The following is a 144,179-nucleotide window of genomic DNA, read 5'->3' as shown; positions in this document are numbered from 1 at the left end:
TTCACCCACACATGGTAATTAAATAAATTAAAAAATTATTTAATTAGAATAATTTAGAGAAAGGGATTAAATAATTAAACTAATTATTTAATGATGAAAGAAGAATTAGCTTAGAATAAAGGGATTAAATAATTAAGTGAATTATTTAATTGAAGAGGAATGGTTAGGATTAGTCGATTACAATCAAGATTAATTGATTAGAAAGAAATAATGATGAATATTAATTAAATAATGAAAATCATTTAATTAATGGTTTAGAAGAAAAATAATTAAATGATTAAGAATTATTTAATTATAAGAAATTAGAAGAAGAATATTAGTACTAATTAAATAATTAAAATTATTTAATCAGTTTAGATGAAAGGTTAGTGCAAAGTGTTGTTGAAGACTTAAGACAATTTTCAATGTCTACAGTTGCCTTGAAGGTTGATATGTATACGAGTTTAGGCCCTATCTCAATTTACCTAATCAAAACAATGGAATTTGATTAGAATAATAATGGATGATAATGATTGAGAGGAAACGATGAATGTGCATGTAACATGTGTCCCTCTGAAGAACTAAAAATACCTAATTGGATGAATGAGTTATCTAATTGTATGAATGAGTCAACCAATTGCATGAAAGAGTGAACTAATTTGATTGATGAGTTGAATAAGAGTGAACTAATTTGATTCATGAGTAGACTAAGAGTGAACTAATGTAAATAGAGGTGTATTGGGAATTATTAATAAAATTACAATTCATGTGAGTGGTTATAAGAATAGAGAATAAATAAAATACTAATTTTATTTGTTTTAAGAACTAAAGATAGAAAAAATAATTACATAAACTATTTAAATTTAATTAAATGTAAATGAAATATTAGCTAATTAAATAATATATATAACTATAGTGGACTAGAATAATAAATGAATTAATTAATTAATTAATTCAAAGATTATTTAATTAATGTCCATGGGAAGAGTAAATGGAGAAATTAATTTAATAATTAAATTTTTTAATTAATGTAGATGAAAAAGGATAAATCAATAAATTATATTAATTAAATAACTTAGGAATTATTCAATTAGCTGATTAGGTGTTAGTTGATCAGGTGATTTCGTATGTGTACTAGTTGATAGAATGATTAAATGAGTTAGACGAAACTAGAATCCAAGTGGTGATTGTATGAATTAGGTGATATGATGAAATGATGTGAGTGGTTAAGTGAAAGCATCATTTTTTGGTGTCTATAGTCCATGCTAGGCCACACTTACAAATGACATTTCAAGCACAACTATAATAAGGCACCATCATTTCAGCACCCTTGTTTTGTTTCTTTCTTAATAAAAAATGAGGCACCATCATTGTCATCATGTAGATCACAAATAAGAACTAAATCATGACTTGTTAATAATTATAATTAAAAAAAAATAGTTATATATTATACAAGTCAAACCGCATAACCATCAAAATAAGAACCTTAAAGGTTAATAATTAATTTAATATCCATGATATATCTATAGATAGTGTGACTAGGGTGACCAAAGTGTTCAGGGTTACATATGAATCTATAATCATCATTTCAAGCAGGAAAAGTTTTAGTTAAATGAATACTTCAAAGAGGAATATATTAAGATGATTGACCAATGCAAAGATAATAAAACAATTAAGAAGGTGCAAGAGGAAGAATAGCAACCATAAATCCTAAGATTATATGCATGGAACACCAATAGATTATCTTTAGACGACATAAAAGATTTGCATTTTTTTATAGATATTTTTAATATATTCCTTGCAAAAGAAACTTGTCAATACAAAGTTAGGGAGTCCTGAAAATAACTTAATTATATTAGCAACCAATTTTGAAGTCTAAAGATAATGATTATATGACAATTTTATGAAAGCGATTAATTATATATGTCAATGCTAAGAGAAAGCATCCTTGATCCACATAAATGTTAATAAATAATTTTATATGGTGATAAATAAATAAATGTCAAAATAAGCTTTACATTAGGGCTTGTTATTTTTCTCTTCTTCATCCTTCAATAACATAAAATGTCAAACGTATATCCCAGATATTTGTTTGTGTTTGCAACAAAGGAGATCTCCAAAAGCTTACATTTGGGAAAGTAATTTTAGTTGAAGATTTGAATACCAAAGTAAGCAATTTGTAAAAAAAAAAATTAAATTGTGGGTCTATTTTCCTTGTGGATGGATAAACTTGGCATTCAATGTATCAAAGGAAAGTGTTACTCAAGGATTTCATGTAATACTTGAGACATCACTGTGAAGAAAAAACATTTATTGTCATTATGCATTTACTTCAACCTTTTCATCTATCATGGTACTTCACATCTCACAAGAAGAGAAGATGCATGTCAAATCAAATAAGAATCCAATGAGTTGGCAATTTGGTAGCATAAGAGAGAATTTTTAGTTAAAATGAATATAAATAATAGAGTCAAACTCCTAAAATCCCCTCAATTTCTAAAATTGTCAATTAATGGAATGGTTAAATAAGACATAACTGAAAAAAAATCAACAACATATAAAAAGCCTACATCCAAACAACATAAAAAGAACAGAAGAAGAATCATACAAATTTCATGGCCTAGATCTTTGTTAATAAGATAGAAAAAAAAATTCTAAACATAACTTCATTGAAAGCGAGTTATCTTCTAGTTACAAGGAGAAGATACCATTAATGTCTTGTAATGAATGGCATGGCGGGAAATGCATAGAAGCTCAAAAGAAATTGTCAAGAGCAATTTTGAAAGTGAAAAAGCATCAAATGAATGAATAACAAAAAAATATTTCTTAGGAAGATGGGAGAATTTCTCAAAAAATGTGGGCGCTAACTAAAAAAAAAGTAAAATCATTTTAAAATGAAGTAGTTACACGTGTGGGGTTCATCTTGTAGTGTGATGGTTAATCGTGGCATTGTTGTTGTCGCCACCAAGAATCAAACCCCCGTTGGGCTATTTTGTGCCCTCACTAATCCATTGTGCTCATAAGTTTGAACCTTGGTGCTGATGATGTTGGTGTTTGTGTCAAGTTACTTAGTGCTCCAAATTGTGCTCTAGACCCTCGTAACTTTTTGCCTTCTCTACCCATGTTCGGATAGTGTGCTTGCATGTCTAGACAATTCATGTTGATGCTATGTGTTCATACTAGGGATGAGATCCCTTGTTTGTGGCCACACCTTGTGTTGAGCATTGAATTTAAATCGATGGAATCTCGCGGTTTCATTCAAGCTACAGAAGTTTTCTAAAAAAAAAATGAAATCAAGCATGCCATTAAGAATTTCGATAGAACCCTTGGCATTTCCATTGACATCAGAATCCTAAAAACTTATCGCTCAAACCAAGGCCATCGGATATACATACTAATCCTTCACCAAAACACCCAATCTGATCGAAATGACTCTATCGAAGAAGCCTACCATTATCCTACCAATAAAGTGACTTATCAAACAAATCCTGGCCACGATGGACTTCCAAAAGGATTCACCGAAAACATTAGTTCCATCAACATAAAGTACATCGAGGAAATTAGGAGTGGTCCCTCCGATGAAATAAAGAGCTTCGATGAAACTATAGTATCGATGAGATATGTGAACAGCTCACCGAGGGAAGAAGTTTGGCCAAAAGAATAAAATCGAAGGAACCTAGAGATAACTTATCAACAAAGCTATTTTGAGGAAAAGGAGCGTATCGAAGAGGCACAAAGGATGTTGAGCAAAGATATCTTTCTCATCGAAGAATAAAATATCGATGAAACATGAGAAATTTCCATTCATGACTTGTTATCGGCCGAACATAAAGGGTTGAAGAAGACTATTTTTCTTATACCGAAAGAGGAAATTTCATCGACGCTAGTATAAAAGCCGAATAATGAAGAACTATTTCGATGGAATTCTAACATCGATAAAACAACGGAGGGAATTAGTGATAAAAGCATTTTCATAGAAAAGGAATATTTTGATGGATTGATAAAACATTATACCGACATAAACACTTATAGCGAGGCTTCAATGAAATAAAGATATTGATGAGACCAAGAGAAGTGTCGGCGATAATGTCAAATTCACCGAAATAAACTGATATCAATGGAATATGGTGTTTCGGGGAGCCATAAGATAAAGCCATTGAGACATATGATTTCATCGAAGTACAACACATGTGTAAGGTTGGATAAGTGTCGGTAAAAAATTCAAAGCACTGCTAGACAAATGATTACCCATTGCCGCGAAGATCAAAACAAATCTCAGTAAAGTCACATCACCATAAATTTAAACGAATATCTGTGTGACTGTTGCTTAACTGGTAAATTCACCATAAATTCTCAATGAATTGATGAAGTAGGAGATGTTGTTGACAGTGCCTAAGAGAATTCACAAATAGCGATTTAGAGCTAGACAATTCAAAATTGGATTCGCAAGAAGAGCCCTTGGAATTCAAGTAATTTTTGCTCCCTTAAAAACTTATGATTAAAATGAAGCCGTCATCTTCGAAGACCAGTAAAGTTAGGAAAGCGAAAGAAACCCTATTTGTAGATGATAAACTTAAGAGACAAAAGAAGGAAGGAGAATTGGCTCCATTAGAGCAATGGCAAAAGGAATTTGCACAGATTAAGGAGAAAGTCGTGGGTAGATTTAACCAGGATGAGGATATAGCCCCACATGTCAACCAAGCAGTATGTGATCTCTTTTCATTGGAGACAGATATGAAAAGAAAAGGTGTGGTCGTTAGATGTTATAAGAGTGATAGTTATATTAATCATCTCGGCATGCTTAATCTCTTTATCTTTCACTTTGTTAAGCAATTGTAATTAGGTTATTAATGATGAAGGGACATGACTTCTCATAGAATAGGTGTTTCTCATTTATTTATATGAGCATATTTTTTATAAAATGAAGAGATGATTAGAATACTATATATCGGACAAATACTATAGCCTCTGGCATACTATTGTACCATTTTGGAAGCTTTAATAGAATCAATCATTTTTCTCTGCATGTGTGTTGTGGATTATCTCATTTTCTGTAGGCAGTTGTTTGTGATATTATCTAAAGGAGATAAGGTTATTCGTATTCTTACACTGAAGTTTATGTTTCTCTGTTATGAACTTGGATTAAAAAGATTTACTTGTGGATTGTAATTGTTCCTTGTAGTTCTTCCTTGAATGGTCCCTTAAGGTTAGGGTTAAATTCATTCAAGTAGTTTATGATATAAACATTTAACAGATCTCATAAGAAATAGTAACTGACAGATTTACTAAAGAGGGTAGGTTTAAAAACCGTCTCACAAATCATACATTAAGTCCTAGGGAAATATAAGACTTTGTAGCCCAAATAATAGGAAAGACACTGGTCATTCACAAATCACAACCTTTGCCATATTAATTACCTTTACATTAAAGCAATAGGACTAGTTGAGTAGGACACATAGAACCAATTAGCAATAGTATACATACTTATAAATTTCAAGTACAAAGATTGAATAGTTTTCACAACAATAATCTTGAACTCATCTAAAAGCCACCTATCCTAGGAACCTATGCCATTATGAGGTAGGGAAGAATTTAGATCAAGATACTCAATCTGCTATAAAAAGCATTAATCATTGAAAGCCACTAGTGAATAGGTATACCCGCCTAGGTCTTGCAGAATCTAAAGTGAGGGAGTTAGTAACCAAATAGGTTCACTCTATAAGTTGGCCAAGTCAAATTGTAGGGTTTGATCATAGGAGTTGGAATTTCCTTAGAACCTATCCAATCTGTTGATTTGAGATCCAACAGATTGGCGACTCTGCTGGGGACAATATTCATTTAAAGAAAAAAGAGACTCTGATGTGAGAAAGAACTCATATAAAAGAAACAAATTTCCTCTCTAGATAGAGGTGGTGACTCTGAAATAAAGAGAAGAAGTTTTATGTATGGGAGGAGGTCAATAACACAAGGCCATCCAATAGTACAATTAAACTTTGATCAGAAAATAAACAAGAAAAAAAAAAAGAACCAACAAACAATCCAATGGAACGCATGAATGATTTCATGAATGAGAGGTATAACTAGTACTACTCTAAAAATAGCTCACAGTCAGCTTGGAATAAACAAAACCATACAATTCCTTCATGCCCAAGAAATGAGGACTTGGCAGCTATAGATAAAGCACAAAAAGGAAAATTCCCTCCTGGTTTTGAAAATCATCGCCCAAATTCGAGAGCAAATACATCAAGTTCCTCAGGTTCAAGTAGGATGGATGCATCAAACTATTTTGCAGATTTGATGAAACAAATGTTAGATGTGGCGACCAAAATGAAAGATACTGGAAGAACAAGGGAGTGTGTGGAATTATGTGCTAGGTTGGGTATCAATGTCAATGAAAATGATATTAATCATGACCTAAATAATTATAAAGAAAGATATGAACATGCAACCCGAGGATCACACAAGGGAAGAAATCATAAAGATGAAACCAATGTAAAGAACAATACGTATAAGATAATTGGAAACCCCTTATACGATCATGGGAATAGTAACTATGCATACACCCATGTACCTCCTGAATATCAATACAATCATTATAACAACTTTGCATATCAAACTCAATTCCAACCCCGAAACCAATTTCCCCATTATAATAGCATGAGTTAGAACCATGGGAATTTCTTCTAGGGAGGATATGGATTGATGAATATAGAGCGTATTAGACAATTTGAATTTTCAGGAATGATGGTGTATCCTCATCCCATCCCAAATGAAATCAGAACTACAGTACCAAAATTCGCTAGAAATAATGCTATCACAGGAGAAGCACATTGCAAGACTTTCGATATAGTCATGAAAGATTTCTGCCTCCCATATGAAGATGTTAAAATGAAGTTATTCATGTAGTCTTTAACAGAGGATGCATGAGATTGGTTCAGAACATTACCTGATGATTCAATAAGTAGCCTTGCAAAGTTTAAGAGACTTTTTCTCGAACAATATGGAGATCAAAATAGCCTTGAGTTTGCACTACATGAAATCATAAGTATCAAGAAAGAACCTAATGAGACAGTAGTCGATTTTAATAAAAGATTTAACAGAGTTATAAACAAAATTCCTAATAGGATAAAACCAGTCCCAGAAGTAAGCATCTTGTACTACATAAATGCCTTTGACAGCAAAACAAATTATGAACTCAGAACAAAAAACCCTACAACTCTTCAAGGAGTTATGAAAGCTGCCATAACTATAGAAAACAATAGAAAAGCTTCTAGGAGAATTGGGAAGAGAGAGGATACTAGGTTGTCCAACCCAAAAGCTCCCAAACATACTAAACATCAAGATAAATTGGACAAGGTACTAAATGTTATAAAAGATTTATCTGTGAAGGTAAATAAAATAGAAAAACAACAGTTCTTCCGTCATGATAGAGCCAGACTACATGATATGCCTTACAACACTATCTGGAAGGATGGGAAACTAGTGGAGAAGAGTCAAAAGGATAATATGCAAACACCAGATCCTCTGAAAAGAACTATTAATCAAGTATCAGATGATAACCTGCGGTGCTTTTCATGTGACATGCCGCATTCTCCTTACCAATGTATAGTGGCAAAGAAGCTGCAAGAAGAAGAAGAAGAAGAATGTGAAGGGTATATAGATGACCATGCCATAAATTTCCTCATTCGAAGAATACAACTCATCTGAGGAAGAGGGGGATGGTGATGTAAGTTCCAGACGGATCAATCATCAATGTTGTATGCAGCAAATATTCTCATATGAGGAAGAAGAAATCAAACTCAGGATCCCCACCGAAGAAGAAAGGGAGAGAATCATGGTGGCTACAGTGGAACAAGCCAAAAGAACCTATGCTCTCAGAAACAAAACCATAAACCCCGAACAAGGAAAGCCCTTCGGAATGTTCATGAAAGAAGACAATAAAATATCTAAACCAATAAATAGAATGAGTAATATTGTCACAACCCTACTTTATCACTTTTGGATTTAAATCACAATTTTATTTTATCTTTGGATAAGCTATTTAAATGATTGAGTAAATGTTATAAAAAGAATGAAAAATAATAACACACACACACACATGGAAAATATACATTATTTTTATTTATTTAATTTCCACATCCAATTATGGCACATGTTGTAGGAAGAATAAGAAGCTTCTAGAGAATTCTCCACCACCTTGCATGTAACTCCTCCACTAAGTCTAATCAATTTGCATGAAGTCCAAAATTGGGAAAGAATCTCCTTTTTAATTAAATTTTCTAGATAGTGGAATGGAGGGACTTTTCTTATAAAATTATATGCAAGTTTCAAAGAGGGGAGTTGATTATGTTTTGAAGGAAATTTTCCAAGTTTTAGAAATAGATCTTTTTGGTAGTCTCATTTTCGTTGCAAGAATTTTAAGTTGTTGTTTAGGATTTCTTTCAAGTTGCAAGGAAGGATCATAAGGGTAGCTAGTGGATTCAACATCAAGCTTGATAAACCAAGTTCTCTCCTCGTTGTTTATCTTTACATTTACTTATGAGGAATTTTTATTATCAATAGTTATAGATCTTCCTTTATATAAAGAAACTCTTTTATTTGATTTTAAATCTTTTATTGAGGATAAATAGTAATGATGATGCTTTCATATAGTGCATGTAAAATATAGTTATTTAAATTATTTTATTTCCCTCAAGAAAATATGCACATGATCTTGCTTTTGTTTTTCTTCTAAAAATTTTAGCAAAAGAAAATCATATTCCTTTATTTGTTTAAAATCTCTTTTTCTGAAATCAAAATTCTTCCTGTGTGATTTGAATCTTTATTCCTCCCTCTGATTCTTTTCTCTGGTTCTTCAAATGGAAATCTGAATCTCATTCTTTAATCCCTCTGTGATTATCTTTAAAATCTCTCTGTGATTATCTTTAAAATCTCTCTGTGATTATCTTTAAAATCTTGTTGTGCTTATCTTTAAAAATTCTCTGTGATTATTTTTAAAATCTCTCTGTGATTATTTTAATCTCTCTGTGAATATTAATTAAAATAAAATCTCTCCATGAAATGAGTTGAATAAATACTCTATGAAATGAGTTGAATAAAATCTCTCTGTGAATATTGGTTGAAACTCTGTGAATATCAGTTGAATAAAATCCTCCTGTGAATACTGGAAACGAATTCTGGAAATAAACAATTCCCCTGTGAAATCTGGAACAAACCTCATGCCTGTGAATGCTGGAATAAGCTCTCTCTCTCTCTCTCTGTAAATGTCAACCTCCTGTTTAGTGTAGAATCAATCTAAAACAATTGTTTGGTCATCTATTTTATCCATGTTCTTGTTTTCACAAATAAATTATCTTTTGTTTTTATATATCATTAAGTAATTGGGAATATGAAACCATATATATATATATATATATATATATATATATATATATATATATATATATATATATATATATATATATATATATATATATATATATATATATAGCATCAGGGGCGGCGGTTATTGTAACCGCCGGAGGGGACAGTGGTACCCCCCACTACCCCTCCTGTCACTATCACGGCAGTGGCCGCAGGGGAGTGGAGGGGCCCACGGTGTCCCCTCAACCCTGCGGGACTGCACATGCAAGACCGCAGGGGTGATGGGACCCCGTGGTCCCCACCCCCCCCCCTATGGATTATTAAACATTAACCATTCGCCATGTTTTTTTTTGTCCTAATATTATTTAGTTTTTTTTTTATAAAAGTATAAAATACAATTTAGAAATAAATGTATAAATTGCAAATTTGAAATCGTTAATTTTCTTTTCCTTAGTATAAACTTTAAGTTATTAAATTAACCTAGAAAATTAATAAATATTGGGGATTATTGAGGAATGAATTCACGATTAACTTATCTATAATAAATACTTGTAAATTATATTATATCAAATGTTATAATTAGAATCATTCGATCTATTAAGATCCATTGGGCACTTAGTTGGCATTAAGCAAATAATTCACATTAATATGATTCGAATCAAATGCCTAAATTTAATCGCTATTTTTGGATTGTTTAATCATGCATGCAAATTACTTATAGATTAATTACATTTATTGACGTTTCATGCAAGTTGCACTATTCTTATAACATGCAAATTACTTATAGATTAATTACATTTATTGACGTTTCATGCAAGTTGCACTATTCTTATAACATGCAAAATTCTTATAGATTAATTACATTTATTGGCGTTTCCATCTCCATGCAAGTTTCACGTTTAAATATTATTATGCAAGTTCCTGATCGTTATTATTATGCAAGGTTATATTTCAAGTTTTGAATAATAAATAATGTTAGTTATGGTTTTATTCCATGTAATTCATCAAGTAGTTATTTCAAGTAATTGAGCTTTGCAATGTCTAAATTCATAATTATTTTTCAAGCATGATGTTTATCATAAGTTAGAAAATTAAATAAAGGAAGATGGAAACCAAAACCTAGTAGTGTCTGGTATATACAATGCCTCTGGGTCACGCTTACGGGTAATGCCATCGTATTGAACTACTGCACTTAACGCCTAATAAAGCTACATCAACGACGTCTGTGGCATCGTCCCTATAAATCGTCGGGGGGTAATAAGAGACACTTGGAAGTTAAAATCCAAGGGGCGGGTAATCCCCCTTGGATTGATAATTTAATAAGATAATTCTAAAGAAATCTTTCATCCGCTGAGTTAAACTATAGTAAACCCCTATAGGGATGATGAGTGAAATGCTTTTGTAAAATTCATTTAATCTCGAAGGATTGTTGGTGATTGACAATTTGGTCAAGGGTGACGCTCATGATAAGAATTAGGATCTAGTTGTTTTAGGCCACAAGCAATAGGCCATCTTGAGTCTTTTCTTAAGTGCTACCATCGTGGGTAGCAACCGCAAAGAAACTGTCCAGGACATTGACCCTAGAAAGGGTTGCGTACCCACTAATCAGTTTACATCAAACTATAGAATAGAAAATAGAACTACATACTTTACGCCTTGATCCCGTGCCGAAGCGGGTATGAAGGCAGTCTTGGGATGGAGTTGTCTCTCATACTCAGGTGATCGTGGGTGGGGTCTAGGCTTGGTAAAAGAAAGAATGAGTAAGAATCCTATTTTGAAAGATAAGATAATTAAATTGGAAAAAGTAATTCAATGCATACTCGGAAGGAATCCCGTATGGATTCGCTTGACTTCCCGAGGCTTTCAGCCAAATTCCGAGGTGGAATTCAAGCTTGTATTATGTTATTTAATTACTCCTAAGGACGGCAACCTCGGTGCACTTCTATTAGAAGAGTGTAGTACTTAGTGAGTGGCTCAAGACTCGAATGGTCCCGATGAGTCTAAGTCTCTGGCCAGATAACCTCCTATCCCAATTGGATAGATGCCTACCTCGTATGGGTAGATGCCTATCCCATATTGGATGGATGAAATCTTATGTCCCGTATGGACCGATGCCTACCCCATATGGGTAGATGCCTATCCCGTATTGGATAGATGAAATCTTATCTCCCGTATGGACCGATGCCTAACCCGTATGGTTAGATGCTCATCCCGGATGGATGAATGCCTAATCCAAATGGATGGATGCCCAGAGTATGCAATTGAATCAAACACAATGATTAAATTAAACAAAAAAAAAGAATGGTCAATTTTGTTGGGTCAATAATGGTGGGTTATTACATGTGGTATCAGAGCAAAGGTTCAACTATAGGCCTTGTGCTCACTTCAATTTACACAACTAAGGGAATGTTTTGCAATGATAGAAATTAAATTTTAAAAATCTTAAATCAAGAACTTACTAAGCGTTTGTTGAGGGCAAGGGTACAATTTTCTGAGTTTGAACAAGGGTAGACCTCTATGTGGCACCCCTAGGATTATATGATATAATTATTGGAATGAGTTGGTTAACGGACCATCAAGCTAATTTATATTGCTATAAAAAGGTTGTGGAATGTTTGGATGATGGAGGAAAAAGGGTCAAAATCCAAGGAAAGTTTAATCCCATTAATATAGAAACCATATCAGCGATGCAATTAAAGAAGGAAAGAAGAAGAGGAGGCCTAATCTATATGGTTGAAATTGATGAAGGAAAAGAGGAAAATACACCAACCTTTGAAAATACCCCTTTCTTAAAAGAATTCAAGGATGTTTTTCCAAAAGAATTACCCGGCTTACCCCCTAAGAGGAAGTTTGATTTTTCTGTCGAAGTGCCACCAGGAGCGGAACCAGTATCAAGGGCACCTTACCGAATGAACACAACTAAATTGCAAGAGCTCAAAATGCAATTAGAGGAACTCTTAGCTAAAGGATTAATAAGGCCAAGTGTATCACCATGGGGAGCACTAGTTTTGTTTGTTAAGAAGAAGGATGGAACCTTAAGGCTATGCATCGACTATAGGATGTTGAACAAAGTCACCATAAAGAATAGGTATCCCTTACCTCGCATAGAGGATCTTTTTGACCAAATGAAAGGAGCAGCAATTTTCTCAAAGATAGACCTTCGGCCAGGGTACCATCAACTCAGAATTAAGGAGGAAGACATTCCGAAAACAACTTTCAGGACTAGATATGGGCATTATGAATTCACAGTAGTTCCTTTTGGTATAACCAACGCCCCAGCTGCATTTATGAACCTAATGAATAGTGTACTCCATGACTACTTGGATAAAATTGTTTTTGTATTTCTGGATGACATATTGATTTACTCTAGGAATGAGGAGGAACATTTAGTGCACCTACAAATTGTTTTGCAAAGGTTGAGAGAACATAAGTTATATGGGAAATTGTCAAAATGTGCCTTCTTCGAGGAAAAGATTCACTACCTTGGGCATATAATATCAAAGGAAGGAATAGCAGTTGATCTAGATAAAATAAAGGCAATAGTAGAATGGCCGATCCCTAAAAACATTTCAGAGGTAAGAAGCTTTATGGGGCTAGCAGGTTACTATAGGAGGTTTGTGGAAGGATTCTCTAAGATAGCAAACCCCATCACCTCATTACAAAGGAAGGGTAAAAGGTTTGTGTGGACAAAACAAAGTGATAAGGCATTCCAAATTTTGGAAGGGAAACTAACTTTAGCACCCATTCTAAAAGTACCAGATCCGAATGGACACTTCACAGTCGTAACTGATGCTTCTATTGAAGGTTTAGGTGGAGTACTTGTCCATGATGAAGGGGTAGTAACTTACGAATCTAGAAAGCTAAAGACTCATGAAGTAAATTATGCACCCCACAACTTAGAGTTGGCAGCAATTGTGCATGCCCTACAGAAATGGAGACACTTATTACTAGGGAAGCCCTTTGAGTTAAAGTCAGATAACCAAGGACTAAAGTACATCTTTACCCAACCCCACTTAAATGCCAGACAAAGAAGGTGGTTAGAGTTTCTAAGTGAATATGATTTTGAAATTGAATGTATTAAGGGGAAGGAAAATAGGGTGGCAGATGCTTTGAGTAGAAGGAGACACTTGATGACTATAGCAACATTCAAAACTTCTTTCAAACAGCAAGTGATGGATGAGCAAGATCACAACCCATGGTATGAGCAAGTCAAATTGACATTAGAACACGATCCAACCGATCCTAAGATTTGAGGGTATACATTAGACAAAGATGGGTTGCTCAGATACAATAATAGAATCTATATTCCTAATTCAGGAGACTTAAGGGAAGTAGTCTTGTCAGAGGCTCACAATGCCCCTTATTCAGGGCACCCAGGAGTTAACAAACTTTATGCAGATCTAAAGAAGTTATACTTTTGGCAAGGGATGAAGAATGACATTGTCAAGTATGTGGCTAAATGTTTGGAGTGTCAAAGAGTAAAGGCTGAACATAGACATCCAGCTGGATTGTTACAGTTACACGATGTACCTCAACACAAGTGGCAAGTTATTAGCATGGATTTTGTGCAAGGGTTGCCCATGTCACCTTTTAGGCATGATACAATAATGGTGGTAATTGACAAACTCACTAAGGTGGCACACTTTATACCAAGGAACCTAACGGATGATGCACCTACCTTGGCTAGGCGCTTTGTTAAGGAAATATTTAGGTTGCATGGAATACCAGAGAAAATCATATCAGATAGAGATGCTAGATTCACTTCAAGGTTTTTGGACAACTCTTCAAGTAGCTCTGGAAACTTGACTAAATTTTAGCACTGCATACCACCCTGAAACCGATGGTCAGACAGAAAGAACAAATCAGATTATGGAAGACCTACTTCGCATGTATTGCATGGACCAACAGAAGAAATGGGAAGAGTACCTGCCTCTGGTAGAGTTTGCTTACAATAATACATATCAAACATCTTTGGGAATGGCACCTTTCGAAGCTTTGTAAGTCGAACACCTTTGAGTTGGGATAGTCTTGAAGATAGAGTAATTGTTGGACCAGATATGTTGAAAGAGATGGAGATGAAAACTAAGGAAATTAGGCAAAGATTGAAGGAAGCCTCAGATAGGCAGAAAAGTTATGCAGACAAAAACAGGACACCAAGGGAGTTTGAGGTGGGAGAGAAAGTCTTCCTAAGGGTTAGGCCACACAAGAGTTCCATAAGGTTTGGGAAAAAGACTAAGCTTTCACCTCGTTATGTTGGACCCTTTGAAATATTGGGAAGGATTAGTCCAATTGCATATCGGTTGGCCTTACCTCCCCAGTTGAGCCGAATCCATGATGTCTTCCATGTATCTCTTCTTAAAAAGTATGTACCTGATGAGAAACACATTTTGAATTGGGATGCCTTACAGGTCCACGAAATGGGAGGATTAATGATAGAGTCATTCAAAATCTTGGAGAGGCGCCAGTGCCAGTTGCGCAACAGAGAGGTTGATCAGTGCAAAGTACAATGGAACCAGTATGATGAAAGGAATGCCACATGGGAGGATACTAAGGATGTGCAGCAGTTGTTTCCTTTTTTTGTTTTAATCATGAACTATAGACTCTTTTGGATGCATTCAATAAGTGCATCGGGACAATGCACAAATTAAGGGGGGGAGGATGTCACAACCCTCCTTTATCACTTTTGGATTTAAATCACAATTTTATTTTATCTTTGGATAAGCTATTTAAATGATTGAGTAAATGTTATAAAAAGAATGAAAAATAATAACACACACACACACACACATGGAAAATATACATTATTTTTATTTATTTAATTTCTACATCCAATTATGGAACATGTTGTAGGAAGAATAAGAAGCTTCTAGAGGATTCTCCACCACCTTGCATTTAACTCCTCCACTAAGTCTAATCAATTTGCATGAAGTCCAAAATTGGGAAAGAATCTCCTTTTTAATTAAATTTTCTAGATAGTGGAATGGAGGGAATTTTCTTATAAAATTATATGCAAGTTTCAAAGAGGGGAGTTGATTATGTTTTGAAGGAAATTTTCCGAGTTTTAGAAATAGATCTTTTTGGTAGTCTCATTTTCGTTGCAAGAATTTTAAGTTGTTGTTTAGGATTTCTCTAAAGTTGCAAGGATCATAAGGGTAGCTAGTTGATTCAACATCAAGCTCGATAAACGAGGTTCTCTCCTCGTTGTTTATCTTTACATTTACTTATGAGGAATTTTTATTATCAATAGTTATAGATCTTCCTTTATATAAAGAAACTCTTTTATTTGATTTTAAATCTTTTATTGAGGATAAATAGTAATGATGATGCTTTCATATAGTGCATGTAAAATATAGTTATTTAAATTATTTTATTTCCCTCAAGAAAATATGCACATGATCTTGCTTTTGTTTTTCTTCTAAAAATTTTAGCAAAAGAAAATCATATCCCTTTATTTGTTTAAAATCTCTTTTTTCTGAAATCAAAATTCTTTCTGTGTGATTTGAATCTTTATTCCTCCCTCTGATTCTTTTCTCTAGTTCTTCAAATGGAAATATGAATCTCATTCTTTAATCCCTCTGTGATTATCTTTAAAATCTCTCTGTGATTATCTTTAAAATCTTGTTGTGATTATCTTTAAAAATTCTCTGTGATTATTTCTAAAATCTCTCTGTGATTATTTTAATCTCTCTGTGAATATTAATTAAAATAAAATCTCTCTGTGAAATGAGTTGAATAAATACTCTATGAAATGAGTTGAATAAAATCTCTCTATGAATATTGGTTGAAACTCTGTGAATATCAGTTGAATAAAATCCTCCTGTGAATACTGGAAACGAATTCTGGAAATAAACAATTCCCCTGTGAAATCTGGAACAAACCTCATGCCTGTGAATGCTGGAATAAGCTCTCTCTCTCTCTCTCTCTCTCTCTCTCTCTCTCTCTCTCTCTCTCTCTCTCTCTCTCTCTCTCTGTGTAAATGTCAACCTCCTGTTTAGTGTAGAATCAATCTAAAACAATTGTTTGGTCATCTATTTTATCCATGTTCTTGTTTTCACAAATAAATTCTCTTTTGTTTTTATATATCATTAAGTAATTGGGAATATGAAACCATATATATATATATATATATATATATATATATATATATATATATATATATATATAGTTTATATTAAAATGTATTAATGTTGCATTATAATTATATTAAGTTTATTTCAAATGTTAAAATATATTAATGTTGCATTATAAATATATTAAATTTATTTCAAGTTAAAATATTTTAATGTTGCAAGTAATTCACAGACTTCGAAAATTATTTGAATGATGCACGGAGGCATCAAGGGCGGCGGTTATTGTAACCGCCGGAGGGGACAGTGGTACCCCCACTACCCCTGTGGTCACTGTCACAGCAGTGGCCGTAGGGGAGTGGAGGGGCTCATGGTGTCCCCTCAACCCTGCGGAACTGCGCATGCAGGACCGCAGGGGTGATGGGACCCCGTGGTCCTCACCCCCCCCTTTGGATTATTAAACATTAACCATTCGCCATGTTTTTTTTTGTCGTTATATTATTTAGTTTTTACTTTATAAAAGTATAAAATACAATTTAGAAATAAATGTATAAATTGCAAATTTGAAATCGTTAATTTTCTTTTCCTTAGTATAAACTTTAAGTTATTAAATTAACCTAGAAAATTAATAAATATTGGGGATTATTGGGGAATGAATTCACGATTAGCTTATCTATAATAAATACTTGTAAATTATATTATATCAAATGTTATAATTAGAATCATTCGATCTATTAAGATCCATTGGGCACTTAGTTGGCATTAAGCAAATAAATCACATTAATATGATTCGAATCAAATGCCTAAATTTAATCGCTATTTTTGGATTATTTAATCATGCATGCAAATTACTTATAGATTAATTACATTTATTGATGTTTCATGCAAGTTGCACTATTCTTATAACATGCAAATTACTTATAGATTAATTACATTTATTGACGTTTCATGCAAGTTGCACTATTCTTATAACATGCAAATTTCTTATAGATTAATTACATTTATTGGCGTTTCCATCTCCATGCAAGTTTCACGTTTAAATATTATTATGCAAGTTCCTGATCGTTATTATTATGCAAGGTTATATTTCAAGTTTTGAATAATAAATAATGTTAGTTATGGTTTTATTCCATGTAATTCATCAAGTAGTTATTTCAAGTAATTGAGCTTTGCAATGTCTAAATTCATAATTATTTTTCAAGCATGATGTTTATCATAACTTAGAAAATTAAATAAAGGAAGATGGAAACCAAAACCTAGTAGCGTTCGGTATATACAGTGCCTCTGGGTCACGCTTACGGGTAATGCCATCATGTTGAACTACTGCACTTAACGCCTAATAAAGCTACATCAACGACGTCTGTGGCATCGTCCCTATATATCGTCAAGGGGTAATAAGGGACACTTGGAAGTTAAAATCCAAGGGGTGGGTAATCCCCCTTGGATCGATAATTTAATAAGATAATTCTAAAGCGATCTTTCATCCGCTGAGTTAAACTATAGTAAACCCCTATAGGGATGATGAGTGAAATGCTTTTGTAAAATTCATTTAATCTCGAAGAATTGTTGGTGATTGACAATTTGGTCAAGGGTGACGCTCATGATAAGAATTAGGATCTAGTTGTTTTAGGCCACAAGCAATAGGCCATCTTGAGTCTTTGCTTAAGCGCTACCATCGTGGGTAACAACCGCAGAGAAACTATCTAGGACATTGACCCTAGAAAGGGTTGCATACCCACTAATCAGTTTACATCAAACCATAGAATAGAAAATAGAACTACATACTTTACGCCTTGATCCCGTGCCGAAGCAGGTATGTAGGCAGTCTTGGGACGGAGTTGTCTCTCATACTCAAGCGTTCGTGGGTGGGGTCTAGGCTTGGTAAAAGAGAGAATGAGTAAGAATCCTATTTTGAAAGATAAGATAATCAAATTGGAAAAAGTAATTCAATGCATACTCGGAAGGAATCCCGTATGGATTCACTTGACTTCCCGAGGCTTTAAGCCAAATTCTGAGGTGGAATTCAAGCTTGTATTATGTTATTTAATTACTCCTAAGGACGGTGACCTCGGTGCACTTCTGTTAGAAGAGTGTAGTACTTAGTGAGTGGCTCAAGACCCGAATGGTTCCGATGAGTCTCTCTGGCCAGAGCACCTCCTATCCTAATTGGATAGATGCCTACCCCATATGGGTAGATGCCTATCCCGTATTAGATAGATGAAATCTTATGTTCCGTATGGACCGATGCCTACCCCGTATGGGTAGATGCCTATCCCGTATTGGATAGATGAAATCTTATGTCCCGTATGGACCGATGCCTAACCCATATGGTTAGATGCTCATCTCGGATGGATGAATGCCTAATCCAAATGGATGGATGCCCAGAGTATGCAATTGAATCAAACACAATGATTAAATTAAACAAAAAAAAAAAAGAATGGTCAATTTTTTGGGGTCAATAATGGTGGGTTATTACAAATATCCAAGATAAGGACCCAGGCAAAACCAAAGAGAAAGAGGTTCAGATAACAAAACTGCAAAAGGGAGAGAAGGAGAATATGACAGCTACTTCCCCAATACCCATTGCCACATCGTTTGACATTGCCAATGCTTTGGCACAAATGAAGGCCTATGTGCCATTACTTGAGATAATGAAGTTCCCAGAATACAGAGAGAAGACTCTAAGGAGGATCACAAATGTCTCGGGAGATAAAGTGAAAGAACACAAGCAGGGTGATCAGGACAATAGTGGTGAACATGATCCAACTCCAACCATATATTTGGGGTCAACAATAACAAAAATCCTTCCCAAGTAGATCTCTTTTACCTGACTCTAATGATCAATAATAAGATGATTAAAAATTGCATGATTGATTCAGGACCAGCAATAAATGTTATGCCTGTGGGAGTTATGAAAGAGCTTGGAATGGAGATGGATACAACATTCAGCAAGTGTTACGCTATGGATAATAGATCTGTTCCAGTGGTGGGTGTTATGAAAGATGTAGAGTTCAAGCTAGCAGCATGCCTCTAAGCATCCTACAAGACAGGCATCACGGTGGTGGATGTCCCTCCAAATTATGGAATGTTATTATCTAGACAGTGGTCTAACTTGATAGGGGGACATGTCCAATTGGATTTGCCATATGCAACCATACCAGTGAATGGACATGAAGTGAGAATTGAAAGAGAGCCTTGTTCCTCATATATCATTGAGGATGTGGAAACGCCTGAGCCAATATGTTTCATTCAGTTAGACATGGATAATTTTAAAGTACAATTGACAAAGCCAAAGACTGAGGATTTGTCTCCAATTGAGTCTTGCATCAAAGAAACAAATGATCAAGTGTGGCCATGTACTTTGATGGCTCGTGCAATAAGGAAGGAAGTGGGGCTGGAATTCTATTCATTTCACCAAGTGGAGAAACATTTAAGTACTCTTTCAAGTTAATATTTGAATGTACCAACAATGTTGTTGAGTATGAGGCTCTAATCACAGGACTCAACCTAGCAGTTAAGCATGGGATTAAAATCCTTAGTGTATTTGGGGACTCAAAACTAATAGTGTCCGAAATTAAGGAAAAATATGCCTCTAAACATATCAGATTGAAGCAATATAGGAATGCAGTGTGGGACACTATCGAATTGTTTGATGCTTTTCAAATAAAATGGGTTGATAGGTCAAAAAACATAATGGCTGACTTTTTGGCAAATATTGCACTAAAGGAAAATGATGTAACATTGAATGGGATATCGGAAGTGGAGATAAAAGTCAGACCTTCTATTCCTGATAACCAATACAACTGGCAAATTTTTCAGGATGATGTTGACTTGCTAAAGTTCTTGCAGTGTGTGGATCATTATCAGGCACAGGCTATTAACTTTAATGACTTTGTGGAAGAAACTGATGGGAAAGAAACCTTGTTTGGACAGGAAATCATACAGCTAAAATCAAACAAAATACCAAGAGGTTTGGTTGCATTAGAAAGAACTTTCAATGCACAGGACGTAATAGAAACTAAAGTGACTGCAACTAGAGAAAGTGGTGTCGAACAAGTTAACTTGGAAAACAAGGAGTCACCAAGGCAAGTGTTTGTTGGAGAGAAATTAACCCCTAAAATCAAGCAACAACTGATAATAATGCTCAAAAAGTATAGGCACATTTTTGCATGGTCATATGATGACCTCAAAGCCTATAGAGAAGATCTTTTTCAGCATGAAATACCCCTTAAACTTAATGCCAAGCCATTTAGACAAAAACAGAGACCTATAAATCCAACCTTGCTACCTAAGATGAAAGAAGAAATAATAAAAATGAAAGATGCAAGGATAATCAAATCCTGTAGGTATTCCACTTGGGTTTCAAACCTAGTGCCTGTCAGAAAAAAGAATGGAGATATAAGACTTTATGTAGACTTCAGGAACTTGAACATATCATCTTTGAAAGATAACTACCCATTACCAAATATGGATATCATGTTGCAAAAGGTAACTGGATGTGAACTATTATCTATGATGGATGGATTCTCAGGTTACAACCAAGTAAAAGTCAGGGAGGCTGAGCAATACAAGACAACCTTTACAACACCATGGGGTCCATATGTGTATGCAAGGATGCCATTTGGCCTAACTAATGTTGGAGCAACTTTCCAAAGAGTAATGGATGTAGCATTTGCAGAGCTAATAGATGTGATAATGGTGGTATATCAGGATGATCTAACTGCTTATTCAAAAAGGGCTGAAGACCACTGCAATCACCTTGAAAAGATATTCAAAAGGGCTTTAGAATATGGGATCTCTCTTAATCTAAAGAAATGTCATTTTGGAGTTGAGGAAGGAAAGCTCTTAGGACACATAGTATCCAAGGAGGGAGTAAAAATTGATCTTGAAAGAGTGGCTGCAATCAATGAAGTCCCCATTCCAAAAACCATTAAAGTCATTCAGTCATTCCTGGGACAAATCAACTTTGTTAGGAGTTTCGTCCTAAACTTTGCAGACATTGTAAAGCCTATAGTATAGATGCTGAAGAAGGGAGCCAAAATAGATTGGGATGCAGAAGCATTGGATTCCTTTGTAGTAATCAAAAGGGCAATATCTGAGGCACCAGTACTAATATCACTAGATTTTAGCAAACCATTTTTTATCTTCTCTTTTGCCTCTTGTCACACGGTAGTAGTAGTATTACTGCAGAAGAACCAAAATGGTTGTGAGCAACCCATTGCGTACTTTAGCAAATCGTTGAGCCCATCTGAAATCAAATATGATATAAATGAGAAGCAAGCCTATGCTCTGATAAAAGCGGTAAAACATTTCAGACCATACCTGGTAGGGGCAGAGATCAGAGCTTATGTTCCTAATGCAGCACTGAAAGATATTTTTCAGACAAATAGAAGTAACAGGGAAAAGGTGCAAATGGATCAATCAAATCCAGGAGTTTAACATTGAGCTCAATATTTCACAAATCATTAAGGGTCAAGGATTAGCTAAACTCATGGCAAGGGCATATTCTGAAGGATTCCAAGTAAATAAAGTGGGGCTTGAGGAAGCCAACTTCAGTATTGAGCACACAGTATGGTACACAGATGTTGTGTATTATCTTAAACATATGAAGTGTCTAGACAATATGATTGATAATCAAAAGAGGACCTTGAAGTTGAAACCATTAAAGTATGTGATCATTAATGGTGACTTGTATTGGAAAAACAGAGATGGAATATTACTACTGTGTTTAGATGAATGCCAGGCTATCAAAATCTTGCAAGAAATGCATGGTGGAGTGTGTGGTGGTCATTTTTCTGCCAGGACTACAACTCACAAGATATTAAGGGCAGGGTATTATTGGTCACATGTGTTTAATGATTCCTATCAGTATGTTAGAAAGTGTGAAGCATGCCAAAAATTCTCAGGAAAAATGAAATACCAAGGAGCGCTCCCATTAACACCAATACAAGTTGAGGAACCATTTCAACAATGGGGATTGGATTTCATAGGGGAAATATGTGATAAATCTAGTGGAGGACACAGATAGATCTTGGTAGCCATTGACTATCTAACTAAATGGGTGGAAGAAATCCCTACCAAACAGGCTACTAGTAAAGTGGTGATCAAATTCTTGATGGAAAATATCATTGTCAGATTTGGTGTCCCTGCAAGAATCATCATAGACAATGGTATGTGTTTTAGATCTGAAGAATTCAACACCTTTTGTGGAGAATATGGCATCAAGATATCTCAATCATCTCCCTATCATCCCCAAGGTAATGGACAGGCTGAATCTAGTAATAAAAATATTCTCAAGATCATTAAGAGGGTGTTAGGACAAAATAAGAAAGCATGGGATTCTAAATTGAATCTGGCAATCTGGGCAGATAGGATAACAGTGAAGAAGTCTACAGGAAGATCTCCATTTGAGTTAGTTTATGGCAAGAAAGTTAGACTTCCTCTAGATAACCTCTTGCCTGTTCACAAATTCATAGTACAGGAAGAGATTGATATCATTGATCCTATGCAAGAAAGGCTTGTGCAATTAATAGAGTTGGATGAAATCAGGACAGAGGCCCAAAAATAAAAGGTTAAATTACATAATCAAATGAAGAGATTGTATGACAAGAGAACAACAAATAGAAAATTTGAGATAGGTGATTGGGTTTTTATGTGGGATGCAAGAAATCAGGAGAAAGGCAAGCATGGGAAGTTTGAGGCTCTCTGGCTAGGACCATATATAATCCTGGAGAAGGCAGGAGAAGACTCATATTTCATACAAAGTGCAACAGGAGAGAGTCAAGATTTGCCGGTACATGGACAATTCCTAAAGAAAATTTTCTATTGAGACAATATAATTCCATGTACAGTAGAGTAGGATTACTTTCTCACTGTGTATACCACGAACTCCCATTAGTATGTTCCTATTAACCAAAGATCCTAGATTCTTGAAGGCATCCATAGTATACCTCCATCCCCAGTCAGAGCCACTGTTGAGCATTGGATTTAAATCAATGGAATCTGGCGGTTTCATTGAAGCTACAAAAGTTTTCTATAAAAAAAAATGAAATCAAGCACGCCCTTAAGAATTTCGATAGAACCTTTGGCATTTCCATCGACATCAAAATCCTAAAAAATTATCGCTCAAACAAAGGCCATCGGATATACATACTAATCCTTCACTGAAACACCCAATATGACCGAAATGACTCTATCGAAGAAGCCTACCATTATCCTATCGATAAAATGACTTATCGAACAAATCTTGGCCACGATGGACTTCCAAACGATTCACCAAAAACATTAGTTCCATTGACATAAAGTACATCGAGGAAATCAGGAGTGGTCCCTCCGATGAAATAAAGAGCTTCGATGAAACTATAGTATCGATGAGATATGTGAACAGCTCGTCGAGGGAAGAAGTTTGGCCGAAAGAATAAAATCGAAGGAACCCAAAGATATCTTATCGACAAAGCTATTTCGAGGAAAAGGAGCATATCGAAGAGGCACAAAGGATGTTGACCGAAGATAGCTTTCTCATCGAAGGATAAAAGATCGATGAAACATGAGAAATTTCCATTGATGACTTGTTATCGGTCGAACATAAAGGGTCGACGAAGAATATTTATCTTTTACCGAAAGAGGAAATTTCATCGACGCTAGTACAAAGGCCGGATAATGAAGAATTGTTTCGATGGAATTCTAACATCGATTTAACGACGGAGGGACTTAGCGATAAAAGCATTTTCATCGAAAAGGAAGATTTCGATGAATTGATAAAACATTATACTGACATAAACACTTATAGCAAGGCTTCGATGAAATAAAGATATTGATGAGACCAAGAGAAGTGTCCACGATAATGTCAATTTCACCGAAATAAAGAATGATATCGATGGAATATAGTGTTTTGGGGAGACATAAGATAAAGCCATCGAGACATATGATTTCATCGAAGTACAACACAGGTGTAAGGTTGGATAAGTGTCGGTAAAAAATTCAAAGCACTGCTAGACAAATGATTACCCGTTGTCGTGAAGATCAAAACAAATCTCAGTAAAGTCACATCACCGTAAATTCAAACGAATATCTGTGTGACCGTTGCTTAACTGGAATTATTAACTAGTAAATTCACCATAAATGCTCAATGAATTGATGACGTAGGAGACGTTGTTGACAATTCCTAAGAGAATTCACACAAAGTGATTCAAAGCCAGACAATTCAAAATTGGATTCGCAAGAAGAGCCCTTGGAATTCAAGTAAGTTTTGCTCCCTTAAAAACCTGTAATTAAAATGAAGTCATCATCTTCGAAGGCCAATAAAGTTAGGAAAGCGAAAGAAACCCTATCTGTAGATGATAAACCTAAGAGACAAAAGAAGGAAGGAGAACTGGCTCCATTAGAGTAATGGCAAAAGGAATTTGCACAGATTAAGGAGAAAGTCATGGGTAGATTTAGCCAGGATGATAATATAGCCCCACATGTCAACCAGATAGTGTTTGATCTCTTTTCATTGGAGACAGATATGAAAAGAAAAGGTGTGGCCGTTAGATGCTATAAGAGTGACAGTTATATTAATCATCTTGGCATGTTTAATCTCTTTATCTTTCACTTTGTTAAGCAATTGTAATCAGGTTTGTAATGATGAAGGGACATGACTTCTCATAGAATAGGTGTTGCTCGTTTATTTATATGAGCATGTTTTGTAAAATGAAGAGATGATTAGAATACCAGATGTCGGACAAATACTATAGCCTCTGGCATACTATTGTACCATTTTGGAAGCTTTAATAGAATCAATCATTTTTCTCTGCATATGTGTTGTGGATTATCTCGTTTTCTATAGGCAGTTGTTTGTGATATTATCTAAAGGAGATAAGGTTATTCGTATTCTTACAGTGAAATTTATGTTTCTATGTTATGAACTTGGATTAAAAAGATCTACTCGTGGATTGTAATTGTTCCTTGTAGTTCTTCCTTGAATGGTCCCTTAAGGTTAGGGTTAAATTCATTCAGGCAGTTTATGATATAAACATTTAACATATCTCATAAGAAACAGTAACTGACAGATTTACCAAAGGGAGTAGGTTTAAAAACTGTCTCACAAATCATACATTAAGTCCTAGGGAAATATAAGACTTTGTAGCCCAAATAACAGGAAAGACACTGGTCATTCACAAATCACAACCTTTACCATATTAATTACCTTTACATTAAAGCAATAGGACTAGTTGAGTAGGACACATAAAACCAATTAGCAATAGTATACATACTTATAAATTTCAAGTACAAAGATCGAATAGCTTTCACAACAATAATCTTGAACTCATCTAAAAGCCACCTATCCTAGGAACCTATGTCATTCTGAGGTAGGGAAGAATTTAGATCAAGATACTCAATCTGCTATAAAAAGCATTAGTCATCGAAAGCCACTAGTGAATAGGTATACCCACCTAGGTCTTGCAAAGCCTAAAGTGAGGGAGTTAGTAACCAAATAGGTTCACTCTATAAGTTGGCCAAGTCAAATTGGAAGGTTTGATCATAGGAGTTGGCATTTCCTTAGAGCCTATCCAATCTGTTGATTTGAGATCCAACACCTTGAGTACACCAAATAAAAAATCCATCTTCACCTAAAAAAGAAAAACTAGTTACACTTACAACACACTCAATTAATTGAGATAAAATAATATGATAGCATATGTTCATGAACTTAATGGAAATAAAATAAAAAAAATTATTATAACATGGTTTTCTCTACAAAGGGAACAAGGGAAATAAAGGCATGTATGAAGTCTTGCTAATGGGAAGGCATCTTGTCCCAATGACATGATAGTTAAAATGATCAAGAGGGAAGGTTCAACTTTCATCCTTTTTTACCGATAAGTACAATGAAGTGTGTTGTGGGTTCCCTCCTAACAACAAGTAAATGCAGTCTAACCAAAGGTGGTGTATTGAAAGATAGTGTCAAAACTAACAAAAGAATTATGGCTAGTAGACTCTTTGAACATAAATTTGGAATAATTCCAAAGATGAATTGAAGCAAATTGGCTGAAAAAGGTGTAGTGATTTTTCTCCTATAGTGTTTCAGCCAATACATTTGATTAGCTTGGTTACTTGAATCTGTTCACAATCAAGCATGAGGAAAGGATAATTATACAAATCATTCTTTTGTATAATTTTTTAAACATTTTGATACAATCCCATGAATATATCTTTGGGAAATAATGAAGAAATTAGAAGTTCAAGGGGAATGGAGTCGTGCAACCTTGGGTCTATATGAAAAGGTTATCAAAATTGATAATACCATTAAAATGATGAAAATAAATGTAGTGAAGTCAATCGATAGTAATTTTAGTGTAAAACATGGACATCGCCTCTCAACCATATTGATTGGATAATTTATAGATGAATTATAAAGAACAATGAGTAAGGATATGCATAATGGATATGTTTTTTATTACTAATTTATATGCAAATGATGTATTTATTAAAAAGAGTACACAACAAAATATTTCTTCCTTAACCAAATCATGTAGCTACAATCGAATGAAAATCAATATAAAAAGAACAATTGTAATGATAATAAACAATTGATATAAAAAAATTATTGTACAATAAAATACAACGAGAGGTGTGATGCTCTTCATGGTATAATAAACAAGCATAGACAAATTAAGTTGGGAACCTAGAAATTTAGTTCCTTTTCAAAACATAAGTACAAATAATAGTTATATGTGACTATTTTATTTAGGGTTTAGGCCTTTGAACATTTTTGAGATTACAAAATATGAGTAAAATATCATTAGGAGAGATTATATGTTTGTAATAACATTTAAATGAAAATATAGGACATGAATACAACCAGATTACCAGACCAACCAAAGCTTGCACCTCAAAAAAGAGTTGGTATCAAAATAAGATAGACTAGATTAATAATTGTGAAAACAAAGAGATTGATTCAGATGAAGAACCATCATTTGTTAAAGACTTGATATAAAGAAAAGTAATATATAGGCTTTGATAGCAACCTTTTCAAAAAATGAGAACCTACATATTCAAGATTAGCCCAATTATCCCATTCAATCAACAAAATTAATATCAATACAAAAATGGCAATGTTATCATTCAATTTGAACTAATTTCTCATTATCTCACAACTAGAGGTTGAGATGAAAAGCGTGATTTTACAATATCCCAAGTATGAGAAACTACAATAGAAAATCTCATTAAAGCAGGAAGACTAAATAACGTACAAAATTTATTAAGCTTGTGATATAAACAAGTGATTTATTTAAACATGAAATAATTGGCACTAATAATATTCGTAAGAAAGTATGTGGCAACATAGAAGCAACCAGAAACTGAATTACAAAACACTTGTTAATATTTTTTTCACATTGTTTTCTATTTTTAACATCGTGTAGGTGGATGTGATGTAAGTTAAATATTTCATTTCAATTACATTTGATGTTTCTGAAAATAATAGATTAAACTTCTTGTAGCCACCTATAGTTTGTATCTAAATTACTATCCTTCTTAAAAAGAATACTGCATTACCATATTCCTACGGATTTCATTAATCGTTTACTTCATTGTGCCTATGTTTTCTTCCATTGTGGTATCCTTTGCACAATAACCTGCCCAAAAAAAAAATTATTAGTTAAAACATATTAATTTATGTAACAAACAAAATTGTAATAGATACTATAGGGCAGCAAGTTGGTGTTTCTTATATTGTAGTTTTATTTGGGAAATTACAACATTATTATATGCAAACATCTATTTTGGAGATTTATATCCACGTAATTTTGTAAGTAAATTATCAAGGCACATAATATATTCTTCCTTTTTTCAATTTGCAAAACAAATAACCAAGTACCTCCATATTCATTGACTAAGTAATTTTCCCTTTGTTCTCTCTATGTTTTGAAAGGTACTACCAACTATGCATAAAAATCTACTAATTGTTGTAATAATGAAAATTATATAGCCAACATCTTCCTTATTGTATTATTGTCATCATTATAGCATCTATTTACCTAGCATTTTTAGGACCACGATACACCAATTTTGCGCCTTTCCAATGTTCACATCACTAGGAACCTTGGTGGACCTTACAATGACCATTGGATCCTTCCCAAAAATATGGACCTCGTGGCACTAAATGCCACTTATGGTGATTATACCACAACTAGTAGGATGGCCATGGAAAAGGAGGCATGGCTAACTTATTAAATTTTGAGCCCAATTTTTACCTACAACCTCTAAACCTAAACCTAAATGTGCTTTTCCCCATCACTTGCCCTATAATATATCATATGATAGTCCAATATTTCCCCCTTTTCACTCACAATTCATATTGAGTAAGCATACTTCCTATTTTTCTCTTTTATAACCTTTCAAGCAAGTTGCAAGTGTCTACTTAGGAGCAGACGTTGACGACTAGCATTTTGCAAATTTATAGCTGTGGAGCCCTATCTAGCCTCCCATTGATGACATCCTGTAGCTTTCTTTTTCCTCCAACATCCTAAGCCTTGACCTACGTTATCTACTATCATCCTAAGCCCTAGAAAGCCCTCTTTCAAAATCTTAAAACACTTAAACCTAACCCGCATCATCTCTTCTCCCTCCTAGACTCTTGTGATCATCCCTTTATTTTCCATAACCCTACCCATTCATCACTCATACACACCACATTCTCCTAGTTTAGGGCCACTAGGGTTTATGTATTGTTTCATAGACTTTACACACATCACTCATCACAACCACTAGGTCTAAACACACACATTGTCTATTCCCAAATTGTGCTTATTGTGGATTTTCGAGTTCAAATTGCCCATGAGGGGACTAACTAGAGCAAACCCCCAAATAGTATCAACCCATTTTTTGCCCCATAGCTTAGATCTTGCAATTCTCTACATTTTGGTAATTTTTTGCATGTGGCAACCAAAAAAAGGTGTAACAAACAAAGAAGAGTCAATAGTGAAATTTTGGGAGCATTTTGAGTAGAGGATGATCATGCCTCCCACAATTAATTCTTGAATCGATTGCACCCTTTCCATAGAAGACCTCATAGAGCCTCCAAATTTTTTATTTAGTTTATTGCAAACATCCACAACCTTTTTTCCATTTTTAGATATCCATTTTATCAAATGTGAGCTCTTTGTTTTCAATCGCTTCTCTCAAATTCCTAGCTTTCCTTATTTATTTATGTCTTCCAATCCCAATGCAATACATGATTAGGATAAATCAAGATAAGCTTATATTATTGAGAATCTAGTAATCTATGTTTGATTTATCCTTAGTTAAATACACAAGAAACCAACCAAATCCATATCCTTTTCTTTTCTTTCACCTAAACGCCCTATCAATTGTTCTTATCAATTTATTTATTTATGTGATAATTATGACTATGGATTCATATTAATCATTTTAGAGACAGAAATTGATTTTCAAGATGCATTAAGTTTGTATTGACTACTACTTCATGCCCCTTATCCGAATCCATAACTCATTTTTTACTTACATTTGGTGAACCTTGGACATATCTTACACACAAAAAAAATTTGTATTGTGTATGTTTTAGATTAGTATGTAGCCTATTTCTTTTTACAACTTCATCCTTTTTTGCTTGGTGTTATTCTTTTCCATTTTCCTTTATAGCTTCAACCTCTAGGTTTTATCCTTTTTATTTTTATCTTTTCCATATTCTTGTTGTGCTTGTCAACTTTACCACCGATTCTTGTCTTTGTTAACTACCTCTAATAGTCAATTCCCTTTAGGTTCCTATCCCCTACCATACATTTCCTAGATTTGATTAGCAACTTCCTTAGCCTCGAATCCTATACACCTTTAAATCCTTCATTTCAACCCTTTTCCACCTTTAGTCTACTTTTGTAATCCTTGTCTTTCTCTTAATTACCCTTTCTTCAATCCTTGGTCCATGTCAACACCATCCTATTGTGTGACTATCCCACCATCCTATTGTCCATTGTCACCGCCTCATCCTTTCCTTATCTATAATTTCTTGGTCTTGCCAAACCCCATCTATTACATCATTTCTGACAAATGCAACAAAAGTTGGGCATTCTCCCTACTATAACATATGAGGTAACAAGTAATCATCTACAGAACTTTTTGAAATGGTTCTCTCGCATGTTGTGCCTGTGTTCGCCTTTGTCAAGCCCTCTCTTTTTGGTTCGCTTGTTTTGCCTAGTGTTGTTGCACAAGTGGACTCTTCTACGGGGGTTCTGCACTATCCAACAAAGATTGTCCCTGATATTCTTGTGTCTCCCGTACCCTGCTCTTTTGATGGTGTGTGTGCCCCTTCTCTTGTGCATGTAGATGTTGGTGTTGTTGGTGCGCCTTCTCGTGCGAGGCCTCCCTCTCGAACCTACCCCCCTCCTAAGCCTTTCCTACTACTAGCAAGAAAGTCTTTGCTCATGTTGCCAGATCTACTATTGTTCTTCCTCCCAAGGGGAAACCTTGTCCTCTTCCTTGTGCCAAGACCTCCCCTATTGTGGTTTGTGACCAAGATGTGGTACAAAATGTTAGATTCTACCAATGTTATGATTTGGTGTGCAGATTTGCAGGGTTTTGGCCTTCCCTCCTAAATCTGCATTGTTGGGTGAGTGATTCTTGGAAGCCTTTAGTTGCTAGTATCATTGAGCTTTACCCGTGTGCCAAAAGTTTGTTTATTGCTTCCTTTGCTTCCTCTGATGATCGCGACTTGGTGTTGAGAAAGCTATGGGCTTGATGAGATAGCTCTCTCTCGATCAAACCCTAGACAGCTTCTTTTAACCCTCTTACTGAAACACTCCATGTACATCTAGTGTGGGTGTGTCTCTCCCCTTCATTTTTGGGAGTATTCTTGTTATGAGGCCATTGGCAACTCTGTCGGATGCTTCTTGAAGGTGGATGATACCACGTCCTTCATGGTGTGTGTGTGTGTGTGTGTGTGTGTGTGTGTGTGTGTGTGTGTGTGTGTGTGTGTGTGAAAACAAACAACTTATAGATCTACAAAAGGATTTTTTTTCTTTTCAACAATACTATTGCCATGAGTAGGAATTGTTGCAACATCATTTTTTTCAAAAAATATTACTATTTTGGTAAATTGGCTTCAATGAGGTATTACATATGCATTTAGTGAGCACTTCCAATTAGAAAAGTTGTTGTTATATCTAATTTAGCTAGAATGAATCTAGTTAGACCACATGTTTGACCAAAATTAAATTTGAGTTAAAAATGCTTAGATTCACTTGTGTTGATCAATGTCCCAAAAGTGTGACAAAGCTTTGTACTCTTATCCCTAAGTGGTTTTTAACTCTTGTAACACTAGGAAAAACTCATGTTTCAAAATTACAATTCATTTGCCAACTTGTATTCTCACTTGCATGACTATCTAACCAAATGGGAAAAGTCAATTGTGCTTCTACAAGTGTGCCTAATTCATCCACTTCTAAACATTTACCATACTATACAAGCCTTACAACAACAAATACAACTATAATAAAACCAAAACAAAAGAATCTATAAACATTGCTTCGCCCAAAAATCCTTCTCCTACACTATCCTCTCTTCTTCGTTTGACAATTCTTTTTGCTAAGGTTATATCTTTTTATATCTTTTTGTTGATTCCTACAATTCTATCATAACCAAGGTCCTTTGTGTCAATCTTCTTACACTTCCTCCCATTCACCTATTGACACTCCCCCTCCCTAGAGGCTATGATGCATGTGCTTGTTTCCAATACCACAAGGTCTCTAGGGACATTACAAAAAGATGTATGGTACTTCAACACAAAATCTAGTACCTTATAGACAATCATCTAATTCAAGTGGATAGATTGAATGATAAAGGCAACCCTTCTATAGCCCCTCCAAACCAAAACCTTCAAATTTACACCAATCTCTTCACCCAATATAACCAAGCAAACAATGTTAATCCTATTGTCAAACATTCTTCTATTCCTTCTTCCAACATTGATCCTCTTAATTAAGATCAATTCTCCAAAATCTCTTTTGAAAACATTGTAGGCATGATCAATGCTATTCAAGTCACTAAGGATATTGATCCATCTTCATTTAATCACATTTTCTCTTTGAGATTCCTAATAACAATTACCATGGTCCATTATACATTCTTGGTATTATTAATGTTGGTCATTGTGAGGGTAACCTCGTAGAACCATTTTGGCCTTTCACATCATAACTAGTGAAATTTTTCTCAATACAAATCTTCAACAATAATCTTATGTTGCATCCAAAGTTTCATTGAAATATTATGATGGATTATGTATAGATGCCTGAGGTTTTTGTCTTACCTTTGCGAGTAGCTCTAAATGAAATTTCAATACTTGCTCATAACATACCTACTTCAAATCATTTCTCTTAATCTTGGCCCATCTTGGATTGAAAAAGATCAAATTGTTCCTTTCATTCTCCGTCAATGCCTTAAATTCATCCATGACACCCATGTTGTCACAATCTCATATTCACTAGTGCAACATTAGTGTGCCTCCACCATCTTAACCATGGACCATTTCATTTGAAAAGCCACTTCCCACTTTCAAACATAACAACTTCATGCTTGATTTTTACATGCATTTTGTAGAGAAACACACATTTAATGATGAGCACAACCCCTCTATTTTGATACTCTTGAGCATCCTAAGATACATGTTCCTCAACCACCATAAAGTTACGGTATTATGACCCCTTCACCTACTACTACTATTTATCTACCACAAGCTCCCTATGTCCATCCTTCTCCATTACAAAGTATTTAGCCTAAGAAGTGTGGTCCTCCTCCCACTTTTATTCAAGGTCCCATTCCCCTCTGAAATCATCTAGGCTCATACTCGATCACACACCCCTTCATCCTCCCATCATTTCTCGACTTTTACTCACCCCTCTAGTCTACCCATGACAAGCATATCCCCATTTTTTTCTTCCTATTTCCACTTGATATTCCCCTCCTAATCTCCTTTGCAACTACCTTATGCTCCTCATAATGCATCATCCCTTTATACTTCCATCTCTCTTATTACTAATATTTCACCTATCATATCTTCCTTTCTTACACACATTCATTACCTACAACCACCCATATGTCACACAAACCCATAGTTTCTAATGAAAAGATCCTCCAACCTCTTGGCATTTACCATCCTACACCAAAAACAAAATATAAGCCACATTTTTCCCACACATGTATTGGTAGGAGTTGATGTGTAGATTTCTTCTTTACTCAAGTTGTCCTATATTTACACCCATTTCCCTTCCTATCTCATCCACCATTATCTTTCATCATCCCATTTTATCAATACCTCCCACCATTTCTTTAGATCATTAACTAATCTTTCCTAATTTTGATGATCCCATTGCTTCATCCACACCTCATTCCATGGCCATTGATGATACCTTATCCACCAATTAAACTTTTCATACCTTAAGCATTCATCCCCTCCCCTAAACGACTCCATTATAACAAGTATTGTCGATACATCTTCCTCCCTCATGTCATCATCCACCCCATTAGAGTATATTTGACACTGATGGCAACATCCCACTTCTTTCTTCTACTTTAACTCTAGAATTGACATAGTTTTGGCTAGTTCCATGACATCTACAAATATTGATATAATAGTTTATGATCTTATGGTTAGCAAGGTTCAACCTCATGTTGATCCTTAGGTATACAGTCCTTCTTACCCTTGCCTACATAACCTATGATATAATCACTCGTGTTATATTTATCGTACCTTTTAGGTGGATGATCTTATTAGTGCACAAATTTGTGGGACTTCCAATTGTAAAATTGGCTACGGTTTGTGTCCTCTTATATTATGTTTTCCCTATTTACCCACCATCAATCATTGATCAGAGAAACCTAAAGTGAGTTCCTCTTTCGTGGTTGCGAAGTGTTTGATAATTTTGTGTTCCTGTGTTGGTGGGACTTTCATTCTTTTTCCAAAACGACAAGCTTTCATGCAAAATCAAACCTATACACTAGTTTCCTAGGGTTCCAAATTCTCTCAAGACCTTAACTCACCCCTTCGCAATTTTCCCTTTGTCTTCTCAAGCCTCAAGTTTGCAAACAAACTTGCGACCAAGGGACAAAGTCTAAATATCTCAGGTAACTACAAAGCTCTAGTCCCTTCTTTATGTTTGCCCTCAAGTTCCAAAACCCTAGGACCCTCATCCCCTCCATTCACTAATTGTAGACCCCCAGGTAGAACCAAGAACTTTGAGCCTAGTTCTAAGGTCCATGTTCCTAGCATCACCCTAATTCATCATCCCTATCCTAACATGTTCTAGCTAAGGTTTGGATGTTCGAAAGGACCCTAGAACTTGTCACCATGTCCAAAGTGCCAAGTTTATCCCTCACACTAATTCTCAACATTGTTACCTTTCCTTCTCCCTGCATTATCCTTAGTCCCAATTCACTTTCCCTTCCCAATCTTAATCCCACCCCTTCTACCTTAGTCTTACCCCTAAGATGCAAAAATCCATTCAAACTTGCAATGTTGGGACTTTGTTTCAAGTTATGGTCCTATCCCACAACCATATGCAAGTCATAACCCCTCTTGTATCATTATCTCCTTGTACTATTGATCCCCAAAGGAATGTTTCACCTTCGAACCACTTTCATGTCCATGGTCTACTCTAACCTACCAAACCCTGTGGTTCCTCCCCCTAATCTTCTCTCAAACTCCCCCTCTAATCTAATGTCCCATTCTGATTTCCTCCTTCCTCTTGGTTCTTGAACCACTTTTTCTCTTGGCCTCCCACGCAGAAGATCTTTAGTCTCTCCTAGACTCAAACCCTCACTAAGCACCCAAATGTCTCAATTTCACACTACGGATTGCCATACTCCTGAAACCCTTGACAAGTCATTTCATATACCTCCACAACTCACCCATCACTGCATCCATGCCTAGTTCAAACCTACAAGCACCAAATTGTCTCCTCCTACCCCATATGCGTTTATTTAAGCAAACTAGCATAGTTTCACATGAAGAGCAAATTACTTAGGCATGCAAACTGTGTTGTCATTAATGAGAGCTATTGAAGTTCCTACCACCCAAATACACCTACAATTATTCAAAATGCAAGGCTCACATAAGCCACATCCACAAATGACACACTCACTTGAGATCCCGTCGAACGACTAGATATTTGGAAGAAAAAACTATCAATGCCAACTCATTTTAGATTCAAAGCGTTGGTTGTTGAATCAATTTTCTAGGAAAGAAAGGTTCATAGGCAATTATAAGCCATCAAACACTAAATGCTTGTGTTATAGATAAAGGAATGTATCTTCCATAGTGTAGGAAGGACACATAATCTATAATGGTATATCTCCATGGAAGTTTGTAATGGTTGATATGATTGTAATAGAGGTCAAATCTATGTGTGAAAGCATCTAATGCATTAGGATTATTTAGCATGTAGTCTCCCATAATGAGTTTAATACTTTTAACATTTTCTAAACAACATGTACATGTATCTATAAGCATGACATGAAAAATTCTAAAGTTGATGTAGGGTATGATGGTGTGTGTACCTCTATCTATGATTATGACATGCAATTCTAAAGTTTGGATTTTGAAGGAGCTACATGTACCTCTATGGAGAAGGGTATTATGTTGTAGGAGCCCTCCCATCCTTTTTATTAGTAATTCCTCTCTCATCCTACACAAGAATCTTTCCCCTACATTGTACATACCATAATAATAGAATCAAACACATTAAGCAAATTAAACATGTATACCTAATGTTGAATATAATCCTTGTTTCCACCAAGAGAAAGGTCATTCAAGTTATCTTCCATAATTGTCTCCACTTGCAAGGATAGGTTCTATAATTGATGAGTATAATCCTTGACTAACCTAATGTGTCATAGGTTTGCCAATTCGCTAAAGTAATTCTTTGTCACAATGTCACCATAGTGCATTTGTAGCTCCTCTATAAACTAATGAGATGGCATTGAGAGCCTTTCTCTTTCTTTAAAAACACAACCATCAATGCCAAATGAATTGCTCATCTTCCAAATACAAAGAAGCCCTTATCACCTTCTACCCACTCGGGATCTAATGTACATCACAAAAACAAAAACAAAATTATTTGATTGATCTAGGTGGGTCCTTGCATTTGAACTTATACATATCCACATTCAATAACATGTTCTAAGATCAAGAATAAGTCTTAGCATTTGGATCATGATTGACTGGGGATGATCCACTTTGATTGACCAAAGCATTGAAAGTGAGTGGGTTATGAGGTTGTTCATTTGGTTGTGAGAATGATGTTTGTAGGATAGATTATTTAAAATACAAATTCCCCCTTTCCCATTGTCCTTTCATTTAAAAGATGGTGCTAGTCATCTCTCCCTTTAGTTTAGATTGCTTATTATGCATGCCTTCTAGATTTTTGAAAATACAAATTTTCACTTTCCCATTGTCCTTTTTCAAAACTTGTGCCAATCATCTTTCCCTTTCATTTAGATTGCATGTTATGCATGCCTTCTTCCAACTAGCACATGTCTTCATCTGCTAAAGACCACATCAAAGATGAAGTTCCACCTAATTCTAACTATAAATTTGTTTCCTCTTTGCTAAGAGTTTTGTTTGTTGTGTAGGACTTCTCGCCTCAACCTCTAGTTTTTAGTCCATTATGCCCCCCAAATATATTTGACAATAACTTGCTCAAAACAAATCAAAATAAGTTGTGACTTGCCTCTACCAAGTGCTCATTTTCCCTAAAAAAAAGCTCATAAAAATTCAGTTATTTGCAATCTTGGGATTGAATTTGATGAAAACTCTAATTTTGCAAGAACTCCTGAACACTTCAAAGGATCTCAAATCTATTTTGTAGTAGCCTCAATATGTCTTTGATTAACCCTCAAAATTGTGGGGAAATTTGCCAAATTGAAAGAGATATATGCTTCGCTATCTAACCTCCTAAATAAAAAATCACCTTGTTTATTGCCTTTCAAATGCTAAGATCACAATCTAATACCATTTGTAATGAAATTACTTGCATAAGATAATAATATAATAGGAAATATGTTGACAGTACTTGATAATAATAAGTCACTTCAAGGGGGCAAACCTCCAAAAGTCTTCAATAAAAAAAAAAATCTCAATATGATGATTAGCTACTACTCACCACCTCTGATATGAAGGCATCCTTCAAATATTATAGCATCCTAATCCCAATGAGGCCAACTCGGCATACTATAATTACACTTATGCCCATAATTGACTCAATTAAAGATTATGCTAGCCAAAAGTTAGCTATACATATCCCAATTTAATCCCAATTAAGAAGAGCAATAGGTCTCCCATTCTTCAACTTGCACTTCAATTGTAAAAGCGGTCATTTTTATAGTAATAAGATCTATATGTCACTCTAAACAACAAAGAGGCCATAAAAACTATTTCCAAGACCTTGTAGCACTTGTATACTAAATTATGATGATGAATATTTGTGAATATTAACTCCTTCAAGTGTAATGTATGAATCATTTCTCTAGCTTTGTTTAAGTGTGATTTGTTTACATTAAAGATTTATCCTCAAAGGTCCATAATTTAACAAACAAACAAAACCCCAAAGAATTGATGAGATAATGATAATATATGGTGATGACAAAAGGCACCAAAAAAAGAACATTTTTGTATAAGATGGAATAAAAACTTACAAAAAGATTATTGATAAAGTGGAAGGAATTTCCTCTATCACCCCCTTAAGCCTATATGTTGAGGGCTTAGAATGGAGGTCGTATCATGCAAGTTAGAGGAAAGTTACACGATCAAAATGTTATTTGATTGAGGATAGGAGCTAGGTATATTGATGTTTTATTTGCTTGAGATTACTACAAAATTTGTGCTCCCTTTAGTGATATTTTTTACCCAAAAGAGTTTTCCCACACATAATGTTGTCCTCATTAATCTTGTGGTTTGTATTATATTATAGTGTTTCTTATTTATATTTCATTGCAAGGGTTTAATTAGATTTCATTTCTAAGATGAATGTTTTATTATGGCCATTAATCCTAGCTTCTCTACATTTGGTATTGGAACCTTGTTTGGTTGAAGTGGAAGCATTTGGTAATTTATTGAAAATCAAATCTATACGGTAAGAATTGTGGCATGCACATCCAAAACAGACATTGAGAAGTTCAATGGTACAAATTTTGACCTTGGGAAGCAAAAAATGGAGGATCTCTTGAAGAAGACAAATCAATGGAGAGTAGTGACAAAGTGAAATGCTTGTTGATATAATAGATGAAATTTGTAATAAACATCATAAAAAAAGGTGCAAGGGGCACTATCAACTTGTACCTTTCTAATTATATTCTTTTGAATGTGTAACTCCCCAAGCCTTTGTCCAAGACGTTAATGGCTAAAAATAGGATGAACATTTTTTTTCTTGATATAAGAGTAGCATACAAGGCACAAGGCACTCCTTCATGAACAGGGTGCCACAAAAGCAAATAATTATGCACTTGCAACCCACACCAATGCACTAAGCATGGTGACATCAATTGAAAAATTAAACAATTCATAGTACAGGGTCAACACGGCAAGCACAATTTATGAGATGAGGACTAGGTGCAAGTTTCCCACACCCACACCCACAACAACCTCATTTTAAACCTCAAGGTTCATAATACAAGTTGCATTTTGCAACATCTCATATTTTGAAGTCCAAGTTGGGGTTTTATGGGTGTTTTTTAGGGTTCTGGTAACCTACACTACTCCTTGCCTCATTAATTGTGTTTTCCATGGTGACCATATACCATGAATAGTTTTCCGTTGATGTCACCATGCTCAATGCATTGTTGTACATGACAAATGAATTGTTTGGTTTCATGGCATCTTGTGCAAGGAGTGCATTGTGACTTGTATGCTACTCTTATATAGCAAAAAAATTGTTTGTCATTTTTTCCCATTAATGTTAGTTAAAAGCTTGGGATATTACAAAATATTTCCAAAGAAGCTATTGTATTTAACTTGTGGGAAAGAATAAGTGATAAATATCAAAAAAATGAGCCACACAAATAAACTCTATCTAAAAAGGAATTTGTATTCATTGAAAATAAGGGATGAAGACTCAATTGCAAATCATTTAAATGATTTTTATTTGATTATGACTCAGCTAGGGCCAATTGATAATAATTGGACAAAGAGGATAATTCTCTTATTTACTTTGTTCTCTATTTGAATCATGGAAAAATCTTAAGGTTACAATTATTGGTAGTGTTGCAGATCCTAACTTGGATGTTCTTGTCACAACATTCAACGAATTGAGAAGAAAATCCATAGATGGATGTTCTAAAGATGCATTCTTTGTTTGAGGTGAACCTAGAGAAAATAAGGGTAAGGATAAAGGGGATACAACAATATCTTAACTTAAGGATAAATCTATATCTCCTAGTAAAAATAAATTAAAATGTTCAATCCATACAAAAAGGGCTACTTCAAGAGTGTAGATTAAGAAGAGGAAAAATAAAGATTGTGACTCCTCTATTAAAAATCCTCGAATGATTATGTTAGTGGTGATGCACTTCTTTTTTTGCATGTGTTAACATTGCTAGCAATGACTCATAGGTGAGTGTTTCAAGTGCCTCATTCCATCACTCATCATAAGGTCTAGCATTTAAAATATAGGAAATATGATGGGGGTGAGGTATTTCCGGGTGACAAAAATTCTCAAAAGATCATTGACCACGGAAAGGTAAAACTCATTTCTAGTGATGGTAGAGTTTATGATGCATTGCACATTATTTATATTTTTGTTTCTAAGATGGATGATGCTAGTGGGCATGTCACTTTGATAAGAATGGTTGCAAGCTAGCTAAAGGAAACTTGGTGTTGGCTAAGCGTACATGGTGTGAAACCTTTTTTATGCTAGATGCATCCCCTTTTTATAACTCTACCAATGTGATTGAAAATTTTAATTAATGTATATTTTGGCACCACATATTGGTCCACACTAGTGAAGAATGTATCAAATCATTAACTAATGAAAATATAATTGATGATTTGTTTTTTATTAAAAAAGCAGCGATGACTAGGGCGTCGACCCTTTACATAGTCAGAGACTATCAATAATACATTTGCAACAACAAAACCTTACAAATCAACAACCACCCAAACCCAACTCAAGGAGGGGTAGGGACCCAATAGATGATTTGTTGGACTATTCTATTGCCTTCTATTTATATGAGCATTGCATGTTGGTAAATAGAATGGTGAGAAGTTTCATTCTAGTAGCACTACAACAACAAGAAAATTTGAAGATATGCATACTAATGTGTTTGGGTTGGGGATGTACCTCCAATTGATATATGTCTCAATATTATGTTTCCTTTATTGATTGATGACTGCTCTAGATATACTTGTATTTATTTTCTAACACACAAATCAAGTATTTTGTAAGTTTGAGGATTTTAAGGTTCTTGTAAAATAAAAACAAATGGATAGGAAGATAAAAATATTAAGATCAAATATCGCTCTAAAGACTCTTGATTTATGTAGATATATGCACATATTGTGAGACATAAAACTACTTCATATATGCTACAACAAAATAAATTCCAAAAACAATAAACAAAACATTGGTGGCTAAAGCTCGAAATATGTTGAGTGGTGTTAAGCTTGAATACTTTTTTGGGGCTAAAACTATAAGTATTGCTTGGTACTTCGTAAACAAAATTCACTTCTACACTAGTTGATAAGACACCATATGAGATATAGACAAATGAAAAGTCATTTGTTTCATAGATTTGAGTATTTGATTGAGACGTATATTCATTTGCCTGAAGAAAAACAACTTAGTTTGAATTTTAAAATTGAAAAGTGTATTTTCGTTGGTTATGATAAAAACATTAAAGATTATATGCCTTGGAATCCTTTTAACATAAAAGTGTGACTTTCAAGGATCTTAGTGTTTTATCTGATGTGGAACAACCAAATAAAAGTAAATATGGTAGATTTTGAGATTAAAAAATAAAAGCAAGAAAATGCACCTAACAAAGAACAAATTGGATGAGAGGTAGGCGAGAATGAAGACTATTCGGAAGATAGTTCAAAGAAACATGAAGAAACTTTTACTCCACACTTGAGAAGGTCCACCAAGTATTGGAAACTAGATGAAAGATATAGCCCACCATATTTCTATTGTGTATTTTTTTCCTAATACTAGGGGTGAATCTACAATTGTGAAGGAAGCTCTTTCTTAAAAAGACAACAAGTCTTGAAAGAAAGTCATGGAAGACGTAATAGTGGCCTTGAGTAAAACAAAGAATTGGGATCTAGTTGAACTACTTGAAGGAAGAAATTCTCTATATGCAAATGGGTGTTTGAAAATAAATTCAATGTGGATGATAAATTGGAAAGGTATATGCATAGACTTATGCAAAAAGGTTATTACCAAGTTGAGGGAAAAGATTTTGATACAGTTTTTTCTCTTGTTCCTAAATTGAATTCCATTAGAATCCTTCTTTCTATTGTTGTTGATTATATGATTAAAAGTGAAGCAAATGGATGTTAGAGCTACATTGTTGCATGGAGATCTTAATGAAAATTTAATTGAAACAGCCCAAAAAATTTTAGTGAAAAGAAAGGAAAATCTGGTTTAAAAGTTAAAGAGATCTTTGTAAGGTTTAGAGTAAACACCTCAAATGTGGTACCAAAAGTTTGACGCTTTTGCTTTGGAGCTTGGTTTTGTTAGAAGTAAAGTTGATCGTGTTTATAACAAATAGATTATAATAACCCCTATCAACTGTTTCACCAATTTTTGCACCTTTTTCCCAATGAACATTTTAACAAATAGTTTGCATGCACGTTGTGAGAAGGTGTTTTCGATTGTAGTTTCAAATTTGCAATTTTATTTGGAACATAAAATTCATAACAATTCTTTGACATTCATATAGAGAATCATGACTGAATGTTTGTTTACAGCAACTTCAAGTAATAATTACTGTCATATGATAGATTACAGGGAATGAATGCAAATAAATTCTGACCTTGAAATGCTACAATATCTGACCTTGGAAGAAACACAAATATTAGTGAACAAGGATAACATGAATAACCATTGACATGCACCTAAGATAGCTAAGTTGTAGGTGACTCCAGTCTTCAATGCCTAACTCAGATCTGTTGATTATAACAGTAGACTCATACACTCTTCAATCTGCAGATATCAACATTCAATTCCTCCTATACTCTTGAATCTCCCACACACCAAACACAAATTTCTGAGTGGCCCAGCTATAGCAGCAAATCACGCCTCAAGCAGCATACTTTTCCTCATGTTCAAATGTACAAAGACCAGTGCCCAACAACATAGTCTTTCAAGTCCTCCTTGTTAGGGTTACACCAAGCATAAACCCTTCCAAATCGCCTCCAGTAGACCCTCAGACCAATTGCCCATATTGGGATGATAATGACACCCAGATAACCAGCTTTGTATGCCACTTATAGCAGAGATAAACACCAAAAATAATTTTGACCTACTCTCGCAACTCCACGTCTAGTGTTATTTTGATGAAGACAACCAGAAACAACAGATTTAAGAACTCCAAATTTATATACTAACTTATGCCTAGCTCCACAAACTACTGACCACCTTCCACTACCAACCACCAAGAAACACTTATTCGCCCAAGTTAGTGTTCATTTTCGCCCAGTGAATGCAACACAAGATATGGCATCCAAACAGATTGAAATCAACAACACCATTCACCCAGCAAACTGTGCTTTTTCTTCCAAAATATTTTATTCTTTGAATCATCAAAGGATTTTGCAAATAAACCCCTTCCAAACAAATCTAGAAATCACAACAATGAAGCACCAGCATAGACTTAGGATGAGTCTATCAACAATCAACCAAAGAAGATCTTTCACCACCATGTGTGATATTCTTTAAGAGGGTTTTTGTCCTCAAAAAGTTTGAGATGAACTAAATTCAATCTCATAGAAACACAAGGGTTTCACAATAGGAAATAATATAATCACATGAGCAAATGAGCTATCTTAATCTCCTTTTATACTTCTTCTGCCGATCTTTCCAAAAGATATAGTTTTAAATTGACTTTTAATAAAATAACCCCCTTTTTTTGCTCCAAAAGACCGTTTTATGAAATAATAGTTATATTTGATATGCAAGGTCCCTTTTTCAAGAATCCATGATTTAAATCTTTAAATTCCTTTCCAACAAGCTATTACACTAAGTTGTTTTTGAATTATTTTATAAAATTAAGCAACCTTTGTGAAATAATTAAATTAAAGCTCAATAATTCACCCAAGTTGTAGAAACTGCTAAACAACCTCGGAATCAAAATTTGACTATACTGAAATGATACTGACGATGAATAATGAAAATTGGGATCAACCAAGTAACTTTTTATAAATAGACACTCTCTCCAAGAATCTTGAAGAACACACCAGAAGCCAAAATTCACTTTAGAAAATGACATAGGAGTCCTCAAGAGTCAAGACCAACTGAATTCACTGTCAACAACAAACATCCTTGTAGAACATAACCTGCATCCTCCAAGAATCTTGAAGTTCCCATCATCAAACACCAAGTTGTTTTGATGAAAACAAGAACTAGACACAAGCTTGCAAATCAAGATAGCTAAAAAAATGGGGACATTACACAAATGGATAATCATTTGCTAAGAATTGCTTTATATGTTGAAATATATCATTCGATTGAACTAAGGGAATGATTAGGAAACTTAAAACTTAACTTTCAAATAAATTAAATATGAAGGGTAAAGCACTACAATATACATTTTGGATATGGCAATCACTAGAGATTCTGCTAACATAAAGCTTTGATTAAATCAAAGAAAGTATGTTGACGTTATTTAGCAAAGATATGCAAAAAAAGATGGTACTAAAATTTCTTTGAAACAATGCCGTACGTAAGTTTAATGATGATTTTGAAAATGTGCCAAATGTTTCATATGCTAGAGTGGTGTAGGAGGTTTGATGTATGCATTGCTATCATGTGTGATATACCCAATATTTCCCAACCAGTAGGAGTTCTTAATAGGTTTATGTCTAACCCTAGTAGCGAGCACTGGACCTATGTAAAACGTGTTTAAATATGTGTGGGGCTTCCGACTATTTGATTTGTTATCATGGTATTAATAATGTGTGCAAGTTGTTGGATGTACAGGGATCTATGGATGTGAATTGGACTAGCGATTTGGATAGCAAGAGACCTACAAGTTGTTATGTGTTTATTTTGTTTGGAGGTAAAGTTAGTTAAATGAGTAAGTAGGCAAAGTTTTGTTTTTCCACTAGAGAAGCAAAGTACATGGCTACAAGGAAGCATTGTGTCTACAAATATTGTGTTCAAGGGTTGGCTTTGGGAGGATGATGGTTAGGATCAATTGTGGCAATTAGAGTGTTATCTTCTTGGCAAAGAATCCAATGTAAAATTATTGTACTTAACATATTATTATTCATTGTCACTTGATTCATAAAATGGTTGAGGATAAGACAATCCAAATAGAAAAGGTTGGTACTTTAGAGAATATTCTTGATTCGCTTTCTAAGGTAATAAGAAATGGATTTTTTTTGTACAAGGAGGTTATGGGCCTTTCTCTCCCAAGAACTTCATTTAATTTATGTTTCTATATACAAATTCATTTTATGTTTCTCTATATATTCTTGCAATGTAAATATCAAATGGAAGAATGATGGGATTAGGTGAGCTATTCACCTTACAAGTCCTAGTCATCTTGTTTCAACTTAATTGTTTACAGATAATTAATTAGTAGCATTTTGAAAGTTAATGGAATGGATAAAATGAGATGCTCATATGAGAGGGGGGCATTTGTAATTATTTATTTACTTTTTAATGACTTGGAAATATTATTGTAATGGAGCATTGAACAGAAAGTAACATTGGAAAGGTCCAACTTAGGGATTATTGCAACCTCAAAAACCCTACACTACAATCACAAAACCTACAAAAATGAACATAAGGTTTCCAAGAGAGCTTTGTGGCACTTTTATGTAGGCCTCGCATGCTTCTAGAACTGCCAAAACATGCTTTCTATGCTTGGATGCAAATTGAACTATCCAAACCCTTCAACTTCCAATATTTGTCCAAATTGTCTAAAACCATTGCATATCAGCACGAAGTCATCTTGTAACTGTAAATGTATTGTAATTTCCAATTTAATGGACAAGTTATATGCAGGATGGTGTATTTTAATTTTGATATTATGCCTATAACACTAATATTGCTATCTTTCTTTTACTGCAGGTAAGGAGGATGAACATGTATCGATTTCAATGTCATCTCCTTTGATTGGAATGATGTATAAATAGTAGGATGGCCACGATCAAGTGGCACCTTGATCGGACATGTCTTTTAGACATGTCCGACCAAGATGTCACTTGGTCGTGACCCTTACTAACATCAACCGATCCATAACTAATCGGTGCTATAAACATACCCGATAATGAATCGGTATCATTTAACGATAACAGTGCTTATAAACATGCCCGATAATGAATTGGTATCATTGTTAATGGTAACAGTGCTTATAAACATATCCGATCATGAATCGGTATCATTTGTTAATTGTTACAGATATAAAACATACCCGATAATGAATCGGTATTAAAGCATATAATAATGGATTAATATAACGTAAACAATAACGATAGCTGTTAGCATTATATGCTATCGGGTTAATACCCCGATAGCATATTAATGCCGATATGAATCGACATTAATATGCTATCAGGTTAATAGCCCGATAGCATTTAGATTGATGCTTAACATAGTTAAGCAGGTCGTCAATCTAATCTATCATTATCCAATATCAATATCATAATTATGACCAATGTTATAGTCTGATAAACATAAAGCATGAATGAGTAAACTAATCACAGAATAGAGGAGATTAATGAGTTAGGAGAGCCTTATCTTGCAGAAGCTACTAATGCATTAACAGTAACTAACTATTAAGGATGGTGGCAAGACTGCCACTTGTTAGTAGGAAACAGTGGCGAAACTATAGCTTGTTTGAATCATCCCTTGGAAGACTAATTCTCACAAAACCACCACTGACGATTGCCAAACTGTAGTCTAGTGGAAACTAGTGGTTTTTTCATCTTTTAATTTTAACTTGTTTCTTTGCCTACATTCCTATCCTCTACCATCCATAAGATGCTCTTGATCATCCCAAGCCTTAGCTGATCTAAATGCAAGTCCAAACTGAAGCTCTGTTCTAGTCCAAAATCCTAGCTGGAAATGGAAGAAACTAAACACTTGATCCTATTTCAACGAGCCATTTTATAGATCAATATTATACCGAGTGAACAATCTTAATTGTCAGAATAACTAGGTCATACTTGACTATAAAATGGCAATATTTTAAATGATGACTATATAGAATCAAGGAAAAAAATGTAACAGCCCACCAAACTTTGACCTAATGGTATGTGAAGACACATTGAACCAAGATGGCATAGGTTCAAGTGTTAGCATGCTCAAGCCCCTAATGATTATTTGGTACTTTATGTCAATAAAATACCAATTGTGTATGTGTGGAGCTATGCACCCTCACCAAATATTCTAAACAATGTTTTCCATTCCAAAAATAGAGGAATATGCCAGCTAAGCCTTGATTTGTTTGAAAATTTGGCAGGCAGATTATAAACTATATGATAAAACTTAGAATCAAAATTATAACTTTCTACACCAAAAGAATGGACAAACTAAGTGCATACGTGTGCATTACCAACCAGCAAACCTTTAGAACATAATAAATTCAAGAAACCTCTTAAGGAAACTTCATCTTTGATTCAAAATTCAAGAAATTGGATTTAAGTAGATATTATTTATCGAGGATTCAACAAATATAATATATAAGTCAATGCCATTAAGCTTCAGACGGTTAGACGTGGGTTAGTACAATTTGTCAGTTATGTAGGAGCTTCAAGAAAGAACATTACCTATTATGCCTTTAATTCAGTACCAATCTCAGTAATCAGTTGACATCACAAGATTACACTAATAGAAACAATTAAAATAACAATGTTCTGACCTTCCCACTATTCTCTTTATTCCCCACAATAGTTTGGCAAGCAAGTCTCCAAGTCTCTGGTTTCTGCATTTGCAATTGAAATGGTTAAAATTTGAAAATTAGACATTAGATAGATTGTTCAAAACAATTTATAGATCCATTAAATTTATTATAGTAGAATAGATGCATATATTTTGTGTGTTATTAGCCACAAATCTTGAATGGTTACAAAAACATGAAAAGCCAATCAATCAAAAATGCATGAAACCATTCATCTCCCTGTTCCCACATTTTAATTTATATGAACCAACCTAGAGATATGATTTTCTTAATCTCTGAATAGCATGCAATTCAATTGTGCCATAAATGCTCTACATAATCCACTAAAACATTTAGAAGAGAGGAAAAAATGTGCACACCTTCTTTAGATAGCGTTCCTCTGTGCTTGTCCGCTCATTTAATAGCTCTTCACCTTGTAAAATCTGCAGAAATATTATTGAAACATTTTGAATATGAACCTTCGATAACATAAAATTCCAACTTACAAATTGAACATACAACTCAGAGAAATACATGATTAAATTCTTTAGTGACATCAATTTTTCGGATGGCACATCTCCATCCTGATGATGGATTGTGTAGTGTGATCTCAAATGTCCATTTTTCAGAATACTTTGGCATGGGTCTTTTCCAGAATCTTTTCTATCAATATGGACTGTGGTAACCTTAAAACCCTGAATGCTAAACAGTTTTACCCCATATTTATTATTTATTGATTCTAATTTTTAAACTTGATTACAAAATGCTGCTGATAAGAGAATACATGATTAACAAAGGATCCTATATTCAGGTTTTGTCCCTACTGACAAAAAAATCTTAATACAACATCTTTGTTAAGATACACCCTCTTAACACACTTAAAAACTCCTATAGCAGAAAAGAAATATACACAAATAGCCAGACATACAGTATAAAGACCTCCACAGTGCAAATTACATGCTCGATAATTTTATTAGAAGCCATTGCTAGAGAATTTTCAATGCCAGACAGACCTCAAAAGCAGATTTCAACACAAAGTCATAGTTCTTTAAAAACACAGTTCTTTGAAAACATACTCATGTTTCATGGTGATCGAAGTACATTGTATTTGAGGAACACTTGTGTTCATTGATTAGGTAAGTAATTAAAAAGCTACAAAATGGAGCAAGCATTTTACTATAAATATGTTTCACTACTTGCTCAATTAGAAGATCTACAATTGTTTTTATACCATAAATGTTTTTTGTAAAAATTACATCATTTCATTGATTTGTCGCTTGATTTCAAAGGATGAAAATCAACCATCATATTATCCATAGTTACCAGGTTTGAGAAACAAATCAGTCAAATTTCTATAGAAATTGAAATTTTCCAGACCTAATAAGACAAAATCAAACAGTCCAAACCAAACCAGATCTGGGCAGATTTAATATTATCTATCCAAGCCAATGGCCATTCCATTGACATCTTTCGTATTATAACAGATACATTGCTTAGACATTTTCAAGAAGAGGGAAAACACAAATATTTCCAACCATAGTCATCAGCAACATGGCAAACTGGCCCTGTCTCATCAAGAGGCACTTGTAAAACAAAAAAGCAGCAGGAATAGATGTTTCTAGCCCCCTGTTCCCTGTCTTGGGCACAACCATTTCTCAAGGAATGGTAAATTTCAAGCTATCAATTAAAGCTGTTTATGGCCTGCAAGAAGTTATCATCCATTTCTACTTCTTCAAAATAACATCTTATGAAACCCAAGATTGAGAAAGGTAGGAACTACCCCAAAACATTTCTAACCCTAGAACTTATTCCATAAAATAATTTTCTCTCATTTTCACTCATTCTTCTTCTCAGCTTTTTTTGATTGAAGTGAAACTATATCGATAAAATTTGACATTACAAAAACCACAGGAGAGAGACCTATAGGCAAAATTCTCGAAGAAATACATTTTACCGCCCATGACTAATTAGAAACTAAGATAATGTAGCAAAAGTGAAAACTATAGATATATAGTATAACAAAGATGAAAAAAAAAAACTAGGATTGCATATTCATTTAATGAACAGAACTAAATCTTCAGAAACTAGGTTGAGAAAGAGCTCAGTAACACTTGTTGGCATGGGGACAGCTCTGTTCCTGTGATGTCCCCAACTCAAACCATGAGGCTTAACGTTTAATTGACTGTCCTTTCCTTGGATTACCCATGACGAAGAGGACTTAGAGCATCATTGGGTAAGTGCCAAGAGTGTTTGGCTTGTTCTCTATTATATTCTTCAGTTGTGGACAAGTCTTTTTATGCAGCTTAAGTGATTTTAAATTGCGGGCACATCTTTTTAGGTAAATTAAGCGACTCTTAGCCTAAGGACTTAAGTTTTCCCCCAATTTAATTTTTGACTTAAGAGACATGTACTTTAAGTGATTTTATTAAACATGTGCCAAAAAGATAAACGGGGTGTGGGATTTCACAGAGCCTATTGGCTCATTTTTAGGGATTTTATTTGGAGCATTGGATTGAATTGGCAATGGATCGATGACTAAGGTTAAATCTTTCTTTTGGGAGTCATCATATAACATTTTAGGGTTCTTATGGAGCTCATTATGTTAATCAGTCTTTTCTCTATTGCCGCTGCAATCTTTGGCTTAAGGTTTGAAACCCTTGAGTATCCCTAGTTTCCAAGAGACATATGGGCTCCCCCTAGTCAGAAGCGTGTGTTTCGGTGAAATGGCTTTAATCTATGATGCCCTAGCAAATCATTTTCAGCGCTTCAATTCTTTACTAGGTTTGGACACCATTTTGAAAGTGAGTTTCAAAGTATCGGGATCAGATTTGGATAATCTACAGCAATGTGTCTTCATGTTTCTGAGCATCATTGAAGATAATAACATGAAGTACAAGTCAGACAGACCTAGCATTGGCTTTTTGGGGTTTTGGCAAGGTCGGCTAGGGCTTTGAAGACATATATCTGATTTAGGGCAAGGTAAGTATCCAATTTCTGATCAATCAGATGTAAGAGAGCAGCACATGAGTGGTGGTATCATAGTTTAGTTACACAAGATCAAGGTGGAATAGTTTCTTATGATCAATTTTGCACTACATTGATTGAGCAGCTTGACCACAAGGATTCAGAATTTCAGAGGCACACTCTAGAGAATTGCCTCAATTGAGACAGATTGGGACACTTGAAGCATACATTTCAGAGTTTCAATAGTTGTCAGTAATGGTTTTTGATGCAACCGAGAGATTGAGCAGCTTGAACACAAGGATTCAGAGGCACACTCTAGAGAATTGCCTCAATTGAGACAGATTGGGACACTTGAAGCATACATTTCAGAGTTTCAGTAGTTGTCAGTAATGGTTTTTGATGCAACCGAGAGGAGCTTGACTTCTTGGTTCATAGAGGGTTAGTCAAAACCTCTCAAGGGTTGGGTCAAAGCTTTTGATACACGATCCTTGCAAGAGACTATTAAGTGTGCAAGGAACACGGAAATATCCACACCACAAGCTAGATTTCCTAGCAAGTTTTTGCAAAGACCCTTAATGCAGAATTTTCTGTAGAGGAAGGACAAGAAACCAGAGTATTCTAGACTAGTTGATGAGATTTCTAGGCCAATTGGTGCAGAACCTCGTGATTCGAGGGATGAGTTGAGACGGAAGAGGCTTTTCTATGACTATCATGACCCTTAGGCACTTGGACGTAAGTGTAAAAGTGGGGGCAAGGCCCACTGGATTGAGGTCTTCAAAGAATTTAGTGATGATGAATTGGAGGAGAGGCAAATTCATGATCAGCAACACGAGCAGATGGATGGGGAGATAAGCACAAATGAGCATCAGGATGATTTAGCATAGATGGATGGTGTGATTGCAGCCATTACTACTACTCACTGGAATGCATTCAAAGTAGGGGCGTTATGCAAGGGCAATGAGTTGTTGTGCTGATTGATAGCAGGGCTACCTACAGCTTTCTAGATACCATCAAATTCAGGTTTGGGGGTAGGATGTGCATAGGACAACTTTCAGGAGCAATTATGGACATTTTGAGTATTTGGTGATGTCCTTTGGTTTATCAAATACCCCAGCTACTTTTCAATCTTGCACGAACCATATGTTCAACAAGCAGTTGCGGAAGTTCATGCTAGTTTTCTTTGATGACATATTGGTGTACAACAAGATATGGGAGGAGTATATAAAGCACCTAGATGAGGTGTTAAGTATCTTAGCAGCTAACTCCCTTTTCGCAAAAGCCTCTACGTGTGAGTTCGGCATGACCGAGCTATTATATTTGGGATATGTCATTGGTGAAGGTGGTGTGAAGGCACACAAGGAGAAGATTAAAGCTATAATTGACTGACCACCACCAAAGAATGTGTTCCATTTGAGGGGCTTCATTGGTCTATGCACATTGTATAGATGGTTTGTGAAGGGATTTTCTTCATAAACCGCTCCTTCGACAGATTTGACCAAGAAGGATGACTTTGTTTGGATGGATGAGACTCAAAAGATCATGGACCATCTTAAGAAGGTAATGAGTACTTGTCCCGTTTTGGGTTTACCGGATTTCTCTAAACCTTTTGTGCTTGAGTGTGATGCATCCAGTATTGATATTGGGGCTGTTTTGATGCAAGATAAGCACCCAATTGCTTATAAGAGCCAAAATTGAATGAGTTTGAAAAGAGGTTCTCTACAAATGACAAGAAAATGTTGGCAATCATGCATGTACTTAAAAATTTCCATCACTATCTTGTGGGTGGCAAGTTTATAGTGAGGACTGATCATAACAGCCTCAAGTATTTCATGGAGCATAAGGGATTAAATGGGAGACAACAACGTTGGGTGAGGAAGCTTCAAGGATATGAATTTGATATTGAATTTGTCAAAGGGAAAAATAATGTCGTTGCTGATGCATTATCTAGAAACCCTTCATTTTGCTCAATTACAGAAATTTCAGCCTCTTGGAAGGATCGCCTACTAGTAGAATATTCAAAAAATCAGCATGCTTGTGATATTCTTGATGGTAAAATCAGAGTTGAAAGGTAATAAGTATTGAGCAACATCATTTATTATAAGGATAGAATCTATTTTGTACCGGAAAGTAAGCTAAAACAAAAGACTCTTATTGTTGTCCATAACAATCAGCTTGTTGGTCATCCAGGTTATTTGAAGACATACAGGTACATCCACGAAAGATTTTCATGGAAAGGTATGAAAAATGATGTTCTCAAGCATGAAAGGGAATGCATAGAGTGCCAAAGAAACAAAGCTGAAGTTTCTTTTCTAGCAGGGCTGCTACATCGACTTCCTATTCCCAATTAAAAAGTGAACAAATATTAATGCATTTCATTACCCGGCTGCCCAAGATAAAGGACTGTATTTTTGTTTTGGTCAATAGACACACTAAATATGTTCACTTTATGTCAAAGTCTTTCGAGTTTAAAGCACCACAAGTTGCTGGTCTATTTTTCAAAACAAGTGTTCAAACTTCATGGTGTGCCAAAGAGAATTGTAAGTGAGAGATCACATATTCATTAGCACATTTTGGCAAGAGTTGATGAAGCTGGCTGGAATAAAACTCGATCGTAGCACTAGCTATCAAACCTCAAGCAAATGGTCAAACAAAGATTGTAAATAAATGGCTTGAAGGCTACTTGGGAAACTATGTTTTGGGACAGCAAAAGACATGGGCAAGGTGGTTACATTTGGCAGAATTTTGTTACAGCACTACATATCATATGAGCATGGGTATGACCCCTTTCAAAGTTTTGTCTAGTTATGAAGCTTCTACGTTTGTGGACTTAGTTTTTTCTGATTCTAGAGCTCCAAAAGCTCCTGAGTGGGCAAAAGAGAATCAAGATATCCTAAGGCACTTAAGGATAATATTCAGATTGCACGGGAACAGTGAAAAAAATATGCTGATCACCATTGAGTTGAGAGGTCTTTTGAGGTGGGCAACATGGTAGTTTGGTGTCTTCAACCTTATAGACAATACTCATTGCATGTAAGTGGAGTGGAAAAGCTTAAACGACAGTTTTATGGGCCTTTCAAAGAGATTAAAACAATTGGTGAAATAACATATGAGTTGGAGCTTCCATCTACAAGCAAAATCCACAATATGTTCCATGTGTCATGCCTCAAAAAGGCTCTTGGACAGCAAGTGATTCCTTCTATAGAATTGCCCCGTGCGGATGAAGAAGGTAAGTCGATACTCATTCCAGAAACAATTTTTCAAGTAAGAGAGAAGAAGCTAAGGAGTAAAATAAATTCTGATCAAGTGGAAAAACTTGCCTTTGGAGGATGTAACGTGGGAAGGAGAGGAGATCCTTAAGCATCCTAGTCTATAAATGGTTGAGGACAAGCATTCTTTGGGTGGGGATGACTATGATGTCTCCAACTCAAACCATTAGGCTTAACCTTGCATCGGTTGTCCTTTCCTTAGATTACCCAAGAGGAAGAGGACTTAGAGTATTATTCCTTTTAGTTCTAAGAGTCTTTGGCTTGTTCTCTATTATATTCTTCAGTTGTGGGCACATCTTTTTATGCAACTTAATGTAATGTCCAAAATTATACCCAAATAGTAAATGCCCAAATTCCATCCAAAATCACAACTTCTTAATTGAAACAAGGTAGGGTTTAGAGGTACCTTTTTCTCCAATCGAGTCCCTACAACAAGTTAGGGATCATTTCATAACCATAATTAAAAAATAAGATTTCCTTAATCAGAAAGTAATAAGTATAACATTAAAGTAGAGACCTAGTCACAAGATTGCTTAAACATTTTGATAAGGTTCAAATCATAGGAAAGCTAAGATAGGATGGCTTAAGTGGGGTGCCCTAGAGTCCCTCTACCCTAGGCCAAAGGGCGGACATTATACCGCCTACTCTCATGTGGCTCGTGCCATCCATATGAGGTGGAATGCCTAGTGAGGTATCCTATCACTGTTTTCCTCAACTTTGCCACTACTATCTTATTTCCATGATTGAACATTCCTAACACATTCATGGACTATGATAGAGAGTATGGAGGTGTTTGCAATAGGGTGCCCTGGAAGCTCAACCTCTCCAAGCCCAAAGGCACTACCCTTGTACCCCTTTGGCCTCATGGGCCTCCCCGGTCATATACCATGAGGTTGTGTACCTGGAGGGTGACCCCAACACTGTTTCCTCTACTTGAAATTCCTTCTCCTTCTATCATGGCTGAGAACATAGACAGTATTCAATAATATTCAGATACGCTTCATACAATTTGTAAACTGCAGAAAAACCATAAATCAGGAGTAACATATAATCGTAGCAGCAGTGCATTATAATGATTCTTAGTATGTCAAAAATAAAGTAACATCATGAAATCAGTGCATGCTAAATCATAATATTTCTTAGCAAATCGGATAATCAATACAATCATAACAACAGTGTATTTTAGTTATCAGCATGTGAAGATCCAATGTATATTAATTCATTACTGACGTATTATATTTATGGAACTCATACCAGACTGTAATGTTTTTCAAACTGTCTGAGTGCTTTTATATATTTATTCACATCCAGATCTGATGATCCCCTTGTATGCTAGCTCGTTCCTCTTTATACTGCTTCATGGGATCGGTAGGGAGGCGTCCTCCCATTAGGGATGTGACCGGTTAGATTTAGTGTACCCTTCGAATACCAACACATCCCTTCAATAACAGACTGCTCCTCTTAATTATCTTGGTTAAGATTAATTATCTTTAGTCAGTGTGCGGTAGACTTAGAGAATTTGTCCAAGAGGTGCTAATGATTATATGTTGGATGAAATGGAATGATCTATACATCATGTGCTGTCTATTGTGAAGAGAACCACAATCTTCTTAATTGTGATAACCGCTACCTGGTGATAATTCCGATTCACTAATCCTTGCCCAGTCAAAGTTAGGGACCTGAAATCCTTCAGTTAGGCCTGCTGGTCATGTACGTGGATTCCTAATTCGGGGGCACAACACTTAAATGAACTTAAGTGATTTTGAGTTGTGCACACGTCTTTTAGATAACTTAATTGATTCTTAGCCTAAGGACTTAAGTTTTCCCCCTTTTTAAGTTTAATGACTTAAGAGACATGTACTTTTAGTGATTTATTAAACATGCCCCAAAAAGATCAAGGGGGTGTGGGATTTCAAGGAGCCTATTGGCTCATTTTTAGGGATTTTATTTGGACCATTGGATTGTGTTAAGTTTATTTAAAATTCTGTGATCAAGAAGATAGGAGGGATGGAGATACAACCTGAAAGTTGTATTTGATCTGCTGCAATGTGAATTGAAGGATGCGAACACACTTATTGATTTCGGTGTGTTTATCCTCCTCAATGTATGCATGTTATATAAGTGGATGAGGGGTTACGTAGTGAAGAGATGTGTCTTCCCACATGGGAAGACACCTCTCTTCCCTACATACCGTTCACCACAGCACTTTAACAAACATTAGAATCATTTATTTGCCTGATCGGGAGGAGCGCGATTTGTTAATAATCGTTTAATCACAACCCGATAACATGTAACGGTGAACCGGTGGTAAATGCAATAACATTTACTCATTATTTGTTAACATATTAACATGTAATCAAATTAATGTATCGGAATCATGAAATAGCATGACCGATGTTACAAGAATTTAACAGATTGAGTTGGCAATGGATCAATAGTTGAAGTTAAATATTTCTTTTGGGAGTCATCATATTAAATTTAAGGGCTATCTTGGAGCTCATTATGTAATCAGTCTTTTCTCTATTGTTGCTGCAAACTTTGGCTGAAGGTTTAAAACCCTTAAGTATCCCTAGTTTTCAGGAGCCATATGGGCTCCCCCTAGTTAAAAGGGTGTGTTTTGGTGCAATGGCTTTAGCATGTGATGCCCTCGCACATCATTTTCTGGGATGCAATTCTTTATCAGGTTTGGAGGCCATTTTGGAGGTGAGTTTCAAGGTATAAGGATCAAATTTGGATAATCTACAGCAATGTGTCTTCACGTTTTTGAGCATCATTGAAGATAACAACAAAAAGGACAAGTGGGACAGACCTAGCATTGGTTTTTGGCAAGGTCGGCTAGGGTTTTGAAGACATTTCTGAGGTATTTGTGACTAAATCTGCATAATTTTAATCATATTCATCTCTATAAAAATAAGAGAAAATCAGTGTAAGTCATTTCTGAATATTCTGGACAGATTTAAAGTGTTTTTCTGTAACATTTCTATGCTCAAAAATAATCAAAAAAATATTTAAATTAGCAGAAAAATCAGATCAATAATCTGAACCTAAATCTGAATTTATTGAAGTATATCTAATGCAAATAAAATTTCAGATTTTTCTGTTGCATATTTTGGAGATATTGTTATTTTTTCACTATTCCTATTCAGAGATATTACAGTTCCTTTCTTTGTTGTTCTATTGCCAATGAGTTTCCATACCATCACCGCAAGGGATTGTTTAAATTGATCCATAGAGCAAAATGCTAAGCCATTTAACCATTCTTTCTTTGGTGTTCTATTGCCAATGAGTTTCCATACCATCAGTGTGGCTGGAAGGGGTTGTTTACATTGAATCATAGAGCAAAATGCTAAGCTTTTTAAACCATTCTTAGCATTGGATGACCTTATAGCTGATAGATGGTTCTAATTGTGCTAGACAGCTTCTTGAAGATTTCTAGTTTTATCATTGCTCAACAATCATTCAATTGCCTTTGTTCAATTGAGAAACTTTTGGTAGCGACGTCTGAGCGACATAACAATTTTCTCTTGTTTGTTCCAATAGTTGATTATAAGCATTTGGTTGTCTTTAATACCTAGCACATTATTGATCAGCATATTGATGCACTTGTGCTGGTTGACTTAACCCATGTTTCTGGAAGCCAGTGCATTTGAAATGCCATGAAGGGTATCATTAATACTGCCAATAGAAATGTTCATTGAGGTATCATTTCAACGTGACTATGTAGGAGGGCTTGCCTTGGAGCCTTGTGCAGAAATGTTTGTTTTTGAAGTGAGAGGAAGAGTACCAGCCTAGAACATTTCCTTGCAGAGGCTGAACAAGCTCTTGTTTTTAAAGCTACAATTGTAAAGTAATGTTCTCTTTGTAATGTCCTCAAATTTTTATAAAGTGACAACTAAATTAATAGATTATTTTTTCCAAAAATTAATTTTATTTCTAAAGGGGTGAGTTTAATTAATTTATTTAGCCAAAAATAAAAGTGACAATAATTAAATAATTAAATAGTCAATTTATTAAATAAAAGGCTCCAGTTGTGACCAATATTAAATTTGACCTAATATTCTACAAAGTGCCTGGAGGTCTTTATAATGAGGTTCCTAGGGCTGTAGTACTGCATACTTATGATTTTTGATATGACAATTATGTCTGGTGCTTTGTATGAGCTAATCTCTAAGGACGAAAACCTTCAATATATTAAAGAGTTGGACGAAAACCTGACCTTTCTTGAGAGTGGATTCACAACAGAATTCACAACTAGGCCATATTTAAGAAGTCTCCATTGGAGACAAATTTGCAGAGATTTATTGTTTATTTCATAAATAAAAAATGGATTTTATCAGATGTTATTATGGCAAATGGTCAGCTATATGTTTGAAAAATAATATAATTGCCAAATATTCCCATATCGTAAGTATTGACCACTCTTTTCAATATAAGTGCTTCATTTTGTAAAGTCATGGAACTTAATTATTTGGTTGGAGCTTTTATGAAAGTTGGACATAATACTTGTGCGACCTAATTCTTATTTGGCTTTCCATTATCAAGAATAATAAGGCTTATATCTATCGTGGCTAAAATGGGTAATTTAATTCTCAAATGTCAATATTGAAGTTTTTCCCAGATCGTGAATATTGGGCCCAAGCACAAGGCAATTTATTCTATTATAACCGGTGTGAAGGAAATAAAGATATTCATTTTATTCAAGCCAATTCAATAAAGGGAAAATATTTAAACCGTGAGCTATTGTTATTTGGCGGAAGGTTTCATCACTTTTCTTGAGGTCCTGAAGACTCAGCTCAGCACAACAAGACTCTCACTTCGTGGTAAGGAAGAATAAGGAAATTATTTGCTCCATTAACCAATTGATATTCCTTCTGCGATCCTTTGGTGAATACAATGTTGTAATCTATATTCACCGCTTGGGTTTTCAGTGGCATTTCTTTTGGTGTGGCAAAAGACATTCTAATAACCATGGGAATTATCAGAAAAGTTAGTAGTTCCTAATGTGAGTTCCTTGAATCAGACCGTGGTTCTTAAAGAGGAAGTATATTCAAGTTTGGCTTGTGTGTGGATTCTTAATTTCTAGAATCGAACAGAATTGAGGTTGTTGCTCCTTACTTTGGTGTTTCCTTCCTCAGCATGGATTGGAGGTGTTTGAAGTCAAGTTCTTCTTTGTTTGGTATAAACTCTCTCACTAGCGTGAATATATTCTAGAGTGACAAATGCAAAAATCTCTATTCATAAGTCTACCACCTACCAACGCAGACTTATAATCTTTATCAATTGTAAACTCCATTCTCAAGCAGCTACAAATTATTACGGAAACGTAATTGGTAAAAATAAGTTGTATTAACAATGAGCAAGAACGCTCAACAAATAGATTACAAAGATTTACAAAATAGAAAGTTTCTAAAATAGAATATATTACATGATTGAGCATTAATAATAAACTATTAACTTAGGAAAATATAATCTTAATACCCTCCCTTAATGCTCAATCTATCAACAACACCAAGCTGCCCCTTGAATTTGACAAACTTATTTGGGACTTGGTAAGAATATTTGTTGTCTGCTCCACTGTTGGAACATACAGCAACTGAACTGATCCGTCTTCAACAAGTTTTCTAATGAAATGACAATGAATTTCCACGTGCTCGGTTCTTTCATGGAAGACGGGACTCTTGGCAAGTTTGAGCACTCCCTGATTATCACAGAACAAGGGAGTCGGACCTGCTTGAGATATTTGCATATCTGCAAGCATCCGGCGAAGCCAAACTACCTCACATGCTGTCTTAACTGCTCCTCGATACTCTGCTTCTGTCAAGGAGAGAGCCATTGCTTGCTGCTTTTTACTAGTCCATGTGACTGCACTGGATCCCAAACTGAACACATATCCAGAAGTTGATTTCCTATCATCAACCAAACCTGCCCAATCTGAATCTGTGAACCCACTGAGTCTAGGATCATGACTCCTAGTGTAAAGAAGTCCATAATCAGAGGTGCCCTTCACATAACACAGCACACGCTTCGCTGCTACCCAATGATCAGCCTTGGGGGCTGTCATGAAGCATGAAATGTAGCTCACTGCAAAACTAAGATCAGGTCTAGTAGCAGTAAGATAGATGAGACTACCCACTATTCGCCTGAATTGTGTTTCATCTACAGGAAGGAGAATCAGACTTGGCTGACAACTTCAGTCCTGTCTCCATAGGTGTGGAAGCAGGTTTGCAATCCTGCATTTGAAACCAGTCAAGCAAATTCCTGGCATACTTAGACTGAGAAATAAAAATGCTACTATCAATAACACCTAAACAATAATGGAGAATCCCCAAATCTGTCATATCAAAATACTTGCACAAGTCATGTTTGATTTTTGCAATCAAATGTGTTGAACTGCCAGTAATGATCAAGTCACTGACATAGACAACAAGAAAGAGAATATCATCACCAAAGTGTTTGATATACAGATTACTGTCAGAAGGGCTACACTGAAAACCACGAGCAACCAAGTATTGATCAATCTTGATGTACCACGCTCGAGGAGCCTGTTTGAGTCCATAGAGTGCTTTAACGAGCCTACATACTTGATGTTCTTTGCCGGCAACCTTGAAACCAGGAGGCTGCGTCATGTAGACTTCTTCTTGCAACTCCCCATTGAGGAAGGCACTCTTAACATCCATCTGATGGACTTTCCATCCAAACTGAGTTGCAATAGCGAGAAGAAGACGAATAGTACTCATCTTGGAAGTAGGAGCAAAGGTCTCCCCATAATCAATGCCCTCCCACTATGTGAATCCTCGAGCAACTAATCTGACCTTGTATTTATCTAAAGTACCATCTGCATGATACTTGACCTTATAGACCCATTTGCAACTAATGGGCTTCTTCCCTAGAGGAAGATCAAAGAGAATCCAGGTGTTGTTCTTTAGAAGGCTCTGTTATTCCGCATCCATTGCCTGTTCCCACTCTGGAATCCTTTTTGCCTCTGTATAGGTCTGAGGCTCATAACTACTATGAATGTTGCCCATGAGAGCAAAGTTAACTATAGTTTGTTACCCTCAATGAGCTCATCAGGACAAAGATCACTGATTGTCTTAGCCCAACACTTTGGTCGGAGAGTAGATGTGCCAACATCAGGTGCAGAAGGAATAATTGGAACTGGAGGTGGAAGAGGATCTAAAACAAGTGGAAGATTAGCATCATCCGGACGAAATTCAGGTAGTGCATCATCAAATACATAATCTGCATCATCCGTCCCATCAAGTGAACCAAATGGAAGACGGACGCCCAAATCAGAAGCCTTCAAAGGCTGATCCTCAGAATTGTGCTCAGACGAGGAAAGCTAAAATGGTCCTTGATCTTCATCAAAAACAACATCACGACTGAAGATGAGACGATCAGTGTCTACATCAACCAGTCGGTAGGCCTTGTGGTTGTCATTGTATCCTGTAAACATAAGCTTTTGACTCTTGGAATCCAACTTAGAGCGCTTGGCATCTGGAATCCAAACATATGCAAGAGAGCCAAAAACTTTCAGATGGCTGATCCTAGGTTTGCGACCAGTCCATGCTTCCTCAAGAGTCTTCCCCTTAACAGCATGAGTGGGAGACCTATTAAGGAGATAGACTGCAGTAAACACTGCTTCTGCCCAATACTTCTTAGGAACATTTTTGTGTTCCAACATAGACCTAGCCATTTCTGTAATGGTTCGGTTGTGACGTTCTACAACGTCGTTTTGCTGAGGGGTGTATGGTGTGGTTAACTGACATTTTATGCCATGTGTATCACAGAAAGTGGAGAAAGCAGTAGAACAAAACTCCCCCCCATTATCAGACCTAAGAGTATTAATAGAACAACCAGACTCTTTTTCTACCAAGGCCTTAAATTTCTGAAATATAGGAAACACATTCGATTTATGTCTAAGAAAGTACACCCACATCTTACAACTGTAATCATCAACAAAAAGTAAGAAATACTTGCACCCAGTAACAGAAGGAGTATTCTTTGGACCACATACATCAGCGTGGACCAACTGTAGTACCTTAGATGCTCGCCATGAGTCACCATTCTTGAACGGTGTCCTGTGCTTCTTCCCAGCCAGACAAGCCTCACAAACTCGTTGATTCTGACTTTGAATATCAAGTAGGCCATGTACTAAATCTTCCCGAACAAGCTGAGCAAGGTAGTGAATGTTCAGGTGACCATATTGTTGATGCCATAGATGGGTGATAGAGGAGGATTTTGCTGTGAAGGCATGCTCAAGAGAATCACCTGTATCCACAAGTCTGTAAAGACCATGATCCTCAATACCAACAACAACAGTAGTGCGTGTCGCACGATCAACAATCGAACATTTATGTGCACTAAAGATGACATCAAGTTGAGGACAATGCCGCATGAACTGACTCACAGAGAGAAGGTTGAGTTCCATGCCAGGAACGTAGTATACATTGAGGGATATGAGATTCCTCCCACCAGACTGTATATGAACGTTGCTCTTGCCAACAACGGTATACTCTTCACCTCCTCCAAAAATAACTGAATCAGTATAGGGAGAGAATTTTGTAAACCAATCACGCCTGTGAGTGAAATGTCAAGAAGCACCAGAATCAATATACCAAGCAGAAGATTTCATGTGGTCTGCAGGTCTTTTTGCCATAAAGGCATAAAAGGAAAACTCTTTCTGCTCTGTGTGCTCAGCGACATTGGCTTTAGGTTGAGACCCTCCCTGCTTTCGTTGTTTGGAAGCTATGCGATTGCGACATTCCTTAATCAGATAGCCATATTTGTGACAATAATTGCATTGAACCTTCTTCTTCTTCGAACCAATCTGTGACTAACCAGAGCCCTTTTTCTGAGATGATTGTGATGACTGAGCTTTGCCTTTATCCTTATGAATGGATTTGGTTGTGAAAGCTTGCTCTGAGGAGGATGAAGTGGCACCGCTACCAAACTGTTGTTTCCAACGATCCTACTGCAGAAGTTTGGTGCACAACTCTGGAAATTTCAAATCAACATTCGTAGACGTAATGTTGAGAGTCTCGATAAAGTGCTCGTAGAATTTTGGTAGACTCTTCAAGGTTATGACTACCATATCCTCTTCCTCCATTTTCCGACCAATGGCTTCGAGTTGATCTCGATGTTGATTTTAGGCAATCAGATGTTAATCTAGTTACTTAAGTTATAAACAGACTGAGAATAAGCAGAAATAATAATAAAAGCACACAACACAAGACACAAGTACCCTAGGAAAACCTCCCTCTTGGAAAAAAAAAACCCAGCATCAAAGATTCAGAACAGTTCCTTATTTATAAGCAAATTACATGAATCAGATTACTTATCTGATTGAGTGCCAATCTAGGGCAGACTAAACCTAGAATATGTAGCTGTAGTATGTCTTCAGAGAGAGCAGAATATCGACACAACTTGAAGAGGGAGATCACTGAAGTATAGCGCACCACCTTGCCCAGCAAGTTGTCCTAAGGATTCGCTCTCTAGCATGCCAGATTCGCTGACTGTTCTTGCATAACGCTGATCGCACTTGATAAGGATGATTGTTGTGTAGAATGAATCTTGTTTATATACAAGATTCATGTTCAAGTCTTCTAAGTCGGCCTTAACCAATTCCCTTTATTTTACATATTTCACTTTGCACTTTCACACCCAATTTGGGGCCTACATAACTTGCAACTTGTGACACGTTTCCTGTTTGGGGCCCAGCCCTATGAAATGCTTAACCACACGTTACATTTGGGCCAAACCCTATAAACATAAATTGCTTAATCCACACGTTACATTTAGGCCCAGCCCTATTAGGCATAAATCGCTTAACCTTATTACAATAAGATAATATTTTAATTGCCACAAGGCAACACTAAAATATGATCCGAACTAGCTAACCATTTCAACACTCCCTCTTAGCTAGAGAGAACTCTATGAATAATCAAGTCTCAAAGTGGCTACCACCATGGCTACTCCCATGGATGAAACAAATGATACATTCACCATAGCTACTCCCAGAGGGTGAATGAACTCATCATGGAATTTCTTCCATGATACCCACCATACCTACTCGCAGAGGGTGGGACCACCATGCCTACTCGCAGAGGGTGGAATTTCTTCAATGATGCCCACCATACCTACTCGCAGAGGGTGGGACCACCATGCCTACTCGCAAAGGGTGGATCCACCATACCTACTCGCAGAGGGTGGAACGAAAAAAAAACTATTACACAAAAGATGAGGCTTCCTCTGAAGCTGAAAGAAACTGGCTCCCTCTGAGCTTGACAAGCTCCCTCTAAAGCTAATGATGTCAAGCTCCCTCTAACATTTCCTCCTTTTAGAAAAGGAAGTCTTCATTTGACCTTTGCTCCTCCTGAGATGTCCCTATGCCAACTTCTGCAAAGGAAGCAATAGGAGTGGACCTGTATTTGCAATCCCGTGAAAAATGACCATACTTGTCACACTTAAAGCACTGGATGTGAGATAAGTCCTTCCTTTTCTTAGGGGCAGCATCTGAATCTCTGTCTCTATCCCACTTCCTTCCTTTGCCTTTAACCATATGCGAAGCAAGGACTTGATTGTCTACATCATAATGATCACGCTCAATTCCTCTTGCTATCAATCGTGACTCTTCTTGTATGCAATCTGCTCACAAACGATCAAACTTGGAAAGATCTAATTTTGCACTGATTCCTTGAATGTAAGACTCCCAAGATGTCGAAAGACCATTGAGGGCAAGCATGGTCAATTCACTGTCATCAACAACCTTCCCAATGGATGAGAGTTGATCTCTCAAATCAGAAATCCTCATGAAGTATGCTATGACGGATTCACCTTTCATCATCTTGATGTGATGAAGTTGCTGCTTCAAAGCTAGGGCACGGCTAGTGTTGTTGATTTCGTACATCTCTTCCAATGTCTTGAACATTTCGCTGGCAGTCTTCAGCTTGGAGATGATAGGTACAATATGATCCTTCACGGAGTCAACCAGCATTCTCTAAGCTTGAAAATCTTTCTTCCTCCATGAAGTCTTTTCCTCTTCTGCCTCAGGTTCAATGGAAGATCTCTCCACAAAGTTTGCAAGATCACTTCCATTTAATGCAAGCAGGATTCGGAATCTCCATGACGTGAAGTTGGATGCACCATCCAATCTATCTTCAACCCTGAGACAGTCCAACATTTCGAATGAAGTAATAAGAGCAGAAATGGAAGGAGGAGGAACAACCACAATCAATCTGATTACCCTTAATTCGAACTTGGCTCTGATACCATGTTGATTTTAGGCAATCAGATGTTAATCTAGTTACTTAAATTATAAACAGACTGAGAATAAGCAGAAATAATAATAAAAGCACACAACACAAGACACAAGTACCCTGGGAAAACCTCCCTCTTGGAGGAAAAAAAACACATCAAAGATTCAGATCAGTTCCTTATTTATAAGCAGATTACATGAATCAGATTACTTATCTGATTGAGTGCCAATCTAGGGCAGACTGAACCTAGAATATGCAGCTGTAGTATGTCTTCAAAGAGAGCAGAATATCGACACCACTTGAAGAGGGAGATCGCTGAAGTATAGCACACCACCTTGCCCAGCAAGTTGTCCTAAGGATTCGCTCTCTAACATGCCAAACTCGTTGACTATTCTTGCATAAGGCTGATCACACTTGATAAGGATGATTGTTGTGTAGAATGAATCTTGTTTATATACAATATTCATGCTCAAGTCTTCGAAGTCGGCCTTAACCAATTCCCTTTATTTTACATATTTCACTTTGCACTTTGGCACCCAATTTGGGGCCTACATAACTTGCAACTTGTGACACATTTCCTGTTTGGGGCCCAGCCCTATGAAATGCTTAACCACACGTTACATTTGGGCCCAGCCCTATAAACATAAATTGCTTAATCCACACGTTACATTTAGGCCCAGCCCTATTAGACATAAATCGCTTAACCTTATTTCAATAAGATAATATTTTAATTGCCACAAGGCAACATTAAAATATGATCCGAACTAGCTAACCATTTCAACACTCGAATGTCCTTAATCTTCGTGAGATGCTCCTGTAAGGACATGCATTCATCCATCATGATGGAGAACAACTGGTTCTTCAAAAAGAATGCTCAGCTTTAGTCGGATGTCTCATGCAACTCCTTTAGATGCTTCCAAATTTCTAAGGCTGACTTGCCAGAAGGAATCTAAGGTAACTGGTCATCTGTGACAGAGAGCTTGAGAAGCATAACAGCTTCCCTATTGCGGTCATCAAATTTGTCATGATCTACTCTTGCTACGGAAGGACGAGATTCTTTTCCCAAAACAAATCATCTAGGCGGCGATATTCAAAAATAGTCAGCATGCACTACTTCTAGGTGTTATAATTTTTGCCGTTGAATCGTTGACTGCCTTCCAACATCAAGTTGGTCAATGATGCCATTATGCACGTTTCTCAATGCACGAAAATTTGAGAAAATCTGAAATCCATGAGTCTGAAATAAAGGCAGAATCAAATACAGACTTCAAAAAATTTGAAGTACGGCTGGCACAGATGTTGAGAAAAAAATTCCACTTCACCCAGAAAAATACGACGAAGACCCAGAAGAACTCTCAAAAAACCCACAAGGAATCTGAAATCATAATGCAGATCCGACGGCTCAAAATTGAGGCACGGAAAACAATGCACCTAGAAAAATGGACAACATCCTAGTTCAGATCTCGAAAAACCCAGAAGGAATCTGTAATTGAAAAAAAAATTTGACTTGAAACGAAGGGTTAAACCCCAGCCGAAAATGCAGAAACCCTAGGCAAAAACTGCAGGTTGTAGAAAAATAAATCCCGTAGGTCACACAGAGGCCGATCCGAACACGTAGGTCGCGGAAAGAGGAGGGCACAAAATATCGTGTAGACCACGAATATGAACTAGGTCGTGCGGGCATTTTGTTAGAGCCGCTACCGAAATCGCGTCGTGCGCAAAAAGGAAAAATCCATCACAAGTTGCAGGCAGACAGAGGGTGGTCACACACAGCAACATCGTCGCACAAGGAGACGGAATCCGCGATAACGCGTCACAATTTTTTTTTGGAAAAACGTGCAAAGATTTGCACAAAAATCCATCTGAAAATGAACTTGCAGACGTTGTCGTTAGATAGAAAACAAAAATCACAGAAAACACCCGCCTGCAAAGAAACAAGACGCGAAAAGACATGTCGCACACAGGAACAAGAGGGTCGCGGGAAGTCGCGCAAAGACAACACAGGTTGCAAGACAAAGAACCCTCGATGCACAGATTGCAGGTCACACACGGGAAGAAAAAATATATTAATTTTTTTTTTAAAATCTAAAAAAATTCATTCGGGACTTTGATAACATATTACGGAAACATAATTGGTAAAAATAAGTTGTTGTATTAAAAATGAGCAAGAACACTCAATAAATAGATCACAAAGATTTACAAAATAGAAAGTTTCTAGAATACAATATATTACACGATTGAGCATTAATAATTAACTATTAACTTAGGAAATATAATCTTAATACAAATGAGAGGTTAGACAAATTTTATTCATACTGCCCTGCATGTAAATCTAGAGTATGTAATTTCTAAGTTGGCTGAATGTTGCATTGATTAATTGAAATGAAATCTTTTCAAATCTGCTATATGAAATCCTGCTATTGCTCAAGAGTTTTTGATATTAATTATGATGCTATTAGAAAACTTAATCATTCCTGTTTGCAAGAATCATTGAAACTCAATTATTTTGTTTCTTGTCAACTATTTGTGAAAATTCTTGGGAATATATTGCAAATTTCTAGAAGAAATTGCAAATTTCTAGAAGAAATTAGTAAGGATCATCACAGTGATATCAAAGCTTTGACCCTGCCAGTCTGTTGGGTTAAGCATTTATGAGTTAGGAAAAGGCTACATACATCACCTATCAAAGAAGAAGATAACGAGCACAAGCACAATCCAATTTTGATTCAGAAGGTGAAATGGGTGACAAGCATCCACAAACAAATCCAAGTCTTTTGGCAATGCTAAGTGATTTAGCAAGAGGACAGCAACAATTAGTTGAAGCTCTGACTCAGTTGGCAGAATCTATGAACAACAATAACCGAAGGAGGCAAAGTGAGCAGCGAACAAATAGCTAAAGTAAGCAGTGAATGAGTGGCCAAAATGAGCAAGGAGAAGGAAGTCAAACTTCCTGGACAGCAAGTAGAACAACTACTAGACCATTAATCCAGTGTTCCACGGGCGTTGGGGACGGGGGGACGAGGGGGACACGTTTCCGGGACGGGGGGACCAAGGGCCTAAATTTGGGGACGGCGGGGGGACGGCGGGGGGACAGCGGCGGGGGGGGTGGCGGGGTGGTGGTGCTCATATATATACATATAGTACTTGAAAAACTAGTTTTGAAAAGATGTATAACAATATAACAGTATAAGAATTAGATTTCAAATGAAACTATAGGAAATACCAAGATTACTTAGATTAGTGATACGTAACTAATTGCTAAAAGTAAATAAAATTTGACAAATAAAATTGTCAAATTGGAGATTTCTCATTTCTATCATATGAATATTGAAAAAGGAAAACGAAAAATATGAATATCTGATGCCATTGCAAAGTCTATAACAATAAAGATGATTACATGATTCATCATTACAATGAGTAGCCAAATACAAATACGTGTAGCAATAGCATTACAAAAGAGACGAGTCAAATACAAAATGACAAAACTGAAAAGTGAAAACTCAAACTGTAGCTAATAGAGGCCTCTAATCATCTGCGAACTCCTCCTCACTGGAACTGCTGGACTCCTGAGGATCAAGGTCCCTCAAGCTCACACCAACTAGCCCTGCATCTGAAGTGGTAGGATCATCCTCATCAATCTGTGAAGGCTCCTCTGGCTCTACATCCCATCGTGCCACTGGACTCTCCTTGTACACAAGTGTCTTGCAGTCAATGAGACGCAAAGCACTGTGTACAGCCACAAGCTTCTCTGCTCTCTTAGAGGTAAGTCTGTTCCTCTTAAGAGAGTGGATGAAGCTATATGTAGACCAGTTCCTCTCAGCAGCTGAAGAACTGGAAACCTAGGATAGCAGACGGATGGCTAGAGTGGTGGTCAAAGATTTCGGGCCATGACAAGTCCACCACAAAAGTGGGTCCTCCTGTGCCATAGTGTCTATATCCATCTTTGCCGCATCTGAATAACTTCTAAGAGTGGCAAATCTTCCCCACTCAGTGCGCATTGTGCCGGCATCTCTGGAATCAAACATCTTCTCTATGCACCTAAAGAAACCCGCCTTCACCTCATCATCCTCAATCGGTGTCATTCTACCCGGTCTAGCCTTGTACCACTTAGGATTCAAGGCAAAGGCAGCCATATGCAAAGGAGTGTTCAACTTGTCCCATCTACTCTGAATGATAGGCCGGATTTGCTCATTGTAGAATGCTAGAGAGGGGTCCTTCACTCGCATAGCAGCCCTCATCTGGTAAAGCATAGAGTCAATGCACTCATACACCTCTCCAAGGTTAGGTGCATCCCCATCCCCATATCTGATCACCTGGAATACTGGAGAAATGATGGAGACAATGTATTTCGCATCAGTCCAAAACACATCACTCTTCACTATCTCCTTCACCCTTCTCCCCTGCTCTGTCTTGGCCTCAGCCCACCTATTCCACTCATTAGTCATAACCATGAGTTGCAATGCCTCTTGCAACTCAATCATTCTCTCCAAGAGAATGAAATAGGATGCATATCTAGTCTCAACTGGTTTCAAGAACTCCTTCTTCGCGAAGGTCCTGAAGAGTGCATGTGAAGTGTGGTGGTTGCAGATAAACATTTGCACATCTCTCGCATCGGTGACCACTCCTCTAATCCAGTCAATCTTCCCCATGTCCTTGAGTGCATTGTTCATGGCATGCACACAACATGGGGTCCACCAAATGTGTCTATAGGCTGCCTCAACGAGTCTCCCTGCTACTCTACACACATAGGCTGCATCTGTCACTACTTGGACCACATTTTGTGGCCCAACCTCCTCAATAGCTTCCCTGAGGACCTGAAACTAGAAATCAGCATCTTTACGATGCCCTGTACAATCAACTGCTCTAAGGAAGTATGGGCCCTCTGCACATGTGACCATGACGTTGATGAGTGGACGATGGCTAATGTTCGTCCACCCATCCATAACTATGCTGCACCCCGATGCCGCCCAACATGCCTTCATCTTCTCCATCAAAATATTGATCTTGGAATAGCTTTTATCCAAGATCGAGGTCCTCATTTTCGTCTCCCCTGGTGGCACATAAGATGGTCCTCCCTTGGCCACCATATCCATCATCTTCCTATAATAAGGAGACCGTGTAACATGAAATGGAATGCCATTGGCAAAGAAGAAATTGCCAATGGATTCATCTATCTCATCTCTCAGCTGCACATTAAACATATCAGCAATGGGGTTGCTCTGTGGTGTATGCAACCTACGTTTCCCAGCCCTGGCAGCAGTAGAAGTGGAAGTAGATGGAGATCCAAACATCATTCCTCCCATGAGAAGTATGTGGCACTGGCACATTCTAGTTGTCGTGAAGTGATGCCCTAGCAGACAAAGTAGTAGGCATTGAAATATTTGTGTCATCTGGAACCCCCAAAAGCCTGTTAAACTCAATTCTGTACTATATATTTTTGGGTTCCTCCAAAAACTTACAATGTTTCACGCCTTTTCCTCTCCAAAACAGAAAGTGTGCATTCACCCTGCTAATGCTACCGAACCATTCTCTGTCACAAATATTGCACTTCCACTTCCTTGTTCCCCCACTTGAATGTGATGCAATGCCTTGTACTGATATTTGTGAAGCAAACTGTTTTAGAGGAGACTTAGGATCAAAATGACCCCTAGCATATGGTGCCAACAACTCTGAAGGGCAACCTGTACTAGCTGGTGCACTTGCCATAGAACTAGATTGGGCTCCAGGATCAGCCCCATGGTCACCCCCCTCATTTTCAGGTTCATATTCTGAATCATTTTCACTATGAGAATGGATTTCCATGTCATCTTCACTCGTGCCTTGGGAGCTCATTGTGAAATTGACACTGCATTTCACAAAATAAAAATAAAAATAAAATCAGCCTTGTTTAACAATATATTTTTAAATTTTTTTCCTACTCATCTCAAAATGAGATTTGATGTTGAATCTTGAGGGCTCATCTCAAAATGAGATTTGATGTTGAATCTTGAGGGCCCTCAAGATTCAACATCAAATCTCATTTTGAGTCTTGAGATGAATAGGGAAAAAAAAACCAAAAATGACATAGAACAATGAAAATCAGAAAGTAAAACAAAAAAAAAACAAGAAGAAGTTGAAAAACCCTACCTTGTGCTTGAAAAATCTCTCCAAAATGTAGAAGAATCTTCTTCTTCCTCTTCTTCTTGCTTCTTCTAGCTCCTATCACGCTTGCAGTCACTTTTCTCACCCCTTCAATCAATCTTCTTCAAGTATTTCCTCCTCTTCAAGTTGCTGGAAAAAAAATCAGTTTTCCAAAATGAGAGTGAAATCCAAAATAAACATGCTTTTGTGTTGTTTTGGGGGGTAGGGTGGGGCCCACGTCCAATTAGGGTTACCCCTTAACCCCCCCCAAAAGGCACATGTTTTAAAAAAACTTAAAAAAATAAAAAAACTGTCTTTTTTCGCGTGGGAACGCGGGAGACGCCTGGGCGTCTCCCCGTCCCTCGAGAGACGCCTGGACGTCTCTTGAGGGATGGGGAGACGCCCAGACGTCTCCACGTCTCCCTGGGAGACGCGGAGACGCGGGGACGTCTCCACGTCCCGGCGGCGTTTGGGCGGCGGTGGCGGGACGGCAGGGGACGTCGCGTCCCCGTCCCCCCGTCCCCGAGACGTCTCTGACGGGGGGACACACCCAAAAAGGGGGGGACGCGTCCCCGTGGAACACTGCATTAATCCCACATTTTTGGCAGAACCACCTAGAGGAGCAACGCAGGAGCAAGGAGGTGAGACCTTTGAAGACTATCGAAGGGATATGAAGCAATTGTGATGAATTTCATGCAGCAATGTCTTTAGCAGACATTTTGCACCATCAAATACAAGCACAAGCCTAGGAATGAGAGAGGCCAACGCAATAGGAAGATTTGTAGCAGAAGGTGGGCAAGTTGTCCGTTCCAAACTTTGATGGATCTTGCCGATGCACTGTTCGTGCATGGGTGCAGAAGTTGCATACATACTTTCAGCAAGATCCAATGGAACAATCATAGAAATCAAGTAGACTACTCTTCACTTGGATGACGAACAACATGAGTGGTGGTACCATGGATTGGTCAACTTGGGACATGCTCACATCACTACATATGCTGACTTCACACAATGATTGGTTAACAAGTTTGACAAGAAAGATCACGAATTGCATTTTCATAAGTTGGCTAATTTGAAGCAAGTTTGGTGGATGCATATGTGTCTGAATTTCAGAAGCTTTCAATTATGGTCACCGACATTTCAGATTATAGATTGGTTGTACTTTTTGTGGAAGGGTTGATTGAGCCACTTCATGGTTGGGTAAAAGCCTTTGACCCTCCTAATCTTACAATTTCCATTAAGTGAGCATGCCACATGAAGCTTGCTACTTCTAACAGTAAGCACCATCATGAGGATACCAATGTCAAAAAAACATGTCATCTCATGAGGAGTCAAAAGTTCCATCTGAGCCAAATAAGGAAGATGATAAGAAGCTAGATTTTGAAAACACGAATTAGTTGTGAAAGAAAAAGTTGTGTTTCACTTGTAAAGAGCCATGGGAGCTCGGTCACAGATGCCTTGGTAAAGGTATATTGCATTATATTGAAGTTACATGTGATGATGATGACACAATTGATGATACTTCAGAGAGTGACAATGAAGAGCAAGATACTACAGCCTTAGCACATGCTGCTACAGCTTTACTTCCAAGTACTCCCAAGTATCAACCATTTAGAGTAAGAGGAGATGTTAATGGACAGCAAGTGACATACTTGGTAGATAGCAGTGTAACTCATAATTTTGTGAGTGATTGCTTAGTGGCAAGGAGAGGATGCCATTGGAGGATTTTGTAGGATTCCATGTTATGACCTGCATCATAATTGATCTACACCAGCCCTCTTTGAATATAGAACCAATTCTGATTTTACCCCATCTTAATTTCCTAAACTAGCCAACCTGCATCCCCTTCTCTCTATATATACCCTCTACTCTTTGTCATGCCCCAATTTTGTATTAATAAATTAGATTAATAAAACAAAACCATATGCATCCTAAGGTGATAATGTATATCTCTAGATGTGTCTTTTGTACACGACCAAACACAGAATAAAATACCCAGAGGTATCTTATCCTGTCTTGAATAAAGTTCTTGAATGCTGAAGATATCGCAGAAGGATCAATCAGAGAAACTCCAAGGTTCTGTTATGTAGGTTCTCTACTCGTGGATAAGCTCTTGCGATATGATGTGATTTTGCTGGAATCACAAGGGGACTTACATTTGACTACCTGAGCATCTGATCTACTGGAACTCAAGTCCTATCTACTGGTTGGAAGATAAAGAAATGGCAAAAGGTACAGAGTTTAGAGAGTCTACTCTAAGACCTAGAATGCAAGAAGATGGATGAACGACTAGGTGGAATCCTACTGGGCTGGGTCTCACCATTAGGTTGAACAATTCCACACCAACTTAGTGCCATCTTCTAAGGGATGCTTCAAATATATTCAAATCAGATACCATCAGATACTGATCATCATTCAAGTTAATGCATGAACAATAGACGTGTAACAACTTGAGATTAAGCTCATTCTATGCCAGTTGACCATGCAAGGCGCACTTACAGTCAGCAAGAGGCTAATGGTTTGGACTAGGGGGATTCCATGCGAGTGCATTCAATAACTTCTTTCATTCAATCTAATCATTTATCATCTACAATGAAGATTCCACAAGAGACCATGCATATTGCAAAGAAACGACACATTTCACCATATCTTCAATGAAAAGGGGGTTCGTTAACAATCAAGGCAACAATTTCTTGCCTTCTCTTCCTAATCTACTCTAATTGCTATTCTATTTTCTATTCTACTATCTATTCTCTATCAATCTCTGACTATTATCTATTAACCAACCATTAACCTTTACAAATGAGGAGCCAAGGCTTTATATAGAGAACCCTTTACAAACAGACAGCTCTGATTGACTTAGAATCAATGGCTAGGATTACAAGATAGAAACCCTAATTAGGGTTTGTTACAACAAACTTCCTTAGCCAATTAGAAAATTACATTCCAAGGGTGAGGACCAATAGGAAGCAAGGGTAGGTACATCAAAGTTTGTGTCACCTCCAGTAAATTAGGTACATTGAATCTGGTCATGCTGAGGTGGACCAATCTGACTGGAGGAATGATGACTGGGATGCCACCTTGTCTAGTACTTGCTTGTTCCTCTTTTAATATTCAATTTGATGATGTTTAAAAGTTAACTTTGATTAACTCTTCTGAAATTATCTGCTTCTTCAACGTACCCTTGTATTGACCTTGGTTGATCCTCCTTTGTCTTTAATGTGCTTGATGTTTCTTTGACTCCCATGTGTCTGATGAGGTTTCCTAACTGTCAAGTCGTCCTTCTCCGGAAGTACACCTTGCCTTGAAGTGTTGGCAAAGCCTTTCTTTGTTATCTTGTGGTAGAATGAGGTCTTGAGGCTAACTTGAACTCCTTGAACACTCCTAGTCATCCAATGCCTCAAAGCACCTTGAGTCTTCCCCTTTTGCCTGTGGAACATCCTCGATGATCATGGACTGGAGGAGGTTGTCCTTGCCATAGCATGGTCTTCTTCCATCTGCAAAACCAACCAAAAGGTGATTAAGGACACATAATGAATTCATTCAACATAGCATTTTCTACCTTAAAACATCAACAAGAGTTATCAAAATTAAGTTCGCTTGAGATCCTTCCCAGGGACAGGCCCCATAAAATTTCGCTCTGGACCTTGGCCAAGGACAGGACCTATAAGGGATTTCGCCCTAGACCCTTTGGAAGGGTCAGGAGCGAAATTTGCATTCCAGGACAATTATATCACTCCTTTACTCCAAAATTCCTCCCAAGGCAAGCATATGCTTAGTTTTCTCTTCTCCAAAGCCTAGGGTTCCATGTCCCGACCTTGGTTATGGGCCAGTTAGACGAAATTAAGAATTTCGCTCTGGACCCCTTGGAAGGGTCAGGAGCGAAATTCAAGCTTTAGACTTATTTCTTGACTTCCTTCACTTCAATTCACCTAACAAGGCAAGAATACCTCACTCCACCTTCAACCATGCCATAGGAATCAATGATTTGGCTTCACTCAAGGAGAAAATGGTTGATTTGGAGAATTTCGCTCTGGACCCCTTGGAAGGGTCAGGAGCGAATTTCTCTCTTTGCTTGTTTTCCCTCACTCAACTCCATCTCTTTTACTTTGTTATTACTTGATTCTCCATTTGAATCCTTCTCTCAACTTGACAACACTTACTTGGCCTCAAAAATGGCTAATAAGGAGAATTTCGCCAAAAACCATGGCCAGGGACAGGACCTATTTAGGATTTTGCCCTGGACCCTTTGGAAGGGCCAGGAGTGAAATCCTTGTCCAAGCTTAAAATCTTCATTTTTGGAGGCGACAATCCATTCAAGGGAAATCCTAGGGGCATCTCCCAACTTCTCCCACCTTGGTCTAGGCTTAGCTTGGCATAAAAATGAAAGGAAAAGGTAGTTTTAAGGAATTTCGCTCTGGACCCTTTGGAAGGGTCAGGAGCGAAATTCATTAAAAAATGAGCTTATTCTTTCATTCTTCTCACTTCCATCCACCTTCAAAGGCAAGGTCACGCCACTTCACACCCATCCAAGCCATAAAAACCAAGGATTTGACTTGCTTTGAAGGGAAAATAGGTGATTTTAGGAATTTCGCTTTGGACCCTTTGGAAGGGTCAGGAGCGAAATTCATGATTTGGCTCAATTCCTTCAAATTTGATAATCACTAGCAAGTCAAAGTCACACCTAAGGACACTTTCAATCCTAATTCACCTTGAACCACCCTAGACTTGGCATAAAATTGAGGGAAAAGAGTGGTTTTGTGAAATTTCGCTCTGGACCCTTTGGAAGGGTCAGGAGCGAATTTCTCATTCTAGACTTGACTCTTCATCTTTTCAATCCCAATCTTATTTGCAAGGTAAAATTCCATCACTCTTCACCCAAGGAACAAGGTTTGAAGCCCAAGAACGGAAGCAAATAAGGTTAATAAAGAATTTCGCTCTGGACCCTTTGGAAGGGTCAGGAGCGAAATTCATGTTTTAGGCAAAATCTTCATCTTTCGAAGCGTCCAACTACCTCTCAAGGCAAGAACATACCAATCCACCCTCCAACATGCCAACGCCTAGCCAAAACAAGGAAGAAAATAAGAGCTATAAGGATTTTCGCTCTAGACCCTTTGGAAGGGTCAGGAGTGAAATCCTCTTTCCAGGTTGATTTTGCACTTCATTCATCCAATTCTTCCTCAAATGCAATCAATTTTAACTTCCTTTCATCCTAATCAAGGCAACTCGCTATAAAAATAGCTCCAGAAAAGGTCACTCTAGGGCCTAAGGCAAAAAAAGAAGGTCAAATGGAGGATTTCACTCTGGACCCTTTGGAAGGGTTAGGAGCGAAATTCTCCTTCCAGGTTGATTTCCATCATTTCATCGCCTCAAACCTCCTCTCCAAGGTAAATATGCATCCAAGTCTTCCAAACCATGCCTTAGAAGTTCCAAACTTGGTCAAGTTAAAGAGCAAAATAGAGGAAATATGAATTTCGCTCTGGACCCTTTGGAAGAGTCAGGAGCGAAATTCTTGTCTTGGTCAAAAATCCTTCACTCCTTCACATTCTATCACTTGGAAAGGAAAAGAAACATCATTTCCCTTCCAAATACGCCCAAGGAACAAGGTTGGTAGTCTAAGCAAGGAAGCAAATGAGGCTTATGAAGAATTTCGCTCTGGACCCTTTGGAAGGTTCAGGAGCGAAATTTCTATTTTAGGCTAAAATCCTTCACTCCTTCACTTTTAATCACTCCCTAAGGCAAGAACATATCCATCTACCCCCACCATGACTAAGGAACAAGGCTTTCAGTGCAAACAAGGAGGAAAAAGGGTGTCTTCTAAGAATTTCGCTATGGACCCTTTGGAAGGGTCAGGAGCGAAATTTCTTTTAGGCTCAAATCTTCACTTCATCTCTCACATTTCTTCACTCCAAATAAGTGTTTTGCCCTCAATAATGTCTGGGAATGAGTTAGTTCTAAGTTTGGATCAAAGTAGAATGTCCTATAAAGGAATTCGCTCTAGACCCTCTGGAAGGGTCAGGAGCGAAATTGAAATTCGCTTTGGACCCTTTGGAAGGGTCAGGAGCGAAATTTGACATTTTGTTCTCTCCGTCAGGATTCATATATGGAATATAACATTTAAGTATAAGTGATATATACTTCAAGTTATATTCCATATATACTGTCAGGATGTTTGAGAGTGGTTTGGGACCTCCAGGAGTTATAATGCAAAATCTAGTTTTTGGAGGATTCTTCAATTTTCCAGACTTAGTCAAATTTCAGGATCAGGATGACATTCCAGACAACCAAATTTCAGGACATTTGAAGATCAGGATGACATTCCAAACTTCATCACTCACCAACTTGACCTAACTCAGACCTTCAAAGAGGATATTCACTCACCAAGCTTCATTGACCTCCTCAAACTCAAACAAGACACAATTAGCAACAAGAGAAAAACTAGGCCTAAGGGAGACTTTCAAAGAAACCCTAACCTAGAGCATCCACTGACTCACTTTTAGCTAAAACAGAGCCTGCTCTCTTAGTGATCCCTCTGGCAACACTCAGCATGCAAAGGCTAATAGACAAAACCCTAAAAGACCTAGAAACAAACCCCAGAAAGCCAAAAAGTAGGTCCCCATTTGCAATGGGCCGATGTGTGAATACGTCACAACAATATCACAACCTGACAACAGTAGTATTTAATATTTCTTTTAAACCAACCATTTGTAAGGTAAATTGGATTAATTGTATCATAAAGTAATAGTAGTGGCAAACTAGATCTGACGCACGTCAGATCTGTCTGCCTTTGCAACAATTAATTACTAATACATGTATAAAAGGGGCAAGAAAAGCTGTGTTTAGGATTAGAAGATATAATAACTAAAAAGTAATACTTGGTGTCTATCATATCCCCGTATCAGTAATACTTGATTAATAATAATATTTGATATCTTGATTGATAATAATAATTAATTACTTTACGCATTGATGATTGTTTCTTCCTTAAACATATGGAAAGAATTCATACCTGATCGATTATAGCGAACATTAACAAATATTAATAAGACATTAAAAAAACAGATCACTATCATTGAAAAGGATAACTTATGGGGAGCAGCGATTGAAATTGACCAAGTGATCACGATAAGTAATTAAGGCTCTAATAATTGCAGCGATTAATAAACAAATGGTTAATGGAAATGAGAAGACATCGATTAAGTGTATGGGTGCAATTAACAAAGAAGTGTGTCCATTGTTGAAGGGACGTCTTTTGAGGCTGTGACATTATGAAAGGACATGACCTCTCATCCCAGTGGAGAGATATTTATACAATAAACTGACCACTCCCAGAAGGCGTGTATGGTATTAAGACTCATAATATATAAAATATTAATACTCACCATCGATCAGATCAAAACTGTTATTAAGTTACAGGCGGTACCATCTTTGTTCATTGTGGTATGCAAGGGATGTGCTTAATATATGCAGCCTGATAATGTTCTTACGCAGAATTTAATTAATATGGACTGCAATATGTATGACAGTCATACATAATTTCATATATATTCATAATACATGAGAAGTCAGTATACTTATAGTCTAAATCATGCTATTATCAGTATTTAAGAAGATGGAGATGAGATGTTCCAAAGAGGGGCAGTCTAAATCCAAGCAATAGGTTAAGTCCCAAGATAGGGTGGGTATCAGCAACCCATAAGCCTTGAGGGTATAGGCTTGTTGTGACCTTTTCACAGGTCGCCCCAATGCAAATGGGGACCCCCTATTTTTGCTTTTTAGGATTTTGCCTTGGCATCACAGCTGCTAATCACCAGTCTTTTTGCAATGAGGAGTTAGCGGTTTTAGAGTGGTCATCCAAGCCAAATAGAGAAATCATGCCCCGATCAATGTTTGTACACCACCAAAGCACTCAGAAGGCCCAAAGGACAAAGATCGCAATTGCTTAGGGTCAATTCAAACACCTTCCTATTTTTGGGGGATTCTGCTTTTTTGCTTTTTTGCTTTTTTTATTTTTGGCATTTGGGGACCAATCCAGAAAGCATCTTTTTTGGCCTGCTTTTTGCTTTTTTGCTTTTTTGCTTCTTTCATCTTTTTTGAAAGTTTACTTAGGATTGGGTCCCTCGAGTCATGGCAACAGTGTTCCTATTTTCAGAATCAAAAATTTGTGTCTCCAAGTGTAAAAACCAAGGAAAAATCTCCAGATCAGGGTGTTGATCCAGATGTTCCAGACAAACATGAATTGTTGAGCGAGAAAATGCATCCAAGTTCATGACAATAGAGAGGACCATGCCTCAGGCCAGTTCAAAGTTTGCCATCAATAGAGTTGGCCATGTCCAATGTCTAACCTATGAGAAAATCCAATCAAGGTAGGAGTTTCCAACGTCCAAGCCATCATGAAGTCCGCCCTCCATTGGACAAACATCCAACACAAGTGCAAAGTCCGCCAAGGAAAAATTCAGAAAATTGGCTAAGTGTTGATACCTTGGAAAATAAAATTTCAAAATTTGGTTAAGTGTCTGTGCCAAAGACAAATTCAAATGGAGATAACAATGGAAGAAGACTACGTCTTGCTAAATTTAAAGTCCACGATGCCAAAGGTGAGATGGCAAGGTAAGTGCCAAGTCCGCCATGGCTGGAAACACTCAAAGTCTGCCCTTCTTTTGGCATGACAATCACCAACTCCGCACAAGGTAAAAAAGACAAGTCCACCAAGGTAGGCAATGGCATGAGGTTGGCCAAGTCTGCCCAAGCAAGATAAAATGGCATGAAAGTCTTGAACTCCGCCCTCCTTTTGGGAAGGAAATGGGTCAAGTCCACCCAAAGTGTGGAAAATATTGTTCAAACTCTGCCTTGCCTTAGGAAAAGAAATGTTGAAGTTCGCCCTCATGAGGAAGAGTTTTGCTCAAGTCCACCAGCTAGTTGGGAAAGTTTGTTGCCAAGTCTGCCTAAGGAAGGCATGTGTTTGTTAGATTTCACTAAAGACAGAAAGGGCTAAAGTCCGCCCAGACTTGGAAAGATTTATTTAGCAATGAGGCAAACATTTCACTAAGTCCGCCACACATGAAAGAGACATTTTTTATCAAGTCAGCAAATAAGGAAAAGATTTTGTGAAGTCCACTCAGCCTAGAAGGAAATATGTTAAGTCCACTGACCAATAAGGAAAGATTTTGATGAAGTCTGAACAGCAAGGGAAAGATTTTGATGAAGTCCGCCCAGCAAGAGAAAGTTTCTTATGAAGCCCACCCAGCTGCCAAGAATGAAAATGCCTAAGTTTGAACAAAGAGCAAAGAGATTCATTTTAGACAGTTTCAAAATTTGGAAGAGAGAAGAAATCGTTCGATCCATAATCTCAACTGGGAATGAAAACAGAAACTTTCTCTTAGAACTAAACTCAAACTCGATTTGAAATCAGAACTTTCCCAAGAAGATTAAACTCAATTGAAATAAAAAATGGCAACTTTCTCATTGAGTTCGATGAGTGAAAAGAATTTAGAAACAAGACTATTTCGAATTTGGAAAGACCAGCTATGTTGCCAAATGCAAAATTCAAACTACTTTGGAGTTTATACTTATAGTAAATCATTCATTTATTGTGAAAGTTCGAACTTGGAAGAGCAAGACACCAGAAGAGGAGAGGATTTCAAGAGTTTTTCAACAGGTTTCAAGAATTTTCAAGTACAGATTCAAAATTTTCTGAGACAAGCAGCACTTTCCTACTTCTTTCTTGTCTATATTTTGAAGGTTGTAGATGACAGCGGGGGCGGAATCAACAAGGAAAACACAAATGAATTTTTTGCCAGGAAGAATTTCAAGGAAGAAAGAAAAGTCCTCGAACTTGGTGAAAATATAGAAAAAAAATTGGACTTCTTGGAGGATTTCATCTACAATCCCAGACCTATTGAAACAATCAAGGCAACTTCTTGAAGGATTTCAACTCCTGAAGAATTAAAGACAAGCTCCCAATCAGAATCAGATGGTGACAAGAAGAGTATTCCAAACAAATTTTCATACTTAAACAATTTCTTGACACAAATTGGAGAATTCAAAGAGGAAATTCAAAGGAGTAACATCATATCCAATTCAAGCAAGAGGACATCCAATATGCTAAGGTGGCGCCTCGTCATCTTCCAACCAATCAAATTGTTCCAAGTCAACATGTCTAGGTTCAACAAACCTGACTTATCCACAGAGGCTTCTAGAAGGCACACTCCACAATGCAACAACCTTCTATTTTATTATTGATTCATATTTAGCAAGAAGGACAAGTGTCCCTGTTGACGTGTATCTTGTACACTATCAAACACAGAATAAAATACCCAAGGGTACCTTATCCTCTCTTGAGTAAAGTCTCTGAATGCTGAAGATATCGCGAGAAAGGATCAATCAAGGTGACTTCAAGGTTCTTCGTTGTAGGATCTCTACGTGTGGATAAGCACCAGTGGTCGTTGTGAATGCTGTTTCTTCAAGGGGCCTTATGCTTTCGAGTTTGCAGGAACAGGATTTTCCTAAAACTAACAGGTTCTCAAAAAAGATCAAAAGATAGGGTTTGCAAGAGATGAATTCTAATCTAACCCTAAGAATGACTCAATGTAGGCTAGACTTGGTAAGATTCTACCAATTTCAGTATTGCCAAGCAATTACAACTCTACTGGAATTGATGCGATCTTCTAAGGTGATTAGTGATTTTTCAAACCATCAAGAATTATAGACACTACCATGAAGGTACATATCAATAGTTCAATAATGATTGAAGGTTCAAGCAATATGGATATCTCCAGTTGACCACACAAGGCGTCCTTACAATCAGTAAGAAGCTAGTGGTTTGGAACGTGAATCTCACCAAAGATCAAGCCCAACACTTAGTCCTTCAAACTTAAATACTACTTCGATTGAGAATGATTCAAGAAAGTAAACAACCATGAAAGTAGCCACAAGAATTGCAATAAAACAAGATAACTTCAATATTTTATTGATCTCAAAGCCAAAATAGACAACAATTGCTTGAAATTCTTTCTTCAATGCTCAATCTTGCTACAAAATAACTTTCTTCTCTCCAAAAGCTCTAATCTTCTAATTTCTAACTATGACAAAATGAAAAAGAGTGAGGGTATATATAGCATCCTCGATTACAATGAACGGCCCAGATCAAAAGAAGATCAACGGCTGAGATTCTGACACCTAAACCCTAATTAGGGTTTGTTACAAAAAGTTCCCTTTTTAGTTGAACATTATTAAATGCATAGCCAAATATTTAATTGGCACAAAAATCGAGGGAACATAGACCAATGATAATTAAGATGCCACATCATTTTATAACAACCTCTCTTCTAGAACCTTATTCCCTTTCCAATGCTCTTTCTTAGCATATGCAACGAATCTGGACACAATTCCTTCAATCTCAGCAATAGGAATCTCGGGAAGATTCCTCATTCGCTCCTCTAAGTGGATAACCTGACCAAAGGCTTTGAGGAGAGCCGTATCCCATCCAGGTTCGAGCTCTTTGATCTTCTCAATCAGGAGCATAGTAGTGAACATTAGATCCCGTTGCTCATCTGTGATGACATTCTCATTTTTGCAAAAGATGACTTTGACTCTTTCTTCCAACTCTTGAAGGTCCACATCTGTCTCAACTTCGATCCTCCTGCCAAGAATGGTACACAACACCTCAAACACCTTGTCCTGAATTGGATGGATGACGCCCTCAACTTGATTGCATTTGGTGCTGATGTCCTCGAAAAGAACCTCTTTCATCTGGAGTAGAGTTGACCACTGAAGTAAATTATGAGCTCCTCCATCCATTATCTTTTCTTGTGCCAGGATCTTCCTTGGTGTTTGCCTGATCACTTGCAGAACAGGAATGATAACATCTCTAGTGTGAGCGAAAGCGGCAACTGTTATCATTAGGTTGTGGATGATTTCAAGGACTTGGATAGCTCGATGGATTGTTTGCATCATTCTTGTTGTAAATTCAACGGCTACTGTGTGGGACTTGTCAATCCAAGAGCTCATAAGCTGAACCAAGCTCTTGACTCTTTCTGCCTCGCCAACTGATTCAAGGGGAAGTGCTTGCACAAGAGACACTGCTGGATCCTGACGTCCCAAGGGCTGATTGAGATGGCTAAAGTAGCCTCTCCAAGCACCGACCTCTCTCTCAAGCTTTCTATTCTTTTCCATTTCTTCCTTAAGCTTGTCTTTAAGTGCTTCAAATGAATCGGTTGCCTCATCTAGTGCCTGCTCAGCAGTGAGTGGACCAAGCTCAAATGTTTCTACGTCATATTCATCTGCAAGGATTTCACCTTCATACTTGTCCACTATTGGTGTAGCTATCTGCAACTTCCTGGATCCTGCCTCATCTCTGATCATCTTGGACATCTTGGTGGCCTTCCTCCTCTCCGTTACTTCTTGAGAATTTCCTATAAGGCTCTCTAAGTCAATTACATCATCCTCATCTTCAATCACAATCACCCTCGTCAGTCTCTCCTTCAACCAATCCGGGATGGCGGATCTTGTCTCTCTAACTTGTATTTCTTTAGGTAATGGTTCGTCTTCTCGGAGAGGAGATGTCACTTCATCATCATTCTTGTCTTCATGTAGCTCATTGACTTGGGGCGATCGACTTGACAAATGCTGAGGTGCCTTCCTTTTTTCAGGTTTATCATTCTGTACCATTGACTCCATAGATTCATCAACCTCAGGCACCGTCTTCTCTTGTCCTTCAACTTGACTTGTCCTTTTTTCATGTCGAGAAGATGTGCCTGATGAGCGGTCTCAATTGGCCTCTTGCTTCTTCTTGGAGGGTTCCCTTTTCTCAGGTCTTTCTTTCCTCTTCGCACCTCTAGGATGACAATTGTCTTCACTTGCGCTTGCTCCTCCTTCTTCTGGTTTTTCCTCCAAAGTAAAAGTCATTGGTACATTCTGTTCTCTTAACTTTTGATGTTGTACATCCACCCATCTGCGAGTACATGACAAAACTGGGGCCATCAAAGCTCTCAAGTCTGAAATCTCAGGCTCATTCCAATCTATCTTCACTGCTTTGTCTTCTCTGTCATAGGATGACTGGAGATGTCTGCCACTGTCCTGAGCTTGATCTGCCACTCTGTAGACTTTGCATTTCCTGATGAAATCTAAAGGTAATCTGGAATGCATCTTTCTTTTTACTTCTAAATCATTTGAGAGATTCATCCAAAAGTCCTCTACCTGAAATTCATGCTTGTACTTCCTACCCGCTGTCTCTTCCATATACCCATAAGGATCAAAATTCTCCCTTAAGGCAAAGAACGTGAATGAATATAAGGCCAACTCCCTCTCTGCATCATCCAAGGCTAGAGCATTAGGGCATACCTCAACTGAATTCCCCAATATGATGGGCACGGGAATTCCATTTCCATGCCTGTGTCTAAATGCCTTCGCATAAGCTGCCAACTGCCTAGTCACCTCAAGTAGCACTATCCTGTCTGTCGGATACCTTGGCAACATATAGGGAGGTGAAGGACACCCATGAACTCTGATATAAGTAAACTTTTGAAACTGGATGAACCAAGCACCATACCTCTTTACAAGTTCTTGTGCATCCGGAGATAGTCAATTGTGAATCCCGCCTTGCAATATCCTAGTGATGTTCATCGTGAAGGTATCATTGACTAACTTGTAGTCACTTCCAGGTGGATGATGCAAATGAACATAAGAGTCACAAACTCTCACTTCTCCGGGTCCTCTTCCAATCACTCCTCTGTGAGGTAGTCCTGCATATTCGAAACACCTAATCAAGGCATATATGACATATGAGCTCATGTGAAATGACTTGGTAGGCTTTAGTCTTCTTAACTGCACATCCAGGCAATGGCTAATAATTCTAGCCCAATGAATCGTTCCTTTCCCTTGAACTATCACTTGGATGAAATAGAACATCCACTTCTCAAAGTAGAAGGCTTGAGGAGCCCCTCTGACTCGATTGAGCAAAGTTATCAAATCTCTGTACTCCTCCTGGAAGTCGATCCTATGTGGTGTGTTGGGAATCTTGCTCAGGCGAGGACGACTTTTGAGTAACCAATTCTTATTAATAATGCTCAAGCAAGTGTCTGGATCATCTTCATACATTGACCTGACTCCTTCTAGGCTTTTGTAAATCATATCTTTATGCTCTGGAAGATGGAGAGCTTCACTTATAGCCTCCTCCGAAAGGTACGCCAAAGTGTTCCCTTCCTTGGATACGATCGATCTTGATTGTGAGTCATAATTGCGAGCACACTCGATCATCAGCTCATGGCACTCGACCGCTGGAGGGAAACCGACCTCTTTGATGATGCCACTTTCAATTATCCTCTTTGCGACAGGTGATGCCTTGCCAATGTAAGGGACCTCTCGAAACTTCTTGACACTGAAGTTTCCCAAGTTGGTATCTCCAATATTGCTCCACTTTGACACAATCTTGGTCTCCAACTCTTCATTCCTCTGATCTTCCTTCATGAGAGCTGGACGACTAGTAGATGCTCCTGCCTTTGGAGTCGCCATCTTGACACCTACACAACATTTCATAATGAGTAAAATATTTAAGAGAATAGCAAGGAAGATTCAAAAGGAAGATAAAAGATATTAATTAGGAAACTTCATGATAAATCTTGAGTTATCATTTCCTAATTAGCTATGCAATTTTGTTCAAAATTCAAATCTTCAATAATGGTGTCAAGGTAATTTCGCCATACCTCCTCTTGAGAATTAACTCTAAGAAATGATGCAAAATAGGAGAATTTGCTAGGCAAAATGTGGACTAAAACTCCCTTTAGCAAAATGCGCCTCCTTTAGTCTTCAATACTTAAGATAAATTTGCTCCAACTAGACCAGCTTTCACACCTTCCTCTTGATCTCCAAATTCGCACTTAAAGTAATGAGTGAATGATTGATTAAACTTGATCAAAACACCCCTATTATATAGGGCGCTCACTACTTTACCTCCCATAGGCCGACTTGGCAAAATAGGCCTAAAAAATAAATAAAATTGCAAAAAGAAGAGGCCGACTTGATAAAATAAATAAAAATAATACCTCAAGCGCTCCATTTTAATTTTAATTTCACAAAAATTAATTTTAAATGCCTTTATAATAAAAATTCGATTTTCTAAGGCTCAAAATTAATTTATTAAATACCAATGCGCCTTTTATTAAATGCCAATTTAATTTAAATTTTTCCAAATATTTCGAAGTTGGTAATTTTGGCATCTAAAGCGATTTGGAGGATATCAACGTTGAAATAAGGTAAAAATAAAGAATGCCAATAACCTCGCCTTGGTCCCTTGGAGAGGGACAGGAGCGAACTTGCAATTTAAACCTTGCATTCTTCATTTTTAATCGCCAAAACTTCATCTAGGCATCTAAAGTGGCATTTTCAATTGGAGTCTTGAGTTTAATTCACTTGATTTTAAGAAGGGAAGTGTCTTTAGGACTTTTTCGCCCTGGACCCTTGGAGAGGGACAGGAGCGATTTTCATTTTTGGTCTTAATCCTTCATCCTTTAATTGCCAACTCTCGTTATGGGGTAAGCAATGATCCCTTTCATTCATTTCATGCATGCCTAACTCGTTTTTGCAAGGCAAAATAGGTGTTCCAAAGATTTTCGCCCTGGTCCTCCAGTAAAGGACAGGAGTGACTTTTGCCTTTTAGCCCAGGATTGTCAAGTTTTGGAGTCAAACCTTTGTTCACCATGCTTTAGAAGACCTCTCTCATCTTGCACAACTTTGCCTTAGCGTAGTCTTGGAGGAAAGTTGTTGATTTTATAAAAATCGCCCTGGTCCTTCAGTGAGGGACAGGAGCGCTTTTGAGTCTTTTGTGCAAATTCTTGATCGCTTCAATCTTCAAATTACCCTCAAGGCGTAGAACATCACACCTCACTTCCTCTTGAGTCTTGGGAACAAAAATAGCATCTTGAAATGTAAGGTAAATGGGCATACTTGGAAATTTCGCCCTGGTCCCTCAGCAAGGGACAGGAGCGCTTTTCTTTATTGTCATCAAAATTAGCAAATCTTGTATCTCAATTCCACTTCAAGGCATTTTAAACATCCTTTCAAACTTGCGCGTTGGCTTAGGTTTGTCCAAACTTGGAGAGAAAGGCTAGCTATTAGGTTTTTCGCCCTGGTCCCTCAGAGAGGGACAGGAGCGATTTTTCAATTTTAAACTTATCCGTCCTTTGCTAGCCTTCCAAATTATCTTCAACGGGTTAAACATGCCTTATTCCATTCATTTCAATCACAAACTTGCCTTGTCTTTTGCAAGAAATTTGCACTTTTGGAAAATCGCTCTGGACCCTTGGAGAGGGACAGGAGCGCCTTTTTCCCTCTAGGTATATTTCCTTGTCTTTAAACCTTCATTCGCATCTAAGGCATAAAACATCATTTTTCCCTCCCATCCAAGTCAGGTTTTGCCTCAAAATCTCAAACGAAGAGGACAATCTTGAAAAAACGCCATGGTCCTTCAGTGAGGGACAGGAGCACCTATTGTCACTTGGGTTGATTTCCTCCTTTGTGGACCACTCAAATTATATTCGATGGACAAAACATGCCCTCCTTGATCTCTTCAAATCATAAAATTACTTTGATCCTACAGGAATAGTGCAAGTTTGAAAATCAAGCTCCGGTCCTTCAGTGAGGGACAGGAGCGAACTTTGCCTTCTAGGCCAAAATGCTTCATCTTTCATTCTTTTTAATCAAGTCCGGATGCTCTATCACATTCATTTCGTCCTTTGTTATGCCTTTGATGTTTCAATTTGACCAAACGAGGTCAGGAAGGACTCAAATAAGTCTTTTTGCCCTGGTCCCTTGGAGAGGGACAGGAGCGAACTTCTCTAAATCTTCAAAATTCACCATTTTCATGCCTTCAAAATCTTCAAAAGTATCAAGTCACGTTTGATCATCACTCCTGGAGACCCTGCACAAAACAAAATAGAAAGTCAGTGACAAATATGCAAAAAATAACATTTTCGCTCTGGTCCCTGAGTGAGGGACAGGATCGATTTTGTCCTTTCTGGCTAATCCATTCAAAATTTAAGTCTCCAAACATTTCACAAGGCAGAGTTAGGTCATTTTCGAGGCCGAGAACCAGTTAGCAAGCCCTCTTAAAAACAAGAAATCACACTTAGAATGAATTTCGCCCTGGGCCTCCAGCAAAGGACAGGGGCGATTTCTCTGTTTCAGGCATCATCTCACCTCCAAAATTGATCAAAATTTACCTAGGCAAGAATACATAGTTTCACCTTCAAAATGCTAACACTTAGACAAAACCTTGGATTTTACCTCAAAAACCCTGACTAGACCTAACCTGAGACCTATCTAACTTCCTAACAGACTTACCTTATTTCAACAATCTCAATCCTCGGGAGGACACTTAATAACTTTCAAAATTTGACTGGACTCAACTTGAAAAACATTCGGAAGAAACCCCTAAGGTTTAGCCTTAGCCCAGACAGACAACCCACTCACTCGACCCTAAAAGCAGAGAGAAGAACGGGCAAAACAAAAGCGAAAAGAGGGGGTCCCCATTTTAATGGGGCGATGTGTAAAATGTCACAACAGTCCCCAAATGTAATTTTCTCATTGGTCAAGAGGTAGTTAATAGTAATCATTTTGTAATCTTGGTCGTTGATTCGAATCAATCCCGGCCATTGAATTGTAACTGAAGAGCCTATAAATTGAGCTCACCCCTCATTTGTAAATCATGGGAGCATGTTGCAAAACATCTTAAGATATGCAAAACATCTTAAGATAAGCAAATTGTTGTTTATGACTACCGAAGTAATAAGTAATGCATTGTTCAAATCAATGGTGATTACTTCTATTATTTTGGAGTTTACATGGTTCTTATCCCTCATCATAGTTTAGATTTTATTTCATGTATGTTAGACAAATGCAAGATCTGATAAGTATTGTTTTATGGTGAATATTCCGCTCATACTTTTGATGAACAGATGTTTTTTGTTCATTGTGTAAAGTTAGTCTGAGCTTACTTTGTGGATGCTTAACTTCTGTCTAGATAAATATTGTTCGATTTGATGGTAGTTATTCATGGCGTGAAAATCATTAGCACACCCCTTGAAGATTGCACCCACTTTGTGTAGTTGCCCTAGCGTGGCAAAGCAAAGTGTGTTTATTAGGTTCACCTAGTCAATACCGTCTCTTGAATTCTTCGGACTAGATTAGAACTTCTAAACCCTTATCTCCTTTTCAGTTTTCTTGAAGTCCATGATCCAAGACTCAAACGATAGAGCTTCATTGTCTAGACCTTCATTGTGAATTGAACAAGCCAAGCGTAAGTCCCCCTTGTATTTCAGCATACATAACCAAGGAAGCTATCCAACACAAAGTCACACGTTCACACATATAAACCTTAGAGTCACTGTGTGGTCTTTCTTTGCAATCTTGGCACACGTAGTGATTTTGATCAAGAGAGGGTAGAGTGTCCTTGACATTTTATTCTAATGTTCGGTGAATGATAAAACGTACACCAACATAAATTGGTGCTAGAAGGAGGGCCTGGACATTTGGTCATTTATTTTCACAAGTGGAGAAATTCAGCTAGATGGAACTAGTATGAACTTTGAAATGCCAAGTCAGAGATATATTAGATCTCTTTTATGTCAAAAAAATCCAAAAAAAGTGAAAAATTGAAAAATCCAAAAAGGTGAAAATTTGAAAAATCCAAAAAAAATAAAGTGAAAAGTTAAAAATAAAAAATAAAATAAAATAAAAAGATTCTCAATGGATGGCGACCCTCATATTTCTTGTTGTCGGGACAGTCTCCTTGTGGACATCACTTAGATTCAGGAAGATTTGAATGCACAACTACACCCCAGGAATTTGTCACGATTTGCCTTACCAGGGAAGTGCCAGATTCTTGAAACAACCAAGCATGATAAGATGAATCGCTTGACATTCTTGTCAAGAATAGGATTGGTCCTACAAGGAAAAATCTTCTTTTGGGATGTTCCAAAGCTAGAATTGTGCATAAAGCCTGATGATGAGGGCAATGGAAATGATCCTTTCTCAAGATTCAGGTTGAGAATTCAAAATCCAATAGAGTTGGGCAATAAACGACTTGAAAGTGTGTTGCTTCCTCGTTGGTGTCGGATTCACAATGAACCACGATCAGAATTCACTTGTTCTATATGTGAAGAGGCCATCAACCAGGCTAGATGTCAGTTGGGATTATTAGAATTGCCAAGGAGATGCATCTGGAATGAGCATCTTAGTCCTGCATCAAAAGAACAAAGCATTGCAACATCATCAGGTTGTGAAGGAAGAAAATTGGAAGAAGATTGTATAAATGAATCAAGAATTCAAGTAGATGAAGATATTCCAAGCATCGTAATGCAACAGGAAGACATTGGAGTAAAGATCAAGGAAGTAATAGCATATGTTCAGGTGAGAAAGGCAATCCAATGTCAACACGTGGAATTGTGTGAAAATGGAGAACTACGAGTTGGAGAGAGTCCTCAAGTGGACGATGTAACACATGAAGGAAGTAGTTCTAGGGATTCATCAATCAAAATAGAAGAAGATGACTCTAATACAATTCAAGAAGAAATAATCCTCGGCATAGAAGTGCAATCATGCATGAACAAGATGGAAGAAATGATAAGTGGCTTGAGACGAGATGGAATGTTTGACGATCAATGGGCTACCAAGATGGAAGCAGAATATGGAATGCATTTCGCGTTGGCGCTTGATCCAATTATCACAATCATGGAGGAATTGATAGATGAAATTGAAACAAATGGAACAATACCTGATGAACAAGTAATTGTGATAGAGAAAGAAAATAAAGAACAATTTGGGTTAGGGCTTGATCCATTGTTAGGAATTCAAAAGGAGCCAGCACATGAAATGTTCCAAATTTCCAAATTCCCTTTTGAGTTGAATTCCCGCCACACTTCACCCAACTTGGAACGTGATGTTGATCTCCATGTTTCAGATGCAAGTGGTATGGTTCACCATCAACTTCAACCTCCTGATGAAGGAATGGATGACGAACAAGAATTTATGTCCACAAATGAAGACCCCCAGGTTGTATCTTTCCCTACTGTTGACTACGAGGAATATCATTTTGATTAATGAGATTTAGGAAAGACGACTTGTTTATGGATCAATCATTGTCCGGGTGAGTTGCCCCAGTTACTAATATTTTTGAAGTTTTGCTTGAGGTTCAAAATTATACTTTGAAAGAATACTTTTCCGAGTTTAAAAATAAGCTTGCAAAACTTCATATTGTGACCGCTGATTTGCTGCTCCTACATATCCTAAGAAATCATGCTAGGAGTTGTATATACTTAGGGCTTTTGAGTGTTGTTCACTCAAAAAAAATGTTTTTTGTTTAAAATAGGTTTTCTTTCATGGTTCGGGCCAGTTTGCCTTAGATTAGTTTTTTAGCTTTCTTAGTTTAGTTTGCTTGTCCGTTTTGTTTTGCATTCAATAAAAGGGGGATCCCATTTGTGAAGGGTGTTGTTTCTTAAGAACTCTAGCGTCTATGCTAAACTATGTTCAGTCCATTTCTTGGATAATTATATATGTACTTTTGAATCCAAGGTTGTTCTTCTTTAGCTTCATCAATTGGTTAGAACTCTTGACTCGGAAGGGAATCATTTATTGTGTCTTGTCGCCAATATCCTGTGATTACCATATTCTTACACAATTAATTAATCGCTCTTAGTCAGTAAGGTTTGCCGGAAAAATCATGGTAGGTGAAAAATCTTAAAGTCTTGCTTCAGCGCCATTGTGATTCTCAAACCTATATGTTAACTTTAGTATTTACAAGCCAAGTGAAAAAATATGCAAAGAAAGAAAAGAAAATCAAAAGAAAAGAAAATGAAATGAAAAGTATCGAAGTACTTGGCTTTGGGAACATGTGAGTAACTCCATCGGGGCTATGGACACCCGGCTGGCAATGGAGCAATATTCGTGAGATCACAACGATAACCTTGTTGAGGCTATAAACGCTCGCTGGCAACAAGGCCCTATCCCGAATGCTTTTGAAGTTAAGATATTGGCATAGCTCACCATGACGGATTCTCAAAGTCTTGCTTTTCCTTTGAGCTGGAATTAACTTAATTGCACACACTTGGTAATCCGAGATAAACTGTCTTGATCCAATTTGAGATTTCGCTTCCTTTTTTAGAATGTTTTCTAGTCATTTGATGGACTGAAGGAATTTTCCAAAGTTTCCAGGTATAGATTGGTTTTATCTTTGAAATGTTCAAGAAAATTTATTCGGGTTGGCGCTAGATGTTGTGACCTTTTCACACATCACCCCATTGCAAATGGGGACCCCCTGTTTTTGCTTTTTAGGGTTTTGCCTTGGCATCAAAACTGCTAATCACCAGTCTTTTTGCAATGAGGAGTTCAGAGTTTTTAGAGTGGTCATTCAAGCCAAATAGAGAAATCATGCCCCGATTAGTGTTTGGACACCACCAAAGCACTCATAAGGCCCCAAGGACGAAGATCCCAATTGCTTAGGGTCAATTCTGACACCTTCCTATTTTTTAGGGATTATGCTTTTTCACTTTTTTGCTTTTTTATTTTTGGCATTTTGGGACCAATCCGAGATGCAGCTTTCTTGACCTGCTTTTTGCTTTTTGCTTTTTTTTTCTTCTTTCAGCTTTTTTGAAAGTTGACCTAGGATTGGGTCCCTCAAGTCATGGCAACAACGTTCTTATCTTCAGAATCAAAAATTTGTGTCTCCACGTGTAAAAAGCAAGGGAAAATCTCCAGATTGGGGTGTTGATCTAGATGTTCCAGACAAACATGAATTGTTGAGCGAGAAAATTCATCCAAGTGTTCATGAGAATAGAGAGGACCATGTCTCTGGTCGGTTCAAAGTTTACCATCAATGGAGTTGGCCATGTCCAAGAAAATGTTTGACCTATGAGCAAGTCTGCTCAAGGTAGGAGTTTCCAACGTCCAAGCCATTATGAAGTCCGCTCAAGGTAGGAGTTTCCAACGTCATGAATTCCACCCCTCCCTTGGAAGAACGTCCAACACAAGTGCAAAGTCCGCCAAGGAAAAATTCAGAAAATTGTCTAAGTGTTGATACCTTGTAGAAAAAAATTTCAAAATCTGGTTAAGTGTCTGTGCCAAAGACAAGTTCGAATGGAGATAACAATGGAAGAAGACTACTTCTTGCCAAACTTAAAGTTCGCCATGCCAAAGGTGAGATGGCAAGGTAAGTGCCAAGTCTGCCATGGCTGGAAACACGCAAAGTATGCCATGGCTGGAAACACTCAAAGTCCGCCCTTCTTTTGGCATGACAATCACCAACTCCGCCCAAGGTAAAGAAGACAAGTCCGCCAAGGTAGGGAATGGCATGAGGTTGGCCAAGTCAGCCCAAGAAAGATAAAATGGCATGAAAGTCTTGAACTCCGCCCTCCTTTTGGGAAGGAAATGGATCAAGTTTGCCCCAAGTCTGGAAATATTGTTCAAACTCCACCTTGCCTTAGGAAGGGAAATGCTGAAGTCCACCCTCATGAGGAAGAGTTTTGCTCAAGTCCGCCAGCTAGTTGGGAAAGTTTGTTGCCAAATCCACCTAAGGAAGGCATGTATTTGTTAGAATTCGCTGAAGAAAGAAAGGGCTAGCCGCTAAAGTCTGCCTAGACTTGGAAAGATTAATTTAGCAATAAGGAAAACATTTCACTAAGTCCACCACACATGAAAGAGATATTTTTTATCAGGTCAGCAAATAAGGAAAAGATTTTGTAAACCCCACCTTGATCTGGAAAGATTTTGTGAAGTCCGCTCAGCCTGGAAGGAAATATGTTAAGTCCGTTGGCCAATAAGGAAAGATTTTGATGAAGTTCGAACAGCAAGGGAAAGATTTTGATGAAGTCCGCCCAGCAAGAGAAAGTTTCTTATGAAGTCCGCCCAGCTGTCAAGAATGAAGATGCCAAAGTTTGAACAAAGAGCAAAGAGATTCATTTTAGAAAGTTTCAAAATTTGGAAGAGAAAGAAGGAATGGTTCGATCCATAATCTCAACTAGGAATGAAAATAGAAACTTTCTCTTAGAACTAAACTCAAACTCGATTTGAAATCAGAACTTTCCCAAGAAGATTAAACTCAACTGAAATCAAAAATGGCAACTTTCTCATTGAGTTCGATGAGTGGAATGAATTTAGAAACAAGACTAGTTTGAATTCGGAAAGACCAGCTATGTTGCCAAATGCAAAATTCAAACTACTTTGGAGTTTATACTTATAGAAAATCATTCATTCATTGTGAAAGTTCGAACTTGGAAGAGCAAGACACAAGAGGAGAGGATTTCAAGAGTTTTTCAACACGTTTCAAGAATTTTCAAGTGCAGATTCAAAATTTTCTGAGACAAGCAGCACTTTCCTACTTCTTTCTTGTCTATATTCTGAAGGTTGTAGATGACACTTGGTGCAGGATCGTCAAGGAAAACACAAATCAAGTTTTTGACGGGACAAGTTTCAGGGCATCAAGAAAGAAAAGTCCTCAAACTTGGTGAAAATATAGAAAAAATTTCGGACTTCTTGGAGGATTTCATCTACAATCCCAGACCTATTGAAGCAATAAGGGCAACTTCTTGAAGGATTTCATCTCCTGAAGAATTAAAGACAAGCTCTCAATCAGAATCAGATGGTGACAAGAAGAGTATTCCAAACAAATTTTCATACTTAGACAATTTCTTGACACAAATTGGAGAATTCGGAGAGGAAATTCAAAGGAATAACATCATATCCAATTCAAGTAGGAGGACATCCAACATGCTCAGGTGGCACCTAGTCATCTTCCAACCAATCAAATTGTTCCAAGTCAACATGTCTAGGTTCAACGAACCTAACTTATATCCACAGAGGCTTCTAGAAGGCACACTCCACAATGCAACAACCTTCTATTTTATTATTGATTCATATTTAGCAAGAAGGACAAGTGTCCCCAAATGTAATTTTCTCATTGGTCAAGAGGTAGTTAGTTGTAACAAACCCTGATTAGGGTTTTATTTTGTAATCTCGATTGTTGATTCGAAATCAATCTTGGCCATTGAATTGTAATTGAAGAGCCTATAAATTGAGCTCACCCCTCATTTGTAAATCATGGGAGCATGTTGCAAAACATGTTAAGATAAGCAAATTGTTGTTTATGACTACCAAAGTAATAAGTAATACATTGTTCAAATTGATGGTGATTACTTCCATTATTTTGGAGTTTACATGCTTCTTATCTCTCATCATAGTTTAGATTTTATTTCATGTATGTTAGACGAATGCAAGATCTGATAAGTATTGATTTATGGTGAATATTTTGCTCATACTTTTGATGAACATATGATTTTTGTTCATTGTGTAAAGTTAGTCTGAGCTTACTTTGTGGATGCTTAACTTTTGTCTTGATAAATATTGTTCGATTTGATGGTAGTTAATCATGACGTGAAAATCATAAGCACACCCCTTGAAGATTGCACCCACTTTGTGTTGTTGTCCTAGCGTGGCGAAGCAAAGTTTGGTTATTAGGTTCACCTAGTCAATACCGTCTCTTGAATTCTTAGGAGTAGATTAGAACTTCTAAACCCTTATCTCCTTTTCATTTTTCTTGAAGTCCATAATCCAAGACTCAAATGATAGAGCTTCATTGTCTAGACCTTCATTGTGAATTGAACGAGCCAAGAGTAAGTCCCCCTTATATTTCAGCATACATAACCAAGGAAGCTATCCAACACAAAGTCGCGCGTTCGCATATATAAACCTTGGAGTCGCCGTGTGGTCTTTCTTTGCAATCTTGGCACACGTAGTGATTTTGATCAAGAGAGGGTAGAGTGTCCTTGACATTTTATTCTAATGTTCGGTGAATGATAAAACGTACACCAAGAAGACCCAAGATAGGTAAGGGCTTGGATTTGTAAACTTTGAGGGAACCTATTGTATTTGGTCTCTAAGCCCTTTGTTAACATACATAGACCCTTCTCCGTTAAAATTGAAGTAGTAGCAGGGTATGATATCTATATTAAGAACCATGAATAATGAAATTAATCATCTAATGAAGAAAATAAATAAACACTTGTTAATAACTAATAAATTGAAGAATATTAATGGCTGGCTTCATGATTAGTCTCTCAATCAATTTTAGTAATATTGAAATAGATTAATTATGTTAATCGGGTAGGGGACATTACACTCTTGCATACATTCTACTATTTGTTTCCAAGTATGTGCAACATAGAATGCATACATGATGTCTTAGTGGAATTTGATTCACAATCTAATGTAAAAATGCACATGTTACAAGATCAGTTGAGAATCAACTATAAGAATTTGCAAACCGTCATGCATGTTATCCTTCTTTGCTTTATTTCACACTATTTGTCATCTTCAGTTGTCATATTATCAATTCATCCTCTACCACATTGTTGATCTATGCAATACAACTTTAATTCTATTTTGGTTATTGAACGCTTGGATCCACACATTTTTACAAATTTGGAAAGATTGATCATCTGCAACCAATGGTCAATAGGTGTGGCAGAGCTATTGTGTTAATGTTGAAGAAGTGAACAGCAAAGCTGAGTTGGATGCTATGAATCGTGTGAATTCTTATAAAAAAAGTGTGACCACATCCACATATGCTTGGGCTTGCAGAATTTTCTCAAAATCAACAAGTTTCCAAGATGCAGGAGAAACATGGCATTGTTCTGCGTAATTTGCAAGGTGTGAACTGAAGAAAAGGGAAATGCGAATTCAACTATAAAAAGATATGAAGTTGTTGTGAAGAGGTGTGAAACACATTTAACTTCCCTTCTACACAACAACTACAGAATGGCTAGGAAAGCTGAAAGCATAAAGAAACAAGGCGTAAAGCAAATAACAGAGTTGTGGCACCTAAAATACAAATCAATTGGTCCTTCATGGGTGCTCCTGGTACATAAGTCTTGTATAATGAAGTCCTCATGAAAATAAATAATTAAATAAATCAAAATTTAATGATTTGGAAAAGATAGTTCGCGACTCTTAAGTTCTTAACTAATGATTTATGATTCCAAAATGAGAAATCTAACATCTAGTTCAAAAATTCAACCCATTATCCTATTTCAAAAAAAAACCATAAACAATAATAAAAGAGGATGTACAATCAATAGTGTAACCCTATTGTTAGATTGATGTAAATAACTATCTCGTGATGTATAATTTGATGAATTACTCAAATAAAAATGCAATGATTAGTTTCTTCTCAACAACCCTTTTCAGGTCAAAAAGTAGAGGTTGCAATAGAGATTGCACCAGAAAAAGTTTTTCTCTAGTTTTTTTTTTATTTATCATTGATTTTTAAAATGGAAAGGTTTTGAATTTTATTTAGCATCAAGTGAAGTAAAGTACCTCAACAAGACATGTCCCACAACTTCCACCACCTCCACAATTCATCACTTTCCCCTGAAAATAAAATTTTGAAGGGTGTGCTTGTTAAATTGATCCTCACAAATGAGATAGTTCCTAGAAGTTTGTGGGCTAGCTCCCCCACCAAAAAAAAAAAGTAAGAGCTTAAAACCAAACAAAAAGCATCAAGAAATAGTTTATTATGGATTTCAACCTTGTTTCCCTAATGCAAGATCTATGATTGGATAGCATATTACCATTTTTCTAATCAATAATTGTAGACAATCAAAAGAGATGACTGAATAGTATTTTCAGTAGCATATTTGATTTTTGCTGATCAATAACTGTAAACAATTAAAATGGAGTTCTACTACACTAAAGCCAAAATTCAGCATGCAATGAAGATTATCGAGCCATCTTCATGTTAGCAATCTCAAATACAATTTACAAAGATGAAATCACAATACATTACAAATTAAGTAAAGGTGTGCCCTAGAAGGGATAGGAGATATTCAGGTTATCCGTCATTCTCACTTATGCAATAAAATTCATAGTGAGGTATGTCAAATTTGTCCCTATTGTATATTAGTCATTCAATAGAAAATTCTAACATCGATGTGAAATTTAGTGGAAAGAAGTGCATTGTGATTGATTTCCTGCAAGACAAAATAGTCATCCAAGGCATTTGGCAAAGTGCTTTGTACAAGCCAATCGATTCTGTAATAGGTAATTAGAAATTTGCACGCATTGGTTATGGAGGATAATAGCAGAATTTTGTGGCATGAAAAATATGGACATCTTAGTCACAGTATTAGCCAAACAAAGAAGAACCAATATGGTTCACAAAGTGGCTTCCATCCAAGAGAAGTTACATGTTCAAGGTATTTGAATAGCCAGAAAAAATTAAAGTCTTTTCATCCTGACAAGGCAGTATACAAAGAAAGCTTTAAATCTCACTTATGCAAATCTATGTGAGACATCATGGAAACCATCAAAAATCCTTTGTGCGAGATATTTTGTTTTGAAGAAAAAACATAATGGTTTAAAACCTTGAAGTTCAAAACATGATTTAAAAAATTAGTAAGGTAAGTGGATCAAAACCATTAGATCAAATAATAGGGGTGAGTTCACTTCCAAGCAATTTCATGACTATTGTAAAAAAGTAAGTCAGATGGGTTGCAACTCCATACACCCCTCAGTAGAATGAAGTGGTTAGGAGGAGAAACATAACTATGGAAATATATCTCCTAAACAAAGGCCTATGTGAATCTTTACAAGATATCACACCTAAAGAAACCTGGTGCAGGCTTAAAACCAAAGGTAACACATCTTCATGTTTTTGGATCAGCTAAATATGTTTCCGTTCATGATAGAAAAAGGAATAAATTAGATTCTAAGAGATTCAATTATTTGTTTGTTAGGTATAGTGAACAACCTAAGACATAAAACTAAACGTAACACATCTTCATTTTTTGGGTTCAGCTAGATATGTTTTGGTTCATGACAGTAAAAGGAGTAAATATATTCTAAAAGATTCAGATGTTTCTTTAATGGGTATAATGAAAAAGCTAAGGCATATAGACTCATTAATATTTCCACCAAAAAAGTCACAATTGATATGTTCAGGTCAACAAAACAAAACCTTTCTTTTATTGTAACCCTAACCAGCAGATTGCCAATTATTAGTTTGGAACTCATGCTGTGGTTTCTTTGAAAGATAAAGCCTCTTGTTCTTCTTGTACTCTGTCACGGCTACTAGTGCATCAGCCTAATCCATAATTCCCACCAAAACTACTTATAAACTAGGGAATCAAGCAACTAAACTATTGCATTGCTTGAACTTCCAAATAAAAATGGAATTGGAAGGAAATAAAAAGCTGCTACACACAAAAAATGAAGAGCTGAGATGTAAAATGGAACAAAAACACAAGAATTTATCTTGGGAAAACCTGGATAAAGGTGAAAAACCTAGTTGGTAAAGGCAATTCCCTTCTACCAGAGGGTACTACTCAAATAGACAAGTACATGTCTATTACAATCTCTGCCAGCTAATTCACTACTTCATCTTGTATTTCAACTTTCTTAGAGATATAAACATTCAATTCTCCTCCTTCCCTTTTCTTTGGCCTGTCAGTTGCTTCTTATAGTGTCAAAAGGCTCCTCATTTGTGTCCAAACCCTTCCGCACAGAATTTGAATAGACAGGGATGCCTTCTCATTTCAAATTTTTCTTGTCTTTCTGTCAGGACAAAGCCACCCCTTTACAGCAAGAGGCAGTTAGAAATTGAATAGTGCCCCCTGTGGAGCATTAGCAGATTTGAAACCATATCTTATACAAATCCAATGATTTCATTAAAACAAGTTCTATGGGTGGTTTGTTCACATTATTCTTGTTGAAATGTCTTCCATTGAGGAAGAGTTTTTCTTGTAAAACCAATATGGATCACATCTCCCTTCTTAGAGAGTTTTTGATCCCAGTAAATCTTACTCACAAATATAAAAGAATTTTTCACTTGGTCTTTGAAACTTCTATGTCCAATTGATTCAAACAAACATCCCTCACATGCTTCTAGTGGAAACCAAGTGATGCTCAGCACTCAAGTGCCCTGAGGTAGAAGGTAGCAGTGCTCTAGTCACCTACTGTTTATGGGCCTCTTTGTTTGATGGAATGAAACCCTTTCACATCTTCAAATTGATACTTTACACAAGTAGTGACACAAGGTAAAATATAGTGATGCTGTATCCTGCTCTTGAATGGAACAAAACCCCCTCACATATTTAAAATGATGCTCAACAAAAGTAGTGTCACAAGGTAGAAGGTGGTGATACTGTCTTATGTGTTGAAACCCAAATTTGCGTCTTTCCCACAAACAACTCTATGGTGGCTACTTCAACTTCTTAAGCTACAATGATTACCTTGAAACATGCCACAACATAACATGTGGCCATGAATGAACCTCCTTGCATTTGAAGACATTTTACAATGCCATGAAAGATATTCCAAGGGGTTTGTTATTGCATCAATGTACAATGAAGGCCATACATTTTTATAATGTTTACAAAAAAATTGAAAAGAGTCCTCTTCTTACAACTATGCACATGCTATAACAGTGATAAGAGTTTTTGCACGATACAATAATGAAAACCCATCACTGTTATGCTTTTGGCTGTCCTTAAGCTCAACTGTGATAGGCAAAGCACTTCCATTACTTGCCCTTTCAGGCCGAAACAGTTTCCTCTCCTTGTCATATCAAACAATGAGATGTGTCACATGATACAATGTTTACATTCCCATAGAATGGAAATATGCATGCTTACAACACCCAGAAAGATGTCATGATGCTGTCCATGCCATGCAATCAATGGAAATCTGCATTCCTAAATGTAATACCCAAATATGCTTCCTATGCTCAACCAATACAAGTACACGTCTTACAATACCCACAAACATGTCATTATACTACACATGCTCTACCACACTTTACCCATACTTGCGCCATAAAAGTTGAACAAAACTACACTTTTCCAACAATTTTTTGCCAAACACATTCATGTGTGCAAGTTTAAAGAATGTTTTCTTAGAAGCTGCCCAGGTTGCCCATTTTTCTTATACTGCTATAAGACAAAACCCTCATTCAGCATGCAATACACTACCTTTATTGCTTCCAAATAAGTGGATGTGCCAATTTTCTAATAATTTGCAAGAAATATGACGACTAAATTTACCCATTACCTCGTACATTTTCTTCTTGCTTGTCCTTGTTTGTTTTCCAAGAAGATTTGTTTTAGTATGTTCACCATCAGTGAGTGCAACTGTAAGAACCCTGCTGGTTCTAACTCTCCTGAAATACTATTGTTGTTGTGTTTTTGGATTTTCAAGATCTTTGAACAATTTTAAAACAGAAAATAACACATGTGCCAAGCAAGAATTGCACATAAAACCAAATAGAATTGAAATTGAGAGCAACTGCAACTATATTATGAATAAGATAATTGCTACAATAAATCCTACTGCTAATTGCATACTCGTAGGTCCTTAGCTTATTTTAAGTGAAGAAATTTGGTGTTTGCCAGCCAAAACTGGGAAACTGACCCAAATGAGAATACAAGTCCAGAATGTGATTTCTCTGAGCCAAAAAGTTTATGAAATAGCTTGAATAGACTAGGAGTTGGGAAATATGCACTCATAATGCACTTTGGGTAGGCATTTCACCCTCCCAAGCAAAACTCTCTCTCTCTGGAACCCACGTGCCAAGGCTGATTGGTATAGCCAGCAAGGAAAACTTGTACGGCTGCTTATTGAATTGATAAATTGCTGCTAATGAAGCGTCTAAACCTGATTGCCTCCTTCCTTATTCCAAAACTATAAATAACTAAAGAAATAAACCGTTGTTGAAGCACATAAAGACTTCTGGATGAAGCCCTCTCAGTTTGCAATAGTTCAACTGATCTTTCACAGCCTCAGAATCACAAATCCATGAAGAATGAACGTTCTTCAATAGCAAACCCTCTAAAACCCTTGTCTTAGACAATCCACGGAGAAAAAATCAAGCAAAGTCAAATAATAAATAATCAATTTGAATTGCCTTCAAATTCCTTATAACCCCCAAATGGCACGATTTTACACAAGTATGCCTAAATGCTTTTTAAATACATTTAAAATGTATTTAATCACTTTGCATAGTTCAATAGTTACTTGGGCACCATATTTCACTTTAAGTGATTTAATTAAAATCACTTTATAATATTAAGTGGTTTTAAATTTAATAAAGTCACTTTATGACTATAATAATCATATAAGTTAATTAAAATAACTTAACCACTAGAATATTAATATCTCATTTGTTACTAAGTCTTTTGATGTGCCGTCTGAAGCTAGAGTCAATACTACACACTAACCGCTAAGGCCCCGGAACTGAACTGAAGAAGTGGGACTGTGTTGACGTGTGTTTTGTACACAGCCTAACACAGAATAAAATACCTAAGGGTATCTTATCCTCTCTTGAGAAAATAGTCTCTAACTGCTGAAGATTCGCATAAAGGATCAGTTAGGTAGACTCCAAGGTTCTTTGATGTAGGGTCTCTACGTGTGGACAAGCTCCAGTGGTATGATGTGATTTGCTGGAATCACAAGGGGACTTACATTGAACTTCCGATCTGCTTTGCTGGACACAGGCTCTTACTAACTTAGATTTGAAAAAAATGGAAAAAGGATAAGGGCGAAGAGAGGATCTAATCCTAATACTAAGAATGTAGGAGCAATGATTTGATTTTTGACAAAACTCTAACTAGATCTTGTTTTGACATCAATGGAACATCTACACAAGACTAGTGCGATCTTCTAAGGGAGCTTTATGATGTTCAAATCATCACCGCAGGCATAGATACCATCCAAGTTGATGCATATCAATGAAGAGGCGACAAATTGAAATTGAGCTTAAGCTGAATGATTCCAGTTGACTACGCAAGGCAAGTCTGCAATCAACAAACTGCTAGTAGTATGGATGTACGAATTCCACCATCAATCAATCACATTTCCTCCATTCATCTAATTATCTACCATCTAAGATTGAAGACTTCAACAAGAAACCATGCAAATTGCAAGAAAACGACATATTTCACCATTACTTCAATGAAAATGGAGTTTGTTTACAATCAATGGCAACAATTTCTTGCCTTGTCCTCCTATTCTACTCTAATTGCTATTCTATCAACTATATTCTAACTCTTCCAACTATTTACAACTCTCTCTAATCATCTAAAATTTCCCCCTTTTTACAAAATGAAATGCCTGGGCTTATATAGTGCCCACAATACAATTTGATGGCTTAGATCAATTCAAGATCAATGGCCAAGATTTTACAATGAAAACCCTAATTAGGGTTTGTTACAACCATTACATAACATTTAATGCTTGACCAATGATAAAATTGTATTGCTTGGACACATGTCCCTTCTAGAAAAATCGACCAATGGATAGCCGGGGTAGGTACATCGGAGTTTGTGCCACCTTCCATGAGTTAAGTACATTGAATCTGGACATGCTGAGATGGACTTCACTGATTGGAGAAATGATGACTAGGACGCCACCTCATCTGACACTTGAAGCTTGCTAGATATTCAATTTGATGTCGTTGAGAGGCTATCTTTAATTAACTCTTGTTCTAACTCCTTTTGTCCTTGATGTGCAGGATGATGATGTACCTCGCCTTGGAACGCTGGATTGAAAGAGGTCGCCCATGTCCTGGCTAAGACCGTCCTGGCGAAGACCGTCCTGGATCCGGCTTGATTTTCCTTGAAGAGACCTCCATTTGATGCCTACACAACATTTCAAAATTAGTAACATGATTTTGCAATACATAACATAAATTAGAGAGCAAATTTTTAGGAAACTTAATGATAAGTCCTTTATTAATCATTTCCTAAAAAACGATTGAGCTAAGGAAAAACAAAATTTCAAAATTAAGGCAATGACAATCAAAATTTGAAATTAAAACAAGAGATCTTGCCATACCTTACTTGAGAGCTAACTCTAAAATGCAAAATGAATAAAATCGCCTAGGCAAAATTTGAAATAAGATGGTCTTGATGTGATCTTCAAAAGAACGTTCCTCTTATCAACTTCGCCACCCTTCAAGTCTTGGACGTGATCTCTAATGCCTTGGCAAATTCGCTCAAGTGGAAACTTTTAGATTCGCACCACCTTGGATAACCTTGGCACCACCTTGCTTTGTAAACTCCAAATCGCACTTTGAACACAATTTCGCACCTTCTCAAATCGCATGTGAATGAAGAATGATAATGTGAAAATGAAGATTCTCACCCTCCCTTTATAGCGCTCACCTCATACTTACCTTAAGGCCGACTTGGTAATAATAAAGCAATTATAAATGATTTTTAATAAATAACAAAGGCCGACCTTCATAAAATAAACTCAAGCGCTCCATTTTTATTGCAAACAATAATTAATTAATTAAATTTCCTTGTTTATTAATTAATAAATTCGATTTTTTTTTTTTTTACAAGGCAAAAATAATTAATTAATGTTTTGCGCAAATTTTAAATGCCATTTTAATTGAATTTTCAAAGATTATCGATTTTTAGCATTTAAAATAAATTCAGAAATGTTTGTTTGAATGCCAAATTGTGAAGGTGAAAGATACGTACCTCATCGCCCTGGTCCCTTGGAGAGGGACAGGAGCGATCCATCAATTTTGTCCTGATTCTCGCAATTTTGACGTTCAAAGTTCTCATCTCCACGTTGATTTTGCGATGTTTGTTGGGTCCTTCAAGCTTGAATGTCTTGCATGCGTTCATGAGTGTCTTTGGATGTTCATCGCCCTGGTCCTTGTCCAAAGGACAGGAGCGATCTTCAAATTTCCACGTTCAATATGCATCCTTTTATCTTCGATCTTCATTGTGATGTCCTCCAAACGTCGTCCCTTGCCTCGCTTAACCTCACCTTGCTTCGCCTTGATCTTTGAAGGAACGTGGGTGTTTTGATAGTATCGCCTTGGTCCTTGTCCAAAGGACAGGAGCGATATGGGGTTTTTACACTATTTGGCGATGTTTAGACGTTCAAACCCTTGCAAATTATTCTTCAAACAATGTCTTGGACCTTGCATAACCTTGTGAATCTTTAACTTAGCACGCACTTGGAACAAAACAAGGAATCCAAAGCGAATCGCCCTGGTCCCTTGGAGAGGGACAGGAGCGATATGGTTCCTAGATCCATTTTGGTGATTATTTAACGTTTGAAATCTTCATGCATCACCTTTCTACCCTTCCGTGGACCCTCTAAGACCTTGCGAAATCTTGTCCTTACGTAAATCTTGCATGAATTGATCAATACATCTAACATCGCTCTGGTCCCTTGGAGAGGGACAGGAGCGAAGTTCATCATTGCGAGCTTGTTCTTGTTTTTAGCAACTTGCAATTATCTTCATTACGTGAAATGACGTCCTTTAAGTCCTCTTGGTAACTTAATATTTGCTTGTCCTTTGAAATCGATGCCTTAATGGAAGTATCGCTCTGGTCCCTTGGAGAGGGACAGGAGCGATCTGGGTCTTAGAGTGCACATTCCTTCCATGTGATGACCTTTACAACCTTGCGCTTGATGGAAATGCTCTAAAATGTCTTCGCCACCCTTCGTCTTGACTTGGATCGGCCTTGAACCTTGGAGGAACGACCTTGAACTTGCGTAGAGAGTATTATCATCATCATCGCCCTGGTCCCTTGGAGAGGAACAGGAGCGATCCTTCCCTTGTGGCCACTATCTCACTTTGCCAGGTTCCAAGTTTATATTCAACGGACTCGTCTTTCTTCACTCCATTCGTTCATGCCTTGACATTGTTTGTAACTTTGCAAGAAAATCAATTATATCAAAAATCGCTCTGGTCCCTTCCTGAGGGACAGGAGCGAACTAGACATTTAGGACCTTTGTGGACGTCCAAAAAAATCTTCATTTTGTATTCAATGCGTCCATCTCATGTTCTTCCTTGCTTTTGAACGTACACTTGTCTTTACATTTGCCTGGATTCTGTCTAATGAAGGAAATCGCTCTGGTCCCTGGGAGAGGGACGAGAGCTACAAGGTACCTCGCCCTGGTCCCTTGGAGAGGGACAGGAGCGATTTTTCTCTTGTGGGCCTCATTTCACTTCATCACCTTCGAAAATTATATTCAACGGATTCGCAATGCCCCCTTTCATTCATTCATGCCTTGAGATCGGTTGAAATTTGGCGAGAAAATCATCTACAACAAAAATCGCTCTGGTCCCTTCCTGAGGGACAGGAGCGAACTTAAGCATTTTGGTCCTTTGTTGACGTTTGATAATCTTCAATTTGTCTTCAACGGGTTCGATTGACCTCCTTTCTTGCCTTCGAACATAAAATTTGCTTGATCTTTGCCTAGATCGTACCTTATGAAGAATTTCGCTCTGGTCCTTCAGTGAGGGACAGGAGCGAAATTGACCCTCTAGGCAAAACTTCATCATCTCATTGTTTTTGATCAAGTCTGGATGCTCTATCATGCTCATTTCGTCCTTCACCATGCCTTTGATGTCTCGATTCGTCCGAACAAGGTCAGGAATGGCTCAACTAATCATTTTCGCTCTGGTCCCTTGGTGAGGGACACGAGCGATTCGCCTTGGTCCCTTGGAGAGGGACAGGAGCGCTTTTCGCTCTGGACCCTTGGAGAAGGACACGAGCGAAGTTTGACTTTTCGCACTCTCAATCAGGACAATTTTAAGTTATATTCCATATATACTTTCAGGATGTTTGAGAGTGGTTTCAGACCTCCAGGAGTTATATTGCAAAATCTAGTTTTTGGAGGTTTTTTCAGTTTCCAGACTTAGTCAAATTCAGGATCAGGGCATTCCAGACTTAGCCAAATTTCAGGATCAGGACCTCACTCAGGCCGGACTTGCTATCCTATGTGATCCCCTGGGCGACGCTTCAAGTTATATTCATTTGATAAAATGCACCTCTCTGGACCTTTTCACATCGTCAAGACGTTTAAAATCCTGCAAGGACAAAGCAAAATTGGATTTGTAGCTCCGGTCCTCCACTGAGGGACAGGAGCGATTTTTCCCCTGGAGGCATTTCTGTGCTCATGAAAATCTTCAATTTATATTCAATGGAAAGATCTCGCCTTTCTCCATCACTTCCAATTCGTAATTCATCTTGACCCTGCAAGAATAGTAAGATATTTGAGAACGAGCTCCCGTCCTTCACTGAGGGACAGGAGCGATTTTGCTCCTACAGGCCAAAATATCATGATTTTACACATTTTATCACTTCACAAGGCGAAAACAAATCATTTGAAATGCCTAGGATCAAAATTCAAAAAAGTCAAAATTTGGTCAAAAATATTCAATTGGACAAAAATTCACATTTCATCTTCAACACTTAGACAAATTTAAGCTCTGCATCAACATTCCAATTGAAAATTAGACCATTCTGGCGAATTCATTGCATTCAAAATTTGCATTCTAGAAAAGGAAAATCAAAAAGCTCCCAAAACCGACTGGATTCTGGTCCGAAAAGACGGTAATTAAAACCCTAAGGCTTGACCCTAAATCCAGACAACTAACAAACTAACAAAACCCTAGAAAAAGCAAAGCGAAAACGAACAAAACGAGCAAAAAACATGGGTCCCCATTTGCAATGGGGCGATGTGTGAAAACGTCACAACAGACTGCCACTAAGACTCTCTAGCCAGAATGTTATCCTATGAGAGTCCAAAATAATAGGCTAACCCATCAGTCATAGAAACTGACTAGAGTGGGGACATCACAGTCCGCCCTCCCTGAATTTGCTTGTCCTCAAGCAAACTCAATGTTGGATGCTATAAAATGCTCTCGCTTTCCCAAGTAGCATCCTCTATCAGCAGATCTCTACACTTAACTAAAATTTCCCTAATGACCCGCCTTCAAAGATGACGCTCTCTAGTCTCTATGAAGACCTCAAGTACTAAAATCAACTTCCCCTCATCATCCAAGGGTGATAAATCTGAAGAAGGACCTATATGTTGTCCCAATGCCTTCTTGAGGCGAGAAACGTGGAATGCATTATGAACCTTACTATCTGTCGGTAAATCCAACTCATAAGCCACCTCGCCAACACGCCTAACAATATTGAATGGCCCATAATAACGTTACTTGAGTTTCTCTGAGCCCTTCTTCCTAAGACAGGACTGTCTATAGGGTTGTAACATTAGATACAACATATCCCCAATCTCAAAAGATCGCTCAACCCTCCTCTGATAAGCATTTTGCTTTTGCTGATTTTGAGCCTTCTGAATATTCTCACGAAGAGCTCTCATAATATCCTGGTTCTCCTGTAGCAAGTCCCCAGCACTCGGCACTCTGCAACTGCTCGGCAATAAATCCAGAAAACTAGGAGCATCATAACCATACAAAGCTCTGAATGGTGTCATCTGAATAGTCATGTGATGAATGGAATTGTAACAATACTCACAAAGGTGCAACCACTTCACTTAAGCCTTTTTCTGCCCAGAAATGTAGTTCAATAGGTATCCCTCCACCCATTAGTTGACAATCTTTGTCTGCCCATCAGTCTGGGGGTGGTAGCTGGTACTCGGAGTGAGCTTTGTCCCACATAATCTGAATAACTCCTACTAGAAGTTACCAATGAACCTACTATCTCTATCACTGACAATACTCCGAGGTAGCCCATGCAACCTGAATACCTCACAAAAGAAAAGATCAGCCACCTGTGCAGCTGAATAAGTAGTCATGATTGAGAAGAAATGTGCATACTTAGTCAACTGATCAACTACCACATAACTATTGTCTCTCCCTTCAGATTTCGGCAAGCCCATAATAAAGTCCATAGACATGCATTCCCACTTCCTCCCAAGAATAGGAAGTGGCTGAAGTAGCCCAGCAGGGAATGTATGCTCCTGCTTGTTCTGCAGACAAACAGAACACTCCCTGACATACTGAAGAACGTCAGATTTGAGACCCTTCCAAGTAAATCTCTCCCGTATCTGCCTATAGGTCTTAAAGTAACCGGGATGACCAGCCATGGGTGAATCATGTAGTGATCTCAATACCTTGTTCCTCATATCTGAATCTGGGACTAAAAATATTCTCTCTTTGTAAATGATAAGATCATTCACAAGAGAGTACCTATTGTCCTGTATCGTCCCATCAATAATGCCAGAAGCCCACGGATACTTGGCATACTCTTCTATAATCAAGTGTTTCCAATCCTCGGAAACCGCTGCCATGGAGCTCAAATGGGGACGGTGAGATAAGGCATCAGCAACAACGTTCTGAGTCCCTTTGACATAGGAGATGTCAAAATCATAAGACTGTAGCTTGCTGACCCACTTCAATTGATGCTCATTTAGATCCTGATGTCCAAGGAAATGCTTCAAGCTATTATGATCAGTTTTGACACAAAACTTGCTGCCAACTAAATACTGCCTGAACTTAGCCATTGCATGCATGATGGCCAACATTTCCTTGTCATAAATACTATAGCTCCTCTAAAGACCCCTGAGCTTCCTACTCTCGAAATTTATAGGACAATGATCCTACATAATCATTGCACCAATACCCTCCCCACATGTGTCACAGTGAAGCTCAAAAGGTTTGGTGAAATCTGGTAAAGCTAGAACTAGACATGTAGTCATCAATTGCTTGAACTTCTCAAAACACTCTTGTGCTAGAGGTGTCCAAACAAATGCACCCTTCTTTGTCAAATCAATGAGTGGTGTGGCATGCCATGAAAAACCACTAACAAACTGATGATAGAAGGCATGAACCAACAAATCCCCTGAGCTGAGTCAAGGTATCGGGCGTAGGTCAATCAATAATGGCACTAACCTTATCAGGATCTATGCGAACTTCCTCTCTGCTAATTATGTGACCCAAATATAAAAAAATTTCCATGCCCAATAAACACTTGGACTCCTTGGCGTAAAAAGACTCCCTGTCAAGTATGCCTAAAATAGTATCCAAGTGAACCAGGTGCTCCTCCCAAGTTCTACTGTAAACCAAAATATCGTCAAAGAATACCAGAACAAATCTCCTCAACTGAGACTGGAAGACCCTGTTCATAGTGGACTGGAAAGTGGCTGGTGCATTGGTTAAACCAAAAGGCATAACCAAAAATTCATAGTGCCCACAATGACATCTAAATGCAGTCTTCTCAATATCCTGCTCTCTGACACCGATCTGATGATAACCTGTCCTCAAGTCAATCTTAGAGAAATAACAAGCTTCGTGAAGCTCATCTATCAACTCATCGATGCAAGGAATGGGATACCTGTTCTTTGTTGTCCTTCTATTCAGCATTCAGTAATCAATGCACATTCTAAGTGTACCATCTTTCTTCTTCACCAAAACTACTAATGAAGCGAAAGGAGACTTACTCGACCTTATGTGTCCCATAGCTAAGAGTTCTTTAATAGTTTTCTCAATTTCATCTTTCAACCACTTGGGGTGTCGCTAAGGTGTAATCACGATGGGCTTGGTGCCTTCTTCAAGCTCAATGATGTGCTCTATGCCTCTATCAAGAGGTCTACCATGAGGTATGTCACTAAACACCTTAGCATGCTTAACTCTAAGCTCCTGAACATCTGAATGATAAGGTGTTTTATGTTGCTCCTCATAAGTAGGCATTAATTTACACTCTGCTGCCCACTCCACCATGTCATGTCTGATAAGTCTCTCCATTCTTTTGAGAGTGATTAATTTCAAGTTGCTGGCCTTGATAGCTTTAATAACATGATTAGTCCCATCAACCTTGAATTTCATCTCCATATCTCGAAGGTTGAGTGTAAATTCACCTATTGCATGAAACCATGTCATGCCAAGGACCACATCCATGTTTCCCATGTTAACTACCTAAAAATTAGCTTTGAATTCATAGTTATTGAGTTTCATAGTTAAGTCTGAAATCATTCTATCACAAGTAAGAATGTTACCATCAACAACTTTCACCCTAATGCCTTCAAACTCTTGAGTTTGAATTCCACGCTTCTCCACCAACCGTGCATCTATGAAATTATGAGTTGCACCTATATCAAGTAGAGAAATAACTCTTTGACCAGCCAAGAGTCCACGCAACCTAAAAGAGCCTTCTCCCTGCATGCTAGACATATGAGCTTCCTGTAGATCAAATTCCCCTTCATTTTCAACTCCTTTCTCTGAATTTTCAGTCTCTGAATCATCTTGAACAGCTTGTTGGTCTGTGTTATCAGTCATGTTTTCTCCCTCATAAAACCACTCCATATGCCTATTTTGACCCTTAGGCTTGAGGGGACAATCATGGTTTTGATCATAAGGGCCCTTCCAAAGAAAATACAGTTTCCTTCTACACAAGTCATTAAGTGTTTCCCTATCCAAAGGTGCTGCAAACTTCTTCTTTTGGTCCACATTTTCTGATTTCTTTGGATCAGATTTGCTGTCATTAAATCATGAGGATGGTTTTGAGTTGTTTGGAGTGAACTTACTACGAGGAGCGGTAAGTTCCATGCTACGTGCCTTCCTCGTGGCTTCTTGCAAGGTAGGGGGATCAAAAGCCTTAATATAACCCTTCATAGGCTCATAAAGACCTTCAACAAAAAGAATGACCAGCCTTCTCTCTGAAATATTAGTTACCATGATCGAGAGCTTCTAAAATTCACTAATGTAAGATTCCAAGCTACCCATTTGTTTCAGCTGAGCTAAATCTCTGAAATACAACTTTGGATCTCTTTTATCAAAACGTTCAACCAATCTATCAGTGAATTCTTGGTATGTAGTAATAAGGTCATGATGCAAGGTAACCATCCCATGGTGCCACCAATCATGGGCTACCCCATCCAAATGCAAAGCTGCAAACTTAATAGCATCTTCTTTAGACATAGGACGTAGGGTTAAGAAGGTATCCAACTTGCTAATCCAAGCTCTAGTTGTGACTCTACTGCTGCCATCAAAAGTAGAAAGTGTGAGCTTGTTGATTGCATATTTGAGATCATTAGTTTTATTCCAATTCTACTTCTTGCTATGTTCCCTCTTTTGACTCATGAACCTATCAAAGTTAAGATGTTCCTTAACTCTTAGTGGTAATGCATCCCAATCATCATGAAGTGTTGTCACATTAACTGTAAAGGCCACCTCATCTTTCTCCTCAGCCACGTCCTCTTCTTCAGGTTCATTTCTTACAAAGGTTGGGCGTGTAGACCTACCATAGGTGTGTGTGGGTGTCACTCTTGCCCTTGGGCGACCAGCAATACTTCCATTTTCTTCCCGGTTCTGGTTATGCCCCCTTGGCATAGTAATCTGTTGTATGGCTGTAGTCAACTGCTGCAACACATTTGCCACCTGTTACTAGACCCCTCATAATAATTTTGGCTTCTTGGTCCTCATTGTTAACAGCCTCTCTGTGTGGCTCACCATCATTCTTGTCCCCCATAATTTCCAATGGTATCTCTTCAATTTGATCTGGAACACCCTATGAACCAAGTCTCCTGCGTGTATAATACCTATGAGGCCCAGACTGTTGTTGATGCATAAGAGCTTCTAACCCTCCAAGAAAGCAGGATCAGAGCTCTAATACCACTGTAAGAACCTTGCTAGTTCTAACTCTCATGAAATACTATTGCTGTTGTGTTTTTGTATTTTCAAGGTTTTTGAACAATTTTAAAGCAAAAAATAACACGAGCCAAGCAAGAATTGCAAATAAAACCAAATAGAATTGAAATTGAGAACAATTGCAACTATATTATGAATAAGATAACTGCTACAATAAATCCTACTGCTATTTGCATACCCGTAGGTCCTTAGCTTATTTTAAATGAAGAAATTTGGTGTTTGCCAGCCAAAACTAGGAAACTAACCCAAATGAGCGTACAAGTCCAAAATGTGATTTCTCTGAGCCAGAAAGTTGATGGAATAGCTTGAATAGACTAGGCATTGGAAAATGTGCACTCAGAATGCACTTTGGGTAGGCGTTTCAGCCTCCCAGGCAAAACGCCCTCTCTGGAACCCACGTGCCAAGGCTGATTGGTACGGCCAGCAAGGAAAACTTGTACGGCTGCTTATTGAATTGATAAATTGCTACTAATGAGGCATCTAAACCTGATTGCCTCCTTCTTTATTCCAAAAATTTAAATAACTAAAGAAATAAACCGTTGTTGAAGCACATGACTTTTGGATGAAGCCCTCTCAGTTTGCAATAGTTCAATTGATCTTTCACAGCCTCAAAATCACAGATCCATGAAGAATGAACGTTCTTCAATAGAAAACCCTTTGAAACCCTTGTCTCGGACAATCCACAGAGAAAAAATCAAGCAAAGTCAAATAATCAATAATCAGTTTGAATTGCCTTCAAATTCTTTATAACCCCCAAATGGCACGATTTTCCACAAGTATGCCTAAATGCTTTTAAATACATTTAAAATGTATTTAATCACTTGCATAGTTCAATAGTTACTTGGGCGCCATATTTCACTTAAGTGATTTAATTAAGATCACTTTATAACATTAAGTGGTTTTAAATTTAATAAAGTCACTTTATGACTTTATAATAATCATATAAGTTAATTAAAATAACTTAACCACTAGAATATTAATATCTCCTTCGTTACTCAGTCTTTTGACGTGTCATTTGAAGCTGGAATCAATACTGAATGACCCCCATGTGTCCAGGTGCCCAGACTAAAAATAGCACAACTACCATTTTGACTTACTAAAAATAGTAAGTCCCTCAACTAAGCCCACACACTAACCGCTAAGGCCCTAGAATTGAACCCAAGACTGAATTGAAGAAGTGGGACTGCCACTGAGACTCTCTATCCAGAATGTTAGCCTACGAGAGTCCAAAATAATAGGCTAACCCATTAGTCATTGAAACTGACTAGAGTGGGGACATCACAGCAACATACTCCTCAATTTCTCTACAACAAGTGGGTGCACAAATCAATGAAGGCTGAAATGAATGACTACCCCTTACATTATTCCTTTTCCTTGTCCCTCCTTGAGCTCCAAGTGCCCATGCTTCTCACACTCACCCCTTAGTGAGTAAAACATACTCCTTGCTTGCTCTACAAGTGGAGTTAGCAACTTGAACACAAGCCATTTTTTAGCAAAAACTTGGAGTGCTAATCAAATTCCCTATACAAATGAAGGTATCTCACCTTTAAAATCAAGGAAATGCCCCATTGTAGTAGAAAATGACATATCCTTACCATTCAATGGTGGTATTGACTCACTTGAGAGTTGTTCTTTGTTTTATCTTGGCACATTGGTGTGCTTCTCTTTTCCTTATGGCTGCTCACTCTTGCTTTTGCCATTCTTTAAGTGAAGCTCAAGATGACGATTCAACCATCCCAATGCCCTCCAACATTGGAATGAGAGCAATGGCTATTAGCTTTGCACATAGTCAATCAACTTGTTTGTTACCTTCTTAGGGTGTGTCTTGACCTTACTCTTCCCTTTGCCTTGTAGAATTGTCTTTTCCCATCCTTGCCTTGAAACATATGCTGCTTAGTGGTATTTTTCTTTGCACATCATTCTACAATGGTTACTTCTACAACTAGTGCAAGGAACAAAAGACCTACTTCTTGTGCAACATGTCCTTTCTTTTGGCAAATGAAACAAAAGATAGAGTCTTTACCTTGTTAAACTATATGCTCTTTTACCTTCTACTTGAGCTTAAAAAGCGGTGAAGTGGAGCGGAATCTCCCCATTTCTTTTTTCCTTCTTTTCAAGTGCCATTCTTTGCTTCTCCCTTCTTTGAAGACTCTTCTTTGTCCTCTAGAAGTAGCATTTTGCTCCAACCTCCTATAGCCTCTTGCTTAAAAATGTTGCTCATGTTTTGGACACAACAAATAATTATTGTGAGGCTTTACAAACACAATATTAGAGGAATTTTTACCTCCTGTGGGCTGTTCTTGACTCGCGCATGGTGTAGACCTCTACTTTGAGCATTCACCAATTATCATGCTCCCATATCTTATAACACTATTGCAAATAATATTAGGTGTACGTAATATAAGTATTAATAATATTTTATAATATTATTACTTAAATACAATAGAAGTTGAGCGGTAATTTTGAAGAAGAACTGAATGGTTATCTCACATTAATAAGTGCATACTTTGTAACACATTTTGGAGTTAATGAGAATTGTCTTTCACTCTTTCATTCTCAAATTCATTTGCAGTTCATTTCGTAGCCTGAAATTGGTATCAGAACAGTGGAAAAATATTATTTACAGAAATATTTCAATCCTCCAATTCTTGCTATCTGAAAACCCCACCCCCATATTCATTACATTGAACATTCCTCCAAATTTTCCCTGTTTGTTCTCCTTATCTCCAATGATCTGTTAGAGAATAAATATCAAAAGAAGATATCATGATAGCAGCTAAAGGATTGAATAAAAACTGAGGTGGTGTCAAAGGACGAAGAAGAGGGCCGACTGCAAACAATAATTTTATACCTGGCTGTGAGAAACGTAATCAGCAAAGTTGCAGTCTTTGAAGTGATCTCAGTCTAGAAAAGTATTTTCTTCATTTTTCCGGATTTTTTCTGTGTTTAAAATTTATGGCCTTCTCCCAACAATTCCAATAATCATGTAAGCTGAATTCACACCTTTGAAAGAGATAGAAGTTGAATAGTACCCTCCAATAAATCTGGATCATTTTTTTTTAGTCTCTGAAAACTTAGCTAGAATGCTCTCAATAGCATCCATAGTTTGTACAATTTCAACCAGGAAAAAAATTTGAATAGAATGGTCAAGACATGTTGAAAATACTCTTATTTTCAATGATTTAAGGTGTGATGCCTGTTAATGGGCCAGACCGAGTTAATCCAAATTCAAGTCGAACAAAGGAGGCCACTTGTTCAAAACCTGTGGAGGGATGGTGTAAAATCAATTTTGATGGCACCTCTAAGGGCAATCCTAGTCCTTCGGGTGTTGGTTTTGTGGCACGGGATTGGACAGGAAATATCATTGCTATCATTGCTATCCAAATTCAAGTCGAACAAAGGAGGCCACTTGTTCAAAACCTGTGGAGGGATGGTGTAAAATCAATTTTGATGGCACCTCTAAGGGCAATCCTAGTCCTTCGGGTGTTGGTTTTGTGGCACGGGATTGAACAAATAATGTGGCAGAGGTAATGGCAGCCCTTCAAGCGGTCAAATTCGGCAAACGTTTTGGACTTTCAAAAATTCATTTGGAGGGTGATTCTCTAATCATCATTAATGCAATTATTACAGGTCATGTGCAAGCTTGGCACTTGCAAAAGTACATTTTTGCAATCAGAAGTGAATTGGCAACTTTTGATAGTTACCAAATTAGCCATGTTCGGCATATGAGAAATAAGGTGGCAGATGTTTTATCCTAGTGGATGCTATCGTTTAATGATGTCGGGGAGATAAGAGTTGAGGATTACCGTACTCTTACATTCGATGACTGACACCGTTGGGACACAGTCGCATGAGTGGAGCATTAATGAGACAACAAGGGAAGGCTTTTGATCTATGTTACCCCAAGTTTCCGAGACAGGGACGGCAGGGGATGGGGGTACGCGTTTTCGCAACGGTGATTTTTTTTGTCAATTTTGGGGACGGCTATATAAAAATAGGGAAAATTAAAATATATAGGGAAATTTAAAATATTCGTATGAAAACATGGATAAAAAATGCACATATACATTATAGAACCTTAACATATAAGAACCAACAGAGTTCTTATAGCAAATTTGTGTTAAATTGAGAGTCAAAGTCAAATTGCTAATAGAATTAATTGTCTATATGCAGAATTTATGGGGGCGTCCCCTAGGAGTCCCCTATCCCCGGGATGGGGACGCCTGAAAAAAATACCAAGGACGCGTCCCCAAGTAACATAGTTTTTGATGGGGCAAGGGTCTCAAGGTGGCAATAAAAGGTGGTGAAGAGTGTTTTTTCTCTACAGATGGAAACAAAGGTGATTAGGCTATGACAAGGCAATGGAGGCAAATTTCACCTTGGTGACCTCTCCGCAACAGGCGGCCTTTTTCGGGCTGGGTTCTGAGAAGCAATGGAAAAGCCTCTTCAAATTTGTGGACGTGGAGTTTGTGCAGGTGACGGAAATGTGGTTGGGAGAAGTCTTTCTTCAGGCCACGCATCGATACAAAACGAGCATGGACATCGTCGCCATGGTTATTGTGTGGATCTTGGACTTGGGCAAGGCCATGAACACCACTAAATGGGTGATGAGGGCGATCTTGTAAAAGTATTGTAATTTCCAATTTAATGGACAAGTTATATGCAGGATGGTGTCTTTTATTTTATATTATGACTATGACACTAATATTGTTATCTGTCTTTTACTGCAGGTAAGGAGGATGAACATGTATCGATTTCATTGTCATCTCCTTTAATTTGAATGAAGTATAAGTAGTAAGATGGCCAGGATCAAGTGGCACCTTGATCAGACATGTCTTTTTAGACATGTCCGACCAAGATGTCACTTGGTCGTGACTCTTACAACCATCAACCGATTCATAACTAACTGATGCTATAAACATACCCGATAATGAATCGGTATCATTGTTAATGGTAACAGTGCTTATAAACATACCCGATAATGAATCGGTATCATTGTTTAATGGTAACAGTGCTTATAAACATACCCGATAATGAATCGATATCATTTGTTAATTGTAACAGATCTAAAACATACCCGATAATGAATCAGTATCAAAGCATATGATAATGGATCAATATAACGTAAACAATAACAATAGTTGTTAGCATTATATGCTATCAGGTTAATACCCCGATAGCATATTAATGCCGATATGAATCGACATTAATATGCTATCGGGTTAATGGCCCGATAGCATTTAGATTGACGCTTAACATAGTTAAGCAGGTCGTCAATCTAATCCATCATTATCCAATATCAATATCATAATTATGACCAATGTTATAGTCTGATAAACATAAAGCATGAATGAGTAAACTAATAACAAAATAGAGGAGATTAATGAGTTAGGAGAGTCTTATCTTGCAGAAGCTACTAATGCATTAACACTCCCTCTTAGCTTTTGAAAGATAAAGTAACCTGCATCACATTTCTTTTCCAAAAATGTCAATCTCCAAGAATATATATCATCTATACATATGATATGAAGTACCATCAAAACATAGGATACAAATATAAAACATTACTCTAAGTATGTGACATAGAGTATCACCCAACCATGTGATATAAAAGATTCATCATTTTATTATGACAAGATATCACCTAAACACGTGATATCAGTATTGCCTAAACACGCAATACTGAGGATAAACATATGAGGATGGTTAAATTCTCATCTTATCCCGGTTGTGATATGTGCACAAACATTTTATTCAAATGTTTTATCACAACACCATCATGGCACATCCATGACATACCAGAGATCCAACATGATAACTAGTTTGAGAATCATAAGATCGTCACCTTATGATGTCTACATACAAGAGTTCATAATCTGCGAGATCGTCACCTCTTAGATATGAACATAGGGGGTAAAAACCCAGAATGTCTCAACATGACAAAAGAAGATTACATTTTCAACATCTTATTTACAAAGCAGATTACCTTTCTATCATACCTAAACCCTTTCTGAAGTGATCAACCTTCACTCTGGAAAGTGGTTTGGTCAGAATATCTGCAGTCTGATCTCCCGTACTAACATATTCTAATTTGATCACATTTTTGTCTACCATGTCTCGTACATAATGGTATGGGATCTCAATATGTTTGGATCTATCATGGAACACTGGATTCACTGAAAGTTTTATGCAACTTTGATTGTCGCAATGGATGATAGTAGGTTTCATCGGATTACCAAACAATCCCACAAGCAACTTTCTAAGCCATACTGCTTCTCGGGCAGCCATGGAGGCTGCAATGTATTCGGCCTCGGTGGAACTTTGCGCTACAGAAGACTGCTTTCTGCTGATCCAGGATATCATGGCTGATCCTAAACTGAAGCAGCACCCAGAGGTGCTTTTCCGATCAGTCACACTTCCAGCCCAATCTGAATCTGTGAATCCGTGTAGATTAAGATCAATTTTCTCATACTTGAGACCAAGATTTAAGGTGCCTTGTAAATATCTCATAATGTGTTTTACTGCTACCAGGTGTATCTCCTTTGGCTCACACATAAACTGACTCAAGGCATTTACTGCATAGCAGATAGTCTTGTATTTACCAGATACATAAGAGACCCAATCATTTGCCTGTATAGAGTGGGGTCAGTAGAAGGTGATTCAGCTGCTGCTTCTTTAAGTTTATGAAGATTGGTTTCCATTGGAGCGGTCATAGGTCTGCAGTTTAGCATTCCAAATCTCTTCAGGATGTCTAATGTATACTTGCCTTGGTTTAGAACAATGTTATCAAAATTCTCCCATACTTCCAACCCTAGGAAATAATGAAGGAATCCCAAGTCCTTCATATCAAATTCTTTGGATAGTTCTTTCTTGCATTGATCTATAAGGTGATCTTCTCCTGTGATTAATAAGTCATCAACATATAAAATCATTATTAGCATATCACCTTTATTCTGTTTGTAGTAGAGATTAGGATCTGCATCATTTTTAGAGAAGCCTAGTTTTGATAGATATGTGTCAATTCTTTCATACCAGGCCCTGGGAGCCTGTTTGAGCCCATATAGAGCTTTCTTAAGTTTACACACATGAGATTCTGCATGATGGATCTCAAACCCTTCAGGTTGCTCTAGGTATACTTCTTCAGATATCTCTCCATTAAGAAAAGTTGTCTTTACATCCATTTGATGTACCTTCCATCCCTTTGCTGCTGCAATGGCTAGTGCAGTCCTTACTAAGGTATATCTGGCTACAGGAGCAAATGTTTCTTCATAGTCTATTCCTTCCTTTTGAGAAAATCCTCTGGCCACAAATCTTGCCTTATACTTTTCAATGCTGCCATCTGCTGCATGTTTGATCTTGAAAAGCCATTTAGAAGAAACAATAGATTTCTTAGTTGGCCTAGGAATGATTTCCCATACATCATTTTTCATTATGGATTGATACTCTTCAGACATAGCATCCTTCCATACTTGATGTTTAAGGGCATCTGTTACATTGTCAGGTTCGTTTTTAGATAGATCATTCATAAGAGCAACATAGCTAGTAAATTTATTAAGTCTTTTGCTTTCTCTGAAGGTTCCAGAAGGAGTAGCAAACCTCTGAGCTTCTTCTACTGTTTTGGTGGCCCATAGTGGTCTTTTCTTGAGATTTCTAGGTGAGTGTTCATTTTCATTTTCAGTTTCATCTAGATTCTCCCTCTGAAACTCAGGGGCAGGATTTTCATCTAAGTTAAAGGTAGGTGCATAGATTTCAGGTTCTATGAAGTTCTAAGCTCTTTTGAAAGCCAGGTCTTCTTCAAAGATTACATCCCTACTTAGTTCAATATTTCTTTGACCAGGTACATAGATTCTGTAGGCTTTGGAGGTTTCACTATATCCTACAAGCAATCCTCTTTTTCGAGAAGGTTCTAGTTTTAATCTCTTTTCTTTAGGTATATGGATATAGACAGGACATCCAAATATCCTAAGGTGGCTAATATCAGGCGTAGTCTTAGTGAATACTTCCTCAGGAGTTTTGTCCTCAAGATGGGAGTGAGGGCATCTGTTCTGTATATATACAGCGGTGCTGGATGCTTCAGCCCAGAGATTTGTGTTAAGGTTTTGATCTAGGATCATGGCCTTGGCAGCTTCAACTATAGTCCTATTTTTCCTTTCTGCTACCCCATTTTGTTGGGGGTTATAAGGTATAGTGAGCTCCCTCTTAATCCCATTATCTCTACAAAATTCTTTAAATGAATCTGATGTGTATTCTCCCCCATTGTCGGTTCTTAGGGTTTTAACTTTGTTTCCTGAGTGGTTTTCAGTTAGTGATTTAAATTCTTTAAACCTAGAGAGGATCTCTTCTGATTCTTTACTTTTCAGAAAGTAGATCCAAGTCTTCCTAGAGTAGTCATCAACAAATATTACATAATACAAGAATCCCCCTAGAGAGGATACGAACATAGGTCCGCATACATCAGAATGAACTAATTCTAGAATTTTACTAGTTTTCCTAGTACTATTTTGGAATGCACCTTTGGTATTTTTACCTAGGGCACATCCTTTGCATGCTCCTGAATGATCTTGCTTTAACTTGGGTAGACCTGTGACAAGGTTTCCCATTGAAGATAAAGCCCTAAAATTCAGATGGCCTAATCTTCTATGCCAAACTTCATTTGCATTAGTGGCTTCATGGATTAGGGCTAGATTGGGTTCCGTGCACAGCTCATACAGATAGCCCCGTCTCTGTCCAATGGTCTTTGCCTTCTTGATGGAGGAGTTCCTTGGCCAAGCCAATACTCTGTTGTCCATGAATGTTACTCTGTATCCGTTATCTTCCAGTGCCGATATAGAGACTAGATTTCTTTTGATGTCGGGGACATATAGTACTCCTTCAAGCCGCAAAGTTATGCTTGTCTTCAATTTGATGGTGCAGGTTCCTACTCCTCTAACTGGATGTGTGGAGTCATCTCCGATGGTTACGTCCTCATCACTCTCCTCTGTCATGGAATCCAGTACTTCTCTAAACCCAGTGATGTTCCTGGATGAACCACTGTCAATCACCCATGAGTTGACTTTGTTAGAAGCTTGACTTGTGAGTGTTCAGTAGAATACGTACTTCCCGGAGTCATCTTCCCCTTTAGTCTTTCCTGCTTTGACAAATGTGGCATGTTTCTTGGTTCTTTCTGGGCATTTTGCAACAAAGTGTCCGAACTGATCACACCTGTAACATTGAATGTGAGATAAGTCCTTCTTTGAAGTATTCTTGCCTTGACGACCTTTTCTCTTTCTAAACTGCCTTTTCTTGTTTTGCTTGGTGGAATTGGTGTTTAGAACTTGTCGGTCTTCATCTATATTCTTGTGTTTCATTCCCATCTTGTTCAATCTTGATTCTTCTTAGAGACAATCATCCCTTAATCTTTCAAACTTGGGATATTTGGACCTTGCACTGATGCCTTGGACGAATGTGCTCCATCCACTAGGCAACCCATCTAAAGCAATGAGTGTTAACTCTTTGCTTTGGATCTCATAGTCTAGAGTTGCAAGTTCATCTTTTAGAACTGATATCCGCATAAAGTAGGCGTTGATTGTCTCCCCTTTGTTCATGGTGATATGATTTATTTCTCGTTTTAATGCTAGAGTTCGACTTGCATTTGATATCTCAAATGTGCTTTCAAGAGCTTTGAACATTTTATAGGCTGTCTGATGTTTTCTTATGATGGGCATTATGTTGTTTCTCACCCCATCAACTATTATTTTTATTGCCTTTTCATTTCCCTCAATCCATGCTGTTTTGTCAGGTTCATTTTCGGGTTGATCATTTTTAGTTTGAACGAATGAATCCACTTTGTTCTCCTTTAAGATCATTTGAATTCTGAATTTCCAGGCTGAAAAATCATCGCCACCTCCGAGTCTGTCTTCGAATCTGATAGCACTGGCCATTTGAAGAAATGTGATGTATTATAAACTTGTTCTTAAATTTGTTTCACGAAATTAAATAGCCTCAAGTTCGATCAACTTGGCTCTGATACCATGTAAAAGTATTGTAATTTCCAATTTAATGGACAAGTTATATGCAGGATGGTGTCTTTTATTTTATATTATGACTATGACACTAATATTGTTATCTGTCTTTTACTGCAGGTAAGGAGGATGAACATGTATCGATTTCAATGTCATCTCCTTTAATTTGAATGAAGTATAAGTTGTAAGATGGCCACGATCAAGTGATACCTTGATCGGACATGTCTTTTTAGACATGTCCGACCAAGATGTCACTTGGTCGTGACTCTTACAACCATCAACCGATTCATAACTAACTAATGCTATAAACATACCCGATAATGAATCGGTATCATTGTTAATGGTAACAGTGCTTATAAACATACCTGATAATGAATCGGTATCATTGTTTAATGGTAACAGTGCTTATAAACATACCCGATAATGAATCGGTATCAGTTGTTAATTGTAACAGATCTAAAACATACCCGATAATGAATCGGTATCAAAGCATATGGTAATGGATCAATATAACGTAAACAATAACAAGAGTTGTTAGCATTATATGTTATCGGGTTAATACCCCGATAGCATATTAATGCCGATATGAATCGACATTAATATGCTATCGGGTTAATGGCCCGATAGCATATAGATTGACGCTTAACATAGTTAAGCAGGTCGTCAATCTAATCCATCATTATCCAATATCAATATCATAATTATGACCAATGTTATAGTCTGATAAACATAAAGCATGAATGAGTAAACTAATGACAGAATAGAGGAGATTAATGAGTTAGGAGAGTCTTATCTTGCAGAAGCTACTAATGCATTAACAATGAGGGCGATCTTGGAGGAGGATTGGATGTTTGGGTTGGACTCTATTTTGGAGTGGGCTGTCCCGGGAGCAAGATTTGATATTAGAGAGGCCATTGACTACCCGAATGCAGAGGAAGTGCATGAATTGATTCCTTTCGTGCGTTGGCCTACTAGGTGCAATAGGGATGAGTGGCGAGCTAAGATGCTTATTGGGTGGGAGTCGTTGAAGGATTTCATTCAACAGAAGGAGGCCATGGCGAACAACGCATTGGTGATCGTGGAAACAAAGGACAAAGGGAAAGGGAAGTGGTGTGCAAAGAAGAGGAAGGTAACGAAGCCAATGAAACAGGGCACAAAGGTGGGCGACACAAGCTCCGAATGAAATTCTCTATTTTTTCTTCTATTCTTGAAAATTGTTCATACTGTTACAATGTATGTACCGAGGGTTTGATGGGTGTATCCCTATAATCAGTGGGATGGGGTTTTCGATTTTTTGTACCCCTTTGTGTTACGGATAGTAGTGTTTGGGTAGCATCTAGGGCTTGAGAGGGTAGTCAAATTGATGAAACAGATAGTATGCTTTTTGCATGGCAATGTACAATTTGATTAGGGTTTCATGGCGAGTGGTGGCTTTGGGGGAATGGGGTGCTGGTCTTTTTGAATCTCAGACCAGCCAATTTTGGATGGTAGCATAAACTTTGTAAATTTCCTATTTTAATATTACTAAAATATAGCATTATTACCAATTAAAAAAAACTGATTTAAGGTGTGATATTTGTGATGCAAATCAACAACATACTGAGCATCAAGAGTCAAAACTAACATCAATCCAAAGACAAAAAAAAATGCAAAAACCTTAGCTTTGATAAAAGCCTATGTCGTTGAAAAAATATTCCATCGCATACAACTTACAAGAATGCAACTCACCATGAGAGGTATTTAAAAAATTTGTATGATTTTGTAATAAGACACACAAGGCGTTAGCACAAATCCCAATAAAATTTAAATCAACTCATTTTTACTCTTTCTAATCACCCAATTCTGAAAATGGGGGCAAGGTGAGAACATATGGACTAAGAATGAGAACAAGCGAAAAATAATTGAAAAGTGTTTTCAGCAAGCTGACGAAATTAAAATTTAAAACATAGAATCACTCTAGCCGAATTGGCTGATAGCGAGAGCAAACAAAGTTGCATCTTGTTGTGACCATTTCACACATCGCCCCATCGCAAATGGGGACCCCCTCTTTTTGCTTGTTTTTCGCTCGTTTTCGCTTTCGTTTTTAGGGTTTTGTTAGTTTGTTAGTTGTCTGGATTTAGGGTCAAGCCTTAGGGTTCTAATTACCGTCTTTTCGGACCAAAATCCAGTTAGTTTTGGGAGCTTTTTGAATTTCCTTTTCTAGAATGCAAATTTTGAATGAAATGAATTCGCCAGAATGGTCTAATTTTCAATTGGAATGTTCATGCAGAGCTTAAATTTGTCTAAGTGTTGACCGTTAATGTGAATTTTTTTTGTCTGATTGAATATTTTGACCAAATTTTGACTTTTTTGAATTTTGATCCTGGGCATTGGAATTGATTTGTTTTCGCCTCGTGAAGTGTTAAAATGTGAAAAATCTTGTTATTTTGGCCTGTAGGAGCAAAATCGCCCCTGTCCCTCAGTGAAGGACGGGAGCTCAATTTCAAATATCTCATCGTCCCTGCAGAGTCCAGACAAATTTTACGTTTGAAGTGATGGAGAACGACGAGATCTTTCCATTGAATATAAATTGAAGATTTTCATGAGCACAGAAATGCCTCCAGGAGGAAAATCGCTCCTGTCCCTCAGTGAAGGACCGGAGCTACGATTCAAATTTCGCCTTGTCCTTGCAAGATTTCGAGAACTTAACAATTTGAAAGGGCCCGAAGGAAGATACTTTGCCAAATGAATATAATTTGATATGCAAAAAACGAAGGAAAATGACCTATATTGACCAAATCGCTCCTGTCCCTCTCCCAGGGACCAGGGCAAGGTACCTTGTAGCTCTCGTCCCTCTCCCAGGGACCAGAGCGATTTCCTTCATTATGCAAAATCCGGACAAAGGTCAAGGCAAGTTTACGTTCAAAAACAAGGGAAAACATGAGATGAACGCATTGAATATAAATTGAAGATTTTTGGGACGTCCATACCAGTGTTAAGTGCCTAGTTCGCTCCTGTCCCTCAGGGAGGGACCAGAGCGATTTTTGATATAATTGCTTTTTTTTGCAAAGTTACAAACGATGTCAAGGCATGAACGAATAAAGTGAAGAAGGACGAGTCCGTTGAATATAAACTTGGAACCAGGCAAAGTGAGATGAAGGCCACAAGGGGAGGATCGCTCCTGTCCCTCTCCAAGGGACCAGGGCGATACAATGGTGATGATACTTCCTACGCAAGTTCAAGGTCGTTCCTCCAAAGTTCAAGGTCGACACAAGTCAAGACAAGGTGGCGAGGGACGTTTCAAGGCATTTTCAATCAAACACAAGCATCAAGGTCGTCACGATGGAAGGATTTGCGCTCTAAGACCCCAGATCGCTCCTGTCCCTCTCCAAGGGACCAGAGCGATATTTCCATTAAGGCATCGATTTCAAAGGACAAGCAAATATTAAGTTACCAAGAGGACTTAAAGGACGTCATTTCACGCAATGAAGATAATTGCAAGTTGCTAAAAACAAGAACAAGCTCGCAATGATGAACTTCGCTCCTGTCCCTCTCCAAGGGACCAGAGCGATGTTAGATGTATTGATCAATTCATGCAAGATTTACGTAAGGACAAGATTTCGCAAGGTCTTAGAGGGTCCACGGAAGGGTAGAAAGGTGATGCATGAAGATTTCAAACGTTAAATAATCACCAAAATGGATCTAGGAACCATATCGCTCCTGTCCCTCTCCAAGGGACCAGGGCGATTCGCTTTGGATTCCTTGTTTTGTTCCAAGTGCGTGCTAAGTTAAAGATTCACAAGGTTATGCAAGGTCCAAGACATTGTTTGAAGAATAATTTGCAAGGGTTTGAACGTCTAAACATCGCCAAATAGTGTAAAAACCCCATATCGCTCCTGTCCTTTGGACAAGGACCAAGGCGATACTATCAAAACACCCACGTTCCTTCAAAGATCAAGGCGAAGCAAGGTTAGGAAGTGTAAGGGACATCGTTGGGAAAACGTTGCAAAGGAGATCGAAGTTTAAAAGTTGCCAAGATCAAGGAGAAATAATGGATCGCTCCTGTCCCTCTCCAAGGGACAAGGGCGATGATCCTTATAACATCGAAGGTACCTTGCAAAAGCGAGTGGGACGTGCGTGGAATGGACAAGCGATGATATTATTCGCCTTACAATGGAAGTTCGAAGGTCAAAGATACAAGGTGAACGTGAAGACATGGAGATCGCTCCTGTCCCTCTCCAAGGGACAAGGGCGATGTTAGGCAAAACACACGATATTCTTTGAAAATCACGTTAAGACAAGGACGCACAAGGTTTTAAATAGCATTTGGAAGATGATACAAGGAAAGGATCGTACCAAAATGGAGAATTTCAAGCAAAAACCTTAGGATCGCTCCTGTCCCTCTCCAAGGGACCAGGGCGATAATGGTCATAAGATGCATTTGTTCGCACAAGAAAGAAATTCAAATTCGAAGGACCACCAGATGATCGATTTGGAACGTGAAAATGAAGGAGTTGAACGTTGAAAACGCAAGAATCAAGACCAAAATCATGGATCGCTCCTGTCCCTCTCCAAGGGACCAGAGCGATGAGGTACGTCCCTTTATTTTCATATTTTTGGCGCCAAATTAAACAATTCGAATTTCCTTAAATGCTAAATCGATTTAAAATTTGAAAATCCATTTTTATTTGGCATTTAATATGGCGTTATCTCTTGTTAATTATTTTTTGCCTTTATTTAAAATCGAAATTCTCATTTAAAAAAAACGCAAGGCATTAATAATTACTTATTTAATTAATAAAAAAAATCGAATTGGAGCGCCCATATATGGAGGTCGGCCTTGTTATTTAAAAAAAAAAAATCATTTAAAAATCGTTTGAAATTGTTATATTTTACCAAGTCGGCCTTAGCAAATGGAGAGATGCAAGCGCTATATATAGGGGGGTGAAAACTATTATTTTCACATCATTATTTTACCTCTCTACATGCGAATTAAGGAAGACGAAGGAAAGTGTTAAGTGTGTTCAAAGATGGTGCGAATTCCATCCAAGGTGGCGTAAGCAATCAAAAGGTGGCGCGAATTTGAAGACCACACCAAGTGCGAGCTTGAGGATACATTGAGGCGAATTTGCTAAGGACTTGGAGACCACGCCAAAGTACGAATTTGAAGATCCATTTGAGACCACGTCCAAGGCGATAATTGAAGATCACATTCTTTCCAGAGGTGGCGAAGTCAATTTTGAGGAGATCATATTGAAGATTACTTTATACCTCAATTTTGCCTAGGCGAATTTTTATCTTTTGCATTCTAGAGTTAGCTCTCTATCGAGGTATGGCGATTTAATTGTTATTGCTTTATTCATTCATCGTCATATTTCAAATTTTGAAATTTTGATTCTTGAATTTCCCTTAGCTCAATCGTTGTATTTTAGGAAATGATAACTCTAGAGACTTATCATGAGATTTCCTAAAATTTATCTCTCTTATTTACGTTATTTATTGCAAAATCTATTTCTTATAATGAAATGTTGTGTAGGTATGGCGACCCCAAAGGCGGGAGCATCCACCAGCCGCTCGGCTCTCATGAAAGAAGATCAGAAGACAGAAGAAGTGGAGACCAAGATCGTGTCTAAGTGGAGCAACATTGGAGATACCAACTTGGGGAACTTTAGCACGAAGAAGTTCCGAGAGGTCCCTTACATCGGCAAGCCATCACCTGTCGCCCGGAGAATAATAGAGAGTGGCATCATCAAGGCGGCCGGTTTTCCTCCAGCCATTCAGTGCCACGAGTTGATGATCGAGTGTGCCCGTCATTACAATCCACAGTCCAGGACGATTGTGTCCAATGAGGGAAACACTTTGGCGTACCTTTCAGAGGAAGCCATAAGTGAAGCCTTCCATCTTCCAGAGCACAGGGACATGATATACAAGAGTATTGAAGGAGCCAGATCAGTGTACGATGATGATCCAGATGCTTGCCTAAGCATAATCAACAAGAACTGGCTACTCAAGAGTCGTCCCCGTCTGAGCAAAGTACCGAACACACCACACAGGATTGATTTCCAGGAGGAGTACAGAGATTTGATTACCATGCTCAACAGAGTTACAGGAGCACCTCATGCCTTCTATTTTGAGAAATGGATGTTTTACTTCATCCAGGTGATTGTTCAAGGAAAGGGTACAATACATTGGGCTAGGATAATTAGCCATTGCTTAGACGTACAGTTGAGAAGACTCAGGGCTACTAAGTCCTTCCACATGAGTTCATACGTCATCTATGCCTTAATCAGGAGCGTTGAGTACGCAGGACTACCTCACAGAGGAGTGATTGGAAGAGGACCCGGCGAGGTCAGAGTTTGTGAATCCTATACCTACTTGCATCATCCACCAGGGAAGAACTACAAGTTAATCAATGATACTTTCACGATGAACATCACAAGGACGTTGCAAGGAGGGATTCACAACAGATTATCTCAGGATGCCCAGGAATTCATCAAGAGGTACGGTGCTTGGTTCATTCAGTTTCCCAAGTTCACTTACATCAGAGTGTATGGATGTCCTTTACCTCCATACATGTTGCCGAGGTACCCGACAGATAGAATTGTGTTACTTGAAGTAACAAGGCAGTTGGCAGCATACGTGAAGGCATTCAGACACAGACATCAGAATGGAGTTCAGGTACCTATTATTTTGGGTAATTCAGTTGAGGTATGTCCTAATGTCTTAGCCATGGATGACGCAGAGAAGGAGTTAGCCTTGTATCCTTTTTCATCTTTTGCTTGGAGGAATAGTTTTGATCCACATGGACACTTAGAGGAGACAGTCGGTAGAAGATTTAGACATGAATACCAAATTGAAGATTTTATGATGAATCTCCTAGATGATCTTGAAGTGAAACGTAAGATACATTCTAGATTGCCTTTGGATTTCATCAGGAAATGTAAGATTTACAGAGTAGCCGACCAAGCTCAGGACAACGGCAGGCACATCCAATCTTCATATGATAGAGAAAGCAAAACAATAAGTTTGAATTGGAATGAGCCCGAGGCCGTGAATTTAGATGATTTGATGGCACCAGTCTTGTCTTGTACTCGCAGATGGGTAGACGTTCAGCATCAGAAGTTGAGAGAACAAGGCATAGCCATGTCTTTTACTTTGGAAGAAAAGCCAGCCGAAGGTGGAGCCAGTGTTAGTGAAGGCAATCCTAATCCTAGGAATTCAGGTGAAGGTAACCTTCGATGTGCCAGTGAGGGCAATCTCCATTCGAGAGGTTCAAAGAGAAAGGAAAGATCAGAAAAGAAAGAGCCTTCCAAGAAAAAGCAAGGTGCTAACAAAGATCAAACACCAGGTACTTCTTCCAGGCCAGAGGATAGAACAGTTCGAGTGGAAGAGTCCATGGAATCGATGGTACAGAATGACAGACAGGAAGAAGAACAGGCACAGCATGTTTCATCCGATGGATCTCTCCAAGACTATGATTTAGATAATGATAATGAAGTAACATCTCCTCCCAGACAAGAAGAAATAGTACATAAAGAGATTCAAGTTCAAGAGACAAGATCAAATATCCCAGATTGGTTGAAGGAAAGATTGACTAAGGTGATCGTAATTGAGGACGAGGACAGTGCAATTGATTTAGAGAGCCTTGTTGGACGTTCACATATGACAACAGAGAAGAAGAAGGCTACAAAGATGTCCAAGATGATTCGAGATGAGACTGGATCTAGAAAACTGCAGATAGCTACACCAGCAGCAGACAAATATGAGGGTGAAATCCTAGCAGAAGACTATCATATACAGACTATTGAGTTAGGACCATCCACAGCAGAGCAGACTTTAGATGATGCCACCGACACATTTGAGGCATTGAAGGACAAGCTTAGAGAAGAAGTGGAAAAGAATAGAAAGCTTGAGAGAGAGAGAGGTGCATGGAGGACTTATTTCAGTCACATCAATGAACCTTTGGGACGTCAGGATCCAGTTAGATCACCATTGCAGGCATTACCCCTTCAATCAATCAATGAAGCAGAAAGATTCAGGAATATGGTCCAGCGTACATGTAGTTGGATGGATAGATCTCACACGGTGGCCATTGAGTTTGTTACAAGGATGTCGAAGATCACCCATCAGGCTATCCAAGTTCTTGAGATTATTCACAGATTGATGGCAACAGTAGCTGCATTTGCCCATACCAAGGACGTTGTCATCCCTGTCTTGAAAGTTATAAGACACACATCCAGAAGAATTTTAGCACAAGAGAGGATCTTAGAAGGTGATTCTCACAGTTTGTTTCAGTGGTCAACCTTACTCCATATAAAGAGTGTTCTCTTTGAGGACATCAGTGTTAGATGTGGTCAAGTTGAGGAGGTGATCAATCCGATCCAGGACAGAGTATTTGAGGTACTTCGTACCATTCTTGGCAGAAGGATCGAGGTCGAGACAGATGTGGATTTACAAGAATTTGAGGATAGAATCAAGATCATCTTTCGCAAGGACGCAGATGTTACAGATGAGCAGTATGATCAGATGTATGCCACCATGCTCCTGATTGATAGAACAAAGGAACTTGAATCTACTTGGGACACAGCTCTTCTAGATGCATTTGATCAGGTTATCCACTTAGAAGAGAGTATCAAGAATCTTCCCGAGATTCCAAGCACAGAAATCGAAGGAATCGTGACAAAATTCATTGCATATGCTAAGAAAGAGAATTGGAAAGGGAATAAGATTCTAGATGAAAGGTTGTTACAGATGACATGACATCTTATTTCTCATTGGTTGATACCTCCTAGATTTTTGTGCCAAATTTAATATTTGGCTATGTATTTAATATTGTTCAGTAAAAAGGAGGTCATTTGTAACAAACCCTAATTAGGGTTTAGGTGTCATGATCTTGTCCATTGATTTGCTTTCAATCTGGACCTTTCATTGTAACTGGGGATGCTATTTATACCCCCATTTTTCATTTCATTAGATAATAGAAAATAGTGAATAAGTGTGAGAGATAATAGTTGATGTAATAGAGAGATTAGAGTTAGAAGCAATTTTTATTTGTAGCAAGATTGAGTCTTGAAGAGAGAAATTCAAGCAATTGTTGTATATGATGACTTGGAAATCAATAAAATATTGAAGTTATGGTGTTTTGTTGCAAATTTCTTAAGTTATCTTCATGGTTGTTGGATGTACTTGAATCACGCTCAATCAAAGTAGTTTGTTAATTTGAAAGGCTAAGTGTGAGATTTGATATTTGGTAGGATTCGCAATCCAAACCACTAGCTTCTTGCTGATTGTAGGAACGCCTTGCGTGGTCGACTGGAAAACATTTTGAGTCCTTAACCTTCAAGCATTTTCGCATCTAGGATATGTACCTTCGTAGTAGTGTCCTTGGTCTTTGATGCATTGAATACCATTATTACCTTAGAAGATCGCACTAATTTCAATTGAGTTGTTATCTTATGGCAAAATTGAAGTTGGTTGAGTCTTGCCAAATCTCATTCATGCTAAGTCGTTCATAGGGCTAGGCTAGATTAGACTTCCTTAAACCCTGTCCTTTTGCCATTTTTTTTGAAAGTTCCTTTTAGTTTAGTAAAACCTTCGAACTTTTGAATCCGTAAGACGCCTTGAAGGAAACAGCAAATCACATCATACCACTAAAAAAGCTTGTCCACACGTGGAGACCCCACTAAAAGAACCTTGGAGTCCATCTAACTGATCCTTTTTGCAGATCTTCAGCAGTTAGAGACTATTTTCTCAAGAGAGGATAAGATGCCTGTCGGTATTTTATTCTGTGTATGATTGTGTATAAAATACACGTCAACACATCTATGCCAAAATGGTGGATTAACTCGCCTGATTCCAATTCATGCCATGCAAGGTGGAGAACAAATAATAATATAAAAGTACAAAAGAATAAAAATAAAATTTAAAACAAAATATAAAATAATATAATTAAATATAATTAAAGTTTAATTAAGTTAATGAATGGCCAAAAGACATGGAAGAAAAGTTGTGACTCCCTCAAACATGGGATATAAAAGGGAGAAGAGAACCTCATTTGAGAGGGGGATAATTTTTGGGAATCAGAAGTGCAGATCTGATTGTGAGAGGTTGTGTCCGTTTCAAAGGGGAGAAATAATGAAGAGTTGCACTCTTTCAAAGGGTGTTAATGGTGAAAGGGTATGTCTCTTGCCAAAGGGCATACATGATGAAGAGGTGTAACCTCTCCCTCACATTGAGAGATATAAAGAAAAGGAATCAAAAGCCTCCAATGACAGCACCATCGATCAGAACTATTATTAAGTTAGAAGCAGTAACATCCTTGTTCTTAGTAGTATGCATGGGGATTATGGAAAAGAAAGGAAGAAGTATACACAGCAGAGATTGTTGAATCAGAATATAACAAGGTCCCATTAGGGGACATTACAATTGGTATCAGAGCAATGATCATGCCATCTTGCAAGGTAAATAATCTAAAGATGAATCAATGAATCATTCTAGTCAAGGAAAAAGAATCTAACAATATGTGTATTCAGATGTATGCTCCGTGTTTGCAGATATCCATGTGTACGCTTCGTGTTTTCAAGTGTATGCTTCGTGTTTGATTCATATCTGATGTGTTTGTTTGCTCCATGAGTGTCTATGATTACTATAGACATATTTATTTAGGAACATTGTATTTTTCTAATCATAAGTCCTTAACATTAAGTGGTATCTATGATATTGTGCAAACCATTTAAGAAGTGATGTGAAACAAGGATAAGAGAAAACTTGTCTTAAAATTACATAATTATGAAATGTATATGTAATTCATATTATCATTTGTATGAAAAATACCCTATGATGCATATATTGAGCGAACTGCCATGGTAGTAATATAAGGAAGTACGAGAAAGGAGAACGGTGAATCGGTGATGAGGTCCTCCTCTAGGTAACCCACCTCATGGTAGTTGACCGATGGTCCCATGAGGCCAAGGGGGTGTAGACAGAGTCCACCGCTCTTGGACTTAGAGGGGAAGGACATTCACGACACCCTATTGTATCTTTCCAAACTGCATCATGGTTGATTATCTAGGGAATTTCAATCACAAGAGAAGGATAAGGATGGAATTGATGAAGGACAACGGTGATAGGATACCTCACTAGGTAGACCACCTCATGGTAGTTTGACCATTGGTCCCATGAGGTCAAGAAGGCTCTAGCTTTCACTCTGCTCTTGGGCCTAGGATAGAGGATCTCTTGGACACCTTATCGTTCCTCCTTACTCCCACTCTCTTATGGTTGAGTTCCGATAAGGAATTAGATATCACTATGGTTAAGTTAATGTTCTTGACCCTAGGTATAGAAAATTTATGTTTAATATCCTTTTTAGAAGATTTCTATTATGGTTTATATACATTTCAATGGTTTCCTAACCTATTACAAGATCTCAATCAGGTATGCATCTTGTTCCATTTGTAGTTTTACATAAAATGGTGATTTAGGGCAAGAACTAGGGTTTTTACAAAAAAAAGTAGCGGCAAAATACAAAATAATAAAAAATTAAATTAAATTAAAATATAAAATGATATAATTAAATATAATTAAAGTTTAATTAAGTTAATGAATGGTCAAAAGACATGGAAGGAAGAGTTGTGACTCCCTAAAACATGAGATATAAAAGGGAGAAGAGAACCTCATTTGAGAGGGGGATAATTTTTGAAATCAGAAGTGCAGAGCTGATTTAAATAAGAAGTGCAGATCTGATTGTGAAAGGTTGTGTCCCTTTCAAAGGGCAGAAATAATGAAGAGTTGCACTCTTTCAAAGGGTGCTAATGGTGAAAGGGTATGTCTCTTGCCAAATGGCATACATGATGAAGAGGTGTAACCTCTCCCTCACATTGAGAGATATACAGTAAAGGAATCAAAAGCCTACAATGACAGCACCATCGATCAGGACTGTTATTAAGTTACAGGAAGTAACATCCTTGTTCTTAGTGGTATGCATGGGGATTAGGGAAAAGAAAGGAAGAAGTATACACAGCAGAGATTATTATATCAGAATATAAGAGGGTCCCATTAGGGGACATTACAAACACATAAAATATTTACCCGAATTGAGCTAAGTGATGATCAACTGTTTTAGTTGGGTCAAATATTATGATATATTACTTTGCTGCTGTTAATGTTGGTTAAAATCTAATATAAACTCAAATCTGCATGATGCCCCTCTTTGTCTTACATACTGAAAGTCTGATCTGAATACTTGTAACATTAAAATCTACACTTTTAGAAGTTGGTGCTGCTCAATTGATGTCTGAAATAGCCCTTCTTATCAACTTTAGTGATCACTCACAAACGGAAATAACCTAAAATACTAATTTAGGTACTTGTCAATGTGAATCTAAAACTCAATCTCCAACTTTCAAAATGAAATGAGAGTTTTTGTCCCCAAACCAATCTTTGTTAAACACTAGTAATCCCTAGATGGAATTACTCCGAAAACTAGAAGGGATTTCATCCTCAAAGATTTCAAATTTTTGAGGGATTTTCATCCTTGGGAAATGAAGAAGATGAACATGTGTTCATTCTCGAGAAATTAAATAACTCCAAAAAGAATGTAATGTCTTTTTTGAAAACTTTCCTCCTTTATAACTTTTTCAAAGCTATCCTAGGAGAAAGCAATGTTTTGTTTTTCCACTTCTTTTTCATTGTTTTTTTTTTTTGACAAAAGCATTTTTTTCTTTTTCATTGCTTTTTTTGAAATGTTTTCTACTTTTTATGTTGCTTTTTCAAAAATAAAATTGCCCTAAATAAAATAACAGTGTCCTTATGACCACATTAAGTACCTTGAACCTAGCAACACTTTATCTACACACTTAAAACACCTTCTTTTGTTATTAGCAAAGTTGCATGGACACAGATACGGATACAAATACGGATACGGTAGCGGATACTGATATGGCCATTTTTTAAATTCCCTAATATGGATACGGCTAGATACGTCATTCATAACAAACACATACACATATATTCAATACAATTTTCTAAGTTATTTGAGGAGATTTTCATTACTTCAAAAGCAATACAGACACATAATTGCTACATAAATAATGATAAGTTTATTTAACATTTTACAATATGCAAAAATAGTAGAGTTGCATTGGAAGATAACCCAAAAAATGGGTCACTGAAATAGAAAAACATTTCATTTGTCTTTCTCATTTGGTGTAGGTTTTGTTAATACCAATTTTTTTTGAAAAAAATGCATGAATGAAATTTTTTTAAATTAAATTTAGGAAGATTTATGTCAAATTTTAAAAAAAATTCAAATCACATAGTATCTAGCATGGTCGGAAATCAAGGTTTTTTCGGCATGTGTGGGTACAATATTCAACATGTATCCGGGTTGTATCAAATACGTATCCGTTTCAGAAACAGGAATGGATGCAAGGATACGCGTGCCCAAGGCGGGGCAAAGGAGTTTCCGGCTACTCTGGTAATTAGATATGATTTGTCATTTGATTTTACTTTTTCAACAACTGTAATATTAAATTATTTAATTAAGTTTCTCAATTAAATCATCCCAAGGTCTTATGGAAAATATCAATAATAGCCAGCTAAACTATTCTAATAATTCCACCAACTCCTTAAGTGCATAAGACTTCAGTTCACAAAAAGCTGGCCCTATCCTCAAATGATGGACTTCTCCAAGAAGTTTGGAGGCTCTCAGAAGGTTGGGTTTGCACATGGAAAGTACTATTGTGCACATCTTGGCTCTAGGAAGTTGTTGCCACTATTAGAAGTTCTTTCCAAAAAAGTTAGCACTTTTAAAGAAACTTGGATTTTCAAAAAATGTTGGAATGGATCAGGAAAGGGAACACTACAGATTCCTATTCAAAACTAGAATTTATGCTATTTCTCTTAAAATTGTTCAATCTTGAGTTGAAAAATGGTGATGCCTTGAGCCTCGCTTCTAAAAATTTGAGCAATCAAACATGACGTCATTAATACTAGTGGAAAAATTAGTCTATATATGACAGACTTTATAAAAAAGCAACTAATCAACTAAAGTCACTCACTTTTCATCAGTTCGCTGATAAGCTAGCTAAAAGAGAAAAAGCTTTGAGAATAAAAACTAACAATGTGGGGGTAAAAAGTTCTATATCCATCAAAATGGAAGGCAACTTATTGCCCAAGCAATAACTTTTGACAAAGAAGAATTGTGAAAAGGAAGAGATGAAGTAAGCAATAGAGGATGAAGCAAAAATGACAAACAAAATAGTTTTGCAAAAGATGTGGTAGAGAGGGAATCATGAGGCTCACGAATGTAGAACATCGTGGGAAAAGATTGACGCATATCAATAAAAAGAAGATGGCTAATAAAAAGATAAAGAAAGTTCATAATTCAAATTCAATTCAATTTACTTGCTACCACCACAACAATATCTAGCAAGATTATTCAAATTCAATACAGTTTGCTAGCTATCACCATGATGATACCTTGCAAGTTGATTGTGTTCTTTCTGCATCAAATGATGCCCTTTGTACCTCAATGAAACAAATTTAGTATGATGCATGGGTTCTAGCGAGCCACACAACACAACTTTCTAAAAAAGAGTTTTTTGAGGACTTTTATGAAGAAAATTGTGGACCAATATTTTCTAGTAGATAAAACAAGTCTACAAAAAGAAGGAACAGGAACTAGCTGACTCAAGCTACAAATCTTCCAGATTTCAATCTTCAAAATATATTATACCCTCCTCAATTAAAAAGAAACTTCTTGTCCCTGGTGGTCATTCAAAAATAAGGCCATTAGTATTGGGATACATCGTGCTTCAGTTATAGTTTGCATTAAGGGAAGCTTTAGCATTGGGATACATCGTGCTTCGGTTACAGTTTGCATTAAGGGAAGCTTTAATAAGTTTATCATCAACCCAGCATCTTAGAAACTCCCACGGTTTTGTAGAACCAAAAGTGAAGAAGATCTTACCCACCTTAATCATTGGTCCTCAAATGCCTAACTTAGAGACAAATTGCTGGTGATCTTTTGAGGTTTGACACCCCTGACACTTGAGAGATTCCCAGGCCTTAAGGATTGGGGCTCACAGCTTAGATCACCAGAAGATGGATATCACTATATACACTGTACTTCCCCCTTTTGCATTTCACTGTGTAAGAATGTGTATGTATACAGTATATTCCATATTTTTATAAACCTTAAAGAAGATGTGAAATAATATAATTGTATAAACCACGGTAAATAAATTATTTAAGCTTAAAGTTTAAACATTTGCAGCAGCCCAACAGCTTAAAATTCAAGTTCTAAAGCCATCTTTTTTGTGATATAGCCACTGTTCCACAGTTGTGCTTAGATTTGTTCTAGGTAGCTCTGAGTTTACATAGTGTGGTAGGTTTTCGAGAAGGAAAAGACTATTTATACATTTATTTTTACTGTTTAATTATTAGAAATTATTATAATTTAAATAAGCAATTTGCCATATCCCTACTTGTTGTGCTTTTCAATTGAATATATTTTTCAGTATTTGAGGTCCAACATATGAAACACTCTATACGAAAGTTGCTAGTTTGAATGAAATACGTTATCAGGTATGGCCAACCATGATGCCTCTGCTAATCACTGGCATTTAGCTATCCACTAGAGCCAACGCTCCTTCAAGCTGCGTAATTTTTTTTCAATAGCATCAGGGTGAGAATATTGGACTTTTACCAGTTGCACAGCAGAATGATTAAGTTATTACAACAACTAATTTGTTTCTGCAAGAATTTGAGATCCAATCTTTTGTTGGAAGTGAAGTCCAATGGACTTCTTGTCATCTTGCCGCCAAACATTTGGCTTTTCAACTTCTCTCTCATAGCTCTTTAAAAGAGTTGTTTGAATATCATTTGATGGATAGTTTTTGTGAAACCACAAGCTGCTGTGAATGTATAACCAGATTTGTGATCATAATAAAATGATTCCCCTGCTTTGAGTGTGGATGTAGGCAAATTGTCGAACCATGATAAATTGTGTGTTTCTTTTGTCTTCGTGTTTTGAATTCTCTGATTAATTTCTGCACTTTAAATTCGCTTTTAATACTAACAATTGGTATCAGAGCGAGGTTGGTTCACTGTTGAGATTTTGGTGGTTGAAATTTCAAGATCATGGAAGAAGCGAAGATAGATAAGTTCTTCGGTCAGAACTTCGGATTATGGAAGGTGCAGATGGAGTCCTTGCTGATAAAGCAAGACCTTTCACTTGCGCTTGAAGGGAAAGCGAAGAAGCCATCCATGATGGCTGATGAAGAGTGGGAAAAATTAGACAAGAAGGCAAGAGCAACAATTTTTCTCTCGCTATCCAATAATGTCCTCTTCGATGTCACGGATGAAGCAACAACGAAGGATGTATGGGATAAATTAACAGCCATGTATGAAATGGCGTCGGCTGCAAATAAAGTGTTTATTATGAAGAAGTTGTATAAGCTTAAGATGAAGGAAGGTTGCGCAATGGCGAATCACATCAATGAATTTAATACATTGATCAGTCAAGCAACTTCGGTGAGAATGACACAAGATGATGAGAGCAAGGCTGTTCTTTTGTTATGCTCTTTACCAAGCAGCTAGGATGGTGTTTTGTAACAGCTGTTAGCACTTCGGTATCCGGCAAGAATAAGTTAGTTTTTAATGATGTAGCGGCTACTCTTCTCAGCGAATATTTGAGAAGAAAGAATGAAGAACCTTCATCCGGTGAAACCTTAACGGTAGTAAACACCGAAAATAGAGGTAGGAGCCACAATAGAGGTAGAAATAATCATCATAGAAGATCGAAATCAGCAAGAGATCGAAGTCTAGACACAGAAATGGTGATTGTTGGTTTTGTGGTAAATCTGGTCATGTAAAGAAGGATTGCAGAAATTACAAAAAGGCACAAGAGAAGGTGCGGGACAGTGAAGCTAATACCGTCTACGACTTGGATGATAGTGTTCTAATCCTTTCAACAGTTGACACCACTCCGGATTCATGGGTACTTGATTCCGGTGCATCCCATCATGCTACTACAGCAGGTGATGAGCCCGCCTCCTCCTCTCAAGCTCATACAGCAGTCTCAGGTAGCGACGAAGGAAAAAGTATACCTCGTGGTGAATCGTTTCAGTCACAGGCAGCACGAATTCGACCTGGACAAGGATACGATCAGCAGTTTGGTTCTTCTACTCCACATGACAGTCATTTTGATAATTCTCCATGACCAATAGAGGGTCGTGCCACGCAGGTTTCAGGGGACCCTTCGCTCACAAAGACAGATGTTGGTGGTAATTTTCAGAAACAGAGCAAGAAAAATCTTGGAAAATTGGACACTGATAACGGTCCAAATAAATTAAGTCATTCCAATTATGTAGATGAATTGAGGAAGTCTACAAGACAGAGGAAAGTTCTGTCAAAATTTTCAGACTATGAGCTCTTGTTTGCTGAAGGTGCAGAACCCTCCTTATTAACATTTGAACATACAAAGCCCGCGAATTGTCAAGCTGCTATGAGGGATGCCAATTGTGATAGATGGCAAGGTGCAATGCATGAAGAAATGGATGCATTATTCAAGAATCAGACATGGGATTTGGTGCCTCTTCTGCCTAACAAAAAGGCATTACGGAATAAGTGGGTCTATAAATTGAAGGATGAAGATGGTGATCGGAAACGATTTCGTGTCAGATTAGTCGTCAAGGGGTACGCCCAGCAGCAAGGTATTGATTTTGAAGAAATATTTTCGCCAATAGTCAAAATGACTACCATCCGAGTTGTTTTGGGATTGGTTGCGGCATGGGATCTCGAACTTGAACAATTGGATGTGAAGACGGCATTTCTACACAGCGACATTAATGAGGATTGTTTATGCACCAGCCGGAAGGATTTATCAAAAAGGGTCAAGAGCATCTTTATTGTAGATTGAATCGGAGCTTGTACGGGCTTAAGAAAGCCCCACGACAATGGTATCTCAAGTTTGACAAATTTATGACTGATCACAAGTTCACACGTGAATCTGATCCGTGTGTATACTTCAAAAAGCTTCCCAATGGCGAATTTGTTATACTTCTCCTTTATGTGGATGATATGCTAGTTTTCGGCACAAGCATGAAGATTGTTCGTGAGCTTAAGACTCACCTAGCTAACAAGTTTGACATGAAAGATTTAGGGGCAGCGAAGAAAATCCTTGGGATGACCATTCTTCGAGATAGGAAAAAGAGAGAACTCAAGCTATCTCAACAAGACTACATTAAAAAGGTAGTGGACAGATTTGGTATGGCGGATGCTAAGTCTGTATGCATCCCCTTAGCCTCTCATTTTCGGTTGTCATCTCAACAATGTCCACAAACACAAGAAGATAAAGAGTTTATGGACCATATCCCCTATAAATCTGTTGTTGGGAGTCTTATGTACGCTATGGTATCCACTCCTCCGGATATTGCTCATGCAGTGGGAGTCGTGAGCAGATTTATGGCTAATCCGGGTAAACCACATTGGGAGACAGTCAAGTACATTCTTCGGTACCTTAAAGGCACTTCAAATTTTTGTTTATGTTTTGGAAAGGGAACGGCACACTTGCAAGGTTTTTCCGATTCTGATTTTGGTGGGGACTTAGACAAACAAAAGTCTACTTCAGGTTATGCCTTCACATTTGGGGGGGCAGCGATCAGTTGGGGTTCTATATTGCAAAATACAGTTGCTCGATCATCTGCAGAGGTTGGGTACGTAGGTCTTTCTGAGGGAGCCAAGGAGTTGGTACAGTTGCAACTCTTGTTCAACGAATTGGGTTTGAAGGCAATTAGATTTTGCCTTGTTTTGTGACAACCGCAGTGCCATCTTTATGACTAAGCATTAGACATCCCAGCCTCGGTCTAAACACATTGACATACGCAGTCATTATGTTCAGCACATGATTGAAGACGGCAAATTTCATGTAGACAAAATTGCTACCGAGGAGAACCCAACTGATGTGCTCACCAAAGTTGGTACGTGGGAGAAATTCGAGTTTTGCCGAGCTTCTCTCGGCCTTTCCAACATATGATCACAGGACTGAGTGGGAGAATCTCTTTGTTGCAGCAGTTCGTTGGCCTTCAAGTGGGAGGTTGTTGGAAGTGAAGTCCAACTGACTTCTTGTCATCTTACCGCCAAACATTTGGCTTTTCAACTTCTATCTCGTAGCTCTTTAAAAGAGCTGTTTGAATATCATTTGATGGATAGTTTTTGTGAAACCACAAGCTGCTGTGAATGTATAACCTGTGATCATAATAAAATGATTCCCCTGCTTTGAGTGTGGATGACCACGATAAATTGTGTGTTTCTTTTGTCTTCGTGTTTTGAATTCTCTGATTGGTTTCCACACTTTAAATTCGCTTTTAATCCTAACAGCTTTCTCCCCGGCTCGTAATGGCTAACAAATTGAATGCAGACCGAGATATCGAAACGATCACAAAAAAAGCAGGCATTGCTTACTTACATAAGCCGCATAGAGTTCAATGTTGTTATCCAGCATAATATTCCTCAGCAATTTCTCCCCGCTTATAACCGAAGCCTCCTGCGTTGGACCTGCCGTAGGCTGCTCACACATAAATAAACACATGAATGAAATTACGAAATGAATGGATTGGCAATGAATGAATGAATGAATGCTTACCCCAATAAATTCCAATTGAATAGCTGGAGGCTTCTCTTTCTCATTCTCAGGTGGCGGAGGTGATATATTGGAGGCAAGCGGCACAAATTCCAATGGCTTTTGAGGAAATTGAAAGCACCCTCCTCGTTTTAAGCCATAATGCTGCTTCACACTGGGGAGCACATTCGTGCTTTGCCATTTCGGATATGGTGAATGACGCTGCAAAGGAACGGCCATCCGTGCTCAGAATGCACCACAAATTGGTGAACATCGTTACATCCACACCGCATTAATAACTCATGCTTCCATGTTTGAATCCTCATTTCAAATAATTTAATTATTTGTAATTGTGAAATTTGCAAGCCCATATAAAATGTTAAATGCCAATTCTCCCCTCCTTTTTTATAGTTTAATATAATTATATATTGATAAATATTGTAATTGTGTGTGAAGTTATGTTAGTTTTTAAATTTTTAATCTATTTTCACTTATTTTTATGTATTTGATTTTTTTATTTATGTTTTATTTAATTAAATTTGAAACGAGGAAACAAATACATGTCATAGATTTTGATGATAGAAGATATTTATATGTTGTTTTGATCCAAGTTTTTACTTCATAATTTAGAATCAAAAAAAAAATTATACAATAAAAGAATAAGGATAAAGTATAAACTAGTTTGTTCTCAAATTTTGGAAAATTTGTCTCATGTACATAAAATCAATCTCACATCCACAAATCTAACGTCTACGATTATAAGATTTAAATTTGATTGTCTCTTAACTATTTCAATAACTGTTATGAGCCAATTAAACAAATGTTGGTGTGGTTTATTGTTTTATGATTACTGCAATGCTTGAGATTTGAATTGCAAAACAAAAACAAACTACCATGCAGTTCCTAAAGCAAAACCTCTAGATAGAGCTCAACAACAGTGCACATAACACAACAACATAAGTAATAAACTCAAAAGTAACCAATGAATCCATTATTGAATGATTTGCTCCAATGACAAGATGGGATGAAGATTGTAATTCGATAACATGTACTTAGCTCAAGTGATGATTGTTATAAATTAATAAGGATGCTTAAATTTATAGAATTTTGGAAGGAGGAATGGATGGCTAAGATCTAATGGTGAGATCAATAGTGGAGGAAGGTTGAGAGGATTTTCCTAGGATATAGGAGGTAATAGAGGGTTGAGATATAAGTAGTTAGAATGTGCATGGCTAAGATGAACTTACTAAATTTAGTAAGTGGTTGTGAGAATTAGGTAAATAAGGGACATGTGCATCTAGGAAGACTAGATTCTTGGGTTTGGTGGAGAGAATAATGAAATTATAAACACAAGTGCTCTTAGGTGCCCATTATTCTTGGAATGTGTTGAGAGAATATAGACATAATTAAATAATAATAAAAATAATAAATTATTTTAGCCATCTATGAGGTGGAAAATAGCTAGAAAAATATTATTTATTTATTTATGAGAGGAAAAAAATTGACTAATTAGATAATAGAATTATTTAATTAAGTGTGGGAGACCTTAGGTCTAGGGGACTTGTCCTAAGTGATATAATTGATCAATTAGGACTAAATGATAGGGACTAGGCCTAGGGAATATTTTAAGTGTCTACAATTGTATTTAAGGAATTTAACTATGGTCAATTAATCATTGGTAATCACATGAATATCATTTAGATTTATGAAATGATTATGCTAGGAACACTTCACCTAGAGCTCTTAAAAATAATATAATTTTCATTTCATCATCCTAAAGCATTTACATTATTAAAGTTTATTGGTTTTAATCATTAGCATGATCCTATATCTAACATTTTCTTAGGGATGACCTAGGGTAACATGTACCCTAGCAATCTAGTAACCCTCTAAATATATTTTTAAATATTGGCAATCCTCATGATAGAGTGGATGGTAGTGAATCATGTGAACTAGGAATCAAGAGCCTGCACTATAGTTAATTGGATCTACAAACAAAGATCAAATCTACATC

General features: G+C 37.3%; 1 protein-coding gene across 2 annotated transcripts; it reads right to left on the bottom strand.

Moving 5' to 3' along the window:
- Positions 1-27,797: 27,797 nt before the first annotated feature.
- On the bottom strand, positions 27,798-142,450 carry LOC131079603 (photosynthetic NDH subunit of subcomplex B 3, chloroplastic). Of its 2 annotated transcripts, XM_058017603.2 has the most exons (6): positions 142,190-142,450; positions 142,013-142,111; positions 97,462-97,515; positions 47,879-47,941; positions 47,481-47,543; positions 27,798-28,027 (listed from the first exon to the last, which is right to left on the bottom strand). In XM_058017603.2, exons 1-6 carry the CDS (start codon positions 142,403-142,405, stop codon positions 27,989-27,991), a joined length of 534 nt encoding a protein of 177 aa, XP_057873586.2. In that variant the 5' UTR covers positions 142,406-142,450; the 3' UTR covers positions 27,798-27,988. The 2 variants fall into 2 exon arrangements, with proteins under 2 accessions (XP_057873586.2, XP_057873587.2); XM_058017604.2 differs by lacking the exon at positions 97,462-97,515.
- Between the last annotated feature and the right edge of the window lie 1,729 nt (positions 142,451-144,179).

This window comes from Cryptomeria japonica, chromosome 9 (genome assembly GCF_030272615.1).
Source record: "Cryptomeria japonica chromosome 9, Sugi_1.0, whole genome shotgun sequence".
NCBI lineage: Eukaryota > Viridiplantae > Streptophyta > Pinopsida > Cupressales > Cupressaceae > Cryptomeria > Cryptomeria japonica.
The sequence above is the reverse complement of the archived record's forward strand: the minus strand, read 5'-3'. Positions and strand labels throughout refer to the sequence as shown.

Coding starts and splice junctions, on each gene's coding strand:
- LOC131079603 (XM_058017603.2), bottom strand. CDS start 142,405: ATGGCCGTTCCTTTGCAGCGTCATTCACCATATCCGAAATGGCAAAGC. Junction 142,112..142,189: donor TTCAATTGGAATTTATTGGG/GTAAGCATTCAT, acceptor ATGTGTGAGCAG/CCTACGGCAGGTCCAACGCA. Junction 97,516..142,012: donor TTGAACTCTATGCGGCTTAT/GTAAGTAAGCAA, acceptor TTTTATTTTCAG/GGGAAAGTGATGAATTGTGG.